This window comes from Drosophila mojavensis, unplaced genomic scaffold (genome assembly GCF_018153725.1).
Source record: "Drosophila mojavensis isolate 15081-1352.22 unplaced genomic scaffold, ASM1815372v1 contig_81, whole genome shotgun sequence".
Lineage (NCBI taxonomy): Eukaryota > Metazoa > Arthropoda > Insecta > Diptera > Drosophilidae > Drosophila > Drosophila mojavensis.
The window spans coordinates 1,163,816-1,285,711 of NW_025318907.1; the positions used below are offsets into that span (position 1 = coordinate 1,163,816).

The window sequence follows — 121,896 nt, forward strand, 5'->3', positions numbered from 1 at the left end:
TGTACTCAGCAAATGGCGCCTTTTTCTTTTGCCGCACCAGCTTAAATATGAATTAATGGCCAATAAAGATAATCTTTTACACATTCGCGTACGCAGCGCATTAAAAGTTAAATTTATGTAGCGCCCAATTCCCTTCCAGTAATTCAACTGAGCATTTCTACTAGGCTTCCTTTCCCTTTCTCTTCCCCTTTTTTTCTTTCTCACCCTTTTTTTTGCATACGCAGCAAATTTTCATTGCAATATTTTTAATGGCATTCGGAGAAAATTACCAAAGTTTACATATGCTCTTGTCTTGGACTTATTTGATTATGAAATAACGCTATATAGTTTCAAGATGGATAAATAAAATATTTAAGCATAAGTATCTATATCTACTTTGATAGCCTGTCTGGGCGGCATAATAATAGTATTCGTATATCGGCCGATTATCAGTAGTCAAGTGAATCTTGATACGCGCTGGGCAAGCTTTAGCGGTTGTGCTATAATTTAAAATTGTGAAAGAAAAATGAAATTTGCTAATAATATTCTCCAATATCTGCAAAAAATAAAAATAAATAAATAAAATAAAATAAACATTTGGTTTACCGCTGGGCTTCAGTAAATTAGGGCCCGCTGCTGGTAATCAATCGAAATCTCAGCTGGATGCTTTCAAGTGATTATCTGCGCCGCTGCTGACCCACTTGACTCAAGTGCTGTGCATCATTTGCTGCATATTCAATTTTATTACGTATACGCCGAGTGGCAACATGAACAAAAAATGCTCATTAATATTTCATGTTTAGAGCAAATTATTCAAAACAATGCGGGCCACGAGCAACGCGAGCCGCATCAACAAAATATCCAGCTGGCTGACAGACATGGACAGAGAGAGACAGAGAGAGAGAGAGAGGAGAGTGAGAGAGGCTATCTGCTGGATATCGTGCGGCCACAGCGCGTGACAGCCAAAAGTCAACGCATCTGACTGGGCTTAAGTGCTAGGCATGCCCTTGGGTCGCTTTTACAGAGTCTGGTGTGTGTGTGTGTGTGTGTGGGTTGATTTGCCGGTCGCTGTATCAATATTTGTGTTAATCTGTCATTTTTCGTCGTTTATGAGTATTTGAATTTGTTGCAGTCTCTGCGGCTGCGGCTGCGGCAGAGCCAATGCTGATGGCAATGGACATGAGGACAAGCGGCCATGAAATTTTCATGCGACTTGTGGCACGGTCGGTCCGCATTTTCTTTCTCTTTTCTTTCGCTTTTTTTTTTGCGTTGAGTGTTTGCGGAAATGTGATGATTATTGGTTGAACAAATAAAACTGCCTGTGTTGACACAGCTCTGTTTGAGCATGGCCAAGGAGAGAACGTGTTCTGAAATGGAGTCGTCTCCATGAATGTGACAGTCATTCCTGTTTGACAATAAAGTGTGTTAAGTCCGACGAAGCAACTTAGAGAACTCACAGCAGGTTGACGCGCTCGAGAGCTGGGAGATAGTTTAGAGAACATGAGCAGAGCGTGCAGCACTTATTACGCCCAATTGGCCTCAGAATAGAGCGACAGCCACATTAAAATATTTTACGCATTAATTTCGGAGGCCCTGCGTTGACCAGAAAACAAAATGCCAAAAAGGCAAGAAATTTGCCAGCGGCCCACACAAAAAGCCAACAATTTTCATAAAGCAAAACATTTATTATATTTGCCAAATGGAGTGTGTATACAAGCAGTCCTATATATACATGGTCTATATATATAGCTTCTTATATAGAGCAAACTATTCGGGATTATATGCCTTTCTCTGTTTTGTTGCTAGTTGTGTTTGGACGAAAAATAAAAAGGGTTATGCGTGCTCATAAAAGGCAAAGAGACAAATTTGCATATTTTTAATATTTTTTCTCTCTGCCAGACAAAGAGACATATAGACAGAGACGGAGGGAGAGAGAGAGAGAGAGAGAGGGACGAACGCATTGTGAAAGCTAAATTTATGTGCGTGCGTTTGAAACACTTAACTAAATTACATTTGTGTGGGTGACTGGGCGTTCGGTCTATGCCTTAAATTGTTTTTCTTTTTCACACAAATGCAAATTTGAAACACTCATTGGCTAAAATTTGGGTTCAATCAGGCACTTAGCCAGTTGCTCAGGTCAGGGTTGATAAGCTCGATGGGTTTTTTTTTCCAAAAACAATGAAATTATCAAGCAATAATAATATAATAAAATGATAAACATATTTGTTTAAATTTTTTATTGAAATTTAATCTATTTTAAGAAAGGAGGCTAAAGATGAAAATACAAAAAAAATATTTACGTGTGTTTAATAATATATAAAGGATATCTGTTATAATCAAAAAATTGTTCGATATATATATATATTATATATGAATGTATGTATACCTCATCGTAATATATCATCCCATGCTCAAGCTTGCTAAATACATACAAATATATATTTATTGAAAGGGTTTTTCCAATAATTAATATTCAAATATTTGAAAATATTTCGTAATGTCTTTTCATTCGTTAAAATGTCAAAATCAATTTGCAATCACTCTCTCTCTCTCTCTCCCTCCCACTCTCTCTGTCTGAAATTGTAACAAAATTAACTTTATATTTAATTTGGCATGCTGAACCGTAATTTAAAAAGAAACTTCTTTATTTTTTAGCTGAAAATTCACTCAGTCAATATAGTAATAAATATTTAAAATATTTATTGCATAAGTGCGCACAGTAAAAAATTCATATTTGCGGCAATTAAATAGCCCATTGCAAATGCATCGAAACGAACAAAATAGAGCAAATCAAATAAAACTGTGCTTAAATATTTAAAAAGCATACAAAATTTCCATTTTTTCCTTCGAGTTTTCACTTCGTTTTTTTCCGCCTTTTTGAGGCGTCGCTCGTCATTTTGCCATAGTTTTTTGTGGCCAATAAACAGAAATTATTGTGCTCAAATAAGCGTAAATGCATGTAAATGGCAATTGGTTGTTATTGCTGCGCTTGTTGTTTTTGCATTGTTGCCAAAAGTGTTGAGCTGTGTTGAGTGGAGCATTGAGTGCCATGAGAATGACGATGATGCGCATCACGATGACGATGACGCTGACGCTGATGCCGACGCTGATGCCGACGCTGACGAGCATGAAAAATGCAGCAGAGCAGCAACTGTTAAGCTCATGTCGGGCGGGCATATTATTCCAAAAATGAAATGAAATGGAAGTTGCGAGCTGCACACGTTTTATTGGCATCAGCACACGATTGATTTGGCAACAAATCCGAAATCCGAATTCTGCTATCTGCTATCTGAAATCTGAAATCTGAAATCAGGAATCCAGATTTTGATATCCAGCCGCCGTCACAAACAAAGGAGTGCTGCGGGGTAGCTGTATAAAAAGTCGCTCGCTATGAATTTTTATAACCACCAAACGACGCACAGGCAAATTAAATCAATCGAATCGAATGCAGTCAACATCACAATTCACAATTCACATGGAAAATGCTGTAAATCGATGCGCACCGACTGTGTGCGGAGGGAGGGAGGGCAGCAAGGGGAAAGGTGCAGATTACAGACTGACGCCAGCGATCAGCTAGTTATACAATCGTCCAGCGGCACTGTCTGTGCTCCACTTATACCCTGTTTTTGCTCAGCAAAAAGCTCATTTTTACAGCTTGTCCACACTTTGTTGCCAGTGTGCTGCGGTTGCAGACGACACTCAACTCCGAATCGCTTGTGAAAAACCCCCATTTGAGCAGTTTGATTAATGACTAGAGAGCTTAAGACGCGTAAGATTATAGTTCAACAATGGCGACACAAAAAGGGTGAGAGCAATTAGTCGAATTGCATATACTCTAACGAATATATTTTTGTAAGAGTAAAAATAAGTGAAATAAATATTATGCCAGAATTGATAGACTATTAGTAAAACTGCAGATACTAGAATAAATATATAATTGCAAGTGCTAAAAAAAAAAAAAATAATAAGTTATTATGCAAACATTAATATGTACACATATTTGACTTGTAGGAGATAAAAAAAAAAAAAAAAAAAAAAAAAAAAAAAAAAAAAAAAAAAAAAATAGTAATGAAATAAAAAAGTAAATAAAAATCCGTCTTAATTTATATTCTTTAAAATAAATTATATTAATCACAAAATCATATTTCATATATAAATAAAATTATATAACATAAATTCTGATAATTTTTGCAAATAAATAAATAATAATTATATAGATAAAATAAATTAAAATTATAAATTAAATTATAATAAATTATATAATTTTAATAAAATAAACAAACTTAAATCACAAGCCAACAATCCTAATTATTTATAAATATTTAAAAAAATATTTTTTTTGAGTAAGTAAATGAAAGTAAACTGTAATATGTAATAGCATTACAAAAATTGTAATTTATCCACACCTCAATTAAAAATATAATTCACAAAATATTAATAATATTCACTTATTATTATAGGACCTCTTGAGAAGCTCTCGTAGTCGCATATATCTTGAGGTTGCCTGGCTTCAACACAAATTGCATTAGCATTTGTAATTAACATTAATGTCAGCAGCAACAACAATGACATCAATCATCAGCCATCAATCATGCATTACGGCTGCCAGCAGTGAAACTAAATTTAATTTGTAATTTGTAATTTTATTAGCCGTGTGCTGACAACAGGCGAGTGCAAGTTTTTAAGCGCAGGATGCCGCCAGCCGCCATTAATGTCAAAGACAGTTGCCAGTTAGCGACACGACTGTCTGATGGACGAGGGCGTGGCTATTGATTGCTTGAGAGACAGACTCTAATTCAATTAATCAATTCATTAGGAAACGGCAGCGCACGCTGACGTCACAGGCAACTAATAAAGCTAATTTTTTAATGACAACTTAATGCATAATCATTAAGTCGCCTCTCGCCTAATGCAACTCTCGATGTGTATACAATCTCCTACGACTACTCACTGCCAGCTGCTCAGCAAATTGCCTCTAGGAAAATCATTTGGCTTTTGATAGGCATCCGCGACGCAGCGCAATAATAATTTTTATGTTCAACCAGGGACCGCCGCCTAGAATCGAGACACGAATGTGCCATTTGGAGGACTCGGAGCTCCCAATGGGCGCTCGAACATAACGACAAACCAATTGAAGTGCCCGCCAGCCGCTGTTCATTTGATGCCCCACTGTGGCCGATCATTAATTCTTCGAGTTTTTGCATCGCACAATTTGGCTGTGAGCATCTTGTTAGATAAATTTATAGTAGCTGGTAAAGTGCTTGTTTTAGACGTCTTTTATTGGCGTTCAGTCTTTGTGGGGTAATAGAATTTAATAGAAATTTTCAACTAGTTCTCGAGAGAGTTGCCTAAGTCAGCAAGTGCATCAGAGAGTTTTCTGTTGCCTTAAGCCGGTCAATGGCAGTTGATTTGGCCAGCTTAAAATGCCCAATTATGCCATCTGTGAGCATCACAGTTTAATCGCATTTGCAGTTACATAATATTCCGGATCAATTAATGCTCGCATTGAGCTCTGCTTTGCCACAGCTCAATTCGCTGGTCAAATCATGTGGCACATCCCAAACATGCAGCAAATGTGAATAAAAGCTTTCACGGCGACAAGGAACGCAACTCGGAAGCATTGACAAACCAATGACAAGCTGAGAGACAGACAGACAGACAGAGAGACAGAGAGACAGTTCGGTTACCAGGCAACACAGCAGTCAGCCAATCACCGCAATCAACAGCAGCAGACCGCATTTGGCCAGAGTATTCCAATCAGCTCGAACTGTAGTCAGATTCCGGGGCCATGCTGTGACTTTTGTACTGACTTGAGATTCCATTTGAATGCCTTGAAACATTACGTTGCACAGTTATCGTTCATGTGGCATAATGAACAATAACAATAGAATCAGAAAACTTTTGCTCCATCAGCCGGCCAGCAACTGGCACAAATTGCTGGCAATGCCACATAATTAATATGTGTGTATTTCCATGGCAATGTATGGGTATTTGTGTGTGTATTTGTGTGTAGCTGTACCGCTCTTTAATTAATTAATACATGCCGCAAAATGCTTGACAATAAATTAGGCAAGCAGGTGAGTTGGACTAAGCACGAAAGTGACACATATAGCTAAAAGCGTGTGCCAAAAGATGCCCTTGGCTTAGTCACTTTCTTTTTTTCTGCCTATGTGCTGTGTGTGTGTGTGTGTGTGTGTGTGTGTGTGTGTGTGTGTGTGGGCTGGGGGTAGAGCTTGTTTGTGTGTGAGCTAAATTTATTGCCAGGCCTTGTGACATTTGAGCCCACATCCTTCGTCAGCTTTCGGCGTAGCAAAGCATGCGATATGGGCATGACCCAACGTCCTCGGCGCGTTTGATGACATTTTAAAGTCTCCGTTGCCTTAACATTGTGGCATTGCCTTTAATGGGCTTAACGAGCATCCGCTCCCAATTCCCCAGCACCACGTTAATGAGCACCACCAGCAGCAGCAGCAGCAGCATCAACGGCAGCCAGCCTCAAACATATTGAATGACAGCGACAAATTAAAGGCAACCAAATTGTGGAGGGCGATCGTATGACAAATTGTGCACCAAACACCTAGGCAACTGCTCTGTTCTTGCACCACTGTGCATGCTCCAGACGAGAGCAACAACAACAACAACAACAGCTGATTGACCTCCGGCAACGGCAAGGACACTGTCTAATTAAATTTTGTTCAGGCCAATTTGCAAGCGAGGTTTCTGCAGCTGCAAAACAGCTTTTATTATTTTTTATTTTTACAATTTTCATTTTCGTTTTCATTTTGTTTTATTTTTGGTTTTTGTTGTTCTTTTTTTGCCGCTTGCAGTTTAGTCTACCGCAATTACAGCAATTAACACTAAGCAATTAAAGGCAACAACAATGCAAATTAGGTGCTGCCTGCAACGAGTGTGCGAAATACACTGAAAAAAAAAAAAAAAAAAAAAACAGAAACAAAATAGTAAAAATAGAAAATAGCTGAAAATTAAATAGGGAACTTGAAACACTCTTTGAATTTGTAAAAATATATTAAATTAGGTTTACAAGTATTTAAAAAATGCTATTTCAATCAGGTAAGTAAGAGTTAATAAATATATATATATATCAATAAATAATAAAAAAATAATTATAAAATAATAAAATATATTAATAATTAAAAATTAATAAATATAAATATATAATAAGTAAGAATTTATAAAAATAAATAAATAAGTAAATTATTATACAGTTGAGTTTAATAAATAAATAAAGGCAAATTGAATTAAAAAAATTAATTAATAAATCAACAAATAAATTAATAAATAAACAAATAATTAAATAAATTAATAAATAAGTAAATGAATATATATATAAAGAAATGAATAAAAATTTAAATAAATAAATAAACAAATCAATAAATAAAAAATAAAAATAATTAATTTAAAGTTTCGGAATTGATTTGTAGATAAGATAAAGTTGTAGTTTACTTTAAAAACTTCAAAATGAAAAATGTTTCAAATAAATAATATATATACTTATTATTTTTGCATATAAATTATTTTTAAGTTTTTGGTATTAATTACATGAGTTTCCATCTACATTTACTTATTTTTATTTCAACTCGTTTTGTGCATTGCTTTTCGATTTTTATTCTTATTAATAATTTTTATATATATTATTCATGCATAATATTTCTAGCTTCTGTCAAGTCACAGCGCTCTGTTGATGTACCCCTGCTTGAGGCAAGTTCATTAGAACAAATAAACAGTATAGTATTCGTAGCTTCGGAGGCAGCCCTGACTATGGCTGGATGCTGTGCTCGGGCATTTTAAATTTTGCCAGCAGATATGAACGGAGCGAACGGCCAGTTGAGTGGCTCAAAGTGAAGCCGACGTCGACTGCGCTGGCGACTGCGACTGCGACGGCGACGGCGACTGTGACGTTGGCGCTGTGCTCACTTTGGCGGTCGCTGTGTTAAATGCGGACCACAAAATGCAGCGCATAGAAGCACTAATTAAGCTAAACATAGACACATGCAAACAGACTTCAGCACACACTCTCTCGCACACACACACGCACACAGCTCACACAGCACACACGCACACACACATGCACACTCTGGCAGTTGTACGTACCCATTGCTCAATAATTAACTGGCAACATGCACGCAAATGTTTTGCTCTCTCTGCCAACAGCGTCGCATACTTAAAGTCCCTGCTCGCCCCCGCCCCCATCCCCGCCCGACCCTCTTCAGCTGACGTTCATTTTGTTTACCGAGCTGTCGACTAAAGATTCCAGCTAGCATTGCACTTGAAAATATTTTCGAAAAAAGAAAAAAAGAAAAGAAAATGTGTAGATAAAAGGAAACACATAAAATCGAGCGAAATACGAAGCATGCGCCTGCTGCTTTTAGCCTGTTGCCTGTTCTGTTGCTCTGCCAATTAGATTAAATTTAAGCAATTTCATTTTGTCAGCTCTTGAGATATCTGAAATTACTTTAGCCAACAGTTATTTCAATTACCAAATATTTTATTGTTACGCATCTAGATATCCAGTTATGCTCGTATGACAGCTAAACATTTATGCCATTCATCATTTCTCATACAATTGTATGTGTCATTCCAGCTGAGCTCAACTTGTATTTGTTTAAAGCAACATTTTTCTGTTAGCTTTTATTGCGGATGTGTAGACTGATAAGGGTATATTGGATTTGTCTATCGAGTTGCTTTTGCGGTTATTTAAAATAATAAACTGATTTTACTTAGTGATAAAGATTCTGATTAAATTATTGAAATTAGTTGCTGATGAATACTTATTCTCAGCAGCTCATTCTAAGTAGGTGCTTAAATGCTTGTTAAAAAGGATTTATGTACTCAATGAAGAAGAAGAAGAAGAATAAGAAGAAAAATAATTATAATTTTATGTATAATTACATCATATAATGTCAATGAAAATTCTCTTCTGTAGACCTTAGACTTAAGTTCTCAAATGTTATATACATATACATATACTAATCTTACAATTAAATTGCCTATTATGAAATACATTTTATATATAAATTTATAACTTAATATAATTAAAAATTTTTAAATAAAATAAAATGAATGCACAATAATAATCATAAATTAAATAAATAAAAATTATTTAAAAATAAAATTGTATTAAAATTAAATTAAAAATTAAAATATTTTAATTCTACTTACTATGAAAATAGCTTAAGGAAGTTTAATTAATTATTTTTTTATAGTAAGATAATCTTGAATCAAATAAAACAATTTACAATAATAATTAAAAATTAAATAAATAAAAATTAACTAAAAATTAAAATTAAATTAAAAATTAAAATAATTGAAATTATATTTACTATGAAAATAGCTTAAGCAAGTTTAATTAATTTCTTGTTTACAATAAAATAATCTTTTATCAAATAAAAAATACAATATTAAAATTCATTGCAAAATATATATTATTTAATTTACAACTTTCATTTAAAAAATCCTTTTTTTCCGAAATTGTATAGAAAGGAAATGTAGTTGCACAAATCGTGAAAAATGTGTTTTACATATTCTAGTCATAGACAGGCGAATGCGAATGCGAATGATATGCAGTGTATTAGTTATTCAAAATAAACCGCCAATAAAAAGCATCGAAACGTGTTGGGGCATATAAAAAGTTGCCACAATATGACAGGCCATTCAATAACTGTGTATCTATGGGGTACTAAACAGCCACAAACAACACAAACAACACATAAAAATGCAACAACAACAACAGCAAAAGAATAACACAAAAAATGTATATGAAATAAAATGAAAACTAAAACAATGTTATGAAAAATGCCTCAAAGAGTTGCCCAGTCATAAATATGTATGGCTAAAAATCTGAAATGGGCGTGGGAGTGGGCTATATAAATCGCCTGCCAGCTAAGCAAAATTTCAGAGCTATAAATATCATAAAAAAAGAAAAGGAATACATATTATCATCTATGTGTGTGACTGTGTGTGTGAGTGCTCTGAAATGGTGTGTTTAGGGCACTTCATAGATCGACATGGCCCAGTCCCAGTCCCAGTCTGGGCCACAGTTGCCAGCTGCCAATTGCAGGCCACCCAGTTGGAGCAAATTTTAATACACGCAATAAAATTATAGAAAAATTCGCAGTAAAACTAAATTGAAAAGAAAATCGTTATGGTTGACACAAACAAAGGGAAAGCGAGTAACCAAGGCGATTCGAGCGCGTTAAGCAAAACGCGATTTAGTGCCAACAACAACAACAACAATAACAACAGCAGCCGGAACAACAACAATAACACAATCCATATTCATCCCATTCTAGCTTATACAAACACCATCTCATACACACACACACACACGCACATGTACATATCCTAAAATCCTTTCATACAAAATATACATTGTTGTTGGCTTCTGCTAACTTTTCTACAGTTTTTCTTCGTCGTCTTTTTTGTTGTTGAGATTTTTAAATATTTTTTCATGCGCAATGCAAAAGGAACAAAAAGTAAAAGAATGAAAAAAAAAAAACTCCAGAAAACTTCTCGGTTTTCCAATAATTTGATGTTGCGAACTTGTTTTGCATGTATGCGCGTGTGTGAGTGTGTGTGCGTGTATGCTTGTTAGCTGCCCTACATATTTCATAAAAAGCAAACAAGCCACAGCAACAACAATAACTACTACAATATGCTGGCAGTTGGGTCCGGGTGGCAAAACCTAAGCAGTTTTCATGCTTTGCAAGGGTCGCGAACTGTTGGCAGCAGTTTGTAAAATATATTTTTATTGCTATTGCATACACATACAGCGCGACGAGACACACACACGCGCACTGAATACAATAAGGACGACTCCTTTCGAGCAGTGCTAGCTTGTGCTCGTCCACACCCCCAGCTTCATATACCCTTTGACTTTGGCTATTAGAATCGCTGACAAAAAGCAGCAACAACAGCCGCAGCAGCAGCTAACAGCAATAACAACAATGCGCGGAGCAAAAAGAACTGTAGCATGCTTTTTGTCATATTTTACCAGCTAGCCAACACACACACACACACACACACACGCACTCTGATACAGAGAGCAGCTCCAGCAGTTGGGGCCAGGCAGAATCTGTTGCAGAGAGGCGGCAGCCTGTGAGCAGACCACGCATGTTGCGTATGCGGCTATCATGCTACACAAAAACACTTTCATTACTACAACAAGGCAGCATGGACGAACAGTGGGGCAGGTTGCAAGAGGTAGATATATGCTCATTGCAAATTTAACATATTGCTTAACTTTTAAATAAATAAACAGCGATTAGCCCATAGTGTTTATATATGCTCGTAGAGTGTATATCTCAGAGCAAATAGAGTTAATCAAGAATATCTTCACAAGTTGAACAAGCAGTTTAAAAAGAGATTTTAATGAGAGCGCAGTTAATTAATTTTATATAATAATAAAACTAGGCAACGAACAAAGCTCTAGCTCAGTAGAATTTATGGCTTAGTTGAATATAGGATAGTTTATAAATAACTGTATTCATTAGAGAGAAAATAACAATTTTAATAATTTAAAAAAATTATTAAAATTGTTATGAAATATATATTTTTATTTGGCATTTATTTTAAATATATTTTATTTTTTATTTAGTTTTTATTATCTTAATTTTATATATTATTATTTTTTATTCATACAATAAATACCATGATTTAAATATTAAACAAAAAATATATATTTGTTTTAATATAATATATTTTATAAATTTAATATATATATATACAATAATCAAATATAAATAATATTTTTTCATACAATAAATATTTAATTTTGTCAATCTAAAAAAAAAAAATTATATATTTTTTTATTGTTATATATTTATTTAAATTAATATAATATAAATATCTCATAGTTAGTTTATTGTATACTTTTTCATAAGAAATACAATATAAACAAATTTATGTGTTTATAGTATTAAATTATATAAATTTTATGTGTTTATAGTATTAAATGTAAAAGCATAAACAAAATTATATACATATATCAATATATTGAATTTGTCTATTAGTATATTTTTAATTCTTTAATAAAACTAATTTATCTAAGTAGTGTGTCCAGCTACCAGTCTTGCTCCCATGGTGCGCTGTTCGTTTGGATCTGGATGGAGACTACTTAGTCCTACATCGTACATTTAGCTGGTGTTATTTCATGCGCAAAAGTCGCAGTGTGTTGTGTTTGCTATTAAAAATGACAGCAGCTGTGTGCGTGTGTTGCAGCTGTAAAGTATATACGTATACACACACACACACACACCAGCAGAAAAGCGCACCCAGAACACATGGCGGTCAGGCAAAAACACGCTTTTAACACCAAAATGAACTTGTTCGCCATGTTTATGAGCTGATAAAAAACAGCTGACCAACATTTGTCGCTGAGCCAAGCTTTAAGATGTGCGATGCCGCTGCTCACATGGCCTTAAAGTTCAGAGAATATAATGGATGCGAAAACACACACACATGCACACACATACATATATACGCACTCATTCAATTTTATAATGTGGCTAATTACGGCTGCTTAGCTGCTAGCTGCCAGTCCCCGATGGTATTTGGCTTACAGCTGACTTATGTGGCCTACTTAACGGCTGGCTGTTAACATTTCTTTACACCTCTCTATGGCTAGCCATAAAAAAGCTTTACATTGTTTTTCCTCCGAATTTGACACAGTTTTGCATAAACAAAGCTGCTGTGCTCTTGCCGAAGAGCGCAGCGCTGTTAACTGCAGAGAGACAGGCAGAGAGAGAAAGAGAGAGACAGTACAGACTGCTAATCTGTTAGATAACAGTGCAAATGCTTGCTCAACAATTTGTTAATTGTGCTGTAATAAATGTATTTATTCATGTAATATATATTTGTATATTTATTGTACTCTTTCTTTTGTATATTCATTTATTTACTACTTTCCTTTATTTAAATTTCGTACTTTCTCTTTATCCTCATCGTCCGTTGTTGTTGTATGTGCACTCACGCTTCAAGCGCACCTGCATTGATTGACAGACAGGCAACGCCACTAGGGCAACAGGTGTGCATTTGATTGATATGCGCTATTGGCTGATATCAGCAATAAAAACAATAAATATAAAAATCGTCAAGCGCATAACCCTTACATAGTAGCAGCTATCAAACTAAAGTAGAAAAAAATAAAATAAAAATAAAATAATTATAAATAAATGTAGGCAAATATTTTCTAATAATTTTAGTTTAAATGCCTTTTAGAAATATATTAATTTACACAATTTACAATACATATAATTATTTTATAGATTTAACTTATTTCCACAACCAAAATAAAATCAAAAAATATTTTTTGTAGTAAAAATATAACACATATTTTTAGTACAGCTCACAGCTGATTTTTAGCACAAGCTGCGTAAGAGAGCGACAGAGAGAGAGTGTATGCATGCAGAGAGTAAGCGCTGCGTGAGAGCAAATTTGATGGCATAGCGAGATGAGAGCGAGAGAGAGGACTTAATGCCGCTTGCTAGCGTGTAACGTAAACAAGCAGAGTGTCTGCCATAAACTATAAATTATTAGTTTTTCTTATGCATTTATATACATTATTATATATATTTTTCCATAGATAAGCCATAAAATGATATTATTTAATATCCAAACTTACTTTCGATATTCACTTGCTGCAATAAGCGCTGTAAAGCTTGCTATAAATTACTTGGCTTCCGACTGCCGACAGTCAACAGAGCGCCAGTTAACAGCAGGCTAACAGCCTGTTAAGAGCATCCGGCAAGCAGCGGCCAGAGTTGGGCTGCTGCGCTCGGCTCGGCTCGTCGGCTGGCAAGTGCGCGCTCTCTCGCTCGCATCGTTCATTGGCGGCGCCATTGCGGCATTCGTGTTAGCTGCTCGGGATGCTGCTGTCGTCTCGGCTGTGGGCACATTTTTTTCGGTCGCTCTGCTCTGTGTGTACCATAAAAATCGTTTCAGTGAGAGTTTGCGATCCCGCGGGTACGGTCGAAACTAACGGGATTTTCGATTATTCAGCCGTTACCCGTTTCCGCTTCGCGTTTCGCGTTAGGCGTTTTGGCATTTAGCGTTCGGCGTTCTGCGTTCCGTTGCATGCAAAAGCTGGTCACAATCAAAATAATATTGGAGAGAATCGTTTAATTGTTGCGAGTGTTACATCAATTCATTGAAATGTGAAACGCTTCAGAGTGTGTCTATTGAAATTGCGTATACTACGCGTAAATTATACAAAATAGAAAACAAACAAAAAGAGACGAAAACCCGAATCTCCAAACTTAAAACGTGTCGCGTTTCATGAGCGTTTTTTTGGTGCGTTTATTGTCGCGTGTGCCGCGCTAACTCTGCACGTTCCTAGCTGGCAAAATGTAAGCACTCGATTTGTTGTAAGCGACAACCAATTTGTTTTCATTGTCACTGATGTTGCTGTTGTTGTTGTTGTTGTTGTTGTTGTTGTTGTTGCTAAATTTACAAATCAACGTTTGTCGACTGTCGTGCGGCGTCTCTAGTTGGGGGCACTTCCACATGCCGATCCAATACGATCTGAGCGCCGCCCTCCCACGCTCTGACGTCGTCGCTGTCATTGTCGTTGTCGTTATCGCCTCGTTCTCAATGAAAATGATTTTCATGGAAAACACAGCGAACGCCAGCGAGAAGAAAATCACAGAGAAAAAAGCGAATCTCGGCATCGGCGTCGCTTGGATTACTTGGCGTATGTATGTACTTAGGTGTGTGTGTGTGTGCATTCGTGTATGTGTGTGTGTGTGTATGGGTGAGCCGGCACATAAAACGATTTCGTGTACTGGTCTTTTACGACGATTTTATTTTGTTGGGCTTAGCTGAAATAGTTTTCGCAACCTTTGTTGCTGCGCCCCATACAAATTGCACAAAATTTGCCATTGTTGTGAATTCCATTGAAAGCGTGCAGTATTTGTAGGGTATTTCTTATGCAACATGCATTCTTGTGAGCTCTATCACACACACACACACATGCAAACACCTCAGAGCTCAAGTGCTAAATTGCTGGCATTGAATGTCGCATAACAACAAATATGAACCATAATCAAATAGAAGAATGCCAGCCACTAAAAGTGTTGAGTGATGCACATTTATTCAATTGTTAAATTGCTGAAGTGTGCGTGTAATTTCATTACACTGAGCGATGCCATAGGCACTTGACTAGCGACAAAAGGCAAAAGGCAATAGGCAAATAGGCGAATGCCAAATGGCAAATGGCAGCAGTCGCGGACAGATGGGAGATAAACTGATTAAGATATTGCTGCAAAGGAGGAAGTGGTTAATATAGATTATCCAGATAACGAGAAATTGTCAAAGCTTAACCGTTTAAACAAATCAAGGCGTTGTACATAAACAAATTGAGACAGCTAAAGAAACTAATTTGATTTGATTAATATAAATATAAATATGTTTAAAAATGCAGAAATATAAATAACTTTAGCAAAAGTAAATACCTTTATGTGTGATAAATGATAAGTTTTTTCTATCTTCTTAAAATATACTATACGTAAATTTGAATTTGAATTCAAAATATAAATTTTACAAAACAGGTTTTTGAAAATATAAAATGTTATATTTTATAATTTGTTTATAAATAATTGTTTACTATTTACTAACATTAACCCATAAATGTTTGTATTATTAAAAAAAATAAATAAATAAATACAGGAATAAATAAAAGAAACTATAAATATATTAAATATATGAAAATATGCGATATATGAGAACATATGAGGAAGAAATTACATATAAATAATAATAAAAAAAAAATGATTTAAAAAAATATCAATAACAGTAAAACAAACATTTTTTTAAACAAATTATAAATAATAGTAATAAAAAAAGTAAAATAAATAAATAAAATAAATTATGTAGTAGTAATAAAAAACAAAATAAATTCATTGAACTATAGATAAATAATAATCATGAAGGAAACTAGAGACAATAAAGTAAAAAAAAAAAAAAAAAACATATGTATTCAAATTAAAAGCAATAATAAAAAACATGGATAAAGTGCCAAATAAGTAAAAATAAAGCTTATTTATAATACATTAAAAATAAATTCCTTTATATAAATATGAATTTTTCAATGTAAGTAGGGAATTAAAAACTTATATAAATTTCAGTAATAAAATACACAAATAATAATTCATACTCTTCATTAATATATGAATTTAAATTTGAAACAAGAGAATATATAATAAAGTAAAATTTTTCATATTAAGTTTGAATAAAAATACCTGATTTATATGATTTCATTTATTTATAAAAATAAATTTGTGTTATTTTCTTCTCATATTTATTGTAATTTTATTTATTTATTTATTTATTTTTTGTTTGCTTTCATTTATTATTTTATTATTTTTAATTTTTGTATTTTTATATTTATTACTGTAAATTACTTTCTTGCCATTAATAATTGATGGGAATTTTATAACATTTAAATTCAATTAAAAAAACACAGTTTTTTTTTTTTTTTTAACATAATTTTACACTTGCCTTTACAGTATATCTCCTGTCTGATGCCTTTTTAATTTAAAATCAGTCTTTTTGTAGTCTTTAAATATGTGTGTGTGTGTGTGTTTCATTTAATGCCTTTGGACAAAAATCACTTTGTGGCAATTATGTTGTGAAAATCATTCGTGCGCTTAATGCATTTCCACTTGCAGTTGCCAATTAGTCTCAGGCAGAAGCATTAATTAATTATTAAAGCACAACTAAAACCATTTTCGACACAATTAATTTTAATACGACAAGCAATTGAATGCAACCGATGGCCACAAGAGACTGCCGTGCAGCACTGCAGCAGTGCCATCCGTATGCACATTACATATTTAATGGCTGGCTGGCATTTGAGAATGAGCCAAACAAAGTGCATAAATTGCGTATTGAAATGTATTTTATCATGCAATTTATATTGCGGCCAATGGAAACCGAAACCCAAAACTGAGCCGAAACCGAAACCGAACCCGAAACCGAAACCGAGCCCGTAACCCAAGCCGTAGCCAATGCAAGTAAATGAACAACAATTGCATTCAATTGCCATTTGGATTCGTCTGCCTAACTTAAGCATATCGAGTGTCCAGCAAATGTTTTCAGTTTGAATTGTGACAAGGTCACGTGGCAAGCGAGTCAGCTGCATCGTGTCCTGCGCCTTCTCCTGCTCAGTCAGAATATACGACAAAATTAGCTGCAACGACAGCTGCACACGACGACGACGACGACGATGACTACGATGAGTATGCCAAGTGTTCAACGCTCTGATTGCTGCCACAGCCACTCCCACAACTCCTGCTCCCTCCTCTCCTGCTGCTGTTCTTTGGGAATTTTAGTATTCATAAAAATGTACTTGAGCACACATAGCAAACATAGCCAGAGGGGCGTCAAAGGCAGCCATGCATGGATTTTTATAGGCTCACTTAGCGCACATAAACCGCAAAAAATGGCGCCGACTCTGATGGCAGGTGGAAGTTGGAGCACAGCTCGCAGCTAAGCTAAAGAGCTCTTTAGTGCACCTTTACACAAGCACAACTCGTTCATACACACACATACACACACACAGACACACGTGACACAGAGCTATGCCATAATAATATTGTAACTTTGCACTTCAAATTGCATTTTAATGCAAACACACTTCATTACATTACATTGCAACAAGAACAACATGAGCGGAAATGGAAAAAACGTCGACACACTTTTCAGTTGCTGCAGCCGGAAAACACACACACACACATACACACACACGTACACGAGCGAAACTTGGCATGTTTGTAAATTGAAGTGCATGTCGATCGAGTAAACTGGCACAACGTACTTTACGCAGTCAGGTTACGTATACGCCACGTTATGAGGGCAACAGTTCGATTGCATATTAGCTAATGCAGCAAGCTATATATATATTTTTTTGCTCTCCTCTCAAATTTCAATTGCGAGTGTGGCACTTGGTCTTGGCACTTATGAAAAAACAAGTGTGTCTATCTGCTTGTTGAACTGAAAGGAATTAATTAATATAAAAACAATTTTGATACATATATATATATATATATATATATATATATATATATGTTTAGTGGATATTTTTAAATATTACTGATTTGGTAAATGAATTATTATTATTTTTGTAAAGTTAAAATATTATAATATTACAAGCAGAATAATATTCTGGAAATTTTATTGTATTACAATGCAATTTTATTTAGAAATGTATTTTTATTTATACATATTTTTATTTATTTATTTATTATTTTCTACTACATGGTTGCTGGTCCTTGATATGCAACTTTATTTATTTTTATTTATTTATTTTTTATTTTATTTTTTTATTTATATTTATTTTTATTTAGTTATTAACTATTTTTTTCTTCAAGGTTGCTGGTTCATTATTCTGTTGCCCAATCAAATTTGAGTATTAACTATTTTTGAGTACGGAGAACAGGAATTTAAAATTTATTATATTTCATTATTTATAACAATAAATTAATACGCACTCATCTAATGTATGATTGTAATTGTCTTCACTATCATATACTGGAATTTTCTCTAACATTATGGAATTTTCTCTTATAATAATAAATGCTTTCATCGGTTGCAAGAATTCATAGTTTAAGCAAAGATTTTTTTTGACAATTTTTGCTGTCATATGTTTCTATGTCCAGCCTTTATTTGGACTAACTGCATGCCAATATTTTTTGAATTGGTTGTCCCTTCAAATCTAGTTCTCTAATTGAATATGAGTAGTTTTTACTATTCTCGACTTTTATTTCTGTTTTGTAAATCGATTATCACTCTCAAATACGGTTTGTTTTATTCATGTGATTTCGTATTTGCAGCTGTCAGTGCACATGTTGTCCAGAGTTTTATGTTTTTCCAAATTGAATAAAATATGTCATCCAACAGTGTTCAGAGATTTTTTCCTTTATTTATGCGAAAGGTTTTTCCTAAAAATTTTACCGCTGCACACAGTGCAGAAAAATAGAAAAGAGAGATAATAGATTTATAAATGTTGTCCATTTTGGCACTTTATGCCAACGTTTCGCATCGATGGAAATGAAAATTTCTCCGTATATATTTTTATGATAGATTTCCAAAAATATTTACATTAATCGCTTAACTACTCATACTTGCTGCTATCTATTTTTTCTACCCTTTTTTTTGTGTCGCTGATAAATATATATATGTATATATATATATATATATATATATATATATATATACATATATATTTTTTTTTAAGCCATTGAAATGGAAATCCATTTAGCGAGGCCGCAACCAGAATGGGAGCGAGGCAATCAGGCAGCGGGGCGTATGATAAATAAACTTATACAGATTTATTATGCGCCAGTTGCAAAAAAAAAAAAAAAAAAGTGAGAGAGAGAGTGGAAGAAGCAGAAGATGAAACATTTATTTAACGCGAACATTTTTCGATGCGCTCCACTCTCGCGCTGTACAGTGACAGTTGCGGTTGCCACGGCCCGAGTCACATTCGCACAGTCGCATAGTTTAATAAATTTTTATTTATGATCTGTGCCGCTGAGACCGAAAGCGAGCGCAAAAGGAAAAAAAAAAGGCGAAATATACAAATAGAAGCTGAAGCGGGGCGAGTTTGTCAACAGAGGCTGAAATAAAATTAGTGAGAGGAGGCTAAAAGCATCGCCAGCTATGGCGACGTGGCCGATAAAACACAGCAAGTCAATATATCATAAAAGCACGTCGAACTGCCTCGAATGTCGCGCAAAATGGCGGCGCTGTCTGTGTGCCTCATTCTCTATCTATCTCGCTCTCTCTCACACGTTTGCTCTCTGTAAGTGTGTGTGTGTGTGTAGACTAGAACATGAACGTATACAGTTTCCGATTTCCGTTTTCCTGTTTATCGTTTATTGAGTTTTTGCTACGTAAAAGTAAAAGCATTGCGAGCGCACAAGAAAAAAAAAGTGAAAAAAAAAGAAAACAAAGTCTAAAGAGAAATTTGCACTCGTTAGGTCTTTGGCATTACTTTTGCAGTCGCTCTCCTCAGCCTCAGCCAGAGCCAGAGCCTTGTCTGCGTCTTCGTCATATTGAACTTTGATGCTGGCACGTTCTGTGCGCTTGCTTGGGGTCCTTTTAAAGATCTACACGCGCGCTCCTTGGGCACATGTTTTGCCATTCTTTTGGCCCAACTCGACTTGCCTTGATTCGTCCTTTGGCGCCCCAGCACGTTGCCAGTTGCCAGTTGCCAGTTGCCAGTTGGTCCTTGTTGCTTGTTCTCGTGTTGCTCGTGTGTTGTTAGTCATTTATATGGGCATCATAAATTATAACAAATATGTACGCAAGCGGCATTTTAAATGATTTCCCACAATTCCGACGCCTCTGCAGCGCACCCACGACCGGGAGCCGAGTTATAAATATACTTTAATTAAAAGCGCTTCAGTGTGAGTGCAATATGCTGTAAAATATTGAGGTACGGTGTGTGTGTGTGTGTGTGTGTTGCCGCCTGACGAGGCGTTCGAGTTCTGATTTGTAGCTGTCTAGTCGAAATGTGTGCTATCCTGTTGCAGATAAGAAAGTTTCGGTTGGGGCTGGTTACGCTCCAAGATGCTTAATTTCCTCATATGCTGCGAGGCCCAAGCTGTGGAGATATGCTTAAAAATTCCGTTTTTTAAAGTATTTCAAATAATTTCTATAAAATATTTAATATTCTCATGCCACTAGGCTAGCCCACAGTGCATAATAGACAGCTATTTATTTAATTAAAAATGAATAAAATACAAGGCAACAACTGTTCAATAAATAATAACATAAAACTCAACATCGACCGAACTATTTAACATTTTTAACATATTTTGCATTTATTTCGCTGGCATCGAATCAATTACAATTTCACTTATGCATCAATAAATAACGCTCTCTAATTTCGAGTGACTTTCTGCCATGTTTCAAGCGAATAAAACGCAGATAAATAACCATTTTAACAAAATTGTGCATAATTTGTGAATTTGTGCGCCAAACAACAACTGAAAACATAAATTAACAATTTTTACCACATAAATAACGCATACAATTTATAAATGATTTAAATATAAAAACAAACAAATTAACTCAATAAAATTTGTAAAATTCACATGGATTGGCCTATGTGTATATATATATGTGTGTGTGTGTGTGTGTGTGCGTGTCTGTCGGAATGTGCAGTAAATCTGCTAACAAATTTTGCCAAACCAACAATAAAGGCAATTAAATAAATAAATTTCAGCAACAACAACTACAACAGCAACAACTATATATATTGCCAAAATTGCAACGACAATTTTCCAAAAAATAGCAATACTATATTTTATTTATTGACATGTCAACAATTTGCTGACCCTCGGCCGTGCGGCCTCTCTCTCGCTCTCCCCCTCTCTCTTTCACTCTCTTGCAGCCTCGACGGAAAATTTGTAAATGGACGCAAATAAAAATGTCAAATTAAATCAAATCAATATATGCGCAAATAAGCCAGGCCAATAACAACAACAACAACAACAACAAATGATTGTGGTGTGCGTGTGTGCAAGTCTGTAGAGCCCGAAAGTAGGCAACGAAAGCTGCCCGCCACATCGCCAGCAACAGCAGCAGCTCCACTTCGCAAACAAGCTGCTCTATAGCCATTCTCCAGAGCAGACAAACACAGGCAGACAAACATACACACACAACATCACACACATATACACGCTCACAATCACTGGCACAATCAAAGAGCGCGGCAACCATGTGCTTGGCTGTCAGCTGCCTGTTGTCCCTGCTGCTCTGCCTCGTCCTGCCCGCGTCCAACGCACTTGCAGCGGCAGCAACACGTGCTCGCGTCAGCTCCTCCACGACAATGACACGAAATATTGAGGAAGAGAACGGTAAGTTGACTAATTTGCAACTCTTTTTTAAAGCAGTCTAGTGTAGGTTGAAAAATCAAATTGAAATACCCTTTACCTTTACCTATGCTAATATGATATTTTTTTCTGTTATATAAATATAATATTTCTGGGATATACTAAAATAAAGAATCTTGAAGTTTTAATTTAAGTTAATACTAATATATGTATTATTTTACACAAGTGTCTTAATATGTTTTTTTTTTTTTTTTTTTTTTATAAAATACTTCTAATAATTTTTTAAATAAGAAAGTCGCTCTGCAATTGATTTATCGAGATATTCAAGTCTAAATTCGACAAGTTTAACATTGAAATATTATTTAAAAGTTTCTATTGAGATTCTGCTGTTTGTTAAGGGAAAATGTATACAATTATATTAATATTTGAAATAAATATTAATATTTTAATTGGAAATAACTTATTATTACATTACAATTTTCTTAAAAATTTCATTAAGAAATATTTGCGGGTAAAATTATGGCAAGAATAAAAATATGAATGACCATTATTGTTAATTGAAAATTAAAATAAAATTTTGGTTGGTCACATATTAATTTGCAAATAATATATTTTAAAAAAAAAAGTAAGAAAATAATTTTTTATATTTATTTTTATTATTTTTAATAAAAATTTAATATAAAAGATCATTCTCTAAGCTATGAAAATTCGTTATAAATTTATATTTATACTACAGTCTATAATATCTATGTGAACTTTTTTAGCTTTTTACTTTTACAAATTTCGAAACAGTTCAAGTTAATGTACCACAAACTTTTTTAGGGTATATAGAAGTCATGCAATGCCAGCGCTTAGTACCGCTGCCTTGGTGGCTTTTGGTTCTTCGTTTTTATATTTTTTTTTTTTCAGAGTGCCAAAAAATTGATTGCGCCTGGCGGCAAATGCTGCTCCACTTTTTTCACTTTGCGCCCTTCTGTCTCTCTGTGAGAGAGTCTGTGTGAAATTTAATTTAAAGTGAAAAGTTTGGCCGCCGTTAAGCCAGCCTATATATGCGTGTCAATGTGTGTGTGTGTGTGTGTGTGTGTGTGTGTGTGGAACTTTTATTCAATCAACATAAAGTTTATTGTGTGTGAATACGCGTACGCCTTTGTGGCTGTCAAAGCGTCTCCTCTGTCGCTGCGTTATTGAATAAATGAAATTTCTGGTTTATTTTGACGAAGTTTATGTGCAAATTTAATACAGTTTAAATTATGTGAAATTGATTTTGATGGCTTCGGCAAATCCAGAGCTAAGCTGTTCCTCCCTCAACCCCGCAAAGCTGTCAAATGTGCAAAACTCTTTGTAATCGTGTAATACTGGGCCCCGCCATTAGAGCGCAAGAAAGATGCTGGCAAAATAAACAAAACAAAACGAAACGAAACGATACGAAAAGCCAACTTACTTTACTCTCGGCTGTTAATGGTCAACAGCAGCAGCAGCTGCTGGCAAGGCAGTTCGATAGCTTTTACGGCTTGTTATTCTGTTTGCCTGAGTTATTTCTTGGCTGGGGCAGCTCGCCAGCTGGTCAGCCACCAAAATAGAAGAGAAACTTTCGCTGGCCATCACTTTCGCCCACTTCCCAGCCAAATAATAATATGTTGCTAATAAATAAGCCATAGAAGGGCCCAGGGGCGAGCGGCCAGCTGAAGGACGCACCATATTTTGTGTGTTGCAAGTAAACTTTGCAGAGTTTGTGCTGGTCTTCACTTTTCTTTCACTTTTTCTTTTTGGCCATCGAGAACTTGGCAAGCAACTTGAACAATACGCCGAGCCATATAAACAAAGTTCACCAAGTTTGCGGACGGCTACAAAAAGTGGTGGAGCCACCAAAATGCCCCGCTAATTGCGCATTCAGTTGTGGGTAATCAGGTAGCAAAATTTATTGTGTTCGTTAAAGATGCAAAATTTCAACATTTGCCACTAATGTACAGGCATTTGGTTAGTTCATTTGGACTAACAGTGTGTGAGTGTGTGAGTGTGCGAGTGTGTGCGTGTGCCACATGACGTATGAGCAACACGCGTGCTTGTGTATTAGTCATACGCCATGTGGGCCGGGCCAGTTGGCAACTCATTAAGAGGACGGGCCGGGCCAGGCCAGCCTCGGTGCACCACACTCCAGCCACAACCACTTGACTCGAGTCAAAGGACAGCCACAGTCTGCAATCGTCCGACGATTGAAGGAGCAACGCCTACAGCTAAGCTGCATATTGTTTCATCAGTTTTTGGGCAATGTTTTAGTTTTAGTTTTAGTGTTAGAGTTGGGAACAGTCAAAAGCACTTCGGGGTCTGCAGCTCATATGCATGCCAGGGCGTGGGAGGGTTTTAATAAATTTGGACTTTATGTGTTTTCAATTGAATTCTACAAAAACTTTTCACTTCGGCATTTCAATGTTTTCCAAGTTAACTGCAAGCTGAAGAAACCACCACGTCTCATCCCCCTCCCTCTCCCTCTCCACCATCCGCTCATCCAACCAAAACCAGTTCCTTTGCCAGCTCGAGCAGTATTTATCGCATTTCTATGAAAACAACGTACTCAGAATTTTGCGCAACAACTTCGAAATTATGTTTGGGTTTTCTGCCCGGCGCTCGCTCAATTTGTTGTTATTCTTGTTCTTGTTGCTGTTGTTGTCTGCGTTTGGACAAAGTTTGCCATTTGTTGCCGCAGCGCAGCTTTCTAAATGCTTATTTAGAGGCATTTCTGATGAGTTAAGTTTCGACTGCCACAGTAAACTTGGCCCGCTGCTTGCCCCTCTGCACATCTGCAGATTGGATATAGATATCGTACGATTGCACTATAAGCTGCACTTTGCCAAAGCGCCAAGTTGCTTACTAAGCGGCTCGGCTGAGCCAAAGTTTCCAAGGACTTAATGGTAAATTTTCAACATTTTACAAGCATATAAAACATGCAAGATGAGCCTGCGCATGCATGCAAACAAATATGTATGCAATTCATGGCTACTTTGAGCACATTCGATCACAGAGAACGAAACTATTTAGAATTCGCAGGCAAAGAGAATTTTCAATTATACTTAGCAGAACTTGGATAGAAAAGTCTGTTTGTGTCCTTTTATAGAATTTATTCGGATTAAAAAAAAGTATTTTAAGACATAAAAACGAGGCATGTAAAATAAAAAATAAAAAAATAAAATAATAATTTAAAAAAATACAAAATTTAAGTTGGCTATAATAATTCTTATAAATCAGAAATATCTAAATGAATAAATGGCTAATTGAAATTGCTGTAAATTAATTTTTTGCAGAAACTTTTTACATACCTATTTAAAAAATTGTGATAAATTATATTTGTATTATTAGAATTTAAGAAATAATTATGATTATGCTTAATATTTTTATTTATCGAGTTTCGTTTTAAAAGAAATGTAACCTATACATAACTATATATATATATATATATTTTTTTTTTTTCGAATATAATTTTATTTTAATAACATAATAATATATTTAAACATTTTTTAATATCTGTTAAATGTTATCAATATTAATAGTTTTGTATAGTCAAATTTAATATAAATATACATACATATGTAAGTTTAAAAAATTCTTGCTACATACTTATTTTTTAAAAAATTTAATTTGTATTATTCATTCAATATTTTTATGAAGTTTAATTTAAAATAAAATTCAAATTAAATATATATGTATTATATATGTAATTTTCCTTGTTTATTTTAATGTTAATATATATTTTATTTTGCTTAGTAAATTTTCTAGTTTTAAGCAACTATTTTTAATGTATACATAATTTTGACTAAACTTTATTTTTTTATTTGCTTTTTTCTTTACTTTATTTTTAACTTTCTTTTCGTTTTGTTTTTCTGTTTACAGCTTTACTTAATCTGTTGGCTGGTAAGTTTTGTTTAAATTTCTTTACTTTTCCTTTTTATACAAGGGTTTTAGCCTATCGCACATGCTTAGACCATATAAAGACTACAAAATAAACCCTTCGACAATTTCTAAACACTTAAGAACAATTTTGTGTGCGCCATGGACATCAAAATATTATTGATGCTCGGACACAGCCCAAACAATTTGCGCACACAAAATTGAGCTGGGCGAGTTATAAATGCGGCAACAACAGCAGCTGTTGCCACGCCTATCACAGAACAACAGATACACGCCCAGAAGCCAAAAGGCCCAAACATGAGCGAGCGCAAAGGAGCGCCGGTAAGACCCCAAAACAAAAATCAGCTTAGTAATGAAAGATATCAAAAGCAAAAGCCAAAGCAAAAGCCAGCAGCATCGACATGAAATCGAAGCGACTTGCTGCCAAGAATGGCAAAAAAAAAAAAAAAAAAAAAAAACTTCTTTCAGCCGGTCAAAAGTGATGAGCAACAATGGACAGTTCCGCCGAGTGCCGCCCACTAGTTCCACTCTCCCTTTCTCCCTCTCTCTCCATCATTCTCTCAGCATCTATATCTGTCTATAGCTTTATTTAGCTCACTGTCAGTCTGTGCGCCTGTGTGTAGTTTTCGCTGCTGGCCAAAAACTTTCGTCACTGATTCGACTTGAAAGGCAAAAATTCCAGCGTTGCTTAAGTCGCAGCCTCTGGGGTAGACTTTTTTTTTTTTTTTTTTTTTTTTTCCTTTTTTGGGCAAGTTTCCTGTAAGCAGAAAGCAGAAAAAAAATCAACTGACAGCGCGTTGAATGACAACGGCAAGGAAAAGTCGCCGCTGCGAGGAATTTGTCAACGTTTTTCTTGCGAATTGCACACACACACACACACGAACACACACACTCATACACACACACTTGAGCGTACTGTCTGCATGTGCTTTTGGCTCTGTTGTGTTTGGAGTAGCCTACTTAGGGGCCAAGCTGATAGCGTGAAAGCCTTGTGGCTAGGCAGGCAGAGGCCTGAGCACACAGTCACACACACACACACACACACATACACACTCCACTTGAAACGCAGTTGACGCCGACTGTTGTTGTTGTGATTTCTTGCTGTTTGCCAAGGACATTGGCGCTGTTTGCCCTGGCTGGCCCATATATAGCCATATAGCCATATAGCCATATAGCCATATAGCCATATAGCCATAGCAAACGGCCACTTCCACACACACACACACACACACACGCACAGCTCAGTCAGTGCTCATACTTATTCATTTCATGGCTTTGCAAGGACATTTATCATTTTCCTAAGTAGACGGCGGGCGCGTACGTCACAAAAAGGCAGCCCAACCACGCCCGTTGATTTCTATATTTCATTTCACCCAGGGTGAAGCGAAAGAGCAAAAAAAAAAAAACAGAAAAATACATAGAAAAAATTGAAATTTTACCCAAATGTTAAATAGAATTCATTTTGCTTAGTTTCAGATTTGCGGTTCTTCTACACATTTTGTTGCTTCGCCGTTCGGCCTGTCGCTCAACCAGTTTGTTGTTATTCATGGCGCTTTTTACACTGTTTGCCTCGTGTATTATTTTTTGTTTGCTATATGAATTTATGCAGTGGGCCGTGGGTTGGGGCAGGGGGCGTGGGAAAAGTGCCCAATTGGCTGGGCAAAAAAGTGGAAAATTTAAGCCTACTTGAATTTATTTGCGCTCATTTAGTCTGACAGTCGAGATGAGTTCATTTCCTACGGCCACTTGAACCGACTGACTGGCTGACTGACTGACTGAATGATTGCCAGACGGCTAAAGAGTTCATCGCGCCCTGCTTATAAATAGCATTTGAAGCAGCATTTAAGACGGCAACGATTTAATGTCCTTGCAGCTGCTTCACTCGTGGCTTCGGCATATGCAATGAATGATATTTTCGAAACAGCTTTCGTTCAGTCACTGCGCCTTAAAGAGACTCACTAATGAACAAATAAAGCTTAGCGAGCCGCAACCAAACAGCAGAGCCAGAAAAAAGGCGCCCAAGATGCGAAAGTGGGCCCTAATAAATCACGGCCAGAAATGAAATAATACAAATACCAGGCAAATAAAGCCGCTGCCGAGCCACAGCAATGTCAGCCGGGCCGAGATGACAAAACATTTTTGCATGGGAATTCATGTTTGACTTATGAGATTTTCTACGCAAATTCCAGCAGCAGCCGAATGTCCATTTCTATCACACAAAAGCCAAAATGACAACAACAAACAGCAGCCTCACTTATAAGAGCCTCAATTTAACGCACCTCAAATGCTCTTTTCGTTCAATGAACTTTTTGAAGTTGAAAATAAATTTAGAAAAAATGCAAAGCATTTACAAATACATATATTTGTATATAAATATGTAAATATATCTAAAGAATTTTCTACTGAAATAAATAAACAATAATTCACATTAAAGCTCAATGTGTAGCAGATTTATATAAAACATTCAAGTTCCCTTGAACATAAAACTTAAACAGTTGTTATTTGAGTTTAGTATTTTGAGCAGAGAATTTGGTATTTAACACATTTTATTCCTATTAAATATACGTAGCATTTCTTGCATATGCTTTTTATATATAAATACATTTCTTAGAAATCAGTACAGAGTTTCAGAGTATATTTGTTAATAAAATAAATTTTAAAAAATTCTTTAAAATATTTTCAATATTTAACTATAACTTGCAATTCATTTTTAAATATTTTCAAAATTATAATTATTTAAGAAAGACAAACACAGACCAGATGGAGAAAAAAAATATATAAGTAAAATATATATATAAAAATAAAAAAATAAAATAAATAAAATAACTAAGTCTTATGTTATTTATTTTATTTTTTTATTTTTATTTATTTTATTTGATTTATTTTTATAAAAATAAAAAAAATAAGATAAATAAAATAACTAAGTCTAATTTTATTTATTTTTATATTGGTCATATTTACATCCATTACATTTATAGCTTAAAGGCATATTATATATAGTAATCAGGCATGACACAGTCCTGTTCCTGAATCTGTAGGCATTTCAGTTTTCTCCTAGATCTCTCTCGAAGATCTGTGGAGTACTGTGTCCAGACTTCTCTTACGGTATGTCAATTTTGAATTAATATATCCCAATCCAACAGGGCTCAACTTCCAGTTCACATTCAGCCATGCTGCGATGGGTCAAACTTGCCAATATGAAAGATTAAAAAATGCTTGGAAATTGTGCAAAGTGTTTTATATAAATTTGTTGTTTAACCAGCCTCGACTGCGAATGTTTAGCACTGACAGACAGCAAGCTTAATAACAAACTTCTAATGCCCAACAAAACTAACAAGCTCTGCTCAAGTGGATGGCTCTCTATGTATGTGTGTGTGTGTGTGTGTGTGTGTGTGTGTGTGTGTCTCACACAAAGTCAACAAGAAATATCAAACAACTTTGTTGAGTCTGCCGCCGCTTGACCATGGCCAGTCCCCTGCACTCCATGACACTGGGCCGTGCTCCGAGTTTATTGTCGGTTTGACTGTGAGACATAGGAAAAACAGTTGCCCATTGCCGGCTGCCAACTATTATGCTTTGTTAATCGGCTTAGGCATTTTTGCCTGCCTTACGCTCTGCGTGACGATTTACTAGACAAAGCCCAGCACAGCTCAGACAAGGCAGCTCAGTCCTCCACCAGGCAGCAGGCACCCCCATCGAAGCTAACCTAGTCAAATTGTCTGCACTCTACGGCGTTTTGTTCATTTGTCGCACGCGCCATAAACTCAGACCAGTCCAGGTAGCGTCGCCACCTGAGCTGTGTGTGGCAAAGGAACTCTGATGAGTGGGCTTTGTTTTTGCAGCCCTCCGAATTTGTGAGGCTTTTGCGGCCTGTGTCTTGCCTCATTTGGCTGGCAGCTTAGGCAGATACGCAGATACGCAGCTACGCCCTGGCAAATCCCTTGCTCGAGCCGGTCTAAGGGTCCCCTGTGACCTGGGCACAAAAAATCGTTTTGTGTGTTTTCGTTAGCATTCCGTGTGGAATTTGATACTTGATTATTTGTTGCCGCCCTCAAGCGTGCATAATATATCAAAGCAGCGTCAACGTCAACTCGACGAAGGACTCCAAATCAGAATTTACTGACATTCGCCTCGTCTCTTTCCCTCTTGCTCGTCTGGCCCATGAGTCCATATGCCACTCAGCACATCTGTAGACGTCATGTGTTGGCAGGCAGACATCGTATTTCTGTGTGTTTTTAGTTACATTTTAGTGTCGTTCGCATAATAAATAAATAAATAAACCGCTGTGGCCTGTTTTTACCTGCAGGCTTTTCCCTCCACTTCCCTCCCCTACTCACTGTGCTCACGTGCGTGCTAAGCACTCGAGTGTTCGCTTTAAGCTTGCTGCCCAGCCGAAATCAGAATCAGCATCTCCTCAGCATAAAGTTCGCTCCGTCGCAAAAATGCAAAAGTTTTCCATTAATCTTTAGCACTTCTCGCTGCCATCTTTAGCGGATTTGCATACTCAGACTTGAGCCGGACTTTGCAAACAGCTGAATGCATAAGTATTTTCGCACACCAACGCAACAGCTGAGCCAGAAACTGACCAGCGGCTTAGGAAGGCAGGCGGCTGCAGGAGTTGGCTGCTATTTTTTTTTTTAAGCATTTCATATCATTTGCAGAGGCCTCTGAGAGTTCTTCGGATTATGGAAAAGTCTTGCAATACTAATATAGTAATATTTTAGTTAGATTTTGCGATTATTATAGATATAGTGATGATAATTGTTATTGGCTGATTAAAAATTAAATAATATGAAATATAATATTCAATAAAACTAAAATGAAACTTGGCAAAAAATAAAAAATAAAAATAAAAATAAAAATTAATAAAATCATATTTAATATAATATTATTATAATATTATTATTATAATCTTCAGCATCAATCAGTTATGTTTGAAAACTGATTGTATTTTCAATAAACGAATTAGTTCAATTTGCTATCATAAAGAAAAAATACTCTAGAGCTGCATCATTAAATTATTTTACTCGAAATATTTGCCATTTATATTGAAATTTTATATATGTATAGGCGAGAGTTCCCATTGGAAATCCCAGAGCTGCATGCATACATATAAGTTTTTTGTTCAATCATTAAACTAAGCTAGAAACATTTACCCTTGCGAGCAGGTGGAGATGCCGAAATTAAAAATTGACCAGCAAAACTTTTCATATAAAATAGAAAAGGCTGACAACGGAGCGAGTGAAAATGGAATGAACAAACTTTTGACCAGCGCCCACAACAAAACATGAAAAAAAAAAAAAACATAGTGTATACCAGAATATATGTATTTATACTCATATATAAATATTTATTTTATTTCGAGCAACAATTTTCACTTTAAGTAAAAACTTTTAAACTAGAGTTGATGCTGATAGAAAATAGAGCGAAAGGCAGCAGCAGAGATATATAAATAGAGAGACAGAGAGAGAGAGAGCGGGAGTGCGTGAGAGAGACATACGCAAAGAACATAAAGTCTGATTGAATCAGACACTAAGCCCTGTCACACATTGCCAATTAGTGCAGCCAAAGCCCCCAGTTGGAGCCTACCAATTTGCGAGCAGAGTAATCATAAATGTTAAGTCGTTAGCAGCTCGACAAATGCATTTAACATGGACACGGCCAGACAGACAAGCGCCGGCAGTGAAAGATGCTCAGAGTCGGGCGAACACCTTAAGGGCTTAAAGCCGTAAACCTACAGCAGCCGGCGGCAGTAGAAGTTCTCCGACTGTCTGTCCGTCCGTGTCTGCGGCAAATGGCAAGCATAACTTGCAATTTCATATGTCAGCCGAGAAGTAATCCTAGCACACAGAGCTACTCACTTGCGTATGTGTGTGTGTGTTATGTAACATTTAAGACCATTTGCATAGAGAATCTAAATGAAAATTTGACACTGAATAACTGGCTGACGAAATGGCGAGCTGCTGAACTGGCTTCTGCATGCGTCCCGACTTGACTTCTCGATGTGGCAGACGCTGCTCAAGCAACACAATTCCATTGCATACTTTGTGGCGCTGCATATGTACGGTCTGGAGTTCATCAGTTCATTCGCCTCCTTCTCTCTCTCTCTCTCTCTCTCTCCTCCTGCACATTTTCTGCACTTTTCTAATTACTGCCCCGAATGGGCCGTGGCACGCCCCCCACTCAGCTTGTCATAACAAAAAGTTAATTAAACATGTAATTGTTGCCATAGAGCAAAAGGCAAAGATTTCACAATGGCTGGCGCTACGTATTTCTAGGGTAGCTCGGGGTCTGTTGACTTTGCATTAAAGTTGGGCACATGTTCTCAGCATATACGAATTTCAAGCAGACATTTGAATAGCTGACGCATATACATCATGCATCGTGCATCATACATCATGCATCAGCCGCATCTTTGCAGTCATAGAGCATCTGGGAAATCGATATTGCCGGCTGCATGAAATTTGATTAACTTGAGCTCGAGCTGGGGTTGGCATTGTGCTGCACTCTCTTGTGAGGTCTCTTGAGTGGTCTGACGGGCAATTAGCAACGCGGTTAGCCACTGCGTGGGCAACGTGTGACACGGCTAGCACCACTCGAAAGGCGCAGCGCCCGTTCACCACTTGAGCTAACCGCCGCCAGTAGCCACCCAGTGGCCACCCAGTGGCCATAGGCACTTCACCCACTCGCTGTTAGCCAACGGCAGCTAGCGGACGGCACTTGAAAGTACAATAACAATTTTACAATTAAATTTCGCTTTTATTTCGCTTGCCAGATATTGTGGCATTTGCTTCTCTTGTAGTCCTGAATGTAGTTGTCGTTGCAATTGTAGTTGTAGTTACAGTTGTCGTTGTAGTTGTAGTTGAGCTCGTCCCACTGCCCGCCTCTTGGCATGCACTCTTTATTTTATTGCTTCAAATTGTTTGTAGCCATTTCGCATTTGTGCCGCCCGGTTGCGCATCAGCGACGTAGAAACATTTAACTTCTGGAACAAGAAAAAAAAAGAAAAATAGTAAAAAAAAAGAGAACTATAAAAAAGAAAATACAGAAAAAATTGAGAAAAAATTCAGCATTTCACAGCAACTAAAACCAACTACACTTAAACAAGTAGAACTAAAAACAGCGACAGCAGCAGCAGCGGCGGCAGCGGCGTCGGCGTCGGCGACGACAGCAAAAAAGTTGTCAACTCGCCGTCCACATGGGACAGCAGCTACAGCCACAGCCACAGCTTCATCTGCAGCTCTAGCTCCGACTCGAACGCCTTCTGCAGCTCTCAGCATTAGTTCAAGTTGCAGTGCCAGTCGAGTTTCGCGCACTTTACGGCGGACTATTTGGCCCGGGACACAGTGCAGAGCGCACAGCGCACACAGGACATGGGACATGGGACAGGGGACTGGGGGCAGTGGGACAGGGTATAGAGGGCATTATAAAGGGGCAAGTGCGCACACAAAATGGGCAAAAGAAAAGCAAAAGCAAAAACTAAAAGCACATTTCAGCTTGAACTCCCACAGCGAGCCGAACCAAATGAAATTGCCAACGTGAAAGTGTATAAAAATGCAGGAGCAAAGCGCACGGGGCGCGGGCACACGCAGAGGCGGAAGCAAAGGCAAAGGCGAAGGCGGAGGCGGAGGCGGAGGCGGAGATAGAGGCGGCTTCTGTCCATGTGGGCGTGCACAGAGCTGCCACAGCATGTCATGCCTTTGCCGGATGTTAAACTGTAAAGTAAACGTACAAAATGTTAAATCAAAGCTAAACAAAAGAGGCGTAACTGGCAAACTGGCTCTTCAGCCCTGGAGAGCGGCGCCTCTCGCCCAGCAGCTGCTCCTGGTCAGCTTAAGGCACAACCAGGCGGGCGGCGAGGGCGTCACACCAGCTGCTGCCGCTGCTGCTGCTGTCTCCACTTGAGCCTTGTAAGTAACTGGTAACTGTGAACTGGTAACTGGTAACTGCACTGCTAGCCAAGTTAGTTCGGTGCCTAACTGTGCCTAGTGGCAACCGTTGACCTTTCATCATTGCCCTCACTCTGGTTCACAATATGATAAGCAAGTACAGCCAATTTGGTATAACAATACGTTTTCAGCAGGCAGCAGATAAACCCAATATATTTTAAAAGAAGTTTAAAGTCATTTAATGAGAAATTCCTAAAAATTAATAACATAATACAAAAATATATAAAATAAGATTTATATACAATATATTTATTTTATATTTATTGTGATTAGTAGTATAATTATAAAATATATTCAAAAATACATTGGGGTCCTTTACATTGCAAAATAATAAAATTAAAATCTTTAAAGATTCCTGCAAATCTAAGAAAGGCTAAAGAATGTAGAAAGTTAATACTAATATTTAAATAATATTTAATATTATTTTATTAAACATATTATTTGGAATTAAGACATGCCAACATTTTATGCAAATTAAGATTTTGTATATGGGAAATTAAAAAAAAAAATATATACATAGAAAGTTTGCTCTAAAATTATTGAGAAACAAAAATTTTAATAAAATGTAGACAAAAATAATACAGATAATATTAATATTAGTTTATTTTACGTATTATGTATCCTCATATAATATATAAAAAAGCCATTAGTTTATATATTATGCATACCATATATTTGAGACTAATTAGATTTACATTAAATGTTAGCTCACAATTAGTTTGAGCAACTGTTAAGTAACACGATGCTTCGAAAATTGAATATGTAAAACACAGCAGAGCTGCAATAGAAAGAGTCAATGAGAAGGGCATATAGAGCGAGAATTAAAGTCGAGAGAGTCGCTGCGTACGAATGATCCATTGGATCAAAACGAACTAGCTTTACGAACAGAATGGCGCAGTGAGAGAGACAAAGCAGAAAGAGCAGAAATCACACAAAATTAAGAAGCTCAAACAAAACATATAATAGTGATCGACGTGAAGAGGTATAAAATCACCTCAACCCTGATAACGACGGTAAAAAAAAAAAAAAAAAAATAGTAGTGATAATAGTAGTAGTCTTGACAGTAAGAAAATCTAGTGATAAACTCAATATTTTAGAAACAAATTGAAATGAATATAAAGATTAAATAAAAAAAATCTACGATGTAAAAGTCAAATAAATTGACGGAGAAACCTGATCGGCATGCAGAACTTTCTCGTTTATTATTTTACAATCTATTTATTAAAAACTGCCAGTGGAAATCAATAAATAAATTCAACAATTAAATTAAGCTGAAAGTCAATTTATGCTCTACATAATTTTCGGTTTAAAAAATAAAAATCCATAAAACTTAATATACAGCCAAACATGTTGCAATCCAATTTGGTTGGCTATAATAATATTTATACAAATTCCATTGATTTAATAAAAATTCTGGAAAAAAAAAAATGTCACATGATACTCACAAATTGAAAGTAACTTTGTGTGTGTTTGCCTGTGTGTGTTTGTGTGTGTGTGTGTGTGCTTTGCTCATGCATTTTTTAGCACACATTAAGCCTGTCGAGGCATTATTAATGCCGCTTCATTATGAAATTGTGCAACAAATAATAAATCGATTAAGCAAATATTTGTCAGCGCTAAAAATATGTATATTTCATAGCTTCCTTTCAGGCCTTGTTTTTACTGTTGTTGCTGCTATTGTTGTCGTTGTTGTTGTTGTTGTTGCTGTTTGAGTTTCCCAAAGCCATATGCATTTGTGTGCCATCCATTTTAATATTTCAACAGAACCAGAAATGACGTTGTAAAACCGACTCGGCTATATGTCAAATATGCCACACACTCACTCGATTCTCTCTCTCTCTCTCTCTCTCTCTCTCTCTCTCTACTCACACAGACATGCTCTGGTTTTTTTTTTTTTTAAATTTGCATGTAAATTCCATTGCACGGACATGAAAATGTATTTTGGCTTTGCACTGGGATCTGCCGAGCGCTGCTACTGCATTTTAATAAATTTATGATTTTATTTACATTTTTTATTTCTGGTTTCTTTTTTTCTGTTGCTTCCTTTTTTTTCGTTACATTTTACTTCTTTAGCTCGCTGCAAAATGTGTGTCAATCGCTTGACAATTTCGCTGGGTGGGAGCAAAAAAATGTGCGACGCCCATAAATAACGCACGCATTTTGGTTATATTTGCTGTATGAGATTTATAAATGTTTTTGCCAAATCGACAGAAATTTCGCCCACCACAATTTATTGACAAAATGAAAAAATAATTGAAATATTTGCCAATCAATGGGGCAAGCGATAAGGCACAAACACGGCGAGTTTCCAGGAATTCCCAATAGCTGTCTGCGTCACGTTAATAAGCTCCCTCTCGCTCACTCCCGCTCTCCCCGTTTCGCTCTCCTTCTCACACTTGCTGGCAGCCCTTGGCGCATTGCTACCCGCATTGCAATGCCCGACCCACGTTCATGCCAAGGGCTGCCTTTATTGTGTGTGTGAGTGTATGTGTACGTGTTATACTGTGCGCGGCATTCGACGTTCACATTCTGCGCTCGCTGTCAGCCGTCGTCGTCTTTGGTGTATTGCCTGTCTTCTATGTTATGTCCTTTGTGCCGTTGTCCGGGCGGGCTGTCGATTATCGAGTCGAGATTATTAACCTGTCAGTTAAGCGCTTTATCCTGCCAGCCATAGCAGCGACTTGATCGCTTTTCCCAGCTGCCTTTGTTATTGCAGCCCGTGACAGTAGCAGCGCAAACAATGTTAGAGAAATTGTTATTAAGCAGCGCAACAATTTTTACAGCATGCGCCAAGCAATGTCAAGAAAAATAATTACAAAATCCATACAGATTTAATAAACTCCTAAAATCAGAGTTTTCACTTTTTAAAGACAACTTTGTATATGTTTAAATATATATTTAAATAATAAAAATAATTACAAAATCCATACAGACTTTATAAACTCCTAAAAGCAGAGTTTTTACTTTATAAATAAAGCATTAAATATGTTTAAATATTTATTTACATAATAAAAGTGATTACAATATGTGTACAAAACTTATTATAGTCTTAAAATTAGAGTTTTTACATTAGAGATGCAACTTAATATATATGTATATTTCTTATCATAGTGGAAATTTGAGTATTTCATATTAGTAATTTGCATTATTAATCTTAATAAATAATAAATAAAGAATAAATAATTAATAAAGAAGGAGGCCCGAGGCAAAATTTACAATGATTTTATAAATAATTTCAAAATCTAATTAAATTTATTAAATTCTTAAAGTTAGAGTTTGTACATTATAAATACATAATTATATATAAATAAATAAATAAATTCCTCAATAAATTATTTTAACCTTATAAATCAAGCTGAATGTATTTTTATTTTGTTTAATATTATTTTGTTATTAATAATATAGCAATATATATATATATATATATATATATATATATATATATATTTTTTTTTATTTATTTATTTATTATATACTTTAAAATATTTAATTTGTTTTAAAGTATTTAGATAAATAACAAATATAATAAAGTAGAATTATTGAATTATTAAGGCATGCTCGTTTATTATTATGTCCATATAAGTATGATTTTTTTCGTTTTTATTTTATTTATTTATTTATTTTATTAATCTAAAATAACTAAAAAAACTTGACAAAACAAAACTTAAATAATAATTCGATAGGCTAATTTAATTTTGAATATGTCGGCACCAAGTAGAGAACAAAAACAATTTTAAAGAATATTTACAGACATTCTTAGAAATTAGACGCGAGAAAAAAAATACAATTTATAAGCCAGACCAACAGACAGACAGAGAGAGGGAGAGAGAGAGACTATGAGGGAGACAGCTTCTTTTGTGACTGTGTGGGCGTAGTCTGCTCTTTGTGCCCCGTCCATTGATGTCATTATAAATAATGTTGCATATTCAATCATATCATTTACATAGACACACTCACACACACACACACACACAGAGAGAGTCACACACAGGTGACTGACAGACGCCTCCTATGCGCATCTCTGTCTGTGAAAGGCTTTTGCAAATATTTTGCAATTTTACAATATGTCGAGAGCGTTTTTTACAAATGTGTCTATCATATATCAAAGTTGCCCAATGGCATAGCGGCCGCCCCGCCCCGCCAGCTGTTGCTAAATAAAGTGAAATATGATATTAACTGCCAGCACAATGGCAGTTGTATATTGCACATTGCAGAGCGGAGCCGGAGCCCGCGCGCAATTGAGTTTTCTTTTCACAATTCTCTGCTATGGAGGCTACACCTACATATATCTCGGTAGATATGACTCAATAATGATTCATGGCACGGGTGAATGCACTCCAATGCCCACACTCTGAATGGATCATAAAGCGGGCGATGGGCTTTACGGCACGCCCTCAAGTATGCACTTAAAAATTGAAACTATTTTCTTTTAGGGTTCAGTCCATGCCATAAAAGGACCTTTCGTGCTGAAGTAGCAGCAGCACCGCCCCGGCATTATTTTGTAGGCCGGCTGGTAAACAAAACGGTGAACATTGGACAAGTGGCCGACGCGACGGCCGGCGCAATCCCGGACACCAAATGCAATTTGAGTGAACTCTTGTTGGGTTGCGCTTGCCTGAACAGCAACATGACGGTGCTGCCTGTGTGTGTGTGTGTGCTGTCGGGGATTTTCGTTGACCGCACACACAAATTTTGCATGCGACAAAGACCGCAGCACAGACAGGAACAAAATGGCTGAGCTAAGGCAGGAGCAGCACACAGGAGTGTGTTAGTGTTAGTGTTAGTTGCTTTGTTTCGTTTTGTTGGGCTTGTAGTCGTAAAAGCCAAAAATGGGTTATATATATACATATATATGCCAAGCAGACAACACAAAAGCTGCGTTGACAAGGACACCGCCTGGAGCAAAAACAACAGTTGAACTTTTGCACCCACCGGCCAAGTGGTTAGCCGGCCGCTGCCCACATCACAAAGAGCTGCCATTTTTGAATGCTCTGTCCGGGGGCAACAAAATGGAACTCCACTGGACACAGGCAACAGCAGCAGCAGCAGCAGCAGCAACAACAAAATTGAGAAAAAACATTTTGAAAAAAGCTAAAAAATTTGCATAATTTTGGATGCAGCTGCCTGTGGCTGAGTCGAGTTTTGAGGCCGCCTCTGCCGGCTGCTCGCTGTGCTCTCTGGCTGTGTAAAATGCTCATAAATAAATGAACATGGCCCCAGCCTAGTTGCATTTTCCTTCTGTCAGCTATGGCTCGACTATGACTGCATCTGTATCCGACTCCTGCTGGAGTGGGCTGCTGCGAGTGCGGGTGCGGGTGCGGGCACTGAGCGGCAGCGGCGGATGCATGTCAGTGGCTCGGCTCGGTCGCCTTTTATGGCGCGTTGGAACAGCACGAAATAACATGAAATAAATAATAACTTTTTGCCACTGACTTTGCCATGGCTAAAGCAGCACGGCTTGCCACTCCAGCCCACAGCTCCACTGCTCCACAGCCCACTTCAGCCGACGCCTTTGTGGCTCGGCCTGGCCGGGCTGTTGAGTTAATTAAAATTTAAAAGCCGCCGCTCGGCCGGGAATTGCAATTGCCATATCCAGCTTGTGCGACTGTTGCCATTATTGTTACTACCACTATTATGGGACCGGCTAAAGTGATGTTCAGCTGTACGCAGTACTCCAACACCGACACCACCATCGATACCACACAACATTGCGTGCACTCACATCCCTATAAATCACATGTTTTTGTTTTTTTTTGTTAGTCTCAAATTTGAGGGGAATTTTATGGGATACTTTTTTTTACATACTTATTTATTTATTTGCATTTTTTAATATTTTCATTAATTAATTTACGGTTGCTCTACCTTTTGTTAGTGGAAAAAATCAATTTATAAATATTTAAAAATATTTATATATTGCGAAATTGAAGAAGTGTGAAAAACTGTGGCAATTGTATTCTCATGCTGCCTAGAATGATGCAATTTCAGTTCTTATTCTTTCTTTCTTACAAAAAAAAAAAATAAAATAAAATAAATAATAATAATAAAAATAAAATAAAATAAATAAATAAATAAAAATTAAAAAAAAAGTAAAGAAATAAAATAAAATAAAATAAAATAAATAAATATAAATAAATAAAAAAAAAAAAAAATAAATAAATAAAAAAAAATAAAAATAAAAACAAATGCTGTCACTTAGCTGAAAGCTTCTTTGACTCCCACATTAAAACACTCCCAATTTACTTGTTCCCAGAATTATTATTTTTGTACATCTCCGCAAGTTCCACAAGTCAGACGGCGTCAGTGACCCATTATCATTATAGTCTAGACACTGAAAAATTAAGCTTGCAGCATTTTCTCAAGTCCTGCCAAATGAAATATGTATATACGTATACATAATATATATTTGTTTCGCTGATACTGATAGATATTCAACCCTAATAACTCAATTCGTGCCAGCATCGCTAACCCACATCAAATTCTCAATTTTTTTTTTAGTCCGAGCGAAACGCAATCAAAAATGTTTGGCCAGACGCATTAAAATCAAATCGAAATTAGGCACATAAAAGCTATTAATCTTTTGTCACAGCCACAATGCTCCACCAGCACCACCAGCAACAGCAGCAACAACAGCCCGCTGCCCCACTCAATCAACAATCGCATTATCAGCGCTTTAACATAAGGCCGCAGCCAAACATATAGAAACGAGCCTATCTGACAAATGCAATCTATACAAATGTCCATTCACATGTGTGTGTGTGTGTGTGTGCGAGTGTGTGTGTGTGGGTGTGTGTGTCGCGCACATTTAAATTATTTATACGCGCAACAACATTTAAAATTGCAAAATTGTCTGTGGCTAAATCGTTTTGCCAGTTCCATTTCCCTTCCCCCCCCACTCAGCTCGATTTCTTTGCCCACGCGCGTGCATTTCGGTCAGATTTGATGCTGTGTGCGTGTGTGTATGTGTGTGCGTGTGGGCCACAGCAAAACACAGTCGTTTATGGCTTTTATGTGGTTTTATACACAGTCTGTCGTCTGGCTTTTGTTTTCGCTGCGTTTTTAATTTGATGTTTATCAATTTGTGACCAAACATGCAAATCGAAATGAGAAGAAAACAGAATAGAATAGAAAAACAAAACATAAAAAAATAAAATGAAAATTAGAATTCAATTCCGGTTTAAGCTTACTGCCAGTCAAATTTATTTGACTTGATCAAATTCTACTTTATTCTCAGTTCTTCAGCTCGCTGAGGTCAGCTCCCTTTCCCTATATATAATGACATATGTTAAATTTAATTTTTAATTATCTGCTTATTAGGCGTCTAATGTGTGCCAATTGTGTAGACAAAGCCACGCCCACGCCGACGAGCACTCAACTTCAGGAGCAGGGGCAGGGGCAAAACTTTGCCCCGCTCTACTTTGGTTTGTCTGTAGTTTGCCTCAAATGTCATTGAGATTAAATTTTGCGTGAAAGTAGCATTTTAAAAATGTAAGCATGTATGGGTGACTCTCTCTCACTCTCTCTGTGTGTGTGTGTGTATGAGTGTTTGTTTGTGTGAGCTCGCGCGTAACAATTGTTGTTGCTGCTGTTGTTATTTTTATTGTTGCTGGCGGCATTAAAAGCAAAGGGCGCGACTGAAGCAACAGTCGCCCGGCTCAAGCTTAAGACGTGCCATATATTGTAGTCTACTTCAGTGCGCGCACAGGCAGCTTTATGGAGCCCACACACACACACACACACATACACCCACAACACGTGACGGCTGCGTCACGCACTGGGCTTTGGTGGCAGGTGGGCTTTGGCGCACACAATACCAAAGGCTCTACGCCGGGATCTGGCTTTGACTGCGGCTCTAGCTTCGACTGTGGCTTTGTACTTTCCGCTACGCTTATATATCTGTGTGTCTGTGTATGTGTGTGTGGGTTTGTGCTACGCATTTTAGCTGCTTTAAACAATTGTTTTGCCCGGCTGTTGTGCTGCTGCCTTCTTGCTTTGGCTGGCCTTTGTTTGCGGCCTCTGGATATCCCAAGCGCCCATCTCCTCAGCTCTGTCGCCCGTTTTCCCTCTCTTCACTTGCCGCCCGTCCGCCCCTCTGTCTGTCTGCCTGTCTGCTTGTGGGTCTTATGTTTTTATCCTTTTTACATTTGTTTGCCTACTGCGCTCCCCAATGTGTGTTTGTTTGTTGCGCTGCGATTGAGTGAACCTCACGGATTTGTTGACGTTTAACTGTGTTTTATGCCAAATCCCCGTTCGGATGCCGTTTTGTTTCATTGGGGTGTGAATGAAGAAACAACAAATGTTGAATTCGACACAAAGAACTGAAGTCGTTAAATTGCTAATAAATATATAGTTTAATTGGATTCTTATTCATGTATTTATTTGCATATGAAAGGAAATTTAATTTGTATTAATGCAGCTTAAATAAAAATGAACAAATTGGTGAATTTTATTTTTAAGAATTCTTTTGAACGTATACGTAATATTTCATAAATATATGAGAGCATCAACAGTTGAAAGAATTTCTGTTTTGTTCACTTCAATCCTCACTCGATTTGAGTTGATTTTTGTGTAAACTTGAATTCTGAATGCGTATGGCTGCATCAGTTCCTCATTCAGAAGGGTTGGCAAATAAAACGGATTTCAGTTAAACTGGCCTAAACCAAATCAGAGATACATCTGAAGAGCTGGTTGGCCCGGTTACCGGGATTTCGGGCTGCCGGGAATAAATGCCATTTTTGTTGCTCTGAATTGCTTTATTCATTTTCGCATGAATTCTAGTGGGGTGGGGGAGTGGAGGGAGGCCCCATTACATACATTTGATTGTACATTAAAGCAGGCTGTATATAGGCTGCATAACTAGGCTACAAAAGGTGTATTTGTCAGGTGGCCTTTTTTCATTTTTTTTTCTTCTTCTTTTTTTTGTGCTGTTCAACTTTTTGGTCAGAATCTTTTGATAACCATATTTACGCCCACTTTGTGTTGTATTTCATGGGAGATGTTGTGCAGCCATTCAAAAGATGGGTAAACAGACGCATTGAAGTACCGTAAATCCCATATACTTACTGCCTCTCTCTCTATATACAATACCATCTATATAATTGTGTGTGTGTGTGTGAGCAAACAGTTGTATATGGCATGGCCTTACATGGCTGCGCAGTGTACGAGGTTATGGCATGTTATTTTTGGTACCCAACCGTAGGGTTCCGTCCGCCTACGTGCATTGTGTGGCTAATAAAGTACAAAGCAAACGGCTAAAGCAACAACTATGCGCATTGGGAAAAGATATATTCCATATATGTATGTATGATTTTACTGCATTTACACACCGTCAAATATTGGACACTTTAAGCATCGCACCCATGTGAGGGATGACACCGCACATTGTAGCCAGGGCTCTGCGGTCAGACAATACGCCTTTTCACACCTAAGCGTCAGCGGCGCCACACAAAACCACAGCAACAACAGCAACAACAACAACAACAACAAAGGCAATAAAAACCACTCGTATATAGTTATTTATAACAATGACACTGCTCGGCCATGTCAACTGCTCCACAATGGCGCTCAATGGGGCCCAAACAATGGCGGCTGCTTTTTTTTTCCCCCTCCCCCAACTCTGCTCACATGCGCTGTGCACTAAATGCAAACTTGAATTGAATATTTATTAAAAAAGTGAAGAGAATAATAACAGCCAGAAGAAAGTGGCTCAGCTCTAGAAGAGAATATGGGAGAATTTAGTGATTTAGCGAGGGGCTGTTGAAGATGTGTAGGAATGTTCAGGGGAAGATTGCATTGAATGCATTGAATATATTTATATGCATATGTTATATATTATATATGTGATATGTTATAAATTGATGGCTAATCCACTTTGTTAATATATTAATTAGAGTATTTTACATAATTACATACATGGGATTCATATATGGAAAAGGACAATTTCCCTAGTAAAGGAAGCAAGTGAAAACTTAAATTAAATATAAAATATTAAAACAAAAATATATTCAGTTATTTCTTTATAATAATTTAATCAACAAAAATATATTCAATATTTATAATATATGCATAATAATTTCTAATTTAGTTACATGAGAATATTATTATATTAAACACCTGCTGATAGATTTAGGCACATAAAGCACTTGCCTATTAATAATAATTAATTTTCGGTATAATTTTCATATATAATTTTTTCTCGATCTGCAAATATTTTTAATAAATATTTGAGTACAATTTTTAGTAAGCTTAAACTCCAAAACTATTTACTCTCCATAACATAGAATTAAAATAATAGTTGAATACAATTTTTTGAAATATTAAATTTCTGAATAGCTGAAGCTGCTGTGACCTTAGCAGATTGCCCCGAGCGACGCTCTTTATGAGTTAGGGTGAACCCAAACGCAAACCCACAACACAAATGCCATCAAAGGCCGTTTTGTGTGCTAGTAAAACATCACTCCACTCATTCGACGCAAATGTTGTGCTGTTGAAAAAAGCTTCGTGACACGCATACAAATGTCGCACATACACACACACACACTCACACACAGGCGCACGCACAACGGAAGTGTGCCCTGGCGACATTAGCGCCATTTTGTCGTAATTAATGTGCGCCATATTAGTTGCTATTTGGCCATTTTTCACATACACACAAGCACTCACACACACACACACACACACGCACACACTCAGCGCTGTTGAGGCAAAACTTTTGCAATTTTAGTTGAAGAATTTTACTCAACATCTGCCTGCCACGTAGCATGCCGATAGGGTGAGGAGGCCGCAGCGAACTTAACGGGAATAAGCGACGCCTGCTGCCACCCAACTCCAGCTGCTGGCTGGCTGCAGAGGTGTGCGTGCAGCTACTAGCATAGTATAGTAAATAGCTATAGCTGTGTATCTGTGCCTGTCCCTGTTCGGGTGCCTCGTCTAGACATTCATCTTTATGGCACAGCGCATTGGAAATATCAGAAACAACACACATTTTGCGACTACTTTTCATGCCACGCATAATTAGCAGCGCTTTGGGGGCGACCGAGAGATAAATACAAATACGAAATGACGCAGTGGGCATGGTCAGCCATCCGTGTGGCCTTGAAGCGTGTATCAAATTTGGACCACAATCTACCAATCAGGATGTGGGCAGCCAGGGGGGCCATACATTATGCGAGGGTTGCAATCAAAATGCCACGCAGAGGTGTCGCAAATTCCGAGAAAAATGCTCGCTTTGATTTTCAAAATACGAAATTTTCAAGAATCTCAATTACTAATTTCAGTTTCCAAGTAAAATTTAGCATATAAAAACAGCACTTAAAGCGCCCCATTGAAGGCGTATCAAGTTTAAAGCGTAATTTAAACAATATTGTGTCAAGGGCTGCAATTAGTCGAGGGTTGCAATTAGACTTAATTTGGCATTTATTTTCATGAGCTTATCTTTGAGTACGCAGAGCGAAATTATATATGCAAAACAGAGCTGTCACATAAAGAGGTGGAAAATATGTACGCAATTTGAGGGAGTTTATTGGGACTGTTGAGGGAGCCATAAATAAATAATTAAACGACTTACAATTCCAAAATACAAAGTTCAACTTTAACTTCGCTCCAACTTCTCTCAAGAGTACAAATCCCTGCACTCGCTCAGATCAAAGAGTGCCTAATTAGAGTCGAAAACTATTTAGGACCTCGCTGAATGCATAACTTATTTGGCAGCCCTCGCAAGACTTTGTTATCACTGGCAAATCCGTCTATTGCCGTTGTCCGTTGGCCATTCGGCAGCCACTGACATCGGCTCCATTTATGTTGTGTCTGCTTGATACCGTTAGTTAGTCAGTTAGTCGCTCGCCGGCTCATTTGTGTGGGTGACTAAATGGCAGAGGCAAAGACAAAGAGTGTGAGATAGAGAGAGAGAGAGTGAGAGAGAGGGGGAAGTAGTAGCAGCAGCCTCGTCTCTCTCTCTCTCTCTCGCTCAGCTTCTGTATATTTAAATGATTTGCTGCTAATGCGTCTGTTTATGTTTTATGTTGATGTTGATGTTGATGTTGGGCTGTCCGGCGCTGTCTGCACAGCGGCTCATGTTTGCTCTGCCTATTTGTATGTATGTATTTGTGTGTGCGCCTATTTGACTTTATGCAATATTTATTTGTGGCACACACACACACGCACAGAGAAAGAGCGTGAACACCGCACTGTTTATATTTCTGCAAACACATCAGAGCACACCAGCAACCACCATAAACAACAACAACAACAACAACAACTTGGGTCACACATGTGCGTGGTGCGCATTTAATTTCTATAGCGGAAGTTGACTAGACAGTCGACTGCCACGCTCAGATTGGTTTGTGTCTATCCGTCTATTTGAGCTCTTTTAATATATATGTATGCGTGTGGGTGTGTGTGTGTGTGAGTGGTTTTTTATGGCCGTTTCTCGTGTGTGGCAATGTTTGTATAGTGGCCTTGCGAGGTCAGACGAAAATGCAAGCGGAAACGCGCCCAAATGTCATCGACACAAAATTTAATTCTTTTTTTTTTTTTTTTACTTTTAAAAATAGAACGCAAACTTATAGAAAATATTCATATGTTAGCTTCAAAAATTTTTATAGGATTTAGGTAAAATCAATAAAATAAACAAATATAAGAAAATAGAAGGATTCTAGAAAACCAAATATGTCATTGCTATCTAAATTTTGAAATGTAGTTAAACTAAATTAATATATAATATATATACAATATAAGCACATGTCAGCTTCCATATCTAGGTTGAATCGATGAAAAAAAAAAAAGAAGCGTGACTAAAGATTAAACGTGATAAAGCAAATATTTATATCTATTATAAATATAAAGATTATAAAAAATTCAGCTGAAAAACTATAAGCTATTAATATTTTATATTATTAATAATATAATATTAATTAATTTTCTTACTGAATATAAAAAAATATTAATAAAATAAATCTAAATATAAAAAAAATATATATAAATATTATAATTTTATATAGCTAGTATATTTAAAAATAAATCGAAAAAAATAATAATAAAAATAAAAACACTATATTTATTTTCCTCTAAAATTCTGATGAAAATTAACTAATAATAACTATATTAAAATATACAAAAATATATTTGCTCCCACCCTCATATAAAACATATTTAAAACTTATTCATAAAATGCAGCCTAAAAATATATCAAAATATATCCAGCTGCTCACAGTTCAATATAATATAATAAACGTTTTATATCTATCATAGAGTTAAGCATAAGTTTCAACTATACATATAGATATACTATATATATATTTCCCCATAAATGCTTTCCATTCAATGTAAACTGTGAACTTTTGCAGTAAGCCAAGTTCGAAGACTTCTAAAGAGTTCATAAATATTAGAAAGTGTCCCATCGATTTTTCTATACGTTTCAGTTTGTTCCTTTTTGCTCGCTTTCGTTTCCAATAGCAAAATATGTTGCATGTCAGAATGCGACGCTTAATGGGCTCTGGTTGCCCAGCGACGCCACGCCTGTCATAAATCTCATGGCAAAAGCCCCAAAAGAAAACTACTTAAAGCGCCATTACAACAAATTTAAAGCAATTTGGAGCTCGGACCAGCACCGAGCCGAAAGTTCAGCCAAAATCCAAAAAGAAAGCCGAAAGGGGAGCAAAGAAAAAAAAAACAAATGTTTTGGACACTTTATTATGCGCATTATTCACTGTTGCAATGGTTTATCCTTTTGCTGGACCCGGGACTCTGTTGTGCTGGCAATTTCTAGTCCATTAACTTTACCCAAAGGTCTACTCAAGAAAAACGCTTGAAGAAATCATTTTGCTAAAATTATATAAATGTCAAGAGAAAGGCCAAAGGAAACGGTCAAGCCCCGAGCTGTGAACAAAGCGCCAACTTCTTCAAATGTATCGCTTGTTGAGCCACACGCCCCCCCCCCCTGCACCAGAGGCCATTGTTAAGGCATCGCCTTTCAATAGTGACCCATATTAGCTGCCCCTAAACGGGGCTCTGTTATTTAAATGCAGGCCAAAGTAATTCTCACAGAGTGCGTTGCATAGACTCTCCGATTCGCTGACATTGTGATTCGCTCTGAATGCATTATGAATCTTTATCATGCACTCAACGCAGTTCATTGGCGTGTAAAATGCAACCGTAACCTCATTTCCAGCTCAGGCTGAGCTCAGCTGAGCCGAGCAGAGCAGCGCAAACAAGCCCCAGTTAGGCTAGGTTAGCTTGGGTTCAGTTCAGTTCAGTTGGGCTGGCTTGGTTTAGTCAACCAAATGGGGGCCGGGAGAGGCCTATCATGTGTAAAATTAGCTTATTTTGTGGCACCCACATGGAGAACCTGGCCAGTTACTTATGCTCAGTCCTCGTACACAGCCTCTGGGCATAAAATAGATTGAGATTGCGATGCCATGGCCTGGGCTGGCTGGGCTGGCTGGGCTTGCATAATTCTCGTTGCGCTTAATGCAATTTTTATGTTGCCTGGCATTAACTTAGCGTGAACGTCACAGTCAGCAGACAGCAAGAGGATGTATGGAGATTGGGATGGGGATGGGGATGGGGATGTGGATGGGGATGGGGAGGGGCTTAGCAGTGGAGCCACACATTTCTTTGCCTGTTGGCGCATTAAATTTATATGGGAATTGCGCTGCTCACCATATGGGACATTGAAAAACTTTGCCTCGACTTTGCCGCACAGCGTTTGACTTGCTGCCAAGCATAAATTTTGCAAAACTCAACAAATAACCCGGCAGGCGTTCTCTGCGAAGCTGAAACTGAGACTCGCCGCCACTGACTGCAGACTGCTGTTGGTCACTGTCAGGTTTCGCTTCACTTTGCCTCTATGCAGACTTTTATTTTTCCTCATTCGCCTGTCGTGGCCTCAAGCCTTTTACAAATTTATTTTGTGGGCGTGTAGTTTTCAATTTGGCAGCAAACTGCCTGCCAAAGGCTTAAATGTGTATGTGAGTGTGTGTGTGTGATGGTTCGATAAAATCAATAGACATACATTTAAAACCACATAAGGACAGTTATTCGACAAAGGTTGACCTAAGCTGGTATTTTTAGCTGACCCAGCCACGCAAAGAATTCAGTCTATGTTAATATAATGTTAAGAAAAAAGGATGCCACAGAATAACATGAATAGCGAAAAGAATGACTCTTATTCTGATTTATATAATATCATATATATTAAATATTTTAAAAATGTTCTTTGTTATATTCATTGATATAACTTTCTAAGAGATTTAGTAAAAATAAAAAAATAACTGCAATGAAATGAAATGAAAACGAAAGTCGTAGTTTGGTTCTGAGAAAATGTGTAGGATGAGAGAGGGAAAAGTTGAGAGGCTTAGCATTCCATACTTACTTTCATTTATAATGTTTTATGAAGAGCTGTGGTCAACAGCAACAATTTAATATAATGAATCATATATATGTAGATGCAATGTAAATCATACTTAATAATTATGAATAATTCAAGCAGAAGTTGACTTGAAAATTCAATAGCCCAAACTAAAAACTGTAGACCAAATCCAGAAAAACAAGGAGCAGAGAATAAGAGTATAAAAATGTTTTGGTTACATTTACAATTCAATGTTTTGCATAAATATGTCGACAAAAAATGTTAATCAGGTCGTTTTTCTCTTTTTTGAACTAAATAAATTAGCAAAGTGGAAAAAGTTCAGGAAGTAACATTGACTCCTATTTTAAGTTCCTTTCATTATGTTCTTTGAAATATATAATAAATATACTCAAATAATGTAAATAATTAGTAATCTGTTCTCTTATTAGCTCTCAATTTCACATTTCAATTATAGCGAGCAAAAAAATGTGAATAAATAATATGTCAAAAAGAGAAAAATTAATATATGTATAAATAATGCAAACAAGTATCAATTCAGCTCATTTGTTAATAAAATGAATAAAGTAAAAATATATATACAGTAAATTTAAATAATGCAAATTATGAAATGACTAACGTAAAGTGAATAAAAAACTGCTTTTTTAATTTTCAGCAAAATAGCTAAAAACAAGTAAGAAGGCTTTAGTCGAGACTGCTCGACTAGGAGATACCCTGAACCCTCTAAGCTGATATTCTAATCATTCTGCATTTTTATGCACACATACATACACATGCATCCACACGCACGCATAAGCCTGCGCTCTCCTGACTGCGCAGTTAGCAGCGACTGCGCTTAGGCTGCACTGCAGTGTGGGCAATATTATGAGAATTTATTTGTTGAATAATTTCTTTTGTAGACATAAGATCTTAATGAAACTTTCAGAGTGTAATCATATGATGAATATGTGTGTACATTCCAAAGCACAAGTCTCTAGTACTTGAAATGCGTTTTTTTTTAAATTGGGGGGAAAGGGGGCGTGGTATCCAAAATCTGTAAATTACAAAATCTTTTTTTCAATTAACTTTATATACAACGCAAATTTGAAGACTCCAGGTCTAAAAATGTTCAAATTAGGCTGAAAAAACAATGCCGATTTTTCGATTATTCTCGATAAAAAAGTTATCGGATGAATTATCGAAAAAATAAAGCAAACTCGTACTGCGTATGGTACACACGAGTATGCATGCCAAATTTCAGCTCTCTAGCTCTTATAACTTCTGAGATCGACGCACTCATACGGACGGACGGACGGACGGACGGACGGACGGACGGACGGACGGACGGACAGACGGACAGGGCTATATCAACTCAGCTCGTCGCGCTGATCAAGAATATATATACTTTATGGGGTCTGCCACGCCTCCTTCTGCCCGTTACATACTTTTTCACAAAACCATTATACCCTGATTTCCCATTTTCAATGGGTTCAGGGTATAAAAATATATATATAAAATTTAGTAAAAATAAAAATATGTATACAAAAATTTCCCTTTTATAATCCTTGCGAACTAGAATTTTTAATATACGACTAACTTTTTGCCACCTCTTGCCACTTACTTGCCACCCAAATTCACATGACTTGAAAGAGTTGCGCAACAATTTGTAAAATCCCATTAAATTGCATTAGTTTTACAGTTTTAGAAGGCACGCACAAACTAGTAACTAGTAACTTGGGGCTGTGTACGGGGTCTGGGTACGGCGAGCTGGGAACTTGAACGGAATGCGTATGTTAATTCCATCAAGCCGCGACACATGACAAACTGTTCGCATCTAGCAGCTTGCTGCGTCGCTTGCATTAAGCTGCTGGCACAACGTGACGTATACGCATTGTCGTGTGTGCACTTTGCTTTGGCTGACTCATGAGCAGCTTTCACTTGGCAGTCGCTGCCCCCTCCATAGATATACCCACATATATGTATATGTACTTATATGTATGTAGTTAAGTACGTGCCTGGCTTGTCCTCCATATGAGTTGCAAAGTGTTTGACCCATTTTCGTTGTATGTGTGTGTGTGTGTGTGTGTGTGTGGACTCCATTTTAAATGCACTCTATTTTTGTGCCAAGTTTAGTGCAGCTAAAAGCCAGAAATTAGAGAATTCGTATTACACATAAATTGAACTTAAAGGTGCGCGCGTATATTGGATGAAATTCGTGCGGCATCTTCGTCGCAATTTCGTTGTCTTCCTGCCCAGTGACACACATTGGGCGAGAGAGAGAGAGAGAGCAAGGACTTTCGCTCTCGAGATTCGCCATTGGTATGGAAGTAAATGCCTGCCTTTAGTTATGGGCCCAGGGCACGACGAATGCTTTGGCTGTTGTTCAAATTGCATACTTTCGAGTGCCATTCAATGAAGTATGCATTCCATGCCCCTCTCTCTCGTACACCTGGCCAGAATACAAGTGTCCCCCCCTCTCTCTTTTTCACTCACTCACTCTATCTGTGTGTGTCTCTCTCGCTCTCTTTTTGTCCACTTATTTATGCATTCATGCGCACTTTTTCTGTTGCTGCTGCTGCCGCTGCCGCTGCTGCTGCTGCTGCTGCTGCTGCCGCTGCTGCTGCTGCTGCTGCTGCCGCTGCTGCTGCTGCTTCTGCTGTTGTAGTGCATTTTAATTTCGTTTGCATATGACAGGCAACGCGCAGTTCAACTACCGGAATCCAGCGCAAGTTTTATTCATTTGCCTCATGCTGCTTAAATATGCACAATTCCCCTTAATACTAGTAACCCATTCCTCCCCAGCACCACCCGCCCACCGACAGCTGCCATCTGTCGCTGTATGCTTGCATATTAAATAATATTCATCGATACTCAACAAATGGGCTTATGAAGCGCATGTCTCAGCCGGTGTCTAGAAAATGTTCAGCATAAAATTCCAGCTTTAAAATCGTATCATGCAGAATATATTTGCATATATATCGAATATTTAATGAACTAAAAAAATTTAAATTTTAAATTTTGAGAGTCGCTAACAATTTTTATTTTTTCCTTTCTTATGTATGAATTGAAATTGCTCTTTATCTAACAATTAAAAAACAAAATAATTAGGTTATTAGAGTCCCTATTTGCCTGGAATCAGTTTATGTCCTTAATAAGCAATTACAACAGAAATAATACAAATTATTTAATCAGCTTATGTGTGATTGTAAGCGGCTTTATTAATTTTTATCCATACAAAATATACAAATAAACAAAGTTGTTTATTAATTGAACAATGTTTTTTTTTTTGTGTGAAAATATATAAAACACAAATATAAGCTACAATAATGATAAAAATATATATGTTTGCATAAAAATATATCAATATATACTTATATATAAATATAAGGGAAATATATATTTATATTAAAAACATAATTCACATTAAACGTATTTTATTATTAGACATATATTGGGGTATATTAATGTAGATTTCTTTAATTTATGCGTGTAATATTATTTACGTATGTCATATTTAATATGTATAAATTATATTTATGTATGTAATTTAAAAAATATTTTTTTTTTATTTGATTTTTATTATATTTTGTATATAATAAGTAATATAAATTTTTAAAAATTTTATTTCATTTTATTTATTAAAATAAATTTGTATAAAAAATATAAATTAGAGCTGGGGCCTTCGGCTTGATTTTATTTTATTTTTTATAATTGAAGAAGGAATATATAAGAATGAGCGTCAATTAGCTTTTTGTTTTAAGGACATATGCATTCTGTCAAATACCATAAATATACTTATAAATTATAATATATAAATAAATTAGCCAAATAATATTTATAAAATTCTTCACTCTCAGTCTTATCTGCACCAAGGCAAAGTCACAAACAACAACAAAAATATCTAATTACAACTGCAAGAGATTTCTTTCTTTTATTTACACTTAAGCATGCCTCCCTCGGCTCGTTCAGACTTTAACCTCTAATTTTTGTTGCCCTGCCGTGTTGTGGTGCGCTGGGTTGGGTTAACTTGGCTTGGCTTGGGTTGGGTTACGCACTTAAGCGTCGGTCTTATCATTGTTAACCCCAATAAAAAGAAGCAAATTAATGAAACATAAGTCAAGCCGGCAGTCAAACAGCAACACAAACATAAAATGCCAATCAAATGCGTATCTCGAATGAGGAGGCAGACGCAAACAGGCAACGATCTGAAACGTTTGCCTCTTGCTCGCGGATAGCCCCTACCCCCGTCCCCCCCGCAGCAACGTCGCCGCATCCTTTGCGCGTCCACTTCAAAGGCGTCGCAACGTTGCACAGTCAATTTGCGTTCGAGATTTATAACTGGCACAATGCGCCGGCTACAGAAGCAGAGCTCACCCTGCCCCCTTCAGCCCCCTCGGTTGGGCCTGTTAACGCTTCACTGACGACGTGTCCTTGAAAAGGACCCCGTCAAGCAGAGTCGGCCGGTTTTTCGATTCAGTTCGGTTCGTCTCGGAGCAACTCAGCTCAGCTCGATGCTAGGCGCATGCCATAAATATTTTTTGCTCGATCAAGTGTACTAATTTAATGTGTTGCCTCAGCTATATGCGAATCGATGACTCGACTGACTTGACTCGGGCGCTATCAACGCTGGCAGGACATTCAAAACAAGATTTATGACAGGCGTGCGCCGGCTCGTCGGGTCGGGGCAAGTTGTAACATTGTCAGCGGGTAGCCGGGCAGCGAGCAACAACAATAAAATGAAATCAACGTTACGAAACAAGAGAAATGACAACGTTGCTAAATGGTCTTATCTCAGGCAGTCCGACACAGGAGGACGTGAACGTGAGCGTGGAGGTGGACAAGGACGAGGGCGAGCTCCGCCCACTGGTGCCGTGCAAACTTTTTTGATTGTCTGCGCTAGAAAAATGAAACTCAACTTGAGCATTTTTAGGTCACAAATTTGATTAATGTTATGCCATTGTGACTGACGGCTATTAGAAGACCGGGGCGCATGTGTCGAGGGTCGTGATTTGATGCTGCGATTTATATTCCATCCAATAGCAACAAGCGCTCTTCACAATTCAATGCTTAAAAGTCTATAATGGCCCCCACTGACTGATGTTACTTGAATATTAATATTAATTACCTCGTGTCACAACTTGCTCTGAGTTCCATTGGGTGAGGAGGTCGTTCTATCAGCATGTAAAGAACATGATCTCAAAGTAATCAATAGCTTGCGTTTCCTTTATGTTATGGTGCCTCATATAGCGCCATACCATGCAGAAGTCCTAGTGCTTAAGAGAGGTATAGAACAGAAGAAACTGCTGCCTATGCCATTTTATAGCTATACAGCCTTTAGCCTTATCAAGCATTCTTGAGCAGCGTAATGAAGTACTCCGATGAGTCTTCGCTTGCCAATATATCTGTTCGTATGTCTGTCTGCCTATATATCTCTGTGTCTTTCTCTCCCTGTCTATCTCACGGTGTGTCTCTCTGTCTATCTATCTCTCTCTCTCTCTCTCTCTGTCTGTCTCTCTCTCTCTCTGTCTGTCTCTCTCTCTCTCTCTGTCTCTCCGTGTCTCTCTCTCTCTCTCTCTCTCCCTGTCGCTCTCTCTCTCTACCTCTATATCTCTTTCTCTCTCTCTCTGTATTTATCTCTCTCAATCGTTCTCTCTCTCTCTCCCTGTCCTTCTCTCTCTCTCTCTCTCTGTCTCTCTCTCTCTCTCGCCCAACATGAGCAAGGGACAAAGAAGAACTACAGGAGATCATTTGAGTTGCCTCTCTGTATGCATCAGTATGCATTCGGCATTTATATTTAAGTAAAACGAAGCTAGCAGAGGCTGTTCCCATTGGTCGTCTAAAGTTCGACTGCAACGACCACTACCTGGCATAGGGCTCAGCATTTGAGAGAGACATAGGCTATGAGTGAAAGTGACCCTATATAAAGGGCAGCAGCTGCAGCATTTCTTCAGTCGCCCAGGCCTGGTGGTGTAATGGAGTATAGTGAAGTGGGTGATCGTTTGGCTAAGCATTAAATACTCAGAGAAAATACTTGAAAGAAATACTTAGAAGCAATACATAGAGGAAGAACCACTACTACTTGCAGGCTATTGAACTATTCGTGTGACGTTCGTTTAAGAGACATCACATTACGATAGGCGTTCGCACAATTAAACTGAGACTCAAAGAGTCAAGGCAAACGGTCTTCATATTCTTCAGCTTTACTCATAGCATATTAATTTCAATTTGGATATTCTGTTATTCATATATCTATTCAAATATTTATACCATGTATATACACATATATGTTGGTCCTGAGCCCAACTGGGATATAACACTTGCTCAAAGAAGCATTGCTAACATAAAAACATTTTGCTCTATAAATATTCATGTTAGGCAACCTTTTACTTAATAAAATGTTTTCTTTAATCACCTCCCACCACCTATGAGTTCTCAAGAATATTTACGAAATATCCTTAATAAATAAGCTTCCTCGCTAACTTTTAGCTAGCTGCAAGCTTTGCTCACTGTATCTCTTGCATATCTTTTGATGATTTTCTTTCACCTCTGGCTAATTCATAAGACATTTCTTTTGCTCCTGCAGAATCTTACGCTTTTTGCATGTGCGCTGTCAACGTGACAGTGCTCTGTTGTTGCTGTTGTTGTTGTTGTTGTTGTAGTTCTTTTCTTCTTTGGCTGCTTGCATCTGGCTGGGGGCATTCGCATTGTGCAAAGTTGACCAACTTGATAGCAGCTCGTGCTTACGGTTCCTGTGTTAATTATGTGTCCTGTGCAAGAGTAGTGCGCATTTGTCTTTATTATAGGTCGCCTCGCCTTATGCCTGCTATCATGTGCCTGACTACCTGGCAACAAGGCCATCTGCTGCTTGTCGCCTTTATTATCATTGTTACGTTGCTGTTGTTGTTGTTGTTGTTTTTGTTGTAGCTGTAGCTGTTGCTGTTGCTGTCGCTTGCTTGTTTTGCTTTTGTTTTTCTGCACTGACATTCACAAACACAAGAAGCGCTAACAAAGAGATAGAGCAAGACAGAGAGAGAGAGAGAGAGAGAGAGAGAGAATGAGAGAGGGAGATGGCCGCCATAAGCACAAGCATCAAGCCGCCATAAGCGGCCCCAAGCAGCAGCATAACTTTCGAGATCCAACAATACATCATGTATGCAAAATGATGTATGCACGTAAATGGCAGCTGGCTGATGAGGTGGAGGGGGGTGTGGTGGGGTGGGGGTGGTGTAAGCGTCGACACGTTGAGTGGCGATGAGGAACAAGTGTTGCGAATTAGGCCAAGGAGAAGCATTAATAAACGCATTTAGCGGCACATGTGGCGTATGCGCAACGCCAAAGAAAAGACGACCGGCACGCACACACACACACTCACACACACACATACACAGGAATATACATATATACGCATAAGCTTAGATAATGGCATGAACAGGATGTTGATGCGGGCTACGCATGCAGGCTTATAATTTGCACGTCACACAGCAGCCGTTGGCCCATCCATAGACCCATTCGAAACACTCCCAGCGGCTGTGCTTATTGTGTCACTGAGCTTGACATACTTTCCACTTAGGCTGCCTTCACTCTAATACGTACATATATATATGTGTGTGTGTGTGTGTGTGTGCCCAGCCTTGCAAGTTTATCATTTGCAGTCTTAGCTATGCATGCTGGCACGCCCACCAGCCCAGCCAGCCCAGCCAGCTGGCTGAAAGTCATAGTGGTTGTCGCTGTTGACTCTCAAGTTGCTTGCTCAGTTCTCTAGCGACTGAAGGCGAGGCGACATTAGTCCTAATATGTCAGGCTCTTACTTTTACTTGCCTAGTTTTAAGCCTGTTATCGCAGCAGCCGAGCCATGTGGGCGGTCGCTCCCCTTGGCTCGACTCGCCTCAGTAGCTTTAGTTCAGTTTCTGCAAAGTTTTTAATGCATATCGTAAGACTCTGCGCAGTTTATTTGGCATTTCTAGTTCATTTGTTTCCCCAGTCGCACACACACACACACAGCCATACACACGCACACATGCACAGTGACTGTCACAGCTAACAGCTTAACAATAATAATCAATGTTTATAGGCCACGCCCTCATCGTTGTTGCTGTGCCCACATGCTGCGTATAATTAACGTATAAATTACAAATAGTGTGACGTTAATAATTCGGCGTTAATAGATTTTCCCTCTTTTTCCGGTCATTTTCATTTGTTTATTCGCACACTCACACAGCGGTTGCAAAAGGGCCGGGGCGGGGGCAGCAGCTGCGTCTGGCTATACGCCTGACTGCCTAAATTATCGATAATCAATGGATTTGGCTTTTATTGTTATTTAGCTGCTGCCGCACACTCGTGCCTCGTCGAAGAAGGTTTATTTGAATAATACCCACATTTATTCATGCTTAATTGCATTTGCGATGGGTTCATTGTTTTATTAGCCATTCACCTGTAGCTGGACTCTGTTTCATTTAAATGTTTGCATGCAAAAGCTCAAACTGCTGCCAGAGAAAAGCTTAATTAAAAATTGAACGCCCCTTGGGCAGCAGCTAGTTGTGTCCAATTATGTTCAGATTGAGGCGAAACCCTTTTCGAGCTGTTTATTAAAATGCCCGGACACATGCTCATTAAAAACAACTCAAGAGCCCATGTTCGACCCTCGGCTGTGTCGGCATTTAACTGCAAAATCATGCGACAAACTATAAACCAACAGAGCCGCAGCACAACAGCAGCAACGACATGTGTGGGCGTGGCCGACAACTGGCAAACAACTAATGAGACACATGCACAGAGGCCGGAGAAATGTCAGCAGAACTTATCGTTGGGCATACGACATTCGGCATTCAGCAGTCGCTAGTCGAAGAGCAAACAAATAGACATTAAAAAAAAAAAGGAAATAAGAGAAAGGGAATAGCAACAACAACAATCAGTTGAAAGCCTTAGAGCATCACAGACCCACAACGAATGACACAAAATTGCAGAGGTTGACGTTTAATTTGCCACTTTTATTAACAGCGCTCATATTAGGGACTCATTTATCAGTCTGCCGCTTGCTCCGAAATAACAAATATAGCAAAATGAAACACAAAACAACAACAACAACAACAACACGCACATACACACATACACATACACAAACAACGGCCCCCCAATCCCAACATGAAACTGTGTAACAGTTGTGGGAATTATTTAATTTAGACACTGCGCCAGACCTCTTGCAATGCCGCTGGCCACGGCCAGTGCCTAGGCTTAGCTGCTCAAAAGGTACAATGGGAAAAGTATTATATGAAATGCATAAACAAATGGTTAATAATCATTTAAGTATTTATGTATTTAATTGTAGTAGCTGGAAGTAATTGAGATGCATACTAAATATAAGTAAAGCGCTGACTGCTGTGACTCTCGACTTGTATTAATTTATTATTATTTTTAATTCATTTGTAAGTAATTTCTTCATTTCAAATTAAGATTCTACATATCACAAACGCTTTCCCTAAATTAACATACTTAAAAAAAAATTGTTACAAAATTTAAATTGTAATAATAATAATAAATTTTAATAAGTCATAATTCGAAAAAATTAAAAATAAATTGTTAATTGAAATTTCTGAATATTTGTTTCATTTCTGGCTAGCATATAACGTTATATTTATTCAAAATTATAATAATATATTTATAAAAAATAAATAAATAAATAATAAATATATAAAAATAAATAAATTATAATAAAAATAAATATATAATTTTCAACTAACATTTTTTTTTTTAAACTTTATAATTTACAGTATATCATTTTATTTTCATTATTTTTATTTTTGTATATTTTTTTTATTTTTTATTTTTACATTATTTCTATTTAATTAAATTTTTTTTATTTTCTTTTTATTTTTTTTATTTTGTGCTTTTCCCTTGAAAATTTTTCACAATCATATGCAGCTGTTGATGCAAGTTATTTTATAATAGAATTCATTTTCAACTGAGGAATTCATAAATTTTGCTACATAACAATTTTCTCATTTAATTTACAAGAAGTCCATGAGAAGTCCTTGATTTGACATAATTACCATCTATATAAATTTATGTTATAAATGCCATAGTTTTACCTAATTGAATTCAATTTGTATATCGAGTTTTTAGATGATTTCTTTTTCTGCTGTTTTTGTCGCCCATTGTACGCTCTGTTGAATATGTAACGCTGGCCGGGGAACTGCTGTTTAACTGCCAAGTTTTTTGCACTCTCATGCCGACGCCAACGCCAACACCAGCACAGCGAGCTGAACGTAACAGTTCGTAGTGCTCCTAAGCTATTGCTTTGGGCAGAGCTAGCTAAATTAATGACAATGACTGTGAGCGCACGAAAGGGAATGGGAATGGGAATGGAGAGGGAAATGGAAATGGGAATGGGAATGGGAATGGGAATGAGTACTAGTGTAACTGTTGGGCTGCTGGGGGAATTGGAGGGTAGCGTCATGTATCCACTGATTGTTCTGTGCTGTTGCTGCTGCTGCTGCTGTTGGTGTTGCTACTTTGTTTTTGGTTCTTTCAGTTGTTGCTGCTGTTGTATTTTAGCACTGACACATGACAGAGCATTTCATTTGTAGTGCGGCATGACAAGGAAGTCGGCTCCAACACCGACTCGCAACATGGCCAAGTGCCGGGCATATCACTTTAGATTGCATTGCAAAAACGCAAAGCATTATGATAGGTGCTGTATATATGTGTGTCTGTGCGTGTGTGTGTGTGGTTACTATATTACTTTAGCAGAAGCAAAAGTCTGCCAGAACATTGCTCAGATAAATTATAAGTAATTGTGTGGCTGGATATTATGAAGTTATGAAGTGTCGGCATCACTCGCCCCCCCAACCCACGCTATCAACTATGACCTATGCGCCAGCTTAATTGAGTTCCGTGTTTGGGTAAAGGAGCTGGCGTCGCTGCTGCTGCTGCTGCTGCGGTTGCTGCTACTGCTGGGTCATGTGTTTAACCAGTTAGCCAGGCATTAGGACGGCCACGCCACAAGCACTTGCCACATGCACGCGCCCAGCCTAAGGCGGTTAACGCGTCGCTTATAAGCAACGACTGCAGCCCCAAGACCACCGCCGGCACACAGAGACCGTCGCCATAGGCATATGTAATTGAGCCCTGCGCACGTTCGCATCCACACACACGCAACCAGACAGACATAGATAGACATTCATCACGGAAATCTGATGAGCCATGTTTGTATTCAAGTGCATGTTGCCGGCTAATTTGCCTGACAGCCTCATAAATGGGTCGCGGTTGGTCTAAGCCAATCTAATGTGCTTCTAATTCGACTCGTGTCTGCCGACTGCTGCAGCGCTGTCCGGCCAATTGAGTTGTGGCTGAAATGTTTTAACAGCTAATCAGCATTAGCACACAATTTAGCACAGTGAAAGGCAACCGCACCCACTCAAACACACATACATGTGTACATTACATTTGTATAGACATGCAAAGCTCAAATCAAATTTATGAGAGAGTAAGAGGCATACGATTATTTGATACCAATTGACAAGCGAATATTAATATAAATAGATATATGAATTAAATAAAATTAAAAATTAATAAAAATAAAATGAATTAAAAAATGAAAGGAAATAAAATGGAATACATATAAACAGAAATAAAAAATAAAAAATAAAAAATAAAAATAATATAATAACAAAATATTTATAAAAAAATTAAAATAAGTATTTATTAACTTCCAAGCAAAAGAAGAATATAAAATTAAAAAAAAAAATAAAATAATAATAATAATAAATTAAAATAAATATTTCTTAGCTCGAAAGTAAAATAAAAATAAAAATAAAATAATAATAATAAAAAATTAAAATAAATCTTTTTAACTACTAAATATAATTAAATTAAATTAAAATATTAAAACAATAGTTATACGAAATTCAAATAAATATTATTCAACTTCTTTACAATATTAATAATAATTAAAACAATATCATGCTTTTACGATTTCATTTAAATTCGACTCAACAATTTTTCAACAATTGTTGCATGCACCAGAATTTAAATTCGTCCCGTTTTTTTAGTCAGACGAAGTTACACATCGTAAACGGAGCGCAACACATACTAAATAAAATATTTATGCGGCCTCAACTGCACAAGAGAGTACATACATATCTATTCAACTGTGTGCGTGAGCGTGTGTGTGTGTGTGCACATATTTGCCATACATTACGCACACATTACGCGCTGTTGTTTGTATTTTGTTTTGTTTCCTTTCGTGTATGTGTGTGTGTGTGTTTTCTTTCACTTCTGTTTGCTATGGCTGCCGGTGGTTTCTTTTCCTACTTTCTTCTCTACTATTTTAACCCACCCAGAGGGAGAATGTTGCGGTCTGCTTTTTATTATTTGATAAGGTTGGGAATGGGGGCGTGGCTGGCTACAGCATACAGCTGCATACTTTGCTGCGCATTTGGGGAAGGCAACGGCAGTTTTCTGGGAGGGCTTACGTATATATTTTTAATATATTAGCTAGCACAATATTATATTATCCGCATTTATATGTGGAGCCTGCTTTTATATGTGCATGTAAATTTTATTTGTTTTTTACGAGCGCATAAATCAAAGAAAATTGTTTTTTATATGCTTATTTGAAAAATATGAAAAATATATGCGTTCCCTTTTCAACGCTTGGCTATTGCCCTCTGTATTTTTTTTTTTTTTTTTAAGTGTACTTCATATATCGTATGCGTACATATATAATTGGGTGGATCGACCTTTTTTGCTGGATTTTATTATTTTAATGGCATTCGGCAAAAGAGTTGCGCGTTGTGAACTTTGCGTTGATTTGTGCGAAAAACTGTTGTAAAATATTCCGACTACTGGCAGTTAATTAAAAAACATATTGTTATTATTGAATTTTTCGCAATCTGATATGTAATGCACTTGGCCAAATGAAAGTGAGCCACGCCCACTTCCCATCTCGACAAATATAAAATCAATGTATACAGAAAAAAAAAAAAATAAAATACAGAGATATGAGAGCATACAAAACAAACGGCCTGGGGCTCAGTTTTTTATTTCCAATTTGATGCCCTGCTTTACTTTTTGCTTCTTCTTCATTTTATTTCCCTTGCTTTCTTTTTTTTTATTGTTTTTTGTTTAGCGAAACTGATTTCATTAATTTCTAATGCTATCAAAAAATATATATATGGCCAAGTGCCTCGAGCTGTATGCACAGCCAGAAAATACATCAATGAACATGAAACGGCAGTAACTCAAGCTCAGGAAAACAAAAATTATTTAATACATATATATATGTATACTTATATAGCGCAAAAAGTATATACATATATACGTCTGAAGGACACCGTAAATATATACTCACAGCAAATGTCAGGCAGCTAAAGAAGCGGACAAAAATTATTTCCAACAATAAAACAGAAAAAAAAAAAAATTACAAAGCGCTTGGACTGAAGATGCAGATATAAAACATAACAAAAAGAGAAAAATGAAAATAAAATAAGTCATCAGTAAAAATAAAATGCGAAATAATATGAAACAAGAGACTTCTGATGAAATTTTCATTTGGAAATTCCTGGCGTAGCAATTAAGTCAAAATGCGGGCGCTGCCGGATCGACATTTGTTGCGCTCGTGCTTCTGCCTTGTTGCCTTCTTGGCTTTCTCCCTCTATCGCAGAAAAATTCATTAGAGAGCGTAATTTGTACATTTTAATAAGACAAAAGCAAAAGCAACAAAATAAAATAAAATAAAATAAAATAATAATGTTGGCTAATTTGTTTGCACTTTAATACGGGTTCAGTGAGTTTCTGCTCAGATTTGAGCTTAAGCTCACGCAAAACTAGACAATATGTTAGCCAAAGAGTTTGGCAGCTCGCGTGCTCTTATATAATTATATCTACGTGCCTGTCGGACTGGCACGGATTGGTTTATCCTGGCTTCACCTTTTGGCTGAGCATTTGTCGACTCAGCAGCTGCAAACGCATTATCCGATGCCATTCACAGATAAAAGTAAAAGCAGCGACACGAAAAAAGAGACCATTGCTTCAATGAGTTGGTAACACACATTCGCACACACACACACACACATACACTCATGTCGATACGCAACGTGTTAGTCCTCCTTTTTTATGCAACAATTTTCAGTAACTGGCCAAAATCACAGGACGAACACAAAGCGCTAGCGTAATGGCCAAAAGAGGCGAGGCTCAGCTGAGGATGGCAGACCCGCATAAAAGCCACTCGAAATGCAGACAGGCAGGCAGGCAGGCCTGAGGACCGTTACCTCTTTAAGTATCTATAAAATGGGAATGTTTATAGAAAAAGCGCTTCAGTGACTTGATTTGTGCATTAAAGATGTGTGTATGTGCCGATTTTTACACACCCAAGCACACACGCAATGGGTTACCTGACCACATCCCCCACACCATCCACTCCCTCTGTCTCTCTCGCTCTCTCCTGCTCGCGTTCAAGCAGCCATCTAAATGCGCCCTTTTTAGCTGTATGGCGACATAAAAAGACGCCAAGCCCTGACTACATATACACATTTCCTGTTGGTACTTACAGAGTTGCCCCTATACATAGACCAGACATAATGTCATGCGAAAGGGTAACACACTCACAATGGCCACTAAAAGTTGACAGCCAAGAGCTCTCGGGTAACAGCCATTGGCAACAAGCAGTCTATGCGTTTTCCGAAAACTTTCAAACATTTTACTGCACTTTAACGCCGACTATAGTTATGCATATTAGTTTATATCAAATGTACTGTGGACTGACTCATCACTCTTCATTATAATAACTTATGATCTGGGTGCTTAAAAGATGACGACACCATACATACAAATATAAAATATGGATTTGAGCATAAATATGTGGCGCATATGTGATGATATGACAAGATGTGTATTAAAGAGAAAGTAAAAGAAAGAGCGGATGTCTAGTATATTTCACAAAATATTGTAGAGATTTGATGGCATTAGTATTGAAAGCCTATCGATTGTATACTTATCAAGCTGAAATGGAAATGAGCAAATAGATGAGTAATACATTTTAAATATTATATTGGATCATTAGAGTATCATTAGAGTGAAAGTAAATGGGACGAAGAAGAAAATTTAATAAATAAATTAAATTAAAAGAAATAAATAAAATAAACTATAATAAAATTTTTAAAAATATAATAAATAAAAGTTATAATAAAATATAATAATATTATATATAAATTTATAGATTTAATAAAAAAAAAAATATAATAATAAAATTTAAATTAAAAAATTTGCAAACATATAATATTAAAAAATAATATAATAATTAAATTATAATAATACAAGTAATCTAATACAATTATCTTTATAACCAAAGAAACTTTAATTAACCCTTTCCTCTTCTGGATATATAAAAAAAAAAAAAATGTGCCAATTAAATGATTTTTTTTAAGGTGAATCGCTTCTTCAAATTACAGTCAATGATTATTTTCGACAGAATTTGTAATTTAATATATTTAATAGTACGCTATTGTCTGTAATATTTTTAAAGCAAATTTTTGCCAAATTGTTGAGTTACAAAGAATTTTTCAATCATTGATTTTCCATTCCCAGATGAAATTACATATTTTGCTGTGGCAATTTTTTTTTTAAAGAAAATCATTTTTATGCCATATGCAGAAAATTGAGAATCAAAATTCAAAGACATATCTACAATTTAATTTGTGTGCGCTTCGTGCTTTCCTTATATCTCTTATCTCCTCTTCTCTCTTCTCTATTTCTTTTTTCTGCTGTATTTTTTTCTCCTGTCTGCTCTCTCCTCTTCTTTGATATTTCACGACTTCTTTAAGCAACAGAGTCCAATTGAAACAATAATTCCAACACTCTAGCTGAAACGGGCTTTCTGAAAAAAAAAATAAAATAATATATCATCTAAAATCTATATTAACACACCAATTAAACTGAAACTTGTTAAACTGAAATCCATTCACAATGCGTTATTCGTTGGGCTTGTCTGGTGTCTATTTCATTCTCTTGCTCCCACCGGATTACGAGAATATTAAATTAAATACAAAAATAATTTGCTCCAAATCAGCTGGCATCGGGCGAATGATTTTTGTTTCTCCTGTGCTGGCCCCGGACGAGAAAAGCACTTTCAATAATTGCCACTTTGGCGCACATTAAAGTCAACTTACCCCACGATTGACTACTGCACGAGCGGGCGGCGGGTCTAGAGTCTATACTGCTTAATGCCAGGCCCCGCCCACTCGGACATCCTTACATAAGGCATAATCATTATCGTTACACTTTATTGCACATTAAAAGTGCGACAGGGCGGCCGCGACGTTCCCTTTACTTTTATGCCTTGGCCTGGCCAAAACACTTGGCAGCATTACATAAAGCAAATGGCTATAAAGTGAAACAAGCAGGGCGAATGTATATAGAGACGACAACGACGACGACGACGACGATGGCAATGGCGATGGCGAGGACGACTTGACCGTAATTGTCGCCATGTTCGCAGTCCTCTCAGCGTCTTTGTTCAAATTTACACATGAATAGTTGTACCAGGGAGCGGCCAGCCGACCGACCAACCGTCCGGCCGTAGGACCGCCCGCCGAGCCGCATCCAGTTTAAATTTAATTTAATTGTAGCCGAAATTTGGTCGAGTCCCTTCTTTGATTTCACGTTCAATTGTACTCGCAATTTTTATACGTATTTTTATTTTTATTCTCATTTGATTTTTATTTCACATTTTTACTTGTGATTTTATGACGTGCCTTTTACGGCGTACCGAAAATATGCCCAAGGGGGGGGGCCCGGAGAGCGCTAGACGCGCGCCCCGTTAACAATTAGCGCGCCTTGCACTTGATTCAATATGATTTGCTTGGCATAAAGGCATTTACGAGTATTTGGCTTTTACGGCGAGCCAACCTGGCTATAAATAATAACCTCTTAAAGCGGCTTTAAGCCCTTCTTTTGTTGCTGCTGCTGCTGTTGCTGCTTTTGCTGTTGCTGTTGTTTATGGCTCATGATTTTGGCAAATTATGCAAATGTTTGCACTTATTTGAGACAACATTTTTGCTGCTGCTCATTCCTTGATATCTTGTTGCTTATATTATTTTGATATTATTTTGTTTTTTATTTTTTTCAAATATTGACAAGATTTTTATTTAAATTTTTATTGTCAGTTGTTGCCAATTTCTTGGCTTTGGCTTCAAACTCCAGCGATGTCATCTGCTGGCTGTCTGGCTGTCAGCCTGCCTCGCTTGCTCTAGCTGGCGCACATTTTTGCCAAATCAGCAAACGTTGCCATTGTCAACTGAGCTCCTCCTGCCACTCGTTGCGAGCAGCATTTCTATCTCTCCTTTTTTCCCATTTTTTTTTTTGTTCTATTTTGGCCCCTACTCTGCTCTGGAGCTGTCGACTTCGTCACTGAGCAATGCCACTAATATGAAAGCAAATTTGCATAATAATTTTTGCCAGATTTTCTTCTTTTTTTCGTAGCTGGTGCATGCTGCATGTTAAAGTTCAATTTGTATTTGCTTTGTTTATTTTTTTATTAAAGGGAATTCTAGTCTCTATAGAGTTTGTTGCACATACAATTTATAATATACTTGATAGCTTTTGTCCATGGGTAAAGAGATTCCAAAGGTTTCCTGTTAATTTTTGATACATACAGTTTGAATGAACTGCCGATTGCATTAAGTGCAAGAAATTATGATGTGAAATGTCGACGCTATCTATCCATTTCATATATTAGCAAATATTTACTCACTCTCAAGAGACCTGGCGAAGAATATCCTATATGTGAGGCAGCTGTTTAGGCTGAGTGCTGTCCAAAGTCCGCCAGTCCCGTCTATAACACTCTAAATTGTTTTATTATCCTAGTCCAGTTCAACAGCATTATCTCAGCTTATAATTGAAATTTTAATGAAATTACTTTAAATAGTTTTATTAATTGATATTCATTTATTCATTGACTCAACTCGAGCCAAACTGTGACAAAGTCGGCGCTGCCCGAGGGCAGCATTAGCAGTTGTATTTATGAACGTAGAAGACTTGCAAAATAAATAATAAAATTGTTTATTATTTAGGCCAAATATTTCTAGTCGAATGTAATTTAACTTTTAATTATGTTTATTTACATAGAAGCGTGTTTTAATCACCAAGCAATAAATTTTCAAATGCTTTTATTAATTGACATTTAATTGCTATTATCAACAGCACCAAAAACAACAACAAAAACAACAACAGCAACAACTTTTGCCCTGAAGCTCTGCAATTCCAATATACATCACATGCACCAATACTAGAGCTCATTTATTTGCACACCTTTTTTCCTTTCCGCTTTTCTTTGCCTTTTTGCCATTTAGCTTTCGCCTGCCCTGGCGTGCCAATAAAAATAATTGGCTATAAATGCGCTAAAAGTCAAAACAACGCCAATTGCTGCGCAGCAGAGCAGGAGGCCAAGTTGTGACGGCTGCTGCTGCAGGAGGCATTGCTTTTAATTAATGTAAGCTACAGAGCCGAGTGCCACTTATGCCAGTTGAAGCCACACAAACACACGCACGCACACGCACACACGCGCACGCACACTATTAGCGATTGCCGTTAGTATTTTATGACTATGCTTGGCAGCTGTGAATGCCATCGAATGTGGCATTGGCTGTAGCTGTGGCGCCACCTTTGGTTGCCCCTTGACGCAGTCGGTTTCAAGTGCGTTCAGTTATAATTTTATGTGCCATTAATTTGCCACCGTAGACAAGTTTCACATAAACACACACACACACACACACACGCACTTGCATATACACGTGTACAGTTTTAATGCATTTTTGGCTTCTGTGTGTGCGAGTGTGTGTGTGTGTGTTTGTGTGTGTAAACTAATGAGCCTACTCTGCATTCTGTTTGTTCTTGGCCTGACGTTGCTGTAGCTGTGGCTATGTCTGTAGGGCTAATGTTGACAAGCGCAAACTTTGCTATTTATAGCAGCAACGGTGACACTTTTAATGGCCGCTTTGCTCCTGCCGCTGCCTCTGCTGCTCCTGCCGCTGCTGCTGCTTCTGCTGCGGCGCTCTGCAATTAACGTTGATTGCATTTTTATAGGTCTCCGAAAAAGATATACATATATAAATACATATATAGAGATATATACTTCAGCTGAATGGCCTACTTTTGCGGGCATGCAATAATTAGCCACAAGCAGCCGAATCTTGAACGTTTATAGCATTTGGTTTTAGCCAGACTTTAGCAATGGCTCTGCTTAGCACGGCTTAAAATAATATAATATGCATAGAAAATTCAAGTGAATTTAATGCTTAAATGCATAGCTGTGCATGTGAAATTCGATTTATATATATCCGTAGGAGAATTTCTGGTAATTAATTTTTGGTAATTGATACCCATGGAGAAAAGGAATTGAGCTGTTGAATTATTTAGGTAAAGAGTGAAATTGATTTGTCTGTCTATACGTCTGAGTGTCGTTGCCATACACATTTGGTTTGAGACCGGTTAAATAGAGTTTTGGAGTTGCATTCATGCTCATACATGTTGGCTCACTCTTATCATGTTCGCCTTGCTTATGGCTATAAATATTCACTTTGAATTAGAAGCTCGAGGTGCTCGTTCGATTTAACGTTTTGATACCTGAACAGAGAAAACATTCCGAGACCAGAAGCTCTGCTTCAAGTATAGCTGAGTGAATATATATACATATTTAAGTCATTTTTATTAATTAGGCACTTAAATAAAAAATACGTGTATTTGATTGTTTATTTTTTATTTTCTTTTTATTTCTGTTTTATTTTATTTATTTAATTTATTATTATTTATATGTATATTTTTTTTATTTTTATTCATTTTTTATTTTATTTATTTATCTATTTTTTTTTTAAATTGATTCAAATATTTTTTAAAAATTATTTGTTTATTAATAATTTGTTTTTTTTAGCCATTTCATATATTGATCAAATAAATTAGAATTAATTGATACAAAATTCTATTATCAAGAGCCACAATTTAAAGCCGAGGGATTTCTCGAGCTGCCTGGATAGCTGCATTAGCATCTGTTCGTATGACCATTTTGTTTTTCGAATGTATTCATGCAGAATCTAAAATGAATATTCAATTATTCTATTAATTCTAAGCAATAATAGAGCAAAAATCAATGAAACATAACTGATTTCTGATTTCTGAAAAGAAAAACCCTTTCTTTTGTAATATTTTTCCAGTTGAATTCTTAAATATTTACATTTGCCATTTTTTCATTCATACTGCTTCATTTCGAGCTGCGTACTCGAGCCTCATAAAGTTTCATAAATACACAGCGCATAATAACACTACGCTTACACCATAGTCTACATGAGCATACATGCACAATAAAATGTTGGGGTGTTAAGGAAATCTCTCTCTCCCTATCTATCTCTTTCTCTCTCTCTCTCTCCCCTTCTCTCTCTCCTTCTCTCTCTCTTTATCTCTCCCTCTCTCTCTCTATCCAGCGCGTTGTGTGCATAAAGTTTACTCCGCTTGCTTATTACTCGTACGAGTATCGTTTCGAGGTCCGAGTTGCAGACACCAACGCCTCCTGCCTCCTACCTCCTGCCTCCTGCTTCCTGTTTGCTTGCCTCCTGCCTCCTGCCTGCTGTTTAAAATTTACGAGCCACAAGTTTGGCTGTACGAGTTCATCTCTTAAATCGAGTGCAGCTCATATTTTGCATTATTTAAATGGCACAAGCCGAAAATCAATTCCACATCGATACACAGACACAGACAATACAAATGATTCGCTGGCGACTCAGCAGAAATTTCAGAATACACTAGCCGCATTTAACGATTGATTTTCGGCACAGTTTCGTTGTTGTTTTTCGGAGCTGGTCAATTTACGTTCGAATTGCGTTTAGGCTGAGTGAAAATCTCTAATTAGCTAATTGCTATAATTAAATGCTTTGCTAATGTTGCCATTTCGTTTAGTCGAATGCAAAGATAATGTAAATTGCGTCAGGCACTCTCAGTGCTGCTGCTCGTATCTATGTATGTGTGTGTGTGTGTGTGGGCATCATTATTGCGGTCGTCTGTGATGCCAGCAATGCCTAATGGCAAATCGAACATATTTGCATATGAAATGAGCGAGAAATCGTAACATGGCGGCAGTCTGGCACGAGCCGAATCAAAAAGGCAAGCGAAACGATTTCCGGTTTAGATGGCAGCCGCAATCTCTATGTGTGTGTGACGGAGAGATAAGTCGCATCTGACTCTGCTTGGTTAGCATGCAAAGTTGTTAGCTTTCATAATAATCGATTAGGCTCATCATAAATAAGCGCCGGATTTATTTCGTCAGCGCTCAGCGCTTCAATTAAACAAAGCAAACACAGTGTCAACGCGGCGTATGAGTGATGCGAGTATTTTTACTCAAGTTAAAGCCCGAGTAGAGTGAAATTCAAGCAAATTGGAATGTCCGACACTGGCAAACCTTTGCGCCTAGCTTAATTACAAAATCAACGACGGCTGCCAAATGCGAGCGAAAATACTTTACAAATTTTAATAACTTTGTTTGCCCGGCCAACAAGACGAAATTGCCGAGCCTAAGAAATGCAAATTAGTTTACAAGTGATTTAAATAAGATACAAAAAGTGACGAGGGACAAGCAGAGACAGAGACAGAGAGAAGGAGAGAGCGAGAGAGGGAGACATAGATCTGGCCAGAAAAAAGGGCTACCAAAAGAACTTTTTGGCTGCGGCACAGAAAACAAAATTATGCCTAATGTTAGAAAAGTTAATTCAAAATAAAAAATATTAAAAAAAAACAACAAAACGCTGGCCGTATAATTGCATAATTTATAATTAACATAAAATGATTTTTTCGTTCCTTCGCCTTTAATAATAGATTCATCAAAACCCTGAAAATATGATATTAAACACACAAAATTCAAGCAGCTCGCCAACAATTTGTAAACACTTGAAATTCAATTGGTATTAGCCCACACAGAGAGCTTAGCCTGGCTTAAACGAGAAGAAGAGTCGACGAAATATTCTTTTAATTGATATTTATATTCACATCTAGTTGAAATTAGCCCCTCTCGCCTCAAGCGCCGCCCGCAGACAAAAGGCAAATGCATTAATGAAATGGCAAGCGAAATTTAAGAGCGAGCCCAAAAATAACACAGCCAGAAATGCCAAGTGTAAGGAAATTGTTAAGACCAAAGAGTCGGAAAATAAGCCAACCCCAGAAAACATAACTCAAAAACTGGCGCCGGGGCACACATCTAAAAGCGTGAAGAAAAAAACGGAAAAAAGGAGAAAAAAAAAAGACAAGGGAAGAAATTGAAACTAAGCGCAGAAAAAAAATTAGCATAAAAAAAGGATTTGCGCGCTAATTTCACTTTAATGTAAACGCGGCGACTGCGATGAAGATGACGTCGCCGCCATTACATCACTTTTATCTCAGCCTCTGGCCTCGGCTCTGGTCCTGGTTCTGGTTCTGGTTCTGGTCCTAGGCACAGCCCACACTGCCTGCGTGCCTTTTTGTCTTTTATTTATAGCATTATTAGTGGCACTAAGTAAAAGATCGCCGCATTTTTCTTTGCCTTTCCACTTTCCACTTGCCACTTGCCATTTTCCGGCATCTTTAGCTTTGGCTTTGGCTTTGGCTACGGCTCCAGCTTCGTCTAGTTCGCTCCAGTTCCGGCTCTGGCCTCGACTTCGGCTTTGGCCTGCCCCAATAACAAAGTGCTAATGCCCCACGCTAATTATGCATCATTTGTAAGACTGTTCGCCGTTGTTTTTCGCGTTTTTTCCATTCTTCCTCTTTTATTCTTTCTTTTTTGTTTGTTATCCATTTTGTTGTTGTCACAGCTCATCATGCTTCTCCCTATTGTTGTGCTGCTTTCAGGTCCGCCCGTGCTCTCCGAATCCATAATTGGCACAATGGGACGACTGCCCTGCAATGTGACCCCGCCCATTTACGAGGATCGTGTGGCTCTGGTCATTTGGTATAAGGTCGGACTCAAAACGCCCATCTATAGGTGAGTTCAAGCAAAAGTAAATCCTTAAAAATTTAAAGTGGATTAAAGTACATGAAATTCTTCATCCACTTGGGCTTTAAAAATATTTCTAAAGTAATTAAAATATAATTTTAAAGTAATTATTAATGGAACTGATAAAAGTTCCGAGCTTAAAATTTTTTTATTATTATTATTATTATTATTATTTTTTTTTTTTTTTTTTTTTGAGTTTAAAGATATATAAATTACATTTTAATAATATTTACTATTTTTCATATTATTTATTTAATTTAAGAACATTTCCTCTGTGTTTAAAGCTGCTGGAATCGATATATTATTAATTTGCATAAACTTAGATTTAAGTTTTAGATATATTTTGAAAATAATTAAGATTTTTTTTTTTTTGTATAATTATTCAATTGAACGGATAAAAATTCGAAGATTATAATATTTTTTTCGTATTTAATCAGACTAGATGAGTATAAATAATTAATTTCCGTACTATTTTCTAAAATCTAAGAATATCTTCTCAGTGGCTAGAATCTATATATTATTTATTTTACTTTGCATAATCGATAATTATCGATTACCAAAAAGTAAAAATAACTACAACTTCTCAGCGAATCCTTAGCCAGTTGTACCCTATCTCTCCACATTCAATGATAACTAGCTCAATGGCTACATTTTGTGGCTCTGACAATGAGCTGTATTGAGAGTTTGCCCTTATCAAATATCAATCGACCAAATTTTTCCAACCTTCAGGCAGCTGTGTCAAACGCAGAAACTTCATAGCAAGCTGGGTTTAGGCCACAAATATTTTGTAGAGCACACACACACACACACAGACAGATAGACACGCGCATAGCTACATATGGAGGTCCATAAATAAGCAAAATTGATTACCACAGGCAACTTTTGCGTGCCGAGCGCGCTCAACCCACTCAGCCACAGACAGTCAGACAGAGAGACAGATAGACAGACAGAGAGACAAACTGGGGAATCTGCACATGTCAGTTTGGTGTTTCTTTGCTGATGTAGGTGACTGAGTGAATGTGGAGTATGGCTCTGGGGGAGAGTGGCACTTTTTCATTTTGATTTAATGCCTGCTAATTAAGCAATTTTTTGCATGTTTTGGGGGCTGCTCAACTGCAGCCATTAAATTAGCATAACTAGAAAATTATACACAGGCGGCCAGGCGGACCGACTCAGACGCGCCTCTAAATTGAGTAAAGTTTTTCGGGCTGCGCCAAGGAGGAGCAGACGGGCCAGGCGGGACAGGCGGGCCAGGCGGAGTCTAAGCCTCAAGGTTACATTTACAGCAGAGAAAAACTTTTTCAATTATTCATGTCGAACATTATGGCATTGTACTTAGTTGATGGCAAAGAGACTTTTGCCTCTTGTATCTTATAGATACGTCTGCATACATCAAAGGAGCCAAACTTTAATTGGATTTGTTAGACGTTCGGACGTATGTGTGAATGTGTGCGTATGCCCATGTATGTGTGTGTGTGTGTATGTGTGTCGAGACACGAACAGAGACGCTGATTAGCTGATTGCTAGTTGAGGCGGCTGCCTAGCTGCCTGACTGCTTGACTGACTGACTGGCTCGCTGGCAAGGCAGTCTACGCGGCATTGACATGCGGCTGAAACTAATTGAACTTCAGCACTTCAAGGACTTGCAAATGACTAGAGCGAAAATAGTAATTAGCGTTGCGTAACGACAGTCAAGGCGAGCCAACTTGCAGGCCACGCTTCAACTCTTGTTTGTAATTAAAAACCACTCAGCAAGTAAATTAATCATAAAACGAAACTTGCCATTTGCCATTGCCATTGCCAATCCAATTGCCAATTCTTGCTGCTTCTTCTTCTTCTTCTTTTTGTTGTGCCGGACTCTCAGTCGAAAAAATTTAATTTACTCCTTCCTACCTTCATGGCACAACGACTGCCCAGGCTAGCCGCTGCCATTTCAATATTCCACAGCTCGACTTCAGCTCGTAGCACTATTTTATTTTACAATCAACTGACATACGAGCTGCATACGATATGCGGCATGCGGCATGCGGCATGCTGCCGCCTTTGCTTTCTGCTCCTTGCCTCATTATGCCCGGCTACACTGCACCACATGTCTGCGAATCACAACTGCCATGCAATAAAATACAGACAAACGCTGACAGGCTGTCAATCAATGCATAGATTGCAGCTGGTTTAATAATCAGAATATTTTTTCAAGTTGCCCAGGCATACATAATTCCATCCACTAAAAGCAGAAAGCTACAGCAGAGCACTCATTTTTTATTAGAGAACAGCTTCATTTCTGTCAGTAGATTCCTCACTTATTATTGTGCAGGAATATAACTTTTACGATCATAATTTTGTAGCACTCCTGTATTCTATTCTACTCTCAACACTTTTTCTGTCATTAATGCATTTTTTATCAATTTATTGATTTATGTGAGAACAGAATATGCTGAAAAACTGTTTAAACTTCTACTTCAATTAACTTTCAATTTTAAACTGGCAACTAAAGCTTAAAAACAAAGTTGAGTTCAGTTTTTTTAAGTGATATTTATATAAATTTGTAATATAAAATAAAGCAATTATTAATTTACCATAGTTTACATGTTTTTAGCTTTTATTCGTTTTTATTAAATATTATGAAAACCATTCGCCCTATATTCGTCCCACATTGGAGTCTGGGGTCTTGTTTATCCTACTTAAAATGAAATCATACTGTGCTCTATATTTCAACAAATATATATTTTTAATTTTACAAATTTACAAAAAGTGATTGCTAAAAATTATTAATTTTTTTAAATAGCTTAATCAGCTATAATTTAAATTTTGTTACTAATTAATATATTAAAAATTCATGTTATATACACGTTTGTGGAAAATAAGTATAATGTGCATATTGCATATTTTTGCAACTATTTCAAGTTCCGTAAACTGATATTAAAGCATCTTTAACTAAAGAGAGCGCACTCGCTAGCCCTTTCACTTACATTTGATACTCCTCCTCCTTCCATATAGAGGCCTAAAACAGCACAACTTGTACACCTTTCATTCTACATACTCCTTACACTCATCCATAGTTCATTGTCATATTTCATATACATTTTTCTTTCTTTCTATCTTCATTCTTTCTCTCATCTGGCTTTCGTCAATAACAAAAAAAAATTAATAATAATAAAATAAAAAAAATGTTTAAATGTCAACTTTATTGCCAATTTTTTGTAAAAAATAGATCTTAAAATTTCATATAAAAATGAGACCCAAATAAAAGTGAAACTTCTGCAAGACTAAATTAACATTTAGTTGTGCTCATTAACTTGCTGAGCATTAAATTAATATCAACAAAAAATAATCAAATAAATAGACAACAATTTGCATACAAATTTTAATATTCAACATAAAATATATATAAAATATATATTAATATACAGTTGATCATGAATATATATAAAATATATATGTTACAGAACTATTGATATTAGTATTTTTTATTTTTTATGTCACGAAATGTCTTTTAAATAGAATAAAATCTCTTTCCACTTGATTATGAAAAACGGAGACAAATTTGTTTCTTAAATTTATATAATACATATAAAATGCCCCTATGCTTACGTCAGCCACGTGCTGAGCCAAAGTTCGATTCGGCATCAGGCAGGGCAAACAACAAACAGAAGTAGACTTCGATAGGAAATCTGTTATTCAACTTTGGGAAAGTCAGTGGCCCAATATTTGACACGGCAGCTGGAAATGAAAATGAGAGAGAGCAAAAAAAAAAAAGAGGAAAACTTTAAGTATATTGACTGCCCGCAGAAATGAGCTCAATATAGCAACTTTTTTAGCGCCCCTACTCCAGCCGCAACCGCAGAAAGCGGAGGAAGAGAAAAAAAAAAAATACAGGAATTAATCAATAATCTACAATTACAAACTAAAACAATAAATTACAGCTGACGGCTGTGGTGGCAGGGGCTCTGGCAGTGGGGGGGATTGGTGTACATTAAGTGAGATTATTAATTCATTGCAGAACCCAATTACACAGTTCACAAAAGTTTGCAGCTAGGTGAGGCAGCTTTAAAGTTTGTTGCTCTTTCCGGCTAGAGCGGAAATTTCAATGCTGCTCTTTGTTTGCTTTATTTCATTTTTACTTTATTTTTTACACTCGCTCTGATATATTTGGAACTTGTTTTTCTTTTGAATTTCCTTGCAGCGTGGACACACGCGACTCGAACTTTGCGCAGGGCACGCACTGGTCGGATGAAACGTATCGGGAGCGACTCTCCTTTCACGTGGAAGGACGTGCCGGCACGCTGACCATCAAGTCAACGGCTGAGGAGGATACGGGCGAGTATCGCTGTCGCGTCGACTTCCAGAAGAGCCCCACACGCAACTCCAAAGTGAATTTAACTGTCATAAGTAAGTACTGACCTCACCCCACCACAGTGGATCCCAGTCTGCAGCATCAGCAGCAGCAGCAGCAATTGCATTGACATAATGCCATAATTGAGCAGCTAATTTGCTCGACGACATATCCTGGCCACCACTCAGCTCTTGAACAAACACATTAGTTACGAAACAAGACGCCAACTGTATGCTCTGCCAAGTTTTTCAACAATTTCTCTACGATTTTTCGCACTTGCTCCCTTTTGGTCTTCGCATTTCTCTTGCAGCTCTTCAAATGCCAACTTGGAGAAAAGTTTCGCCTGCCTCTACCCGCTCTTTAAGCCAAGTGCATAAAATCTATGCAATTTCTTCAATGAATTTTATATATAAATAGTGCTTTAAATATTTTTATTAAAGTCTCTGGTAGATAATTTTAATATGTGTATTAATTAATTAATATGCTAAAAATTTAAATGTATAAATTTATTCATTATTTTATGAGCTTATATTAATATATATTGCTATGGATTATAGCCAACAAGACTATATTATTATTTATATACCTTTTCTTTAAATATAAATAAAGTAAAAAAAAAAAAATGTATTTAAAAGACATAGATTGTAAAGAGCTTTGAGTTTTTCCTATAGCTTAAAACTGCAAAAGCAAAATCAAATGAATAATAGCATCTTGCTATACTGATATATTACCTTGATATATTATTAAAGTCCTCAAATTGAAGTTTTAAGAACCAAACCAGAAAATTCCTCAAAATTAAATTCTCAAGTTAAATTCGTTATCAGATATCTGTGTGTATGTCCTCAACTTGCTAGTAAATTGCATTTGCAGATAATTCAATTTGTATTCCGTTCGGACTCAAAAGAAACCTTTCACATATCAAATTTAACTTTAATTATCCTTGAGTCGAAAAAAAAAGAAAAATGTGTCAATATTTATTTATCCATTTAAGATAAATCTAAACCTTATCTCTATTAGAGTTTCAGCTATAAGAAAATGCTCTTTTACTTCTCATACATATTAATCTTCTATAAGCATTTCCAAGGGCACTCGTGCTACCTGTGTGGGCTAACGGTAACAGGTACAGGCACAGCCTGTAAATTCGCATTTAAATTTATATGCGAGTCCAAAGGCGTTTTTAGCTGAGATATACGACCAGATCTTTGCTTGGCAATAAGAGAAAAAAAAAAAAACATCTATGGTTGGTAAATAGTTGCTGTCTGCGTTGGCGTCGCCGTCGCCGTTGGCGTCGCTGCTGCCAGATGAAGCGTTAAGCGGCATTGGCCAACGGGGCGTGGTTATGTTTTACAAACTTCTTGAGCATGTTCAGCGGGCAGTGTGCTGCTCCACCATCTGTCATTGTATGTGTGCGTGTGCGTGTGTGTCTGTATGTGTGTGTGTGTGTGTGTGTGTGTAAATGCGTGTGTTTGTGACATGTGAAGCGTAAAACCATGGCTGGATTTAGGAACTTTGTACGTCGGTTGGCAAAAACTTTAAAGAAGATACGAGTATTAGATTAAAAGTTGCCTCAGCCTTGGGTGGACAGTTTAGACAACTTGCCGCTGCTAATGCGAGCGGTAACAAGACGCTGCGGGTCAACAGCGACTGGGCTGGGCGAGCCAGAAGACGGTGTTGGACAGAGCTAAGTCCGCAGACTAAGTCCTGGACATGTTTTGCAAATTTGCCAGCAAATATGTTGAGCTAAGCTCTAAACCATTATGGAATGGCCATGCATACATATACATAGACGCTCCAGACAGCCAGCTGCAAATGAAAATATTTTCCAGTGAATAATCGGAGCGTGGCGCGTGCTTCTCGGGCAAATAAGTCAAAACAGTGGCAAGTGGGCAAATAAAACAAGCGAATTTGCGAAAATTAAAAGTTTACTCAACACGTTGGCGAAAATTTACGGCCAGATATTTCACACAGCATGACTTGGACCGGGCCCAGAGAGCATCGTAAAGCCATCGAGCAGCCCTACTCGTGGTCAGAAAAAATGCGAAAATAAAATAAAATAGAAAGTGCTGACTTTGAGTTGAACTTTGCAACCTGCAAACTGCAAGCGGCGCCTGCTGCTGCTCCTGCTGCCGCTGCTGCTCCTGCTTCTGCTCGTATGCCGGACTAAACCTGGCAGCCTGTCGAGAGTGCAGCTCTTTAATATTTGGACAGCAGTTGCTGTTGAACGGCTTAGCCAGTCGAGATGCTCTCCATGCTTCGATAACCTGAAAAGTAATATAGAAAACGTAAAGAAATTAGTGAAAATTCAAGTAGAAATCAAATAGGAAACAAAAAATGTCAGTCTTTAAATTGTTATTGCTGCTGCTGCTGCTAATCCATTCAACACATTCAATTACCGAAAAGTCTAGCTTGAACTAAACTATCATCTCTCTACTTGTAACAGCACCACCGGAGTCCATCATCATACTGGACAGCAAGGGAGCCACCATCAAGGATCATACGCTGGGGCCCTACAATGAGGGCTCCAGTGTGAACGTCACGTGCGTGGCCATTGGCGGTAAGTAACAGCCACACGTGCCACAGCTCGGCAGAGTATGAAGAGGCGAAGGAGTAGGAGGAGGCGTATGAGTATATTGCCAAGTGTTGACGCTGCTTTTTGTGTCTGACAATTAAAACTGATGAGCATGAAAATGCTGGCAAAGATTTCGCATTTTATTTAATTTCACATTTGCTGAAATGCTGTCGGCTGTACGAGCCAGCGGCCAACACGCATACACACACACACACAGACAGACACACATGCACACAAGGAACATCAACAATGCCCACACAAATTGCATTGAGAGCACTTGAAAATTGCTAAAAGCCAAACAAGACAACAAATGAAATAGCGAAAGGCACTTGTGCACACTCGCACACACACACACACATACACACACATACACACACATATTCGCTTGCATAGGGGGCACTTCTTGCTCTTGTGAGCACATAAACAAACAGTCAAAGACAGCAGCCAAATCGCTGCGAGCAACTAAGCAGGAGGCGACAGGGCACAGGCAGCTATGGGGCCAGCTCAAGCCGAAGCCGTATAACAAACATATCAGTTGCACACACACACACACACACACACACACACACATGCACAGAAAACCAGCAGATGTCTGCCCTTGCTCTACGTATGACCCGCTTCTTTTATACCCGCCTCACACACACACACACACACATACAACTGCACTCAATAATTCTCTTCTATTCTGCTTTGATGCAGGTCGACCACAACCGAGGGTTACCTGGTGGCACGGCAACACAATGTTCAATAGCTCCGGCCTGGGCCATCCGCTGTCGGAGCGACGTGTGGGCAATGTGCTATCGCTGGCCAAGCTGAAGCGCAAGAATCTTCACATGCAGCTGACGTGCCGGGCGGAGAACAATAATTTGACAACGCCAATTATCAGCAGCATCGTCCTCGACATGAACTGTGAGTTTGTTGCGTCACACCCCCAAACACAACCCCATCCCCATCCCCTCCCTCACTCGCTAATTAATTAATTTTTTCTTCTTATCTGGCGCTGCAGTGCGTCCCCTGATTGTCAAGCTGCAGGGTGAGAATCGTCCGCTTTCGGCGGAGAACTCTTATCAGCTCAGCTGCGTAGTCATCGGCTCACGTCCAGCGCCAACGATTACCTGGTGGAAGGGCAGCACACCCATGAAGAATACGCACGAAATCGTAAGTACCCAAGCGCAGCAGCGCTCTGTAACCCCTTGAGACCCGCCAACTGTACTGAAAACTGACTAAAGCTACAGCTAGGCGACTACACAAGCACCTATAATTGGCAGCGAGTTCAACTCGAACGCAAGAGTATTAAGAGCTTCCCCCACTTCACGCTAAAACTTCATGTGCGAGAACACTTTACGCTGTTCATAGAAACTGTGAAATCTCAAGCATTAAGTAACGGAATTGAGAGCGTAGAATATGAAAGCATCTTGCAAATTGTATTATGGGTGAGAAGAGGTGGAATTATAGAGACAATTAGAGAATATGAGTAGCAGCGCAACAGAGCAGCAGCTCCTTTAATAAGTTTCCACGAATATTTGTATAAACAAGTTAATTAACAAGTTGTCATCATTTGAATTACATTTCAAAAAGAAGAAGAAAATCTAAAGATATCATTTAATAATGCAGGAATTTTTTAATTATTTATCTACTATTTATTTATTTAAAAAAAAAAAAGTAAAAAAAATCTTAGGTTTGCAACACTAAGCTTAAAAAATAAAAATGATTTCAATTGCATATTTAAACTAATTAAAAAAGTCTACGTTTTGCTGCAAAAAATCTAGATTTTCTATAAATAAAATATCATTTTGGTAAAAAAAAAAAAAAAAAAAATAATAATAATAATATTAAACAAGTAAGAAGGCTCCAGTCGAGACTGCTCGACTGGGAGATACCCTGAACCCTCCAAGCTGATATTCTAATCATTCTGCACTTCTTCTATGCACACATACATACACATGCACTTATAAGCACGGGCTCTGCTAACTGCGCAGTTAGCAGCGACTGCGCTTGGGCTGCGCTGCAATGTGGGCAATATTATGAGAATTTATTTGTTGAATAATTTCTTTTGTAGACATACGATCTTAATGAAACTTTCAAAATGTGTTCATATAGTTAAAATGTGTGTACATTCCAAAGCACAAGTCTCTAGTACTTGAAATTCGTTTTTTACAAATTGGGGGCGAAGGGGGCGTGGTATTCAAAATCTGTAAATTACAAAATCTTTGTATCCATTAACTCTATATACAACGCAAATTTGAAGTCTCCTGGTTGAAAAGTGTTCAAATTAGGCTGAAAAAACAATGTCGATTTTTCGATTATTCTCGATAAAAAAGTTATCGGATGAGTTATCGAAAAAATAAAGCAAACTCGTACTGCCTATGATATACACGAGTATGCATGCCAAATTTCAGCTCTCTAGCTCTTATAACTTCTGAGATCCTTTTGCTCATACGGACGGAGGGACGGACGGACGGACGGACGGACAGACGGACAGGGCTATATCGACTCAGCTCGTCGTCCTGATCAAGAATATATATACTTTATGGGGTCTGCGATGATTCCTTCTGCCTGTTACATACTTTTCACAAAACCATTATACCCTGATTTCCCATTTTCAATGGGTTCAGGGTATAAAAAAATAAAAATAAATATATACAAAAAAAGTATATATATATATATATTAAATTAGCTTTGCTTTATATTTTTTTAAATGAACAAAAAATTAAATCTATTAAAAATTTTATATTAAACAAAAATTTAAAAATATTAGACAAAAATTTTTATTAAAAGTTGAACCTCATTTTTAGTGTAGCTGCAAAATATGTTTTTATATATAAAGATATTTTTATTATATACACAAATACTTATTAGAAAACATAAACTGTATAGAGTAAATAGAAATCAATATAATTCAACATTTTCTTACTATAACAAAAATCAGAAGTTGAATAAAATAAATAGATAAATGAATAAATTCAAAAACAAAAGTTAAATTTAACGGAAATATTTTAGACTTAGTGGAGCTTCAATATAAATTGAGTAAGTCCCGATATTAGGGGCAGCATTTTCAAGCATGAGCGCAGCCCAAGTGAAACATCTTAGCTCAACTATTATGCATGCCCCATCACAGCTGTGGATAGGGTGCGTACATTCAAATTTCCAAGCTGGGGGTTGTTGTCGGCCCGCAAGTCAACCCTCTTTTTGGGGACATGCTTTGTGGTAATTGAAGTTACTTTAACGGCAGTCACGTAGCTGCCTTCAATTAAAACCAGGGACTGGTCTCAACAACTGTCCGTAGCACGTCGCTGAGGGGTTGTCCTTCCTCGACTGCTGCTGCTGCTGCTGCTCCTTTGTCTCGCTTGACAGCACACACACACACACACACACACACACAGAGTGGGAGAGGGGGAGTGGAAGGACCATTAATACTGTTTTGCTATTTCGTTGACTTTGCAGGCCAATCCTGATGGTAATATGACCACATCGGTGCTGACATTCACGCCCACCATCGACGATCGCGGCAAGTTTCTGTCCTGCCGCGCTGAGCAGAGCATGATACCTGAGTCGGGCATGGAGGATGGCTGGAAATTGGACATCTATCGTAAGTTTCATTTCGTTTCCTTTCGTTGCGTTTCGTTTCGTTTACATTTCTTTTCAGCTTGTTGGCTTGTTGGATTGCTTATTAGCCAACATCAAAGTCACTCTGGGTGAGGCTTTTAAATGCTAATGCCGCAGCGCAGGCGGCGTATACTTAATATTTAATGTGTTTGCCGCAACTTTTAATGAAAAGGAAAGCAGCACAGAGCCGCCACCTCTGCCGATATTGGCTTTAAATACTTCCACCCGAAAATGCTGTAAAAGGCACAGGCTATAATTTTATATATATATTTTTATTTTATTTTTTTTTTTCGGCTGCTGTTGGTTCTTGGGTTATTTTCTTGCCGCTTTTTGTGTGCCAACTTGTGGCAAGTTTGGCAAATTAATTTCCAGCGGCGGCCGGCAAAACTTTGCGCCAAACTTGCGAAACTTTTTAACCCGCCGCAAACACCGCAAGCAGCGACGCCGACTGCGAAGCCATCTTTACGCTTTTACAGTTTTTCGACCTGTTTGCACAAAATTTAAATGGCAATCCACCTCACCACCACCACCAGCACCACCACAGCCACTGCACCGCTTCCGTTTCCTGTTTGCCTTTGCTGTGCGCTTTGGTTGCTTACCTTTCAAAAATATATATATAAATTTGCTTATTTTTTTTATGATGCGCCTCACATTATATTGAAAGCTGCGGTCCATTGAGCAACCCTTTGGTCTGGGATGGGCTGAGCTGGTCTGACTCTGTTCTTGTTTGCACAATTTGATAGATTGCTTAATAAGCTTAATTGATTCGCGCATTCCGCAGCCCAGTTTTGATTTAATTAAGTTCAGATTTTACTTGTTTAGGCCCGCCCAGCCAGCTAGCCCATAAAACAAATCTTCGCTGTCCATTTGGGCTCCACACTCGCCGCTTTCCATAGACAAGATACAAAATCCTCGCCCTGGTCCCAGACTAATTGCCAACAAGCAGAGGCACAAGCACACTGGGGAGGGGGCGGGGCAACGAGTTTTCACAACTTAAATTGCCTAATTTGTGAGGCTTACAAAATAATTACACCTTTGTGTGCTACGCCGTATTTTATTTGTTTTACGCTTTTTATGATTTACTCGTTCGCCTCGCTGCTCGCTGCTCGCTGCTTGCAGCTGGTGGGCGTGGCGTGGCGCGGCGCTTAAGTAATTTGCGCTTAGTTGCCCTGACAGCGAATCGTTTTAAGTGGTTTCTTGCATGTCTTATGCGCAATGGGCTAATCCACTAAGCTTCCAATTTTTGTGCCCTTGTAGATATACCCGTTGTCAGCCTGGAGCTGGGCACGAACTCGCTGAATGCAACGCTGCGAGAGGGCGTCGATGTCTTCTTCGAGTGCAACATCAAGTCGAATCCGTGGATCTACAAAGTCAGCTGGCGACATAATGTGAGTATAAATTAAGCTGAAAATAAAGATAATACAATTAGTGATTGCTGGGATATAGGCTTACTTTTTATACAAATAGAATAAAATAAATAAAATAATTTAAACAATAAATTAATTAAGTAAATGCGAATGGGAACTTAAAGTAAATAAAATAAAATAATAAAGTTAAACACAAGAATAAAGAAATAATAAAACAAGAATGAATAAATAAAATACAAAATTAAAAATATAATAAAATTAAAGTAATAAAATAAAAAAAAAAAGATTTTTAAGTAAATATAAATGAGAAAATAAATTTAAAAATACGAAATAAAAGCTTATAATAAAACCCAGACATAAAAATTAAAAGAATACATTTATTAAATAAACAAAAATAAGTGAATACATAAAATGGCTTCAAATAAAAATAAATTAATTAAAAATAAAATAAATATACGATATATGCATGATTTTTTCTTGCATGTTTCTTCTATTTATTTTATTTTTAATTGTTAAATTTCTCAAGTAAAAATATAGTAAAATTTGGACAAATTAAATTTCTCAAATAAAAATATAGTACAATTTTGACAACTTAAATTTCTCAAATAAAAACATAGTAAAAATTTGAAAAATTATAATGAAGAAATACAAGTACTTACAAATTCCTTAAAAAAAAAGTGAGCAAAAATTTAAAATACTAAATAAATAAATTTCCTTTAAAAGTATTATGACAAATCAATTTTATTTACAAAATACTTTTAAAATATCAAGAAACTGTTCATTGCTCTAGTATTATATATATAAATATTTACTCCAAATTAAATAATTGCTAGCTGCAGTTGTGCAAAGTATTCGAACTAAAGCCAATTAGCTTTCAACTGCAAATAAATAATAAATCAGCAAGATTCTTAAAGCATTCACACGAGCACAGCTGCTGTTCATAAAATGTTGCATGTAATTACGCATACATATGTACATACACATTTATATATGTATATGTTTAACATGCATATCTAGATATACCATCAATATGGCTAATTCAATACAACGTCAATATTAATGCTTTGGCTATGCTAAGCATTTGGCCCCAGGGCCAGCTTAAGCACACATGCAGCAGCGAAGCGTAGCGCCCGAGCAGCGAAAAATTGAAGTCGTTTATTGTGCGTTATTATTTTCATTATTCACTATACATAAATTACCTTGAGGCTACACAACAAATCGAAAAACGGCGCCCACACTCCAGCGCCACATAATTGTTGCATATTTTAGGGCTGGCTGGGCGCCGAGAAAAAATCTACACACACACATGCACACACACACACACATGCACACACTCACGCACATGGTATATAGGAATTTATACAATTTATTATTGAATTATTTAGCTGCAAAAGCACTTAACAATTTATGCTGGCAGGGCCGTAAATTATGCAGCCACGCCCACCTAGTCAACATGGCTACATCGAGGGCCGCCCGTCATGGTGCCGCGGGCCATCTACGCCAGCCAACATGAAAGTGTTATTAGCCTCAAATTAAATTTATTTCAATGCGCCGTTATCGTCAAATTGAATTTAACCCAATAAATTGTGGAATTGAACGTCAACTTGTATTTATTTGCCTCCTCGATTTCGTTGCAGGGCGCCATACTGGAGAATAATCCCGCCGAGGGCATCGTCGTGGCCAATCAAAGTCTAGTGCTGCAGAACGCGAGCCGGGCCAGAACGGGCATCTACACCTGCGTTGGCAGCAACCGCGAGGGCGACGGCGAGAGCAATCCCGTTCAGCTGGACATTCGCTGTGAGTAGTCGAGGAGTCTATCTAAATATCCTGACAATGCCAATAGAGAAACGTATTCGGCTAAATGCATATTTCAATAGCTGCAATTTGTAAACAAATGCTGAGACAGGCTCAGACATGGCAGCTGCTTTCATTAGCTCTGCTCAGCCAAATTAACATGCAACATGTTGCAGCAGACAGAGAGACAGACATAGAAACGGACACCACGGACAGACGCTCACACATTCAGCAGCTGTCGTTCGTATGCCAATGAAAGCCCAGGCAGCACAATTGTCTAATAAATATTAAATAACAAGATCGAAATTGATTAAATTTGTGAATTTGCAATGCCCGAAAAGACTTCAAGCGAGAGCTGCTTAGATACTATGGCTGCTAAGAGTTTTTTAAAAAGTTGCCAGTGCTGCTGCCAGTGCCTGCTGCCAGTTGCCTGCTGTCAGTTTCAGTTGCCGCACAGCAAATTAAGCAGAACGTTGCAAACGAGCGCCTTTTGTTGCACAGTGCTCGGTCGTTGGCCATTTGAGCACACAAATTGAACTCAAGTTTCGCAATGTTTTGCTTTAATTATGCAAATGCCGTTGCCAATTTGCACAGACACGTACTGAAGCTGCTCCAACTCCGACTCCAACTCCAACTTTCAACTCCATTTCAGTTGCGCCCGTTTGCCGTGCCGGACAGCGCACCACGTACAGTTCGGGCCGCCATGAGACCGTTAAAGTTGCATGCGAAATCGATGCGAATCCCGCGGAGGCAACATACGTCTGGAAATTCAATGCAACGCAGGGCGAGACAGCTGATATACCCGCATCGCTGGTGGCCGTCGACCGCGGCCGCAGTGTGGCCCACTACACGCCCATGGTGGAGAACGTAAGTACGCCCCTCTCACTCACTCCCACTGGGGTCACATAAATCACTGCATGGCCGCCTCAGCTCAGCTCCTCGGCTGGGCGTCACATAATTTTCCAAACGAATTGCGGTTTTGAATTTTCAATTAAGGCCGAAAAGGTGTGTCGCCAACGCCGCATTGCATGCATAAATTAAGCCCGTGAAATACCATTCCATTGTCACTCATGCCAGGCTCCACACACTCACACACACACATGCATACACTACTAACTGTCGACTCTTTTATTTGGGCATTCACAGGACTACGGCACACTCCTGTGCTGGGCCAGCAACGAAATTGGCGATCAAAGCGAGCCCTGCGTGTACACAATAGTGCCAGCAGGTGAGTAACAGCCCAGAGCATACACGGAAAGAAGCCAACCGACGTGCCCGGGCCACCTGCGTGCCGTCCACGTGTTTGTCCCGTTGCTCTCATTTCCGCACAGCGGCTCGCTTACCAAACTGTAGCGTTTAGGGTAGCTCAGGTTATGCGACTATTTCGGCATTCGATTTCTATTTTTCAGTTTCAACTGTTATGGAGCTAGAATGTGGCTTGTTTATGATTTATATTAGTAGTTGGCATTTGTTACAATTTGTTGGCATTTGTTCTTTGGTTTACATGCATAAATCTATATTTTATTTTTGAAAGGTCTTTTAAATAAAATGAAAAATAAATAAATAAATAGAAATTGAAAATAAAATTCTTTGAAATCAAATGGATAAACAAAATGAAAGCAATTAATTTTTTCATAACTGACAAAAAAGTAAAATTCTATTCTATATTTTTGCTCAATTCAAGTGGTAAACTGCTCAAATAGAATTCATACAAATACTACATAAATGATACAAAATCCTATAAAAAAAATATAATAATTTCAAATGAAATAATATAATACAATATAATAAAATAAATTGAGTAGGGCAATAAAATAATTAACACAAAATAAAAATAAAAATAATATAGTAAAGCACAAAATAATTAATATAAAATAAAAAATAAAATTAAAAATAAAAAAATAAACAGAAAACTTAAAAAAATAAATAAATAAATAGAACAAAGTTGAATATATTAAGCAAGTAAAATAAATAATAACAAAAATAAGAACATAAAGCAAATAAAATGAAAAAATAATAATAATATTTTATAATCCACTTCAATAAATATTATCTTAATTCAAGTTATTATTCATTCTTTTATTTTTTATATTAATTCATTGAATTCTAAATTAAATAAACGATAATTGTGTTCATTATTTATAGCAAATAAAATATATTTGAGCAATATTCAATACTGAAATAGATACCAAAAAAATTCAACATGAGTAAATAGAAATATTTTTTTTTTCCTTCTCACTTAATTAAACCAGCAAAGTTTGTTATCAGAATAATTTTCTGTATATTTCTGTTTATTCTATATGCCTGATTGTTGGTCTTTAAGTCAAATGTCTATTTATAAGTAAACGTTGGCATTTCTCATAAAATGAGCATTCCACTGCACAGGTAGACACAGAGCATACTTCAAATATGAAAAACCTTCAAATGAACTATGAATTATGTCACCAGCTTCAGTCCTCACTCTGGACGTACTAATGAGCATTCGCTTTCATTTCCATAATTACGTTTGTGGCTTCAAAGTCGCACTTCAATAGATTCGTACTAGAATTTACCTGGCATGGCAGAGTATGCGAAGGTTCATAGCTGACGCTCGCTCTGCCACTTTGTGGCCCACTCCAATTGTTGTGTTTGTCTGTGTTTTTGTTTGTGCTTAGTTCGGGTCGCAGGTGTCCCACTGTGCCGATTTGTTGATGGCTTTGGCGCTGCTTGCCTCGACTGCTGCTGCTGCTGCTGCTGCTGCTACACTGTGGCTTATTGATTCTAAAGTCACAATTTATGTAGTCTAGTGTAGCAGTTGCCGTTGCAATTGCAGTTGCGTCAATCACGTGCAACTTTGGCAATTTGTTGCATCAGTGCTAAGCTAAGCACTGAATAACAATACGAAGAAATCTAAAAATAAATTGTCTGCTCGAACAGGCGAACCGGATCCATTGTTGAACTGCACGCTGCTCAATCAGACATCGTCCGGCTTTCAAATCGAGTGCGTTGAGGGCTTCGATGGTGGCCTGCCGCAGGACTTTATCATGGAGGTTTACATGAACGGAACGACGCGCTATCCCAAAATTTACAAATCAAAGTGAGTAACAGAAGAGAGAAGAAGAAAGAGAGAGAAAGAGAGAGAGGGAGGGAGTGAGTCTAAATCACACGCCTTGTGACTTTTGCATTACACAACATGACTCAACGAGGCATGTGCAACGCATAGACACAGGACGCAATCCGCATACTTGCCAGGCACTGTTCATTTATCGTCTCTCGTTCTTTTTTGGTGCGGCTGCTGCCTGGAACATTCAAATATCGATTTGACGCGCATTACAGGAAGCCCTACTTCGAGGTGAGCGGCCTGCAGCCGGGCATGGGCTACAATGTCTTCCTTATAGCGCACAACAGCAAGGGGCGCAGCAATGCGACTATATTGCAGGTCTACACGCTGAAGGATCCGGAGAAGCAAACGGGTGAGTCAAGGAACATGCATGGAGTTCCCACTGAGTGGTCTGGTGGTTGACGCGGGGCGAGATGGTTGGGCGAATGGGTTTGCAATTTCATGCATGTCCTGATATGTCCTGGGCAGCCGGCAATCGTTGCCTACAAATTAATTGCCGATGCTACAGCTACAACTACAGAGTTACATTTACAGTTACAGTTACTCCTGACACTCACTCACTCATGCATTGACTGACTGTGAGCCAGACGGTTTGATTTGTCTTTTAATTTGCTTTAAGTTCTTTGCTTTCTCTAACATTTCTTTCTTACACTCTGGTTGCATGCTTTCAGTTCAAATAACATTTACCAGATCCTATCAAGCTTTTAAGCCTGCCCATGGCAGTCAACCGACAGCAACAACAACAACAAAAACAACAGCTACAGCAACACACAGCACATCAAAGGCAACCACAAGCGATTGCATATGCGACGAGGATGAGTTTATGGGCGTGGGCAAAGGGGCGTACGATGAAGGTAGTGGCTACTTTGAGCTTAAGATCATCATTTAGACCTTTACAATGCGCTCGCACACACACGCACACGCACACACACAATTTGATGTTTTGCTTGAGCACATTTTATTATAATTTTTAATATAATTTCTTTTGCTTTTGACTTTCTAGAATTTTTATTAATTTCTTAATTTGTTTTGACACTTGTTATCAAAAAATATTTTGTTTATTAAAAATGCATCACGAATTATTAATTTTAACTTTTGAGTTTTTATATAATTTATTTTAAGTGTTTGTAATTTTTGTTTAAATATTTTTGCTACATTTCTTATATTTTTTTCCCATATAATTTTGTTGTCTATTTTATTCTTTTTATTTTTCAAGATTTTGTTTAGCATTTAATTTGTTTTTCGTTTTGTTGTTTATCAATTTGATTTCAATAAATTGCATTAAATTTGATTTTCCATTTCGTATTGTTTGAGTTTTTCAATTTGATGTCTTACTTTGCATACGATTTGAATAAGTTTCTCTTGAAATGTGACTAACGAAGTTCGCACGATAAATCCGGACGCATTTTTGAACAACTGTTTCAGACTTTGGGTTTTCGGGTTTTTGGGTTTTGGCTTTGGCTTTGGGTTTTGGCTTTGGCTTTGGCTACTAAAAATGCTCGACATGCCGCCGCCGGCTGAGACAAAAATTAGCAACCTTAACACTGAGCGGCTTACAACGGACCACACACGTACTGGACACACACACACACACACTAACACACACATGCAGCTCATTAAAGCGGCACTAAATTCCAAGCACGTGCAGCAGGAACTGGGGACCGACAACCAAAACAACAACAATGAGTACGGGTCCAGAGACCGGGACCGGGGCTGGGGCCGGAGGCCGGAGCCGGGGCCGACAACGGAACGTAGTTAGCAGCTCATAAAACAATGCAAAGAAGAAAACAGCAGTAAAAACGGGGGTAGGCAGGGAGAGAGAGAGAGAGAGAGAGAGAGAGCGGTCGAGTGAGAAGGATAACAAAAAATATGCGAGAATAAAGACAGGCAGAAAAATATGCAATGCATTCTCGTAAAATTATTGTAGCACGCGCTTATCCTGCGAATTTTCTCTTTTCCATTTTTTTTTCTCTCCGTTTTCTGTTTTCTCTGCTCCAAATGCTGCCCGACCTATGCTGCCCCACACACACACACCCACACCCCCACCGACTGCTGTCCACGACACGCAGACCTATCGCTGGCCAATGGGCCCCTCATCGAGGACATCCGGCCATTCCTTGGCATACTGGCCGGCATTGTGGGCAGTTTATTTCTGGTGGCACTCATCATCGTGGTGGTGGTGCGGGTTCGCGGCTCGTCGGGACGCGATCGCAATAATTACTCGCATCCGGGCAACGGGGGCAGCAGCAGCACCGCCAACGGCAACGGCAACCTCGGCATTCTCGGCAGCAACAACAATGGCAGCCTGGGCATCGGCACACTGGCGCACAATGGTGGCCAATCAGTGCAGGATATGCATCGCATCGGCCGGGAGACGTGCCACGTGACGAGCAGCCTGGACAGCATTGATAAGAATCCGGACATAATACCGCAAGGTGGGCACTTCCTCTAGCATTCAGCTTGCCAGCTCTGTGGCCAGTCCGGGACATAGCTACATAGCTCTGATTCGAACTCTCCGACTCCTTTGCAGATGGCCACGACGTGGACGACGAGTGGACAACAAAGGGCCACAATCGTGCCTATGCCACGGCCGCATTGGCCGAGCAGAACGCCGTGATAACCTCCACAACCTACGATCACATCATGCCCACGTATGCCGTGGTCGACAAAAAGACTGGCCCGCCCACAGCCCACGGCCAGTACATACAATATAATACGCTTATACCCGTTGGCAAAATGGGCGCTTATGCCAATCAGCAGCAGCAGCAACAGCAGCAGCAGCAGCAGCAGCAACAACAGCAGCAGCAGCAGCAGCACCAACAGAAGGTGAGTTATGCCCGGCTGAGCCCTAATCCGCACTTAGCCGACAGTCAAACATTTAACCTTTTACAATATGGCCGCGTTGGCAGCCATCTTAATTTATAGCCAGGGTGGCCAGCCGTTGGCCAGGGTGACCAAGGCTGGCCACAGATGTATCCACCTGCCACCTGCCACCTGGCCAAGCGAGCCAGCCCTCCAGCCACTTGCTGCGCGCTGTGGCCGTTCTTACTTTTCGCATATTTCGGGTTAAGTGGTTTTTATGGCCAGCAAGCAGTTTATTATTTAAGCCGCAATTGATGGCCGCCTTGTTGTTGCCAGAGAAACGGATCGACAGACACAGCGGCCCAGACAGCAAATAGTTGCTGAATAGCCATCAATAAATTCGAGATGAAAGAAATCTTCCCTCATTTTCTTGTATTTCCCTTGAAAAAAAAAAATTAAAAATATTTTTAAGCCAGAAGTGTGTCTAAGAGTGCTTACTCTGCTGTCAATCCGATTGAAAATGCAATCAAAATAAATCGATAAAATTATATCGATAAATGTTGAGTTGGCGCTGTATAAGAGCTAGAAGAATATACGACTATATAAAATGAGGGTAGATATCTCTATAAACGTTGAGCTCGTTTTACATATGAACTATAAGAATATTTATTGCACGACCATTTCTTATATGGCCAACTCATGCTCTGCACATGAGCTATAAGAATATTTTACTGTATAAAACTATCGCAGATATCTATAAATTTTAAGATCGCATTATAAAAATATATATTCCAAGATATTTATTATTCTCTAGTTAATGTTCTGTCTGATGTACATATACATGTTGACAAATATCTAAAAATGCTGAGCTTATTCTATATACACTATAATAATGCATATATACAAGTCAATGGCATTTGTCATATGCTATATATATACTCAAGTCTATTATTATGTATATATCATATTCAATTAGTTATGTAGATTTTGAATATATTAATAATTTTATGATATTGTTCTGCATTTGATCTCTAAGACTTGAGTTGAATTCCTTTGCATTTCTTGTTTCTAAGCTGAAGATGCTTGATTCAGCTAGCTGAATAGATTATAAATATATACTTAATATGCTCGACTAAACCTTCCTCAGTCTATAAAATAAAATTAATTTAGAGTAAGCCATTATAGCCTAAGCTCCCACTCATTTTCCACATTCCATTCAAGTCAAAACCCATCCAAATACTTAATTTTCTTTGTGCTAATCAATCAGTCAGGTAGCCAGGCAAACTGAAATTCTATACCGAAATTCCTTAGCCTATTTGCAGAATTAAATTAATTATGTCAGCCTGCCTTGACCTGTGGCCACCTGGTTAGAGGCAGCCAACACTGAAAATAATCGCACATAATTTGAAAAACCAACAAACGAAATTCCTAAAAAATCTTTGGCGCCAGCTACACAATTTCATGGACAACACCTACAACAAGCAACAGCAATACTAACACATATATACATATATATATTTATATATTTATAAATACACACACTTGTATATATTTTATCGTTTGGCGAGAATGCAAGCTAAAATTCGCACAAAACACTCAGCAGACAAAATCGGTGAAGGTCGCGCAGATAAATAGAAAACAACGAGCAATGGGGGCGTGGCAGCAGCCGCAGTTGCTGCAGCAAAACCAACATAATTTGAAAATCATTTAAGTAGAAATTCGCCCCTGTGTATGTGTTTGGGTGTGTGTCTGCCACGCCCACTGGCAACAACAAGGACATGCCCGGCAAGGAGGAGCCTCAGCAGCAGCTGTAGCTGTAGCAATATAAATTTCCCATTTGCGAATTTAATAAAAATAAGTTGCAGGCGGACAAGCGTCCAGACGAGCAAAAGCAGCGCTAAGGAGCAAAGCTGGCAGAGGATGCGCGCACTTTCTGTCTAACTGTGCATGTGTATGTGTGAGTCTGTGTGTGTGTGTGTGTTTTTGTTGTTGCTTCTGTTGCCTGCAAACTCAAAATGCAATAAACGGCAAGTGTGCGCCGTGCTCAGCTCGTGGCTGCAGCTGCTAACTGAAAGTGGCTGATGGCTGCTGGGGTTGGGCGGGAGGTGAAGGGGCGAGGGCAGGACACAGACCAGACACATTACAAACAGGCGTTTCATGTGAGCATTTCGCCAGGGCAGTGGCAGTGGGCGTGGCTGGCTATGTTCCGTAGACATAGCAAGACATAAAACCCAAAGCGCCCTGCCCCTGCCCTGCCCCTGCCCTGCTCCCTGCCCTGCCCCCTATCCAACACAAAACTGGTTAAGGTGTGAAGAGCAGAGCTCAGAAATTATTTTTGCAAGTTTTAAGACAGATTTCGCTTGCTCAAATGTAATTTGTGAAACAATGCGCCTTGTTGATTCGTAGGCACTGATTGATTGACGGCAATTTAAGCAATTTCAAATTTCTGGCTGAAGGCGTGAAATGAGAGTTGTGAAGTGGAGCTAGACAGTGTAAAGAATTATCCAGTCATAGAGCAAAATTGTAAACCTAATAATTACTATTCTTATTATTATTATTATTTTCATTATATTATTAGAAATAGCTGGTGAACGGAATTATTCTATAATATGAGCTTTACTAATTTGTTATAAATTATGAGAAATAGAATTAGCCAGTAAATAGACTCTAATAATTTCTTATACATTTAATTTAAATACATAACCGATAATATAATCAAATTTGTTTTTCGGTGTCCTATTAAATATAAAACATAATATTTTTGTATTCATTCATTATGAATATTCATTCCTAAGACTATTTATGAATTATACTATCACACCCACTATTTAATCCACTTCCTATCTCGGCTGCTTTCACATAACTTCAAATTTATATAAAATATTTTATAAGATGTTATAATCTTATCATCAAGTCTTGAAGTCAATTATTTAAAAAAACAGCTAATCAAACGCCTTTGAATACCCCTGCGCTTTGTGAGAGCCCTAAGAGAGCTCAATTGATAAAATGTATAAATATAGTTGATTTTAATCAAATTACACTTTGAACAGCTCACGAGCCTCTGGGGCTTTACGCTCCACGCTTGAACAGAGCTCAGGTCTTGCTTAGCCTCGCTGTGGCCAAACTTCACACTCGACAATTATGCAACTGGCGGGCAAATTGAAAGTGATTGACTCAGCATATTGAAAGTTTCCACTCACTCACTCTTACTCTCTCTCTCTCTCTCTCTCACTCTCTCTCTCTTTTTCTCTCTACCTCTTGCAGACTGAGCTCAGCTATAGCGAGCTGGCTGGTGCCCCACTGGTGGGCAATGCCGTTGGCGTTGGCGGCGTCCAGCGCCTGACGCCCTATTGCAGCGCCACCTTGGGACGGCCGAGGCAGACGGACCTGAAGCGAGCCGAGCCGAACATCTACTCGCAGGTAAATGTTATGATGGATGATGAAATATTGGCGGACTTGCAGGCGGCCACGGCGTCGGGCAGCAGCTACGTGGCTGGCGCTGTGGTCGATAATGTGGGCGGGACTGGCGGGCTCTACATGCAGGGCTATGCGACGCGTGTCTGAAGGGAGCTTAAAATGTTTTATTTGTAATTTTATTTGTATTCCTTTGCTCGGCTCGTAGTGATGTTTAGTTGAATTGCATTGTTAATTTAATATTGTTGTTGTGCTATGATTTATGCTTTAATAAATTCGAAAACATTTGGTTTGATTTTTCTTCTTCTCTCCTTGGTTTTTGCTATGGCATCTACGTGATGTGCTGCCCTTTATTTATGGCTGCCTCAGCTTGCCACACATAACTCATTACAAGCTGCCACAAGATTTTTAATTACTTCTCTCCAGAGCTGAGCCAAAATCAATTACAGCCAACGCATTCAGACATCCCCTGCACAGCTGGCAAATCAATAAACTGACAGCTGGCTCCGAAAACTATGCAATGCATTGCACACAAATATTTGTCTTCCATTGACAGCAAAAAGGGGGAAAAAAAGTAGCAACAGCAGCGGCAGCAGAGGAAAAGGAAGCAATGAGCTCAGCATTACGCATACGCAGAGTAGCACTAACAGAATGTATTGAAGACAATTTGATGCAGCTGCAATATGATTTGATAACATCTCTCTGTGTGTGTGTGTGTGTGAGTGAGTGCGAAACTGAATCAAGCACTATTGCTGCTGTTCGCACTGCATATGCATTTGCCATCCAACGGGACGTATACGTAATACGCAAATAAATCCAGTTAAAGAACATTGAAATACACTTACGAATATCCAAGCAACTCGAGATAAATGAACTATAATTAGATAGAAATTATTTAGTTGAATCTAAAAATGATTTGCTCAGCCTGAGTTATGAAGCAGCAAATCTAAAATCTGCTGCACGTTAGCTGAAAACACTTTCAAGAGCAAATCCAGAATTCCGACCGATTTCACTGGAAACACAGAATTTTCTGTGTTGCTTTGAGGTCAGTGTGCGGGAGTCCTTCCACCTGGACTGCTGCAGTTCCAGTTCCATGTCAGTTTGCAGTGCAGGCTTATGCAGCTCCTGCTGCACCTGCTGCTGCTCCTGCTGCTGCCAGCTTTGCTTCTTTGTCCAACGGCTGGCTTTGATTTCAACAATTATTGTAATGACTTGAGTTATGTGCATGTTCTGTGTTCGCTCTGGCATTCGTAGTTGTTGGCGAATGGATGTTTTTGGTCTGCTCTTAAAATGCACTTAAGCTGCAGTTTGTCTGTCGGTGTGCAAGCATTTGCAAACAACTTTTATGGTAAACAACAACAACAACAACAACACCAAGAAGTGGAGGAACTGGAGCGGGCAAGCACATTGAATGGCAGCAGCAAGGGAGCAGTCGAGGCCAAACCATTCACCTAATGACATTGTATGGCTTTATTGTCATTTATCGAAAAGTTGTACACAGCACACAGCACTCTCTCTCTCACTCCCACTCACTCACACACTCTCCCCTCTCCTTCTCGTCAGCCATACACACTGGCCAGCAGGCAAAATGTTTGCCGTTGATTTTAGTTCTTTGTTTTATTTTCATGGCAATTATTTTAATTCGATTATATATGTATGTACTTTGTTCAGCTTCAGCAACAGCCGCTCTTCCTCTTGCTCTCATCGCTGTTGTTGTTGTTGTTGTAATTGGTATTTGTTTTAAAAGTTTTCCAACTGCGCTTTGCGGCAGAGTTTTACAATGGGTGTTTGGGTCCATTGGGGCTTCGACTAGTTGGCAGAGTGTTGACAAAAACAAATAATTTAATCAGCTTTTGACTTTCATATTGAACCAAAGCAATATTTATGGCAGCCCAATTGCATTTTAATTCTTTAGTTGCGTTTGTGTATGTGTGTGTGTGTGTGATGTTATGCATGAATGCAATTAGAAACACAAACTTTGCCCGGTCCTAATGCAGTTTCTAATCTTGTTTATGAAATATATTTTTATTGGCATAAACTATTTAAACGGCAATTTCTTTGACTTGGCCTTTAAATTATTGCAATGAGTTATAGCTTAGCCTCGACTGTTTCAGGCAGAACTATCGCATATTTGATATATAAAAGGAATACTCTGCTTTCAGCAGAAACAATTAAATGAATTTTATCTGCAGCTATTATTTCTTTACTCCACGCAATCTTTTGCTGTGACCATGATCTATGCCAAGCAATGAGAATTTATTTTGCGCTGAAATTAGTTTCATTAGAAGCACGTCGAGTGCATAAATTTTGACCACACTTTGGTGCACGAGCACCAACACATTCGCACGTGGATAAGCGTTAATATGCCACGCACAAACATTTGGCCAACTAACACTCACACTAACACACTAACACTAACACGCGCGTAATTTCGCCTTGAGGAGGATCCAGTAGGTGGGCGGGGCGCAGCGCGCGTTTTGGCTAAATAAACGCCAAGCGCAGCATTATTAACTAGAAACAACAATAACAAATACCAACATCAACAACAATCACAATAGCAAAACACAAGAGCCAAATGCTTGCAAATGCGGTGCCTCCACCTCCCTCCGCATCAACTACCACTCTCTGTGGTAAGAGGCAGCCACACCTAGGTACACAAAGCACCGCCAGCCTCTCGTATTCCTATGCATATAAATAGGCAGAGAACACGCATACATGCACGTGTTAATTTGAGTGTGTAAGCTAGCCAAAATAGCCAACGAGGGCTGCTCCAACAATTTAAAAAATATATAAATTCATAAATTATTTATAATAATCATAATTTAAAAAAATTGTTTAAAATTATTCCATAAGCTTCACATTAAATACAATTTTGCAATATTAAATTATTTAATATGAAATAAAATATATTTTTGAAAGAAAAAAGTTAATCAATTAAAAATATTATATCTTTATGATTAATATAAATAATTTACTCACAGTTACATATTTAATTTTAATATAATATTAAATGTTATATATTTTTTTTTTAATGATATATTTATTATTAGTTTAATAAAAATTATGTATTAAATTTGTTATTTAAATTATTAGTTTTTATTCTTAATTTCATTTATATAATAATTAAAACAAAATGAATACTTAATTAAAAAATTATATATAATAAAATAAAATGAAAGCAAAAGAAACAGATATATGATTATAAAACTAATATTTATATTTTTAATATAATATAATATTTATTTGAGGTATTTTTTTTATGTAAATGTCTATTGAGATTATACGTATAAACCATATAACTTATTAAAGAATATAATATATATTCAAAATAAAATCAAGGCAAACGACAGTGAGTTGTTTTTTAATTACAAAATTCCAATTTAAGTAAAAGCATATATATTTTTTGAAAATAATTAATTTTAATTGAATCTTCCTTGCCTAGCGAAATATTAGAAATAATTTTTTATTATGGTTTAATTGAGTTACCCCTTATAATTAATAATAAATTATATCTTTGATTTAAAATAATTACTAAAATTATGTGAAATACATTTTTGGTTCATAGAATAAACATTTTAAATTATTTCTGCAACACAAACAAGTTTCAGTTGTTTTATATATTTGCTATATTATAATGTAGTGCCCATCCATCTAACTTGCGACGTAAAACAGCAGAGCGAATAGTAAGCAGCTGCGCTCTATCACAAAACAAATACAAAACCACGAGCTCGCGCTGAAATTGTTGCATATAAATCATTACATTTTCCACATCTCTCTCTCTCTCTCTCTCTCTCTCTCTCTCCCTCACACTCTTGTTTGTTGTCATTTCTCTATGGCCGTTCACACGCGCGCACACATATATATAGATCGATCTGGCACATCACCCCATGTACTCAACGAGTCCCATGTTTGGAACGAACAGCACCATCACCGGTGTCACCATGTCGCATCCATCACAATTGGCCACCTTCTCGCCCACGCCGCCGCCGCCCATATTTGCGCACAGCGTGGTAGCCACGGGAGATGGGCTGCTGCAGCCGGTGACGTGCATGGGACTGGTGGCCACATCCTCGACAGCCGCGCCCGGCAATGGGCCCGTCGTTCAGCAGCATCAGCAGCTCCAGCAGCAGCAGCAGCAGCAGGCAGCGGCCAACGGCGCTGGCGGAAACGGAAGCATCGTTGGCGTCGGAGTCGGCGTCGGCGTCGGCATGAGCCTTTATGGCAGCGATGTGGTAAGTGTCTGTTTGATGTACTTCTAGTCCCGGCTGGGCAGCTACTGGGCAGCGACTTCTGGCTGCTTGTTGATAGCAGCCAGTTGAAGAAGTCGCTTAATGTCCAAAACGTTGAAAGCATCAATATGCAAAGTGAGTTTTCTCTTTTTTTTTCGCTTTGGGTGAGGCTGGTGAGCTGCGGCTGGGGGCGTGTAGATGGTTGGAGTAAACATTTATCTTGGGCACACCCGGTCGCCATGCCCCGAAAATCTTTTGTTCCCTTTCATAAATTGAAGCCACTGGGGCAGAAAATGGATTTTTGCGGTTGGTCTGATAACTGCTCAAGGGATTGCTAAGTAATATGCGCCGACCCACCAACCCACCAACCCACCAACCCACCAGCCCACCGACCCGACGAGCCACGAGCCATCAGCCACCCAGCCAACCTGCGTGCAGAGCTCAAGAAGATAAACAAAACAGCCACAAGATGAACAACCAAATGGGTTGTTTGTTAATTAGGCTACTTTAGCATGAATTTACTTGTGCTCTTTTATGTTAACAATATTTCCATATACGGCTTATAATCTGGTTTAGAGTCCGTTTCTGGGAAGCTTTCTTTTATTAAACTGATATGTTTCTGAATGAAATATGAATTGTTGTATTATAATATTACGATATGATGAGTTAGATATACCATATAAAGATAGATTTGTTGTTTAACTTTATAGATCAGGCCTATTTTATTTTATAAAATATCAACAGGGCTTTACATATGCGACGCTGCCATCTAACTACCCTCGACAGAAAATCGTATTTGAAATGTTGATGATGATAATCATTTTATTTGGTTCAAATAGATTTGTTGACAGCCCTTTCTGCATATAATATCTCTCCCATAACCGTCTGTGTCCAAAGATATAGAGCTGCCAGATGGATCCATTGAACCATAAATTAAAGAAAAGCATATTTACAAATAAGCTCCTATAATATCATTTATCAGCTCTTTCGTATCCCAAGTTTGGCTATTCCTTTAAACTTTTCACTAAACTTAGCAAAACTTGTATTAGTTAAGTATGAGTTTCCTTAAGCACATGCTGATGCAGTTTTCCTGCAGCAAAAGCCCCAGATAGTCGTTCATTCTGCTCCATATTGTTCCCATATGATTGGAAGGTGACTTTATTTTAAAAACTTAAAAACAAGTTTAACCATTCCAAAAAAAAAAAATTTTTTTTTTTCGCCTGCCAAGTTTCAGCTTGACAACTTGAACTATTTTTTCTCCGTTTTGCTTTTGGCGGACCTCTTGATCCCTGGCTGCTTAAATTTTAAACCCGAATTCAACGGCAAAAGTTCAAAGCGGTAAATGACCTCAGAGCGTGCATAAAAATGACAGCCGCAGTAAAAGTAGTGCAAAAAGAGAATAATGTGCTATCCCATTCTCTGTCTCTCTCTCTCTTTCTTTCTCTCTGTCATTCTTATTGTCTATGTCATTTGCTCTATAAATATGCCATTATATGTACACTTGGCGACGCGCATTGCGTTCGTCCTGGCGAGCGCTGCAGGCGCAGGCATAGCCGCCATTGCATTGTCCCGGCTGCTTGCTGCAATTCACAGCACATGAACTTCGTATATATTTCGCTCTCAGCTGTCCTCCTCTCCTCTCTTCTCTTCTCATCCTTTTTTTTGCAACTGTTTCACGCCAAAGGACACTGCGGTGTGGCAACTTTTGACTCTAATGATTGCAATTATTATGGCCCGCAAAAAAAAAAAAGGACAACAACAGCAACGGAATTTACAATGTACATTTTTTTCCATTCCTTGAGCGCTGAGTGAGTTGTTGTGCTCTCTCTCTCTCTCTCTCTCTGTCTGTATGGGTCCCGAGAGTTTTTGAAAAATGCAAGGCAAAAGGCAGCGAAGCGCGCAAAAGCCAACCGAAACAACAGCACCAAATCCAGTACGACAGCCAGGACATGGGGCTTGGACTGGAACGGCTGGACTGGCTCTGGCTCTGGCTCTGGCTCTGGCTCTGGCTCTGGCTCTGGCTCTGGCTCTGGCTCTGGCGCTCTGCATGTGACTGTTGCGGTGTTGCCTGGGGAGCTGGCGACCAGCAAATGGTTAGATTTAGCGCAGCGGTACACTGAACGAAACCAAATAACACGCATACGCCCAGTTAGCCAAGCGCGCCAGGCACTTTACTGGCAGTCGGCCGGAGGGCGGGGCGGGGGGTAAATGTGAATTCGTAATAGCTGCGGGTACTCAAATAATGCGCGCCTCGTTAATTTTAAAGCATCGCTCTTAACGTGTATTTGTATGTGTGTGTGTGTGTGTGTGTGAGTATTTGGGTGTTTTCGGCCGTGGCTGGATTCTTTCTGCTTTCTGTTTTCCTCTTTTATTTTTATTGCTCTTTGTTTGCCTTTGACGCAATGGTAATCTATGGATTAGTCATTGCACAAACACAAACATAATACCAAATAGCCGGCTATGAAATGTTGATTTCCCCGATATTATTTAATCATGAAATGGAAAATTGTTATTGCCAATGAAATGCCGAGCTGCATATTAATAACGGTTTCACTCTTCATTTACGCTCCACCTACAGGCCAAGCCGCAGCACTTGAAGACCGTGCCGGAGGAGCTGCACCACCAGCTGAACGGCGACGAGATGCTCATTAGCCAGGATCGCAATCATGGCACGGGTACACGATTTTGACGCTGAGTGCTGATAGCCGAGCAGCAGTCGATGATCTAAGCCGACAACAAATCAAATCAAATCAAATCGAATCGAATCGAACCTGGGCGAGAAGTTAGTAAAAGATGAAATTGACTATAAGTTATGTGATGTGCGCTGGATGAATTGAGATAGAAAACTGAATTCAAGCTGCCAGCAAAGCATTTAGCGTGGAGGTTGACATTGAATACTGAGCGATTGGGTAGCACTTTTTAATGCATCAAAGGAAGACGACGACGAAAATGCGCCAAATAATGTAAAATAACAAACAAAAAATTATAACAATAAATATGCATGTAAAATGTTAAGAAATATTTAAAAATGAAAACTCACAGAGAAAAAGAAAAATCTAAAAAAAAAAAAAAAAAAAAAAAAAAAGGAAAAGAAAATGAAAATGAATCCATTAGACTTAAGCGCCCGTGTATAAATCGAATACTAAACCTTAGAGCTCGAAATAAATATATAAATATATACATTAAAATCAACTTAGATGTACGATGTGAACACTGAATTGTTAATATATTTTTAAACAACAGCTTTAAGCGCCAAAATCTAGACAACTTTTAGCTAAAGTTAAATGAATTCATGATTGTTGTTAATTTATGTTGAAGAGTAAGCGAAGAGCTGCCCGGAAATGAAATGAAATGAAAATAAATAAATTTAGCTTGTTCTTAAGACACAAATACACATTACACACACACACACACACACACACACATACAAGCAACACATATATAAATCAAATTCATCTAGTTTTAAGGCCCATTTAGCATAGCAGCAAATGTAATTAATGACAATTTGTTTACATACTCGTCAAACGTCAGGCAGGAGGAGAAGGAGGAGGAGGAGGCATAAAGAATTTAAAAGCAAGTTACATTTAAGTGAACTTAATAATAAATGGTTAACTTAACAGAAATTCATTCAATTTAGCAACGCAACGTTTGCATTTTATACGTAAAAGGGAAATAAGAGAAAACCAAAAAACACAAAAAAAGAAGAAGAAGAAGAAGCCAATCTTGGTATCAAAAACGAAAACATTTAACACTCAACTCTAACTCATAAATAAATGAAATTAAAAAAAAAAAAAAAAAAAAAAAAAACACACTCACTAACAATAACTGAGAATTAACTAATTAATTAACATACTTAAATCGTAAGCAACTGCATGTAAAATATTTAACTGACGAACGTGTATTTAGCATTAAGTTTAACATTTATAAAATAAAACATAGTTAATAAATTAAATTTAATAAAATGTATTTAAAACAAAAACGGAATCCCCACTCAAAGAAATTCATTTTGCACCTTGCAACATTTTGTTGCATGGGGTTCATTGACCAGCTGCCGCTGCCGGAAGGCAAACAGTTTTGAAGGGGGCGGGGCGGGCAGCATCAGCAGAACGCTGCAATTGGAGGTAGCCAAACATTTTCGCAGCAGTGGGCGGCGGCAAACAGCGGGGCGTGGCAGCGCCGCAACGCTCATTGGGTGTGTCGTGTGCCTTGTAGCAAATGCCAAATATTGACAGGGCGCGTGCACAAACACACGGAAACGGAAGTCAAGCCGGGCGACACGACCACAACAGCCAACAACAGTCAACCACGACAGCAACGACAACAATGAGAACAAGTAGAACGACAACGGCAACGGCAACGGCAACAACGTTGTCGATACATCGTTCAAAAATTGTCAGCCATGTAAATTTTGTATGCGAAAGCACTTAACACCATTTTCGCTTAAGCAGTGCAAACAGCCAGGAACTCAACTAAACAGCGGCGCATAATGATAGTGAAGGCAGCCTGCAGGTGGACACTCAGCAGTCACACCCAGCCGCCCACTCTGCCAGCCGAGCCCGGGCCAGATCATAGACAATCATTTATGACTGGGCCTACATGGAAAGCAAATTATGCAAATTTTGACCGCAACGTCGATGACTTGTAAATTTTGACGGCGCAGCTGTGTAGATGTGAAGATATGCCAAAAGGTAAGCTAAACACACACACACACGTACACACACACACACACAGAGAGATACACACTGGCAAAGAGATTGGATAGATGCAAATATTTGGCACACTGTGAATACCTGTACATTACGGCTCAAGGAGCAGCAGGTAGCGGCATCAAATTAATTTTGCCCACATGTCAAACGGCAAAGCCACAGAGCTGAATACACCCGCCCATGGGCAGATAACCCAAACCCAATCCCAATCCCAAACCCAAACCCGAACACGACCAAAGTAGACTCTAACACGGCAAATGGAAATCAATTAATCAAAATTCGCTACATAAATTATAAATTAAAACGCTGTTTAGGCTCCTGCTGCGTCTGCTCACTGCTGTTCTTGTTGTTGCTGTTGTTGTTGTTGTTGTTGTTGTTGTTGTTTTAATTGTTGTCTGGCAGCCGCCCCAAGGGTCATCAATCAAGCGGCAATTAAACGAGCCAAAAGTTGAATTCAACTTTTTTCTCTATCCTTCGTAGCAAACACAGATGAGTATTTATTCAAATAAAATAAAAATAAATAAGTACAATACAATAAAGAAAATAATAAATAGAAAACTTTTAAATTGTTTTACAAACAACAAAAATTTTAAATGCATTGCCTAACGAATTTTATTTAGATTTTATGACCTAGCCCCACTCACACGGAAAGTGAAAAAGAATTGCAGTATGTACATATACATATGAACATATATGTACATGCATATATGTACATGTATATATGTATGCGTAAACTGAACTGAAGCTGAAGCTGCATGCCATTTGGAAAGCTAGAGTCTTCTCTATCTCATATGGCAATGGGTAAATGCCAGAGATTGGGCAAGAACCTTTGTAAATCTCACAATTCATTTCTAATTAAAGTACAAACAAGTAAGAACGTTGCAGTCGGGCGTTACCGACTGCGGAATACTCATTCACATCCCGTCAACAATTTAGTAGTTAAGTTTTGCTCTAATACTGTAGAATATACAGGTTTTTCCGATTTGCCACGCCCCAACTGGGCGTAGACACCTCATTTTTGGTCAGTTTTTAGAAAGAGATAACAGTACCCTAACTGCAAAGTTTGAATGATTACCCTCAAAAAATGTGAAAATTACAGGGTATTTTTCGATATGTCACGCCCCTAAAGAGGCGTAAAAATTATTTTTGGAGAATCGATAGAGGAGGCTACCAGTAACTCAACTATCCAAATTTGAAGCTTTTAGCTATTATACTTTAGGAGATATAAACTTTTGCGGTTTGCCACGCCCCCTGTGGGCGGACATATATCCGACAAAACTTTTTGGTCTTGGGTGATCAGTCCGAGTATATATACAAAATTTGAGGTCTCTGCCATCAATAGTGTCCAAAATATAGGAGAATTTAAAAAATCACTATATCTTCAGGTCCGATTTGCCACGCCCCCAATGGGCGTAGACTTATAATTTATCTTCAAACTTTATAGAATCATAACATTAGCTGACGTGCAAAATTTCAGCATTCTAGGTTAACAACTTTAGGAGATACAGTTTTATCCGATTTGCCACGCCCCCAATGGGCGTAGATATATCCGCCATAGCTTGTGATCTTGGGTGGTCAACGCGGACCTACATACCGAATTTCAGCTTTCTAGCTCTTCAACAAACATGATTTCTGGTATATCGGAAAATGCATTTTCCGATTTGCCACGCCCCTAGTGGGCGGATCGGGAAAATTTTAACACTTTATAAATCGGAGATATACACGAGTATGTGTTCCAAATTTCAAGTCTCTAGCTTCAATAGCGCCGAAATAGATTGCGTTCATACGGACAGACGGACAGACGGACAGACGGACGGACGGACAGACGGACAGACGGACAGACGGACGGACAGCAAGACGGACATTGCACAAAACCAATATACTGATTCACTTTCGTGAATGAGTATAAAAATCAAAAGGTTAGATATTTTTAAGGACATATATATGAAAATGTATTATTTGTTGTGTCATTAAATAATTAAAAATTACGTTTACTCCATAAACAAATTTAATTTATATAAGGAACAAATATATGTAAATATATAAAAAATATATAATTATTAATTGCACTACAGATGCATTTTTTTAAATAATAATTTATTAATTTAATTTACTACATTATTATGATAAAAAGTTACTAGTAGTTGCTAATCTTTATATATTTATAATTATTACTTATTTTTAATGTTTATATATATAATATATGTATATTATTATTCCTTGAATAGAGCTATCAAAAATTGAATAGGGAAAAATTAGTTAATACATATAATGAATCATTTCGCTATACAATAATATTAGCTTTCTGTTTTTTTTTTTTTTTTTTATTTATTTATTAATTTTTTTTTTAGTTTCAAAATAATTATGTTAATTCTTATTCAATATAAAATTTTTATGAAAATAAAAAACTTTATTTATCTGCTAATATTTAAATCTAATATTCGTATATGTATAGAGCCTGAAGATTTACGTTTAAATAGCTATGCTTCCGTTTTGCTTCCATTAGCATATTTTAATAATATAATGCGCTTTACTCGCATTGGCTCTATCTGATCATAGCTTAAGAAGAATGAAACAAGTTCGATCAGCTATCCTAATACCTGATATGCCCACATTTGTAATTAATTGATTTCAATTTATTTTTACATACCAGGTATTCAGAAAAAAAATGAAATAGTTGCATAGTTTCTCTCCATATTTACTAAACTCTTTTCTGCTGAAGACACTTGCGAGCAGACACGGGACATCTCGTAATAAAATAAGGCAATATCCAGTGCGCACTCAATTCTTAATGTTTACCGAGTATAGGCAACATTTTACGAGCAAAGCTGTTGAGAATAAAATGCAGTCCTCGCCGCTGAATGACAAACCCACTCAGCGGATATGAGAGCGACACTCTCTGAAGACGGAGCTGCTGGCCGTGCTGCACTGGCTCTGGCACAAGTGCATTTAGGACTTTAACGACAGCCATTCGGAGCAGTCCAACTTGATTTTTATTAGTCGAATTTGTCTGTCTAGCGTGCGCTCTCTTCTCTCTCTCTCTCTCTCTCTCTCTCTCTCTCTCTCTCTCTCTCGCCATCTATTTTATCTCTTTCGCTCTGCATCTAACGATGATAAATGGCAAACCGAGTTCGTTTACAATTTGTAATTGGTTGAAGCGCCAGCATTGGTAAAGTTTTCATGTATTTATGCAACATTTGCTTTTAATTGATTGTTAAAAATGACAAACGACTTTTGGCTCTGTTGCGCGCACTTCGTGTGATTTATGCGCCGTTCGAGCTAATAAAACGGCTTCAAAGTGTGCGGAAATTAAATAAACGCCATGCAATTAAGTTCTTTTTTTTAACGCAATGTTTTCTTTCTTTTTTTTTTTTTTTAATTTTTTTGGCACTCGCACACTTAAGCCGACATTAATGCGACTCTGCGGCACTCTTTTCTGTCTGTCCATAGATCCCACTCTCTCGCCCTCTCTCTCTCTCTCTCTCTCTCACTCCCAACTTGTCTCTGCTGCTGTCCCTGTCCAGTCCTGTCTGTCAGCCATTTTGTTCAGCGCACTGCAGCTGCCTGATTTATAAGCCGACACTTGCAACGTCGTGCGCGCTGACCACTGAAATTTTCTTACCACTGATTTATTTACATTTAAGCAATTTCATCGCCGCGGCCATCGGGACACGAGGACAGCGCCGGGTATACCCGGAAATGCACAGCATTGCAACCGGAAATTGGCAAGCAGTTGAGCAAAAGGGCACATCGTCCTCTCTCTCTCTCTCTCTTTCTGTCGCTGTCTCTGTCTCTGTCTCCGCCACACTTCTGTTGGCAGCAGAAAAGATTAATGCCTCCGCTTTTATTGTTCGGCCAGTTTGGTCACTCGCTGGCCGTTTTGTACAATTTATTGTAAATAAAAATGACACAGCCACGAGACAAACAAACGAAGGAATGAAATAAACACACATACACATATAAAACAAAAAGAAACGAGTGCAGCTACAGTGCTCAGCCTTGAGGCATTAAGCAGGAAACTTTTCTTGATTAAAAAATGTCTCAGCTAGGCATTTATATTTATATATATATTTATATTATATTTATACTTAATTATCTCCAAATTACACCTGTTACTACAATTAGAAATCAAGGAAATAATTTTAGTTCATTCTGAACATCAAAGCTAATCGAACATATATAATATAATATAAGCTAATGATACATGTATATTGGAAATCTAGGGCATTGTGATTAGCATTCAATACCAGCAAAGGTCAAGTGGATGGCAACTTTTTGGAAGCGTGTGATGGTGGCAAGGGAGCATCTGTGTCTATGCGATCCATATGGGCTTCGCTTGGTCCAGAATTCTTCTGATCGACCCTAGGAACTCTGAGCCCTTTATGACTTACCTTGTTTGAGTGGAGTCAATGCAGTGCTCAGACTAGAGTTCCATAGGCTTAAATTGGTTTCACTGTGGTCTTCTAGACATCCAGCTGAAGGGATAAGTATTTATATGACAATTGCCTTAGCTTTAATTTCCTGCTAAAGCGTTTATATTAGCAATGAAATAAATGAGCTAAGCAAAAATTAACAATTGATAGTTTAAACTCAAGATAAGATTAAATATGTATAAAAATAGCAGAAATTTAAGAAAAAGTTATTTGTTAAAATATTAACAATACTATAAAAAATAAATCGATATTAATAATAATAGTTTTATTCTATCTTGAAATCCAGCTTCCATTCTTAATTTTCTATTTTAGTATTCCCAGCTTAATTAAAGTCATTCAATAGTTATCAAGCTGCTTAATAACTTTAGTTGCAGTAAATATTATAGGAAATAAACATCTGCTGTCTCCCTCTCTCTCTCTCTAAGTTATTGATTCGACTGGCAGGCATAAAACCCATTTGAATGCCTGACATTGGCTCGCACCGCAGAACTAAATTGGCAGACAAATAAACACTGGCAGGCAACCACAAGGCAACAAATAATGTGCAGCAAATCTACGCAAATTTCAGGCAAACAAATCCGTTTAATGCGACTGCAAACACTCACGCACAACCGGCCCGGCTCGACTCTGGGCAGCAGGAGGCAGGAGGCAGGCAGCAGGAAGCGGGGGCCCGGAAGCAGGGGCACACATTTAGGCGACGACACCTTTGTGACACACGCAGCAGCAGCAGCAGTAGCGACGGCGACAGCTAACAACATTTGAAGGTTAAATAAATTGCCGAGCGACGCTGCCGGGAGGCAAACATATGCCTAGGCCTGGCAGCCATAAATATTTGGGATACCGAACCGGCAAACAAACAGCAAAAAAAGAGGAGAGAAAACGAATAAAGGAAAAGGGTTAAATAAGGACGAGCACGCATATGCAGGACGGGACAGAGGCGGAGGCGGGCAGGCGGGGCACACATTTACATAGAAAGTACCTGGCGGTGCACATTTCCTGTCTCTGAGCTCCGGCACCGCTTTCCGGTTAATATGGCGGCGTCAAAACAACATTAAACATGGACCGAGTCCGTGCGCATGCCGCCAGCCGGAAGAGAATGTAGCACGCATTGCGTATACGTAATACGCATAAAATTTGAAAAGCGACGCACTGTATTACGGCTACGTCCCGTTTCGGGCCACTGTTCATACGCCCCACAGTTGGCAAATTATTTTTTTAGTACTTTATTCAATGCGCATTAGGCGAGCACTCGGCTTCGGATTTGGGTTCGACTCGAGCTCTGCTTACGCGCGGCTTTCAATCGTAAATAAATCGTAAAAGTGCGACTGACTGTGAATGAGGTTGCTTTAGGGCTCCCATATCGCAGCAGCAGCTGAGATTGCCTGGGCACACAAAACTAACTAATGTGCGCCTTTTAATTTATGTTGAGTTTTTTACGGCCACAGCTCGCACAGTTTTCGAGTGTGATGATTAGGTTCCCAAAGTGTTGGCAATTTATAAAAAAAAAGGGATGCGTCGAACGCACGTGTGCCTCGATACGAGCAACGTGTCCACAGGAAAAATAAAAAATAAGAACAAATGCGGCATGGCCGGAGAGAGTTATTTAAGTGCATAAGAAAAAAATTGCTTGTGCTTGTGAAAGCTGTTTAGTTTTTATGTGCTTAAAGATTAAATGCGCAAAAACTGATATATGCCAGCATTTGAAAGTGACTTCATTTTAAGTTTTTTATGAAGATGTCAGGAGAAAGGGAGGCTAATTAAATCCAGCTTGGAGAATGATTCGCAATGCTCAATGTAATTATGATCTACCCCAAGGTCAAAACGATTATGTTTAGGGCATATGAATATGTCGGAGATGATAGTATTATTCGAATAGAATATCTTATCGATATATCGGTTCATGCATAGTATTGGGCGATATTGATTGAGTGAGATGTTAATTAACACTAATATCGAGTGTGGCCCTTACGAGGTTGCCAGTTGGCTGTGATGGATGTAATGTAATGTAATAATGGATGTAAAAAGCGGACAGTTGATTAGCAAAAGGAAGAAGGGCAACAGTGCAGGAACACGCTGCACTCCACAACATTATCTAATCTGCAGAAATATCCGACAAATATTGTATATATGCCTCATTACATTTTACTGAGATTTTATATGTAGAATATTGCTCTTCGGAGTATCAAACAGTAAAGAATTTATTGCTCTACCTCAGTCAGCATAGAGCATAGAGCGCTGTTCCTTATCCATCTGTTTCTCTAAGTCTTTCACAGCTTCGGCTCGATACTGTGAGTCAGAGAACAGTTCAGTTCATAGACTTGTGACACTTATACTCAGACAAACTCATCATAGATCTCTATAGCTCACTCATCGAATGTCAGATTATGATAGCTCACAAGTACAGTACTGAGAGAAGATTCCAAAAGACTCAAGAGATTATATCTATTACCCGATCTCTATATTAAAATGTCAACTCCAAATTGGCAAAGCAGTCTAGTTTTACACCTTATAAAATAGATATACTAATTTAATATTTTTCATATAAAACATTAATTAAAAAAGAAAATTAATAAATTAATTAAAAATATATATAAATGAAGCCCTGTATTTACTCTTCATATAACTGATATTATTGATATCTTTTCTCCTGAGTTAATAAAAGTTGTTTTTCATTGAAAATCAACAATATTTGTGTTTCCGTTGCATAAAAATATGTAAATATGATAAGTTATATTAATGAAAATAATTATAGAGCACTCGTTGGGTGATTAACTGCTGCTCGAACTAAATTAGTAATTATTGTTGATACTATTTATACTACAGTGTGTCATTTAAAATGTAAATTGGTTTACACACATGTATATGTGTATGAAATGTGTGTGTGTGTGTGTGTCTTGTCATTTATAAAAACTCAACTGATGGCTGACCGCACAGTCAGTCAGTCAATTGGCTAATTTAATGCATAAAATTCATTTGGCATTTTCGTTATTTTCATTATTTTGATTGAATGTTTATAATAGGCCACTGAAGCAACGCCTGCCACAGCCGCAGCCACTCACTGACTGATTATATTGTAAATAAATACAAATTACATTTATTCAAATTTCCACCTTTTTTTGTTTTGTTTTGTAAATTATTTTCCATTTTGTTTTTTGCTATGGTAATAGGCATAACTCGAAAGTACTTCATAGATAATTAACAAATAGCGCATCATTTACGCATTACACCCACACACGCACCCACACACACACACAGACTGCTCTATTATATAGTTTATAACAATAACTGACAGATATCATATGAAGCTAAACCGGCATTGCGACAGAGTACACAAATCAAATAATGCATCTCCATTTATATGCTAATTATTTTTATTCATATTTAATTAGTTTTTATTAAATGCAATTTCATATATTTTTGGTGTTTGTTTCCTTATTTAGTTTTACATTTATAATTTGCGTTAATGTTGTATCAAATTATATTAATTTACCATTTATGCTAATCAATTTATGTCGTCGAAGAGGAGATCCAACGAGCAGAAAAGGAGAAGGGGCTTTAGCTGCTGGAAATATTACAATAGAATATCAGCATACTGAAGCTGCAGGCATGGGATAAGTTGGTATATGCCTACGAAAACTAGGCGATACTAAATTGCTCATCTGAATCGCTGCATCAGAAACTCTGAACGCTAATAATAATGGCAGTATAAATATATTATATAGAAACTCTGAACCCTAATAATAATAGTATATCATACAAATATACTATAATAATTATAAAATAATAATAATAATTACACTTTGTGAATATTCTACAATTAATGAAATACTATCTTTATTGTAATCTACCTTGAAATGGCCATTTTATAAGTATTTAATAATTTGATCTAATATACTCTAAAATATTAAAATAATATTTTAATATATTCCATTCCCACATTAATATTAATATGTTTAATATGTAATATGTGTATCCCATAACAATAACATTTCCTTTATTTATCCATCTTATATCTGACAAATAACTGCAAAAACTAACCATATAAAATAGTTGTTTTTTTTTTTTTTATTCTTAAAACGGGTTTTTCATTGAAAATGTTTAATGATTTATTCAATCACATTCAATTTTTTTTTATATATAAAAAATGATGTTAGAACATGTTTTTTTTTATTTTTTTATTTTTATTTTTTATTTTTTTTTTTTATTTACCTTACATTTTTATAAGAATATTATGAAGAAACATCACCATGGCAAGGAAAATTTATGTTTAAACACCTTTTTTTTATCAACTTGTTCTAGATGCGTAAAAAAAATAAAATTGTAAATACTTTGTTTAATTTATTAAATATACAAAAACGACAAAAAAAACATTTAATTGCGTTTAGTGAAAAAAAGGTTTTGTACTGCCCTAAGCAATCAATGCAATCATAATGAGTAATAACAACACTCAAATTAATTTGTGGTTGATAATAATATAAAAAAGTGCATAAATTAAATTATTAAACGACTTATAGCTATAATAAACCAGACGACTACCTAACCATTTTAAGGCATCAATAACTTGTATCTCTGCTTTTAGCTCTGCTGAGTGTGTAAATTCCTTAGATTATTTCAAGGCACAAAATTGATTCGATTTATACCATTTGACTCAAAAAAGAACACAAAATCTATTAGAAATCGGTATTTGAACTCTGACGAAGAATTTTCCATATTTTCCAGTCGAAGAAAATCAGAAAAATCACAGCTTATGCATAAAGAGCTCTGCGTGTAGCCTGATGTCGCTTGATTTTTGCAGCTCCTTTGCCTTCCAAATCGAGAGTGAATTCAAATACCTGCTAAATTATGCAAAAGCCAGTGCAATTTGGTGTGCAATTAAAGTAACCGCACGATTCCGTAGCTGGGTCGGCTGATTACAGCTTGTTGTCGTTGTCTTAAGTCTATAATTAGCCGAAAACGAAAATGTTTTTGCAATTATGAAATTTGCATAAAACACTTGAAGTCGGCGCTCAACGACTTTCATTGCCAACTCGTTGAAAGGGAAGTTTTGCCGAACTGCTCCACGCTGCGTATACGTAACGAGGCAAATTACAAAGCTCGAACGCCGCTGCTGGGCGTACCGATTATATGGTAAAAGTTTTTGACGGCCAGCAGCACTAATTGGTTTTTGATTTCGCCTTTGGACATTGCCGCAAATTTGGTCCAAATGGCTGTTGGCTAGCACTAGTTATTGTTTTCCACACACAGAGAGAGACTGAAGCAATTTTGAAAATGTTGAAACCTAACAAAATTAACCCTTAACTGCATTGCATGCTCTTAAAGTATGCGAGCGTTAAGTTTGTGACTTGCTTTGTAAAGTTGACTACGCTAATATGTCACTTTGTCGTGGCAAAAGTTAACTTTGCCAGCCCAGCCAACAGCCACGCCCACTGGCAATGCCTGCACTCTCGTGTGCCTGCACTTAACTGAGTTTCTATACCCCTCGCTGAGCGTGTGCATAGAAAGGGTATGCGCCATCGGATAGATGGAAAGGCATACAGATGCCTCATAGAGTAAAGAGAAACGATATCATTAAAAGCTAAAGCTTAAAGTTCCCATTTACATCACCTCTGCATACCATATACATATAAACGTATAGGTATAGCTGTACATATATATATCATCTCTTGATGGTGCTGGGTAGCTGCTGGTCGAGCTGTTTAGCTGGTTCGCCTTAAGTTATTTGGCTTGCGCCTGCTGCATGCATGTATAAGCATGTGTGAAACCAAAAACCAAGCCAACAACGTCACACAGACAGCACGGCAGGAATGAAGCCAGAGCAGAGCAGACCAGAGCTGGGCCAGATGGTGTGAGATAGTCAGAGACACTCACCTGGTTGCGGTTGTTGGCCCGTTGCTCAAAGCGGTTGGGCTCTTACCTGGCTGCTGCTGCTGCTAGATGCTGGGTGCTGCTGCACGTTTTGGCATTAAATTTGCACTAACACAAATTGTCGCTTACTCGTACATAGAGCGCCATATAAAGCTGTGTGTGTGTGTGTGTGTGTGTGTATGTGTTGACTATCTTAAAAGCCATCGCACAAAGACAACATATAAATTGAATTGTTGGCAAGCGAAACGACACGAAATGAAATGAAATTTTAAGAAAATGTCGCTGATTTGAAGTTAGTGGCAGAGCGAGGGGGGTTGAGAAAATACGAGATGTTACACATGTTACATAAACACACACACACACACAGCGAGAGAGTGAGAGAGAGAGAGAGAGGGTGAGGGAGAGGTGCACATATGCGTAGCATATATTAAATACAGATGGTAAACATAATTACAGTCGAGTATAAGGTGTCAAAAGGAATTTGCGGTTGCTTTAATTATTGCACGCAGCACACATCGAGTTCTGAATTATCCAGCAGTAATGACAGTTTACCGCTAAACATTCATATTTCATCTGCAAGTTGTCACAGGCATAACAGTTATTTGAGATTTACTCAAATTGAGAGCTTAATCTGATTGTGAAGGGCGTGTCGCATGTGACCTTTGTCAGACGGCCTCTTATCGATCAATATGAAATATTCAAATAAAGTAATTACGATTTGACGTCAACTAACACCTGAGCTCCCACACTTTATTTGCGCTTTAACAGCGGGCGAATGCTGGTGTTGGATTAATTAAGTAAAATTTCGTTAGATTAGGGCTCAATATCAATTACGCATATCTACATGGAATTAACTAAATGTGTTTCATGAATATGTGAATGTTATAAGAATAAATAAAGATGTTGCTAAGGAAGTAAGCAAAGCAAATTGAGTTTATCATATTTATATAGTTAATGGTTTATTTTGAAATTGTAGTCCAGCTTGAGTGATATTCTGATCTGATATTTATATATTTACATATCTATATATATTTTATACAGTCAAGTTTCGATAATTTGTACATCGCTAAATCGCGATAAATTGAAAAAAAAAAATCTATCCCCTTGCAAGGAATTCGTTCTAAACAATTCTCAATAATTAAAAAAAAAAAAAAATAATAATAATAATAATCAGTTTTCCATTTCCATCGGGACTCTACTGTATTTAAATTTAAAGTGGTTCTTTATCTATGAGCTGGTTTGCTAAATTGTTCATACATCCTAACGTTTGACTTTACATTTTATTACGGATAGGCTTCAACTAGAGTAACGCCTGCATGTTGTGGAAATTTGTAAGCACTGTAATATGATTTCAAGCACTTTGTTTCGCGAACGGGATGATAGTGCTCATTTCTGGAGAATGAGTGCGTAAATAAGCAGAGTGAGGATAGTGCACAATATTTAATAGAAATACCATAAATAGATGAAAGTTTCCATTTGAATACTGCTCCACTGGACTCTAAAAATTATGCTTGCTGATTAAGTACCGAACATAAACACAGTAAAATAATAATACAGTTTTAAATATAATAATATCATGTTTTATTAATATCAAAAATAGATTTCTTTGTTTACTTTCAGATTCTTGATTCTTAAATATCAAACTTTCAATTGAATTTCGATGTCAATTTGATCATCAGGCGAACAACTGCTGTGGGAGTTGTTCTCTGCTTACTTTATATGTATGTATATTCCCCACAGAAACTAGGCCTGCTTTGAGTCCCAGCATATTTAGAGAAACAGTGTGATATTCAAGTCTTTAGATATTCTGATGAAACAACAATTCAAGCTGAATGACTTAAACGATAGCCAGCTTCAATGAAACTCGACTCTAACTGAAAACACTTTTATTTCAAAGGACACCTCTTTTCGAGTGACTAACGCAAGTTTCTGAATTATTGAAAAGACTTTGCGCTCATAACGTAAAAGTGTTTTACACACTTTATAAAATTTCATTTTCGCTCAATTTTCTTCGCTTGCGCCTTTTGGGTGTGCAACATTTTTTAAACAGCTTCTCGACTGCTGAGATTCGTGTGTAGCTGAGCACTTGAAATGCAGCTGGCTATACTTTATATGTATGGGTATATATATGTACATATATATATTTTTATTTATGCATTTTTTTTTATTTAAATACACATTCCAATACTCACTCACACACAGAGCCACACTTACGCTCGCACCAACACTAATACAATTCTGGCACCTTTTTGATTATAATTTACGAGCAAATGTTGTTGTAGTGAAATTTGTAAACTTTTGCCTTGGCAGAGGAAACGGCAGCAGCCGCACAACTTCTTCATATTGCAAACACATTTGCCAAGCGCTCGACTGCCAAAAGGTGGCAAACAGGTAAGCGCAGGTGTGTGTGTGTGTGGGTGTGCATGTCGGTGTGCGTGCGCGTGTGTGTGTGTGTGTGGCAAAAGTAACTTTTAAAAGGCAAGCAGAAATTTGCTGCTGCAGCTCGCTTTGTGGGGTAGCACCAAAAAAGTTTTGCTACATTTTATTAGAATTTAAAATACATGCAGACGCTATAAATTTTATGAGCTGATGCGACAAGCGAAAGTTGCAGAAACTTGCTGTGCATTACTGCTGCTGCTGCAGCCGCTGTCGCTGCTGCCGCTGCTGCTTCCCTTAATGCGCCGACTGCTGCATAATTTATGCTCATTAAGCGCAAATGCAATGCTGACCCACATAGGCAATTGACTGCACTTACACGGCCCGACAAAGTAGCCAGCAGCCGAGTCGAACTCAGCAACCGAATCAGCCAGCCAACCGACCGGCAATGCGTCTCCAACCCCAGCTGCTCCTGCTGCTCCTGCTACTCCTGCTGCCAGGCAAACGGATTCACGCTGGAATAAATGCCTTTTACTGTTTTGGTATGCAAACTTTTTCGCACTCAAATTGCAGCAGCAGCCAGAAACAACACACATAAAAAAAAAAAAAAAAAAAAAACTGAACTGAAGAGAAGCAAACACTGTAACTTTCACACATTCTGGGAACGGGGCTGGACTTGGAGGCAGCTGGCTCGTTGTTGGCTCCAACTGCCTGGTTGCACATTTGAATGCCTCAAATTGTTTGCTGTTTTGTTGCAGGGCCATTGTTTGAGGCCCAGCGACAGCGATGAGAGCCAGAAGAAACCTTCGCCTTATTGTTGTTGCATTTCATTTCATTTTTTTTCTCTCTCTTCTTCTTCTTTGTTATTTTGTCACAGTCACAGGAAGAGAGGCTGCCTCGACTTTCTCCTCTCTGGCACTGTTGCCGAATGAATTGCAATGAAATTTTGAGGCAACGTTTCTCCCTCCCCATTCTCCACACATTTCATTCTCTCTGTTTTTTTTTTTTTTTTTTTTCGTATTCTGCATTTCTGCCAGAGACTATAACGATGGCAACGAGCTGGGAGTGGAATTGAAACTGGGATTGCCTTCGGTTAGGGGATTTGTTGTTTGGCTGCTTGGCTGCCTGAGAGACTGCAGAGCTGAAGGGCTGAAGAACTGGAAATGGCAACGCCTGCCAGGCAGTCGTCAGTCACAACTTTTGTCGTGGTTTGGCGCACAGCCAAAGCGAATAGTTTGAATGCCCTGTGGCCAGAAAGTTTGACAAGGCCTGATATGCTGACAGTCGCCGACTGACTGCCGAGTGATTAAGCAAATGCCTTTCCATGCTCTCCTCCATCTCCTGAGCAGCTGCATTATTTGCGATATTCATTAAGATTTCACAAGTTGACAGGTTCGATTCCAGAGTATCACATAGCTGGGCAGCTCTTGGCTGGGGCACTCTTCTTCTGGAACGCCCGGAAGTTTGGTGTTAGAAATCGAGCGACGGACGGCACAGACAAACCGACGACAGACGCTCCTGCTGGCGCACTATGATTGTGCTGGTCGACAGCATACGTTGGGCACTGCTTGGAATTCATTAAAGTCGGCGGCTCGCATATGCGTGCAAGTGGCACGAGGCAAGTGGCATGTGGCACGAGGCAAGTGGCAAGTGGCAAGTGGCAAGTGGCAGCAATGCATTTCGGTGTAGGCAGCCCCTGCTAATTTCCCACAGCCTCTGATTGAGCCACCCCCGGGCTGAGCAGGTTTCGCAGTTCGCTTTGACCCGTTTGCCTTTCTTCGGTTTTATTTTGGCCCGCTGCTAAGTTATTAACATGACTTTATTAACACTCAATTTGCGGTCGTTGGTCGTTTCGGGGCACACTTGCATTTTATTTGCACACAAAACATTGCGCGGGGCATAAAAAAAAGCAATATACAGGAGCAGCTCGAAGCGGGACGCCAATCGAAGGGGCGAGGGTAATAAAAAAAATAAAAATAAAAAGAAACAAGCAACTATTTTAAATACGCAAGCACCAAAAAATGGTGCAAAATGTTAAAAATTATAGACACGCCGAACATTTGTTTAAACAAGAGCCCGAATACCACAGCACTCTGGCCACACTCTGACTACACGAATCGCACAGAGCAGTGCACTGCGGGCTGCCGACGTTGCGGTTGCAGCTGCTTCGCCAGCAACCCCCCAGCAGCCCCTACCCTTGCTCACGCCAGCTGCTGGCCCATTGGCTGCAGGTTATTGCCGTTGTTTTTCTGTGTTCGGCTGCAGGTGAGGCCGCAGTTTTGCGCTGTTTGGCAGCTCCAACTGTGTGTGTAGTCCATAACCACACTGTGACACCAAATAGTTGACACGACAGCCCACTGAAAAGTGAAAAATCAGCTGCAAATACATATATATATTTTGTTGGTAAATCAAATTGAAAGTTTTTTTTTATTTTTTTTTCGTTTTAGTAAATTCATTTTAGAATGTTTTCAGATTAGAAATGGCATGCAAAATGGAATATAAAATGTGTATCAATTGAAATTGTTATCAATAAATAACTTACATATGACAGTTGAAGTAGTTATCAGTTCTCTTTACTTGACAAGGAGCTAATAAGCAGAAGAATAAGCAGGGAGCGCATCAGAAGTAATAGCATATAGAGTAATAGCCTATAAGTGCATGAAAAAAAAAAGAAAAAAAGAAAAAAAATGAGCGCGAGAAGTTAAGAGAAACTAATTTAAGATTATTATTTTGTTATTATAATTATTTTACATATTATTTAGTATATTACATTTTATTTATTTGTTATATAATTATATTTCCATTACTATTTTAGTATTTAGTATTATTATTAATATTCATTTTATTATTTTAGGAATAAATTCTTTAATAATACTCCCATGAGTATAGATCATGTTTCTAAGCCCGATCGTTTTGTTTATTGAGTATGTTCGTAAATTGTCCAATGATCTACTGCAGTTCACATTAAAATACACGTATCGATAGGAAAATGAGAAAAGTCAGCCTCATATTCATATTTCAACAAACACTTTTATTGTTATGAAAAATGTATTCATAGTCCACTTGACTGAATTTCAGTTCTATGCATTTTGAAAATAATATTTTAATAAAAATATGTGATTGGTAAAAAAATATGCTATAACAAAAGTTGTTGAAGGCTTTGCTTGAAATAGTACAACCATCTGCCAAAATGTTATTATTATTATTTTATTTTATTTATTTATTGATTTTATTTTCGTTTATTTTAATTTATTTTAATTTATTTTATTTTATTTATTTTTATTTTTATTTATTTTTTTTATTTATTTATTTATTTATTTATTTTATTTTATTTATTTATTTATTTATTTATTTATTTTTTTTTTTTTTTGATTAGAAAACAGTTTTTTTATGTTATAAATAATAGTCACTTCAGTTAGTTCAAGAAGATTTTTTGACTTCATAGCCTGTAGGCCTTTAGTGCCTGCCAATATCACAAGATATAGGGACCTATGGTTCTTTGGAATATGGACAGCTCTGTATGAAGAAATTTAATCAAATTGACTTCAAATTGTAAGGGATGGCAATATTTACATCAATTTACTTGACTGGGACTAATATCAAAGTACCAACAATTAGATAATGTTGAAATTTGCCCAAAAATTCTCTAAAATGCTTACATAATTATTAATATTTTTCATTATAATAGTGGTAGACGCACAGAGAAATTAGAAATGCAGAGACAAACTTGTTGGCTTTGCCCAAATATGAAGTTTAATGAAATTCAAACGAAACAATTTAGAGCAGCTCCACAGATTTACTGCCATCGTTTTTTGCTGTGGCCAAACAAGGCCCGGCTGGCTTTTGCTTTGCTTTGTGATTCATGCAATTTTCACGTTAATTACACAGCTGACACTGCAAATGGAAATTGGATGCAGCCTCAGATGGCAACAGCAAAAATCAGCACCTGTCGGGCAGATGCTGTCCATCCATTTGACAGCGTGCGAGAGAGAGAGAGAGTGAGAGAGGGGGGGGGAAATTTTGAGTGGCCAAAAGGCATCAAAGCAGGGCAAAAACTAATTGCAACAGAACAACACAACAAACACAGAAAACCAGCAACAATTATATACAAAATTGAGGCTAAAAAACTTTATTAATTGCAAAAATGCCCTCGCCAGGCAGCGGAAATAGTTGAAATTGAGACTGAAGTGCCCGAGGGGCTGGAATGCCAATGCGACTACGAATGCGAGGGGGGGGGGTGGGCATAGTTGGAACGGCAAAAGTTGACAACTTCATTTGCAACGTTCCCAGCCACCCGACTCCACCCTGCCCTGCCCTATCCTACCCATCCAGCAGGAGGCGGCCCCACCTCCTTTATTCATTGTTCTGGCGCTCGCACCTACTTAACTTTTAATTAAAGCAAACAAAAGCCAAGACAAGGCAAGGCAAAGCGTCGGAGCAGAGCGGGGACGCTCGGGGGAAGGCTGTGTACTGGCTCTGAGAAATATCAAATGACGCCAAGTGACAAAAACCGTAAAACGAAACGTGCAAATAAAATGTTGGCTGTAACAAAAGCTGTCGAAATTAAATGGGCCGCCAAAGCGGAGACGCTGGAGACAACCGCCTGAATGCTGACTGAGAGTGAGAGACAGTTTTGCTGAGAGGGGGGTTATCGGTAGGAGAGGTAGAGGCAAAGAGGGAACTCATTGTCTTTTTGAGCTTTCGCCTTTGATGTTTCCCAAAAATTTGCATATCATGATACGCAGCTAAGATGCAGACACACAAACGCACAGAGAACAGAGAAAGAGAAAGAGAGGGAGAGAGAAAGGGAGAGAGGGACAAGCAGTGCGGAGATGACACCCGCACTTTGAAACTAAGAGATCAGCGCGAACTTTCACTTTGTATTCTTCTTACAAATTTTGCTTGAAATCTAAATACAGGATTAAAGAGTAGAGCAGAGCTGGGCAGGGCAGAGCTGGGCACGCCTCCCTGAAGATAGCCGATTGTCTGCTTGATAACTAATGCGATTCCATGTACCGAAAGTCAGTAACTTTAAATAACACTTGCCCCGCTGCGAGCAGCAGCTCTGCACAGTGGTTGTGCGAATGTGTGATAATCAAATTCGTTTTAATAAATATTTAATGGAACGTAATTAATAAAAACAAAGGTATTAAATAGCGTTTAAAAATCGTATAAATTGAGCCTTTGTTTGGCCAGCCAGGCTGAGCAACAAGCAATTAAGCTCGGCAAATAATTTCATTTATTAATTGAATCAATGGGCTACAACAGACGACAT

The 121,896-nt window shown here is 37.8% G+C and overlaps 1 protein-coding gene across 4 annotated transcripts; it reads left to right on the forward strand.

Moving 5' to 3' along the window:
• Window positions 1–13,917: 13,917 nt before the first annotated feature.
• On the forward strand, window positions 13,918–102,260 carry LOC6580403 (nephrin). 4 transcript variants are annotated; one of them, XM_015164196.3, is made up of 21 exons: window positions 13,918–14,342; window positions 21,392–21,857; window positions 25,719–25,739; window positions 71,883–72,015; window positions 76,211–76,416; window positions 78,801–78,914; window positions 79,629–79,838; window positions 79,936–80,087; window positions 82,374–82,518; window positions 83,793–83,923; window positions 85,540–85,699; window positions 86,349–86,563; window positions 86,843–86,924; window positions 88,613–88,772; window positions 89,012–89,148; window positions 89,468–89,650; window positions 90,866–91,231; window positions 91,327–91,622; window positions 94,863–95,018; window positions 98,879–99,244; window positions 101,820–102,260. In XM_015164196.3, the coding sequence occupies exons 2-21, from the start codon at window positions 21,719–21,721 to the stop codon at window positions 101,928–101,930; spliced, it is 3,483 nt and encodes a 1,160-aa protein (XP_015019682.1). In that variant the 5' UTR covers window positions 13,918–14,342; window positions 21,392–21,718; the 3' UTR covers window positions 101,931–102,260. The 4 variants fall into 4 exon arrangements, with proteins under 4 accessions (XP_015019682.1, XP_015019683.1, XP_015019681.1 ...); XM_015164197.3 differs by lacking the exon at window positions 25,719–25,739; XM_015164195.3 differs by lacking the exon at window positions 89,468–89,650 and having other exon boundaries at window positions 13,919–14,342; window positions 101,820–102,259.
• The last annotated feature ends 19,636 nt before the right edge of the window (window positions 102,261–121,896 follow it).

Excerpts from the sequence above, each read along its gene's own strand:
- LOC6580403 (XM_015164196.3), top strand. The coding sequence starts at position 21,719 with ATGTGCTTGGCTGTCAGCTGCCTGTTGTCCCTGCTGCTCTGCCTCGTC. Across the intron at positions 83,924-85,539 it reads AAGTCAGCTGGCGACATAAT|GGCGCCATACTGGAGAATAA; the intron begins GTGAGTATAAAT and ends ATTTCGTTGCAG. Across the intron at positions 91,232-91,326 it reads TCCGGACATAATACCGCAAG|ATGGCCACGACGTGGACGAC; the intron begins GTGGGCACTTCC and ends ACTCCTTTGCAG.